This window comes from Anser brachyrhynchus (assembly GCF_964034855.1).
Source record: "Anser brachyrhynchus genome assembly, chromosome: 3".
In the NCBI taxonomy this organism is placed as follows: domain Eukaryota; kingdom Metazoa; phylum Chordata; class Aves; order Anseriformes; family Anatidae; genus Anser; species Anser brachyrhynchus.
The window spans coordinates 110,821,387-110,965,565 of NC_137696.1; the positions used below are offsets into that span (position 1 = coordinate 110,821,387).

At 41.2% G+C, this 144,179-nt stretch overlaps 3 protein-coding genes across 7 annotated transcripts; 1 reads left to right on the forward strand and 2 right to left on the reverse strand.

Annotated features, from left to right (window-relative positions):
* Nucleotides 1–10,316: 10,316 nt before the first annotated feature.
* NOL10 (nucleolar protein 10) lies at nt 10,317–59,170 on the reverse strand. The gene is made up of 21 exons (XM_080584891.1): nt 59,012–59,170; nt 58,484–58,529; nt 57,031–57,129; nt 56,230–56,307; nt 54,460–54,497; nt 52,598–52,734; nt 51,907–51,972; nt 50,398–50,458; nt 49,761–49,846; nt 49,330–49,408; nt 47,939–48,088; nt 45,527–45,593; nt 40,595–40,647; nt 24,243–24,369; nt 22,663–22,742; nt 22,445–22,543; nt 21,957–22,046; nt 19,527–19,700; nt 18,898–19,145; nt 13,629–13,731; nt 10,317–11,098 (listed from the first exon to the last, which is right to left on the reverse strand). The coding sequence occupies exons 1-21, from the start codon at nt 59,075–59,077 to the stop codon at nt 10,979–10,981; spliced, it is 2,067 nt and encodes a 688-aa protein (XP_080441017.1). The 5' UTR covers nt 59,078–59,170; the 3' UTR covers nt 10,317–10,978.
* Nucleotides 59,171–63,502: 4,332 nt separating this feature from the next.
* ATP6V1C2 (ATPase H+ transporting V1 subunit C2) lies at nt 63,503–86,313 on the forward strand. 5 transcript variants are annotated; one of them, XM_080584897.1, is made up of 14 exons: nt 63,503–64,189; nt 64,369–64,768; nt 64,894–65,050; nt 66,612–66,679; nt 71,332–71,417; nt 76,222–76,316; nt 77,029–77,120; nt 79,320–79,418; nt 81,165–81,233; nt 82,187–82,279; nt 82,694–82,787; nt 83,104–83,201; nt 83,590–83,719; nt 85,933–86,313. In XM_080584897.1, the coding sequence occupies exons 3-14, from the start codon at nt 64,922–64,924 to the stop codon at nt 86,026–86,028; spliced, it is 1,149 nt and encodes a 382-aa protein (XP_080441023.1). In that variant the 5' UTR covers nt 63,503–64,189; nt 64,369–64,768; nt 64,894–64,921; the 3' UTR covers nt 86,029–86,313. The 5 variants fall into 5 exon arrangements, with proteins under 5 accessions (XP_080441023.1, XP_080441022.1, XP_080441021.1 ...); XM_080584896.1 differs by having other exon boundaries at nt 63,504–64,275; nt 64,369–64,738; XM_080584895.1 differs by having other exon boundaries at nt 63,504–64,189; nt 64,369–64,738.
* A 1,109-nt stretch (nt 86,314–87,422) lies between these two features.
* Nucleotides 87,423–101,328, reverse strand: PDIA6 (protein disulfide isomerase family A member 6). Its single transcript, XM_080584892.1, has 13 exons — nt 101,184–101,328; nt 98,359–98,500; nt 97,171–97,228; nt 96,356–96,482; nt 95,749–95,855; nt 93,786–93,919; nt 93,251–93,365; nt 92,169–92,309; nt 90,841–90,925; nt 90,677–90,749; nt 89,485–89,643; nt 88,637–88,733; nt 87,423–87,907 (listed from the first exon to the last, which is right to left on the reverse strand). Exons 1-13 carry the CDS (start codon nt 101,215–101,217, stop codon nt 87,839–87,841), a joined length of 1,341 nt encoding a protein of 446 aa, XP_080441018.1. The 5' UTR covers nt 101,218–101,328; the 3' UTR covers nt 87,423–87,838.
* Nucleotides 101,329–144,179: the final 42,851 nt, after the last annotated feature.

Consider the following 144,179-nt stretch of genomic DNA (forward strand, 5'->3'; position numbering starts at 1 on the left):
AGAAAGAGATGCCTTTGGTTAAAATCCCTAGTAACAGCAACTGGGGCACAGAGATGTTTTGACAACTACCATCTCTAATTAGATCACAAATTTCAGAGAGCAGGGAATGTACCTTTTTCTGCCTTCCGTGTAAGGCAGAACCCATTTGCATTTAACTGCTAGTAAATAACTCTCATGAAAATTTCGGCTGAATAGCATGAGCAATGACTCAGGGCCAAAAAATGTCTTTGCTGCATTAGCAATAATCCCCACAACACGTTAAGAAGGCTGCCATGGCGGCCATGGAGGAAACAATCACCTTATGCCTCGCCTGATCATGGCTGGGGGCAACCACAGTCTGGACAGCAATATCAGCATATACCTGTGCTATTATAGTAAGGGGGATTTATGCATGAGGGTGCGTTTCCTCTTAGCCCCTATTATTTGTTAATAATGATTTCAGTGTCTTTTCAGTGTCTTACTTCACCCTCTTCCTTCCTCTCCTGACCCAGAAGGTTAGATGTATGATACGCCGGCCTGTCAGGAAATCAGAACAAAGATGCAAAAAGTCTTCTTGTCCATCGGGATGGATGGAAATTTAATCTCTTCCTCATGCCCAGACAGGGCTCTGAACAGAACTGCCCCGTGGATTCAGAAAATGTTACCTTCCTCTTCTGGGATGCAGTCCTCATCTCATCTCCTGTTTTGAGACCCACTGTAGCACCTACATTGGGAATGGGCGTGAAGAGAAGGAACAGCAAAAGTCATACAGAGCCTCCAGTGTGGTCCTGCATCCTCCTTCCTCTTTGGGAGATTGTTTGCAACCAGGAACTGGGTCTGTGCAAAGCACGCATCAGACTTGAGCATGACTCCAGCTGGGGCCTCTGCCCCAGAGTGGGAATCACAGGCTGCTCTACACAGCATCGTTCGGGGACAGGCAGCTGCCATTGGAGCTCACCACACCTAGAGAGACATTTTCCCTTGTCCCACTGTGATATACTTCTCCTCCCCCTATCTCCATGCACCAAAATCACCCAGACCTGTGCACAATCCATAAGCCAGACAGTAACTTGCAGTTGTCACAGTAAACGTGCAGCCAACACCATCTCAATGCCTTTAGTGACAATGCCTTTGGTGACAGCATGGCCTGTGTCAAAGCAGAAGGATCGACCCCGTTGTTTGGTGGCTGTGTAGGTGGAAAAGACAAGACCTGCAGTCGGAATCGAAGCCTGAAGAAAATGAATTGAGAAATTATTCAGGAACAGTTCAAAGCCCTGCATGTGCGATGAAAGCCGACTTAAGTTTAATGAATCTAAGAAATGATTCAGTAGTAGTTCATCCTGTGCAATGGGATCCCTGTAATTAATGTAAGCAGCATCCACGAGAGCCAATACAAATTAAGTACTGGTCGTTCAAATTAATTCTCTGCCTTTGGGCAGCTTTAGTTATGTGTCCAAGTTAAAAGTTTTAACAGAGAAAAGCGAGTCTTTCTTCGTGAGCATGGTCACTGTAGCTAGCTCTCACGGTATCTTGCCTCCCTGGTAAAAACACACGCAATCCCTTCAAAATAACAGATTTTCCCTCTTTCAGTGCTCTGAAGTCCACATTGAAAAGGTGTGTCTAAAGACAGCTTTGCAATTGAGGAGCTCTCAAATTTCTTCCTTCATTTTGAGGCATGCATCACTGCATTGAGAGACTGACACTGAAATATCTCAGCATCGTTGTTATCCCTTGTTTATTTCTGTCCTTCTAACTTCGGGCTTAGCCCTCCTTTCCCTGAGCCTGGTGGTCAGTTTTTCCCTACTTTCAGAGCCCACAATATTTATGTGAGGAAAATAACATCAGCTATGGACAGGTTCAGTTTAATGCTCCTCAGAGCAGTGGTCAGAAATATTGCTTCAGGGAGTGGGTGGTACCTTTCTGAAACACTGAAGATATTTCTAGACACATTGGTCTCAAAACATGCTTTTAGGTATTGAAAGCTTTCAAGAAGGAGGAGGAAGACTGCTCAGAGAATGCACTGCAGGAAGGCCAAAAGCACTGGCCTTGCCAAGCTCTTCAGACAGCCTTGCTCTGACAACTTTGGAGCTGTGGTCAAAGCAGGAATAAGTGCATGCTTTTAGGTTCAAACATCTTTGAATTCTGAGCAAGTCCAGAGGGCAGTCCAAGATCTGGAGAAATGCCTTAGCCAAGAGACAGAAGTTGTGACCTAAGGGACTGCAACCTAATACAGTAGAAGTCTGTGGCCGTAGGTGTACCTTACCCAGTGACAGACTCTTAAGCCCATCTGCTTCTCCAGCCTGGTTTATATCTTGCTGTTATTTGTTTGGATGTCCTGAATGCGTTAGTCAGCGTGAACCTGAAGGAATGCATGGAAAGCAGGAGTTAGGGTTGACTCAAAGTCAGAAGCTGCAAAACTTCCTGTAGTTAAGACATTATTTCAACTCAGCTCCTATCAGTTCTCAACAAATCCTACCTGCACTAGGGGAGAAAACAAACAAACAAACAAACAAAACCATCAGTACTGATGAGAAACTGGTTTGCTGTTGGGACTTAGTAGCTAGCAGCATCTTGAAGAAATGAAGTGGTTGTCTATCAAACTTCCTATTTTGCCCTCCAAATAGTATTCACTAAAGCCATTTTTGGCCAGCTGAAAGAAGTCTGGGAAACCTATTGCTGACAGCTGCTGTTGGTCGCTTTCTTGATGCTGTCAGTGTCAAACTATGCCCACCCAGAAGAAAGGGAAGATAGAAAGGGCTCGAACAGCTCAGCACTTCAGTGGTCACAGGCTGGAGGCACTTCAGACTGCTGCTCCGCACAGCACTCACTGACTCAGGCCTGGTGATTAGATAGTGCCCAATTATCTAATCCCCAGCAACTCCACAGGTCAAGGGGAGGTGAGAGGGGAACAAACAAACAAACAAACAAACAAAAGGGTTTGAAAGAAGTTACATTACCATTTGGATCTGGCCAACTCCAACAACCTTGTCGTTTTGGTTGGAGGAGTTCACTGGGTTTTGCTGTTTTTTGTTTTTTAAAAGACACCAAAGCAAAAAGCAAAACAACAAAAAAAATCCAACACACACGCACACACACACACACAAAAACACCACACAAAATCCCAGAAAACAAACAAAAAACAAGAAAAGCAGAAAACAATGAAAAACGAAAAACAACCAAGAAAACAAAAAAAAGAGAGCAGAAAAAATGCCAGAAAACAACAAAACAGCAAAACAACTCCCCCAAAGACAACAACAAAAAAGGAAACAGAAAACAAAACAAAACACACACACAAAAAAAAAAAGGAAAGAAAAAAAGAAAAACACACCAGAAAACAAAAACAAGAACAGAGCAGGTCAGGACAAGATTCTACCCTGTAGGAGAAAATGGTGGTAAAATTAAAAGCTAGAAAGTCTTCACTGAAAACCAAAAAACAGAACAGATTAGTTTCAGCTCTTGAAGCTTTGACAGTTGCATTGATAAGCTCTTTTCTGTTGGAAAGTGTTTTAAGGGAAAGATTTGGCCAGATCCCAAATGATTTTCTAGGTCTCTCTCACTTCATTCCCAGCTGCTTTATTTACGCTAGTCTGATTTTTTTTTTTTCCAAATTATCTCTTTCTATGAGAAATTCCTTTAATTTCACGGGGAGTGGTGACTTCTTTGCTCTGCTTACCAAGATCTTCAGAGGCAAGGAGCAATACTAAATCTTAACTGACATGATGGGTCTATTGCTTCTTCATGGCCAGGATGAAACGTAAATCTCAGTAGAGGCCCAGACATCTATCCACTGCTGGACGTGCCTTTCTAGAAATCCCTTCAGCAGACATCATAAACACTTCACACAACAAGGGAGGCTAAGAAATCTTTTCTGGAAATACACTGGAGAGAGCAAGCTGCCTGCTTGGTTATTTCACCCTTGGTTACACCCAGGTGCAGCGCTCTGCTTGAACTTAAAATCTCCCTTGTTTGGCCACATTAAATATCCCCCACGACTCACCCCCACATCCAAAATGCCACCGTTGAAGTCAGCTTTCATTCCCACCACTCCAGGGAGGTCAAGTGCTTGCTGGATGCCTAAAATAGCCTCCTGTCTCAGAAACTGGAGCAGTTTCTGCCTTCATCCAGTTTCAACTGGGGCCTCCCATGGTTTGTGAGACCACACAGGAAAATAAAGAATTGTCTCCTTTGACTCCTCCTAAAATACCCTTCCCTAAACTTATCGGTACTTCTGATTTCCTCCCTTACCTGGCTAAAGGACAGTTAATCTGATGATACCAGTCCCCAGCGACCCGCACCCGTTGAAGGCGACGTTCCTCGCCCGCGCCTGTACTTGCGCACCGCGCCGCGCCAGGCCCGGGCCTAGGCGCTGGAGCACAACCCTCTCCTCTCTGCTTCTACCAGTATTTCAACTGCAGCAACGCAGTTACCATGGCATCGTGCGAAAGAGATTTGTTGTAACATGTCTAAAATATCTCAGATAGAGGATACGTATTTGCTGTGGAGATCTGTTTAAAAATATTGCCTCATATTTTCAGGGCAACCGTGTCATAGTCCTGTTGGGAAACCTCCCATGTGTATCTGGGAAAGGAGGAAAACAGAGTAGCTATGGCAGGAGCGTCACAAACTTCCCCCCAGTCCATGTACTACAGACAAGATAATTACTTTTCACTACGTGGTCATTTGCATAAGAAGACAAAATAGTTACGTGTAAGCAAGCAGTCTGTTATGACTCCCACTGCATGCGCTTCACGTGAGGTATAAAGCTGCAACATTTCAAAGGTTAAAATATAGAAGAAAATACATTTACAGGAGAAACGTAAGTAAAGGGTATGGATCTAACATTCATTACTGAAATAAGATGATGTATAATTGCTCTTCTGAATGTTGAACTTTCCGTGTAATTGTACATAATGTAATGTAATTGTACATGTATGTAATTGTACATAATGCTCCAAGAGCTTGGCCCACTTCTACTAATGCAAAGTTCTTGAAAAATTATAACACGCAAACAACCCCACCCAGAACAGCCAGACCCTTACTAAAGTAGGCTAAAGCAGTGGTACAGAAGCACACTGAGCAGCGAAAGTGGGATTTTTTGGGGGGGTTCAAATGGCGTTCCCCCTGCCTATCCCAAAAGACTTGTACAAGAGCATACGCCAGCTCTCTGAACCCTCGCCATACACTTTGATGTCCCAGCACTCCAGATCTGAGTTCATATAAATCCATTCTGTCCAACAAGTGACTGTACACAACCCATCCACTACTGCCATTTTAGTGCGCATTCTCGAAGCTGTGCTATATCTGTACAAATTTTTACTAAAGATCCTGATAATAATAGAAAAACCATAGCGTAGATACAGGCACCCCCCAAGAAATAGCCAGATGTTAAAACAAGAGATAATAAGTAGGAGAGACAGAACAGCTTTGGCAGAAACCGCTGTAGGGAAGGGAAGGGTGGTTCCAGGAATTGGGAGTATAAATTTTGATTAGGGCTGGGCTGGTATTTCCCACTTCAACTGCCTAGTTTTTTCTTTAATGAGGAAATGGGATTTTCACTTTTGCCCCACTCAATGAGTGATTAAGCGGGAACAAGGACTTGCCTTCATTGGTAAGCTGACCCAAATGTCACTCGTAAAGCATGCCCACGCTGGGAACAGCAGTGTTTTAAACTTATTCCTGATCTTGCTGTAAAGTGTTTAGACTTTAACTGAATGTAACTGTCAAAGAAAACGCAGCACTTCTCTCTGCAACTGCTTCTTCCAAATGGTGAGAGAAAAACGACTCTTTTCTGAAGAGCAGCTGTGTTTGGGGTCAATCTTCACTCCCTGCAAATGCACTGGAAACACTAAGCAAACAGAGAATAGAAGTTGAGATCCTGAAAAACAAGGTCAGCAACAGATAGGCACAATTCTGAATTTACACCAGAAGCAGTATGGGTGATTCTTATACAAGTGAATGAAAATCACAATGACTGAATTTGCTTACTTCTGCTATGTGGGAATGGCAAACGAGTCTGTACCATAGGATGCTCACAAGTATTTCGTAGAGAAATGCCACTTACGGTACAAACACAGGATAACGTGTGCCGCTTTATCAATAGAAATTTGCCAACAGGCTCCACGTAAATCGTGGATCTGGGCCAGATTCAACAACAAAGGAGGAAGGAAGCTATACTAAAATGCCATTAACAGGAGCACAGTCATCAAAGAGAGGAAAGGGGCAGAGAGTGAGAGCCTAAATTATAGGTTGGGGAATGGGTGTGGAAATCAGCAATACCCAGTTTTATGGACAGAATGACTTCAGAACAGTGTAGCAAGGTTTACATTTATCCATCTGCAAAGTCTCTTAAATGTGGGCATTCCTTCTGCTCCAGTTGTGTAAACTACAAGCTTTGCTAAAGCTATTTTCTGCAGGCTGTGCTATAAATTGTTCTGTTTGGTGATACGATAGGACTGCTTCTTCAGCTCATCACAGAGAGTCAGTTGTTGAGCAATATGGGCTTTGAAACACGGAGATAATGATCAAGAGCCAAAGTTTATTAATAGATTTATGTGCTTTCATTCAGCTTATAAAGCCCATACTTCCCAAGATCAGACAAAATATATTAGCTATGGACACAAGCCAAAAAAAGTATTTAATCTTTATGAAAGAGATAAAAAGATAAAACAGCCAGTGAGTGATGCAGTTGAAGGATGGGACAAAGAGGAAAAATGACGCCAGTCAGTTAACACGGCATGCCTGTTCCTCGTACCCCACAGCCAGCAGCAGGATCACCAGGCTCGGGAGGTCCTCTCAAGTTCACTCATCCCTTCCTCCTCCTCAAGCAGACTCCGCTGTACCTCTGTGGATCCTGCAGCTGTTTAATCTGACATCACAGAACTTTCAGGGGACATCACACAACCTCCCCAGGCAAGCTGTTCTTCTCCTTGCAGACACGTTTGAAAGCCTGCCCTTTGAGTCTTTCTTCCTTGAATTCAAGTCTATTACTCTTTTTCCCATCTAGGGCAAACATAAAGAACAAAAATATAAAAGGCTGCTGCAAAGGAAGATGGAGTACTTTGAAACCTGCTACACACTCCCTCACAACTCTTGAAGTAGGCAATTTCAAGTCATACGTACTTCGATGTCCATACATAAGCAAATAAATTGAGTATAAAAATGTGTAAATACATTTTACACACACGTGCAATTATGCAGGGGAATATTTAAAATCATATTACACTATTTTGTTCAGATACTTAAAGAACCGTGTGGTATAGTAAATTCTTTCACTTGCGTGTGTAAATCGGTGGATGCTCTCCATTTCAGAAAATTATACCAACCACAGGAACACAGCATGCTTCTTGGTTTGTTAATAGCACTTGGGACAGAAAATTACACAAGTAATTTTGGTTCAATGTCTGTTCAATGACTAATAGCCTATCTGAAGTAAATTATGTTACTTGTGGAATAAGGAAGTACTAAAGTATAGGTGACACTTCAGATTCAGATCTCTTGCTAGTACTTCACTCAAGTTTAACCACTGACTGGAAATTTACTTACAGTGAACTTTTCTAAACCTGGTCATCACCAAAAATTCCAGTACATATGAAACAATCAGTGTTCCCACAATGCTACAGATCTTACCTTAGAGCAGGAACCTTAAATGTCAAAAAGTATCTCAGCAGCTGCTGAGCTTCTAGGCATGGCAATACTGGATCACTACTGATTCCTGTACTATGGAAAATGGTACGGTTGACTGAAAAAAAAAGTTTATGTAATCAGAACAATGACTAAGAAATGCCTTTTTTGGTTGCATTATGAAGTCAAGTGATTGCAATGATGTTGCATTAACACGTCAACTTGTATTGAGGCTCTCAGTTCTTCCCCCAGATAGCTGTTCAAGGACAATAACTTGCTTTTGATCAGTCTCAAGAATCTGAACATGCTTCATTCCAGGTCCCTAAGAGTACTAACAGGCTCTGCTCTTCCCTTCTTGCTGGGTTTGGCTGCCTGCACTCAAAGCCACCTCTGACACAGATTGATCAAATAAGGGGATCAGACTGCTATGAGAAGAGCCATGAAAGAAAGAGCTCTGAAAAGCCTTGCCAGAGGCTTTGTCTGTCTGGGAGCTGCAGCATCCTTGGTCCTTACCTAGGCTATGTCGCAGGTGTGCCCACACCTACCCACGTACCCCACTGCTCCTGACCTGCTGACTTGATGTTGGACCTCTCTCATCCTACAGGCAGGTCAGACTAGTCTGCTGGCTGAATCTCATTACTGCCAGCTCACGTGCCCTGCTGCTCTTGGTCACTGCCAGGATTGATCATCCCTATTTTACTGAAAAGCTCTTGGACTTGAACGCACATCAGGCAGCGGGGCACAGGCCACCAATAGCTCATCCATGTTCCAGAGTTCAAGTGCTGGACACCCTGAAGTACCAGGCCCAACTCTTAGCAAAATGCAAACATCTGACACTTCTCCTGAAGTGTATATAAAGAACACTGCCATCTTTCAAACATTTCATAAATTAAAGCTAGGAAACCCATTTCTGTGGGTATCACTGACTAACAAGCTGCTGGTTCATGGGAAAAAGTAGCCTCAGATTAAATACTCATTCAATTATTTATTTATTTATTTATTTTAATTTTCTGCTTTAGAGACATGCTGGTTATCCAACTACCTCAATCAGAACAATGTGTCCTTCCTTCAGGAGTATAGCTGCAGCAGGAGACCACTTTTGGCACAGAGACCTTTTACCTATGGACCTTTTGTACTACAAACCTGTTTCTGGTTAATTCTCTCTGGTCTTTCAAAATCTACATCAGCCACTAGTCATCTAGCAGAACACGAATTCAGTTAGAGCTGAGATGGAGATTGCATAGAGCTTTGCACCTCCTGCATCTCACACAGTTGCCCTACTCCACCATGATCTCATGCAAGCCCTGGGCAATCAAGTGCACAAATGAAGAAACTGTTGCATGAAGAACCATCCTGGGCGAAGACCAGCAGAATTTGCAACCCAGTACAATCTCCCTTCTCAATAGGGTACATCACAAGCGGTGAGTTTACGTATGCCATTCCTGAATATTCAGATTCTTGAGCCAACTCTAACGTTCTCATTCACAAATACCATCTGCGATCTCCAGTCTTCTAGTATTACTCCCAGGAATGACTGGTATCCATTCCTCACACTTCGATCTCGAGTTAAATTTGTTATAGCAGTACTGTTTATACATGGTGTATACACACACACACACAATTTATGTACATTGCACAATTACAGACAAAGCCTGCAGTGCTTTGCAAAATTCAAACAGTACGGACTATTTTCTAGTATGTTTTATACCAAATAAGCTTCTCAGTGCATTAAGCCTGTCTTCCAGTTTCCATATTTGCTTCCTAAAATATTCTAATCATCTTATATCTTTCCAGGCATTTCACTGGTTATGCCTAGTATATTTAAACACCATTTCATGTGTATCCCAAACATCCTTTGTGTGAACTGAAGGATGATTGACAACCTCACGCCTTCAGAAAAATGGAACTAGATGTTGCACTAGTAAAAACTTCATCACTTCACTTGGATTTCAAAGGTTTGAATGTCACCAAAAGACAAGACCCCAAGAAGAGGGATGTACCCATAACTGCATTGTGTTTTCTCAGTGGCTAAATGGAAATAGAAGTAATAAGGGTATTTCTTGATATACAGCATAGCTGAGACAGACACTGGAATAATAGATAGATAGATAGTTCTGTGTTAAACAGAAAGCACAAGAAGCATACGGACAATGCGGAAATTTGAGATCTGGAGAAAAAAATAGGTATTGAGAGTCTGTTCCTTTAGTTGAGTGAAGAGACAGAGGTGACAACTGCAATGCATATTTTAAAGAAGCAAATACCATGTGCAAAAGACATTCTAAAATTGAACAATGTAATTACAACCAGAAGGAAAGTATTAAAGAAAGAATTAAGGAAAGAATTAAATCAGAGGGAAGGAAATAAATTCAACTGTGACCAATTATTCTACATCTAATAGACAATCAACCTTGATTCAGAAAAAAACATCAGGCTATGAAAAAGCAAGGTTTCCCCCTAACCAGTTAGGTTCAATTGTAACCACATAATTGTTACATTTTTACCTACATTCTATGGTAAATACTGTTCAAGAGACCTGACCAAAATTAATAGTCTCTCTGGTTTATAAAGCAAAACACTTAAGAACCTCCAAGCCTCACAGTGATTTACTGTGATGGGTAGATTCATTGATTTTTTCTGGATCCAGAGTTCAGTTTCTTGGATTTAGCAAAGAGACAATTTATAAAACCTTCGAAAAAACAATACACAAAGCTTAAAAAAGGTCAAATGTAAAAATTAATTTATTTGCTCAAGTAGCAAACAACTCATGTAGATGAAGGGTTTGTGAGATTAAAAAAAAGTGTTCTACCCTTCTCAGCAACAAGCAATCTGTTGGTAATCAAGAAGACAACATACAAAATTATTTTCTTAACATATGTTCTAGGCAACCCAAGAACACAAAAGACAAAGTCATTTTTTGAAAAACAAGGTTGTATGTCATACTTCAAGATGCACAGAAGAAAAATTTCTTGTGCCCTTGTAAAGGTAAGTTTTTAGACAAAATAACCCACCCTTGATCTTGTTTCTAAGAAGTTACAAATAAAAATTTCAGAAAGCAAAAACCCACTTCTCTTAAGTTAAAAGACAGGCAGCTTCACTGTCGACATAAATTCTTGTATCAAAAACATCTAGGGTTACACAATAACCAGTTGCTGTTTATTTCTGCACAAATACAGTTCACTTTAGAGTCTACAACATACCATAGTCATGGTGTCCCTTAGACAATACTTATACTTTCATAAGCTTCTCAATAATTAAGACGTCATTTAGCAAGTTCTGTCTTCTGTTCATCAGTGTAACAAAATACAAATACATTGCTATTGCAAAGTCCCTTTTCCAAATGAAAAGTGAGAAAAAAAAGTTCCTTAAAAAATAACATAGATCAATGAAACCGTTGTCCTCTTCCACGTCTACTCTTGAGGTGACCAGCAGAACGCCTAAGAGCTTTCCTCTCTTGACGATGTTGTTTCTCAGCTTCCTGCTGCTTCTTTTGCTGCTCTGACTGAAATATTGAAAGAAAAAAAGGCTCAGGTTCTCGCAAACTTACATATCACCTCATTGATGAAGTACTTCTGTATCAAGTCAGAAATCCTTGCGAGAAATCTGGAAATGCTACTATAAATGGTCCCGTTACCTTGCCTTATACTGTACCTACTGGTTCTGGCTATCCCCCGACATTACCATTCAAAGTAAGTCAGAGTAAATGTTTAAGACAAAGATACTGAAAAGCACTGAATAAAATCATGTATTTCAGATGAAAACCAATGTCTAACAATAGACTAAAATTACAATCCATAATTTAGGTTTTAATGCCCTTAAGAAGGTAGACCAGAATTTCAGGCTATTTAGTACCTACTCTGGTTAACTGGCATTACCTCCTTGAATATTTGCACAAGTGTATTTTAAAGTGACAGACGGGACAATAACTAATTTTGCTGAAACATACAGGTTTTCTAAAATGTGTTCTTAGCATTTCTTGGAAGTATTTGATATACTGTATAGAATTCTAGAAACATTTTTTACATGAAAATAATTGAAAATCTCCACTCCAGTGGCACATGCTCTATTAATGTTTTTTCTCTTCATCAAAAATGCACTGAAAGGGTTTAATTTACATACTACACAGATAAAAAGGCTCCTACAGACATAAAAGTCTCTTTTCTTGGGAAGACCAAGGCTTGTTTTCAAACTAAGCATAAACTGGAACTAGCAGACTTGAACTACCCACTCTCAGATAAGTGTCCATGCTATAAAATACTCCATCAATTAGAGCGATTTCCACTGTAGGTAGCAATAAACCCATGCCCATATTATGGTAACAAAAGATAGTGGTCTTTAGACTTTTATTGACTCCTGTTTCCACTGCAAGTAGGGATAAAGAAACCCACTACGTGAAAATGTAAGTGGTTTCTCTCTGTCTCTAGGTGTCATCCGAAACAGTCATGACAAATCTTACTTAATGTTTCCTGATACAGCTAGTATGCTGAAATTGAATGATCTCCATTTGCACTTGGAGCACTGTTCCTCTGTACTGTAAGTACTTGGGCAGTCTGTAAAACTTTTTTTTTTTATATTTAAAACCCCCTGAAAACTAAACTGCAAAATATCAATGACAAAAATTCATTGCAAGATCTGTCCATATACATTATCAGCAATGAATTAAAAAACTCAAAGCTGTAGCGTATCTGATGGACTCATGTAAAATTGGCACTCTGAACAACTGCTATATCCACTTTCTTCCTCCTTGCTCCCACCCAAATCTTCACAAAACTGTTAGCGAAAGATGATAGTTCATTGTTCACCATCAACTGCAAGAAATCTTGTGGCTCAGCACTTCCCCATTTAAAGCTGCTATGAAAGAGACTGTGCTTTAAAAGTCCCCACAAGCCTATTTACTTAGCTGCAAGACACTAACATATCAGTTACAGCAGTTGGTAAAATCCCCAGAACAGCTATCCTACAGAGCACTGCAGAGGAACCTATAACTTGTTTAACAGCCAACACACTTTAAATTCCAGAAATACAGGAATCAAGCCAGGATGAAACAGTCAATAATCAAGTCAAGCAAGTGTTGTAGAACTATTCCAATAAATTTGGATGTTTAAAAATTTTATTCAGGTATACCTAAAGTGATCACTTAACTATTTTCTTGTATTATCAGTTGTACCGATGAGAAGAATATTTGACCACTGGTAAGGAGAAATTTATTACAGTGCAAAAAAAGCTTGCTCGAGGAAAAACTGAAGTACATTTTGTCAACTGAAGTATTAATTAATACGGACCTTCAGCTTTTATAACGTGTCCTTGGTTCAATTCTAAAACTTTTATTTTTTAAAGCAAAAATTCCCTAAGTGTTCTACAACAATAGCAGATACACACACGGGTTTCAATATTCCTACACTATAGGGTGATCAGCTGTCTATGATCTACAAAATACCTTAGGACAGGAAATAAAAACCCTTTGGGAAAGGTAGTTAGAGAGCAGTCAACTACACATTTCCAGTGGAATTTGGCAAGTACAACAGGACCAGAGCTCATTCTTGTGATCTGCGTTACAAAGTTCAGTGACAAAAGTGGTTAGGAGCTCTGTTTTTATCATGCTGAGACCTAACAACCTCACCAACCAAGAGAAAAACTGTCACCTACAGCATCCTGATTGTGTTTGGAACTGCAAACCAAGATCTGATCAGTCCTGGCACTGATGTCAGGCAAGGTCACAAGCTTCTGATGATATGTCTGCGAATGAACTATTAAAAGATGGAAGCCAGTATTTTCCACCGGAACATAAGATTTTATGAGTGCTGCCTGAGTTATAAGGGTATAAACACACAGAGCACTACCGGAGGCTTTCATTCTCTTGGCAAGAAGCAGCAGAGTTGGCAGCATATGAAGAAACGAAGAGGGACATTTGTTTGACGGTTTTAAAGTTCCTGTTCCTTCATGCAAAAACTAAAGTTACTCGTGTATTATCTTAAAAGAAAAATAATAAAATAATAAAAAGTTTTATATATATATATATATATATAGCTCACCTTCTTTAATCTGAATGTTGCCTGCTTGCTGCCTACTGTGGTATCAGACACATTTAACGTGCCAAGTTTTTCTTCAAGCTTTAAACGATCTTCAAGAGTTTTCCTGCAGAGAATAATTAACATTAGTCCCTGTTCTTGCCATCTTTTTACTACAATAAATGCTGATAATGCAGTCAAAACTAATCTCAGTTTCTCTGAAACCCCAAAATGCCATGTCTAAAAAATAAGCACTCAGTAAACAGAGAAGAAACACAAGCTCAAATCATTCCCTCCAGATACTGTTTACATAAATTTAAAAAATGTTTCTACTGAAAAGTTCATTGTCTTCTAAAAAAGCATCAGGCCTCTAGCTGAGAAAGAGACCACACCCTACTATTGCTATAGTTTTCTATGACATTTCAGAAAAAAATCAGGTATTCAGCTGCAGTAACAGATATAAACAAAAAAAAAGCTTTAAAGCATAATATACCCAGTTTGCTTAATAACTTATAATTTCTGATTTGAGAAACACATTTGAGGGAAGGAGATAATCGTGGCTATACATTAAAATTAATTCATCACAGAATGAATCATGACTTCACCGACAGAAACTACATAGCCCAATTAAAAACGACTATTCAGACACTGCGTCCCATAACTGTATAATACAACGTTTTCTAAATAAAAGAACGTAAACAAGTGAGTCTGATTAAAAAAAGAGAACCTGACCCCACCGAACAGTGCCACATGAGCGTACACCTTCCCCTGCATGGTGCTCATCCGTCAGTTTCTGTGAGTTATTTGGTCTCAGGCACCAAATTTGACTTCAGTAAGGGGGTTGTAAATTGGAGCAGCCGAGGACTGAAGACCTCGAAGGACCTGAAGGACCTCCAGCACTGGGGTGAGGCAGACAGAGATGGGACTTGCTCGATCCAGTCTTGCTAAACGCTACCTGTGATTCCTTCCGTAGCAAATCCTTTATCTGTAATTTAGTGCCTACAAGTAGGCAAGGCTATCTGAGAACACGACATCACTGGGAGGACCAAACTTACTCTGTGACACACTCAGAAGGCATTCACCTAACTGTAAATGAATTTAGGTATTGCAAACTGAGATGCTGCTATTAGGTAGATCTTTCTGAAGAGGGGTAAGAAACATTTTTTTGGACAAGTTTTAAAGTGCGTGCATTAGCTGAATGCTAGCATATACATTTCTGCAATTTTTAAAATTTTTTAAAATTTAAAAATTTTAAATTTTTACTTTAAGGGAAAGGTGGAAAATAAATTGTCATAAAAATACACATGATTAGCAGCCACCCAAAGTCAATGGAGTTTCTAAGGATGAAAGGCTCACAGATTGTGCCCCATGTATGAAGCCTCTGAAGCCTGCAGAATTTTGGTTAATGAGCCATTTATGTAACAAAGACTCTTCAGATTAACAATGAAAAATTACTGTCAAGAATTACTTTATTTCTCATGACTAGGTACTGTGATTGTATTTCTTCTGTAGTATATTTTTCATTCAGTACATGTAAAAACTTGTTCCATCTGTGTGAATCGGGAAGACAAGCTAAGCCTTAGAGCTAACTATGGCAGAAGATCAGTCACCGACATCGTGGTGGGATTTCTACATACAAGTGGAGTTCCATTTTTTCTCCCCTTTGAAAGTGCACCAGAGAAATATGGCTACTACCCAGCAATTATTTAGCATGACTGCCTAGATACTGCTTCAGTCAGGAGAAAAACTAAAATAGGGAGATATCAGGAAAATGCTTTCGGTTTGCAATTTTACTGAGTGAATGCAGGTATGGCTGTGCTTATCTGAAGATGTGCACACCCAAATCACAGTGAATTGCACACAAACTTACAATAGCTAGGGTCTTTTTTTTTCCTACATCACCCTCAACAAATTTATCCAATGGATTCCTTTAAGAGTGTTATTAAAATCAACTTCCCCGACACCCCTTCAGTACAAAACCAAAAAATTAAAAAATTGACCAGGCACTCATTTTTTCCTCCTTATAAAGCAAAAGAGAAGAGTTTTCCAGGACTTTTCCTTTCCTGCCATGACACTTTAGCTGACTTTCCTAGATATTGCTATGTTTTTGTTGGCTTTTGTTGACTTTCTTGCCCATCTCAGAAGACGTAAGCACTAATTTATACTTTGCAAAGTAGGATTACTGCAGTTTTTAGTTTTGACGTGCTTTAATTTCAATTACAAAGATTTTAAAGGGAAATCAAGAAAATCTAAAGAGCTCTTAGCACACTGATAAAAACCCTCGCCTTTTATGTATTCCTTTTAAGCTGTTATGCAAGGAAATTATACAGAAAGTAAACAAATAAAACTTTTGCATCTTTACTAGTACGTTCAGCAGGTTTTCACATGTAAGCATAAGAACACAAAAGGGGGAAGAGAAATGTGGACAGCTTTGAGACAAGGTGTTTGTTACGATCATGGCTAAGTTTTGCAGCTTTCCTGCGCAAAGAAATGCGTAGACTGTTGGTCTGCTAAGAAATTTATAGTATGCACCCCTGCTTTAGAAGTTGGGCTTGGAGCCGTGCTGAGTCAGGAACATGTCAAAAGCAACACCCAGTTTTATGTAAGTCATAAACTGTTTCCTCAGGTAGAACATTATACGATTAGAGAAAAAAAAGAACACCTAGCCATTAAGTGCATAGTGAAGGTATTAAGGTACTTAATTACATTGGTCACAGACCATCATTCCATTGCTTGAATAAATCAAATCAAAGACAAACATGCCAGCCTCACCAGATTGTACATGCCACTACAGTCTTTCCAATTTTCAGTACATTAGCTGAATTAATTATTTTTTATGCTGACTACTTATCACTGAATAAGGCCAGCAGAAAACAATATTTAGGTATTTTTTATCAAAAAAATTCTACTGTGTAAAAATGCTTAACAGAACAGGTTAGGTCTCAACAGAGACTAAGTCATTATGATTCTGTAATCGTATCAGCTATCTGGTACAACAAATGGACACCTGCTGTTAATTTTGAGTTTCCTCCCAGAATTTGAGGAGTATACATAGTCAGAACAATGCCTGGATGAGCCCAAACAGGGTCACTGAGTACAGAAATTACTGCCCAGACCAAAAAAAAAAGGGGGGAAAGACAATTCAGAGACAGCAACTCAAAGAAAAACAAAGGCAGTAGTGCTGTCACATTTTTGTCATGCTGTTCTATCTTAAATCTCCCCCCCCTTTTTAAACATTTTACATTACATCCCACCTGTGCTACTATTGCACAGAGGATATCTAACCTAAGCAGCCCTAATTACACATCATATCTTGCAAAATATTCTGCACAGAACTGTGAATCTTAAGACAGATGCTCTCTTCCCTAAAAGGAATCTTTTAAAAGATCTTTCCATGGTTTACGTCATCACTGATATTCTTCCATCCACTGGACAAGACTGTGGTATTTGATTTCATTTTTTCCTAGCTGAAGGAATGATCTTTCTCCCACTGAACACCAGATGAAAGATTTAACTTCATTCTGTGTCACTATTATTTTTTTCTAAATGTTTCTCCTCTTTATAGCTGTGTTGGCTTATTTACCTAACTTTCTGTATCCTTGCACATGTTTTGAACAAAATGAAATCTTAATATTTCAAATGAGAGTCCTTGAGAATTTTGTTTAGATGTCAGTAGCTCAATTTCTCTAAAAGAACAAAGCGCAACAGGCTGCAGCCATACTGCTTTAAAGGGAAGTATTTCAATGTCAGTGAGAACACAGTGCCATTTGACCGCTCTTTCAGGCTCCTTTCAAGTCACTTTCTAACATGACGATGAATTTACTGTGAGAAATATCTTTATCCTAGGACATTTCCTAGGACAGTGTTCTCTGTCAGAGTGTCCAGAATGGCTATTTTCCTTCTGACAAAGCAGAAGAACTGACAAAAGGAAAAAGCTGCATCATCGTCTATAACATAGAAAGAAAAATAATCAGAAGAATGCTGGAGAAATCTCAGCAAGCTAGAGACCAGAATGAATGGGTATATTTACTCTAGAGAACATAGGAAAACCCTGTGTGTGTAAACATTTGCTGATCAACAGTAAACACAAATATCACTTCTGCAGAACTACTATCAACCTAGAAATCATAGACTACTGCAGGAACAATGTACCAGTAATGCTCAGAGACCATTTTATATGGTAACTCTAGTTAAAAACTTGAGCATTTAAGAGAAAGGCTGAATTTTGTCATGTTTCTCTATGTATCTCTAGCAAAAGTCCAGCATGAAACATCTAGGCTGCATTATCAGTTCCTACTGACATAAAAAGCAGCCCCATTATATATGTTATTCACCTTGAACGTACCATTTTATTCTAAATTTTAAAAAAAAGGCTATTACGAGATCCATCTAACACAGCAAGTTGTTTCCAACATTAGTCAAAGTTCTGCTCTGCCTCCAATGTGCTGCAAGAACTTTGAACCTATTGTCCCTCAAGGTTTTAATATTAGCGTCTGCTCTCCAACTAATAAAACGCTATTAAATCTCATCTTCTGAAGGCCTAAACCCACCTCTGGAAAAAAAAAAAAGTCAATGAGATTTACAGGCATTAAGCACCTCAAAGCCAAGTCCTTTAGTTTGCAAGCTCTAGGATAAGCATGCCCTTTATGCAGTACCCAATTATTTCAGTTGATCAACAATTTAAAGAAATCCAAATAAGAAAACTGACTCCATTTTTTTCATTGCAAAAATAAAAACGAAAAGTTAGACCTGACAACAAAAGGACGGCACATTTTTTGAAAATTTCTGGACGCCATAAAAATACCCAGACCAAATGATTTTTTTCTTTTACTACCTGGAACCTGCCCCCCAATAGTGGCTGATCATGCAGTACTAGACAGCCTTTTAGAGGGTCAGCTCAAAAACATCCAAAATGTCAACCTCATGTTGACATTGGTGGAATAATATATAACCAGTCTCAGAGACATCAGTGCTGTTATTTGTGTAAGCAGCAGTTCACTGACAGTGAAAAAAAATCGATGCCCAAATCAGGCTCAGAATATGAATCTCTTACTCATCTCATTTGCATTGTCTCTCTGGCATACTTAAAATGTTATATTTGTTTAGCAATAACAAAAGACTTTCAACAATTATGTCCCTCTAAGTCATATCCCTGAATCACCAGATGTGGCCTTATTAGTAAGTGCTTCCAAGACTATCATGCTAACTAACCAAAATGCCGTTGGCCTGCACTCTAGAGACATACTTGAGAATATTCCACCCCCAGATGTTAAAATAGGAACTTTAGTCTTACTTCATTAATTTTTGTTTTTTGGCAGAGTCTTTGAAGCTTCTGAATTCCTCTCCTTCTTTAATCTCAAAAAACTGAGGTTTTAGTAATGTTTGCTGATCCTCCTTGAACCTTTCCTGCCGCTTTACTTTTTCCTCTTGGCGTAGAAGCTTGCGCTGTTTCCTGACCTCTTCAACCCAACCTTTTTCATCATCTGAACTCTCAGAGCTTTCTGCATCACTTGGTTTTCCTTCTGGTTCTTCCTCCTCTTCCTGCAGACAAAAATAGAATAAAATGAAAAATCATCAACTAATTTTCTTTTCAAACCATTTCTGCAACGAGAGTATGTCAGCTTTTACTTAGATTCACTTGAAGAGATCTAAAACCTGAACAAAAGCACTAACAGCAAATGAAGCAGAAATATTAAAAAATTACCTCCACCTACATATTATATGTTTTTCAAACCTAAATTCATGTAGACATACACCTGAAAACTTGGATGATAATATTATAAATTACATCTAACTAATTTATCTGGTAAGACATTCTTGCATTCCCTTCCTCTTTCCTTCTTTCTAGGGTAAAAAAATCTGAAAGAATAACACAAAGGTAAAAATACATCTTTTTCATACACCAAAAGGAAAATATTTTACCTGTTCTTTTGCCTCCTGTTCCTGTAGGAGCTTTAGTTTCTTCTTTCTTTTCTCGCTTATTTTAGAAACAAGTGGGTTAAGTAGCCTGAATTCTTCACTCTGTTCATCTACCTGGAAATCTGGATTCTCAAACATGACTTTAAAACGATCATCTTTGAGAAGGCTAGGCAGATTCTGGAAAAGAATCGAAGCATGAGTTAGTTATAAAATATCAAAACAGACACTGGTAAAAATACCTAACACCGCTTTAATTAAACAAAACTCAAAAACGGAATGCAAAGTATCAGTTGCTTTATCCTTCCAGGTCACATAAATCAAGATTTATGGTTATTATACTTTATTACGTTCACAAAGATCAAATAAATATCATTCTAAGCTACCTGTAAGCAAGACAGGCTTTTATGCACACTACAGACACCATAAATACACAATTACTACTATTTTTGAGCTAATGTATGTCATACATTCACAGCCAGCTAGTCTGGAGACACGTTGATATCCATTGACTAACTACAAGTACCTCTGAGGCAAATACCTTGCCTGATCAGGATGACTCTACAACATGTAAAACAAATTATCAGAGTAAACATGTCTTCATACAATACTACTATTGTGTTACTGTAAATATATAAGAGTAAGTATTTCTGTACATCTTACTACAATTTCTTCACTGCCCTCACATAAAGGATGGAAAAGGCAGTTTCATTCATGTTGGAAATAAGAAGAACCCAATGTAAATTATGCTACTGTTGAATTAAGAACAGTTCAAACTACAACTACAGTTCGTATGAGTACTTGTCATTGTTTCAGATAATTGAATACATAGCTCTTTGTAATAAAAGCTGATCTTATAATTTAACGTTTCCAAACTTCTACCAGCAGATTGAACACACCCCAGCATTATATTTTCATTGTTACCTACAAAGTAGGGGAAAAAGATAGAGGAAACAAGTGTAAATTTCAAGTGCAGAAGCTGTTGCAAACATGCGACTTGCAATTTCATTTGGAAGCTAGAAGTTCAATCTCAAAGCCAAAAATAAATGGATCTTCACAAGACTCCTAGAGCCATTTCAGGAAAATAATCAGGCCACACATTTTAATGTACTCTTTTTAATGTATTTTGAGATGCCATCTATCTGCATTCCTAGACAAATCACTCCCCATTTATTACACTCATTTCCACTCCAACGCTGGCTTAGAAATTCTGCATCTAAGGTTTTACCACCACCTCCTTTTTCAGTAGTTCATGGTTCCTAACCATCTCAACCGAATCACACTAGTTTTCATTGGATGCCACATGAAGCTAATACATGCCTTTCATGAATCATAGAATGGTTTGGGTTGGAAAGGACCTTAAAGACTATCTAGTTCCAACCCTCCTGCCATGGATAGGGACACCTCCCACCAAACCAGGTTGCCCAAAGCCCCATCCAACCTGGCGCTGAACATCTCCGAGGATAGGGAATCCACAACTTCTCTGGGCAACCTGTGCCAGTGTCTCACCACCCTCTGAGTGAAGAATTTCCTCCTAACATCTAATCTAAATCTTGAATTTTGAGTTAAAAACCTCTTGTCCTATCACTGTCTGCCCATGTAAAAAGTTGTTCTCCATCTTTTTTACAAGCCCTCTTTATGTACTGAAAGGCCACAAATAAGGTCTCCCCAGAGCCTTCTCTTCTCCAGGTTGAACGGGCCCCAGCTCTCTCAACCTTCCGTCACAGGAGAGATGCTCCAGCCCTCTGATCATCTTTGTAGCCCCCCTCTGGATCCACTCTATCAGCCCCACATCCCTCTTGTGCCGGGGGCCCCAGATCTGGATGCAGCACTCCAGGCGGGGCCTCACAAGGGCAGAGTAGAGGGGGACAATCACCTCCCTTCACCTGCTGGCCACTCCTCTGTTGATGCAGCCCAGGATGCAGTTGGCCTTCTGGGCTGCAAGTGCACACTCCTGGCTCACATCGAGCATTTCGTCCACCAGAACCACCGAGTCCTTCTCTGCAGGGCTGCGCTCAATGAGTTCTTCTCCCAGTCTGTATTCCTGTCTGGAATTGCCCTGGTGCAGACCTGCCCAGATGCAGACCTTGCACTAAAATACTAACAAATGAAAAAAAGTTTTGTTTTTTTCCCTGAACAGCTTTGATATCAATTCTGCACTTAACTAGCTTCTGGACTCCTACAAGGCCCATCATCATCTTCAACAGGGAGTATTTCAGCATTTTAAACTTTTAATATAGATGACAAGGTTATTACATGGTCTTTTTGGTGCTCCAGCCACCCAAGTCCACTTTACAGTCACCTAGTATAGTAAGCTATTTATGAGACAAGAAACAGAGTTCTGAATCTATTTGGCCAGGTAACAATAAATCAGTAACTATAAGCATTATTATTTCTCTGTTCCTAGTTAGGGAAGGCTTTAAAACAAAAGCTTACCTTTTGTTTCCTTTTTCTGGCAACCTGTTGTTCTTCTCCTTCTTCTTCAATCAGTTTGAGTGCAAGCTCTTTATTGACTTTTGGAAGTTTCTAAAGAATATAGATATAAAGAGAATACATGTATAAACACAATATTATTTACATATGTTTCTTTCCAGAGTATTGCATTTCAATGGCCTGAGTCATTTAGTTCAATGGCAAGCAGAAACTGGAAGTTTTACCTCTGGGTTATCTGCTCAAGCAGCAAATGTGATGAGAGCTGCTCTTTTACAGTTTGGTATCAGACTTTCTCATCTGTGGGATTCATATGCATGAGAATTTAATGTTTCCATTCAAAAAGTTCTATAAATTAAAGCTAACTTTACTTTTTGTCTCTAATGATAAACAGAATCAAATCCTAAGTAATTACATTTCTGAGATACACTTAAGAATATACTATTTTTTATGAATAGTTCTTCCAAAGCATATTCATTGTTCATGGGATTTACCTTCAGCTGTACCCTCTGTGCACGTGTTTCTTCTATCTTCTGTCTTATTTTCTCTCTTCTGTATTCTTCATAGGCAAAGGGGTTGGCCATCATTTTTGCCTTTGAACAAACAGAAGGAAAAAATATATATCATTAATACAGGATACAGTCCTCTATGTGGGAAAAATAACAACACATTTTATCGTTAAGAGCAACAGTTTACAAGCATCATTTTTTACCTTATGATAAAGTCTTATGTCCATGAAAAAGCCATGCATATATGCTCTGAGCAGTGTCGATCCAATGAGATGAGCAAGGCCTGGGAAAAAAAATTACAGAGGATTTCAAAGAGCTTTCACAGATAAAGAACTCCTATTCCAAGCTAGCCACTTCACTTACTCAGTTGAAGACAAACAAGCACTGCCAATGCAACACATCAATCTCTCTGATAGTCACATCCAGTACATAAAGACTAAGTAAAACCACAAAAAATCAAGTTAGGCCAGCAAGAAATCCTAGCTATTTTGGAGCAACAAAATCCATTTTTGTTGTCATAATACATGTTACTATGCACTTTTTATAGATGCCTGCATGTACTGCGCACCATAGGAAGTCTACAAAGAAAAAATTTTTTTTGGAAAGTCTGTACATGTTTGACAAGCGCTTTTTTTTGTGTGGTATACTGAAGTTATAAATGAAAGAATTTCATCTTGGGTCCCTATCTTTGAAGAATCTATGTGCTGAAAGAAATAAGAGTACCACATCAGGTTATAAAACTGTCACCCTATGCCCTAACCTAGAGTAAGAATGAAAATACTGAACAGTTGTCAGATTGTCCTTCCTCGTATCTTCACAAAATTCCAAAACTGAGAAAAAGGGAACCCTTTTATAGAAAAATATCCTCTGCAGACCCCCAAATCTTTAGAAATTAAAAATTAATCTTATTCTAGAACTAAAAGGCAAAAAAAAAAAGAAAAAAAAAAGAGAGAGAGAAAGTTCCGTGTATCTCAGAAAGCAAAGTTCTTATTTATGTTATTTTTAACTGTTTCCAGGAAACAATCGTCCTGCATACTCCAAAATAAGAGTACTTCAAATAACGAGTACTATACAAAGAACACTGATGTATGAAATGCAAAATATAACTTAAGTTGGTTCTTCACTTGAAAGCTTGCATTTATGGGGAAGTGAATTTTACTAAGTTATTGTGAATTTAAAGCAGAAGAACTATTTCCAGTCAAGTCTCTGTGTTGATAACACTACACTGCCTAATTCCCTTAAGTTTTGAATAGGGATCTACGGGCTACATTCAGACCACCTCCTTCAGAAGTTAAAAGGCAGGTGTTTTGGAAGACCTCCTCCTTGTCCTGCCATATTCAGAGGTAAATGAATTAAGCTGGAGTAAAACACTACAATCAAAATATGTAATGGAACGAAAAAGAATCAACTGCCTTGAGTCAAACATGCTAACTCTCTCTGCTATGTCATTTTTAGTATTCTAGTTCCACAAAACCATTTTTCCGTTAACCCTAGAATGGAGTTTTATTTTCTGGAAAATACTACACTCAATTAGGGTATCCTTTGGCAGGTGAATCATTTCTCAACACAAACATCTAGTGTTGCACTGGTTGGGAACCAAAGAACAGAAAGTCATCAGTCTGGTATACTAATAACCAAGATAACTGGAAGAAACTACTGCCAATAAATTTCAAACAGTTCTCCGCATTTCTCACTGATAAGTCACATCTGAACTAATAAACTTGCAAGTGTGATTAAAAAAAAAAAAAAAAAAGAATAAACAAGTCAGCTAAAGAGATTTTACCTAAATTTTCAAGGTCTTTTCTGGTCACGAATTTGTAGTCATCGTAAACTGTGCTTTCTGGATTCTCTTCCAGTTCTTCAGTCAAGTTGTCCAAGAAGGAACACCATCTGGGGGCAGGTCCTAAAACCTGGGGATATTACAGAAAGGTATAAAATTGTAAATAGATACAGAAAAAAAACAACACCTAATGTTAGGCTCTCAGCTGCTGTGCTGGAAGAATAAATGAATCTCCCTGAAAGCAAATACACCTTAAGAACAACAGCCGTTAGAGAACACAGTTAAATCTACTGCTTACATTACCAATAAGGAGTACTATCGATTATGCAAGTGTTCTGTTAATGCAGGTAATTTATTTGAGACCAACAATTGAGAGGTTTCATATTCAACTGTTTCAAGAGATCCTAATCTGACCAATTAATTTATTAAAAGCTCAGAGCTAAACATTATAGATACAATTAACAACTTAACTAATGGCAATAGATATCAACTAATCTGTACAGCACAGCTGGACCATGACCTCATTAGTTCACTACACAATCACGTTGATTAAAATAAGTAGGGCAGAACAGGATTTTAAACAGAACATCACAGGTATATTTCACGTACTTTTCTTCAAGGAAAAAATCCAGACTATATGGACAAATAATGGAAAATATTAAAAAAGGACTGCATATTTCCACCATGAGGCAAAGGATTTATTTGAACAATATTACGTTGCACTATCAATTTACTTTTCCATGTATGCTTCCTCCAACTTCCCAAGTCAATAATTATCTCCCTTAACTTTTCCCTCCTGCTGTTCTGATTGAAATTCCTCCCTATCCTGATGCACGCTGACATACTCAACTGTTCCAGCATTATTATTTTAGTAGGTGAACTAGCAGAATGGAAAAATCCAACATTACATTTTTCTCTCCAGAGCAAATCGGATGACATTTTAGGATGTAAAGTGGCCTGTTAACTTCTGGAGTGGGACTTCTAACGAGGCTTCCATTTTGTTCGCTAAAAATTCACATGAAAAACTCAAATCACAAAACAACAATAGTAATGGTTGCAATTCAAATCTAAATGTCACGCTTTCATATTAATAACAAAGCACTCTAGAAATATTAAATGTGCTATTGCTTTTCATGCCACTGAAGAAACCAGTAACTGGTGCTTCATTAGCAGACCATCAAAACATGACTGGACTGGGGGAATCATCTTTGAAGTTTACCTGTTTTTGTGTTTTGGATGAAACTGTTTGTCTTTCTTGTAATAAAAAAAACAAAAACAAAAACAAACAAACAAAAAAAAAAAACAAAAAAAACAAGTTGCTTATTAACTAACAAAACTTTTCCTGTAATCGAATGTAAGTATAAATTTGTCTGCTGAAGATTATTAGAAATGAGATTAGAGAATCCTTGACTCACTTCCATTCCAATTAAATAAAAAGTTCCCCTTCATTCCATCTTGCTGACGCATTATGTAAAGATCTCTATCGCTTCAATAAACTTTTTTCATCACTTCCATTTCTGTGGCACTATCTGTTCAAGCCTTGCACAGTGCACATTACTCATTAGAATTCAAACAACTGTAACCAATTAGGGTAATCCCCAGATGTGATCTTGACTGGTGTAAATCTTTAAAAAAATAATTAAAGCAGAAGTCTCAGAAATAAAGGAAAACAGTTTATCCGCTCTTCAGCTGTAACTCCACTCACTGTTCATGTATTCCTGTACTCAAAACCCAATACTAAGATTAAAACTTCTATGGCAAAATGTCAGTGATGAAACACCTAAAAATTACACAACCTGAATTTTCTCCATGATCTATAAAGCAAGTTGCAGGACCACATCATAGAAAACACGGGGGAAAGCGAGATAATTAACGGAAAAAAGCTGTGGCAGAATACCAGGAAAAAATATAGAGTTGAGCCATTATTCAAATTTTGCATGTAAACTGAGAAAAAGGAAAACCCTACAGAGATGTTTGTGTAAGTTTTATTGCCTCGTTTCCCTCTCTCCCACCCTACTGAAACCGCTTGCCTACCTATTCCAGAACACCTCTAGGAAACCTCTAGGAGTTTTGCTTGGTATGTTAAAAGGGAACATTTTTTAAAGCTTAGGACAAAAATTAAAAATAAAAAAGGCAAACGATACCAGACACAGTGCCAAAAGTATCAACAAGAAATTTCTTTCCCCTGCAACTGTAAATTCTTCACGGGCTTAAAATGCCACTGCGCTTCAATTGCAGAGTGATCCACTACCAACATACTCATCCCCTGTGAAATGTGAGCCTCTGCTGTCCCTGTAGCCAGGTACAAACTCCACAGCTCAGGGGATTTGTCTGCACCAGGCAAACACATATGAGGCAGACACTGGGAACCCTGCCAGCTGATGCTGGTATGGTCACAGCACACAGTACAGTATTTTGTAGGGGTGTAAGTTTTAGGGAATGGCCTCAAGTTGTGCCAGGGGATGTTTAGGTTGGAAATGAGGAGACATTTCTTCTCAGAAAACGCAGTCAGGCATTGGGATGGGTTGCCCAGGGAGGTGGTGGAGTCACCGTCCCTGGGGGTGTTTAAGGAAAGGTTGGACGTGGTGCTTAGGGACATGGTTTAGTGGGTGATAGTGATAGTAGGGTGATGGTTGGGCCAGATGATCTTGGAGGTCTCTTCCAACCTTGATGATTCTATGATTAAATGTAGGTAATCACATGCAACTAAACTGACAGGTCTCACGTTTACCATACTTATAACAAATAGATTTCTCTGCAAGTTTTAGAGAAGTTACGTATAGCTAGTGGGAAAATCATTATTAAATGAGTGCACATCTAAACTTGGCTCACACTCAAATATTTCTTCGGCTAAGAAGCCAGACATCATCATCAACAGCAATCGAAACAGTATTTTTACAATCTTCCTTATGATTCCATTTTCAGCCGAATTACCACTTCTTGAAACAATCTCCGACAATTTCCAGTGAAAGTCAAGACGACCGTCTTTGAAAATATTTTTGTCTATCAACAGAAGGGCCTGGCCGGGAGGCTGGAGCCAGCAGGCCGGGTGGGATCCTTCCTGCCCTCCCTCCTCCTCCTCCTTCCTCCTGAAGGGCCCGGAGCTACCACCTGTGCCAGGACTGAGGCAGGGATCCTCCACCCCAGGGCCAGGCGTCCCGGCACCGTGTTGGGAGGCAAGGGTGGTGCCTGGGTCACACGAGGGAAAGGCCAGAGCAGGAGACACGGAGCACAAGGGCCGGCCTGCTGTAGCGCCCCTCAGCACAAGTAATGCAGATAGCCTGATGTTGCCTTGGATGTGTTACACCAAACCATGGGAAGTATGGATGCATATTTCTTAATTATCAGTATCGTGCCATCAAATACCGAACTTTTGTTAGCACATATTAGAACGTCTTTATTTATTTACCCTAGACACAGAAGATGTACGATGAGTAACTAAGCATGCGACTCATCTGAGTTGACAAGTTGCTAATATGGCAAGGCCAAACTGTTCAAGAAAAGGAGGAGGAAAAAAAAAACCGACAAATATTTTGAAAATATTGCAAAGTAATTTCAAAAAACACCCTTTCTGTGTTCTATTTTAAAAGACATTTAAAGTAAAAGTTTTATAGCACCCCTTATCTTGCTCTGTAAAACACCGTACTTCTGATCGTGCCTAATTCCTGAGCACTTCTGTAGAAAATATTCTGTCATCATTTTGTATTTCCCCTGAAATTAATAAATGTTAGGACTAACTGGGTGTTATTACCAACCCACAACAGATGTTCCTTATCTTCAATCTGGAAGACCAGACAGCACTCATCCACTTCTAAGTGCCACTCAACAATTTGTCAGCCAGCTCTGCAGAGCCACCAAAAGACCGGGTCTAATCCTGACTACCATTAAGCATGTAACCCACTCAACTTAAAAGCAGCCCGGGATGCTTAGGAGATTCTACAGCCAGATGCCATGAGATTTAAGTGAAACAATTCTGAATTCACACAGAAATGGGTATTGTTAAGCATCTCTTTGAAGACTAAAGGGACAAATTCGACAAAATTGAACCAAAGAGTTGGTCTTTTCTCAGGGAGTCAGAACAGGTTCCAAAATCCAAGTTTTTCAAGACTTTAATGACTAAGCCCCTGAAATACTTCATTCAAGGCAGTGATTAGCTCCTAAGTTGCAAATAAAATGTCAAAAATGTGTTGGGAGGAGTTTCTGCTGTTTGACTCATTTTTTATTGAAGTATTTTAGCAATTAAAAACATGCAAAAATGCTATATATGCGGCCCAGAACAGATTTGAAATAACTAAACTAAATTTGCCAAGTTTAGATTGCCTAAATTTCCTCTGGAAGACTAACTTCATGTATGTGGACATCATTCAGCAGAACACTTAAGAGCTTCCAGAGAGCTTTTGTAAAGCAGAAACACTGGTTTCCTTAGACAGCAACATGCAGTTTCACAGAAATTAGCACTGTAAAGCTGTATCGCTCCATACCTATGGGAATAGGGTTACCAACGAATAAATATGAAAATACATTGTATCACTGCTCTTTCATAACAAAACTTAAAAATAAAACCTTCTTTGAAAAATCTTGGAATTGTTCATTGTTGTATCTTCTACGGATTTTAAGTTAGGCTGTAAGATCTTTACCAGATAGCAAAAATGTACTACTACAGTTAAATCATTCACTGCCATTCTTTTTGAATAATGTTGATTACAACAAAAATAGCATGTATTTAAGGTCCTCAACAGAGCTCTGGTCTCAGCGTACTGTGTAAAATTACTAGTCGGATGATAATTTTAATACACCATAAGGCATGATAGGAACTAGCTAATGAGAAATAGTTTATGCTGAAAGGGGAATTACTGCACAGAAAGGAGGTTACAAGTGAAGCTCAAGGACTATCCTATTAAACATTTTCACTAATGATTGCCACATATAGTGGGAAGATGCCTGTGAAATGTACTGATTACAGACTGCCTGAAAAGAAGGGTCAAAATCTCTCAGTGGAAAAAGCAGCTACCTTGAAAACTAAAAAAGCTGCAAATCAGATGAAACTTATAGCCAATTACTACCTGATGTAAACAACAGAAGAGGAAAAAAGTGATACTATCTGAGCACAAGACAATAAAGTAGTCTTAAAGCCATTGTATTAGTGTAGGATAAGGATAATGACTCAGGGAAGGTATCTTGTACAACGTCAGGCAATCATGTTCAGGATCCATGAATGCAAAGTTTAATAAGCACAGTGAAAAGCTACTGGGATGATACGTGAAGCAGTAGTGCTCACATAAGATTGTGTACATTCAAGTTAACACAGTTACAGCACAGGGTTAGCTGAACATCAGGTGGATGTGAATGTCAAACAGTCTTTTAATGAAATAACGAGGAAAAACCAACTAATTTTAAGGTGAAATCTGACATTCATGGAAAAGATTATACAATCTGATTGCCTGTGATAAGATAGGCTGGGACTCCATGACCCAAGAAAGCTCCTCCATTCCTCTGTTAACATTAAAAAAAATGCCTTAAAGCAGTTTAACAAAGAAAAAAATCTTTTCTAGATTATAATTTCTAGAAATTAGATGTATTTTATGTATGTGAAAGCATTGAGTCATGTATAATCTACCTGTAGGAGACAGACAAAAGGAAATATATTTTAAATAAAATGGCACACAATCACTTTACATTTTTAGCCACACATTTGCTGCAGAAAGCAAATGCACATCTGTGTGTACATATTCTCAGCTTCAATTATGCCATGTAACAGGAGAGGAAGATTACAGAAGGTCTAATGAGGGAGGAGAAGAAACTGGGTGATCCCCAGGGTGTGGGCAGTGATTGAAATGTGCAATTGCGTTTTCAACATAATTAGCTCCCTAATTGCATAGCCAGGTTTAATTAATGCAATTACATGAGTAATTAATTACTATTCATTTTAAGAGTACTGTTTTTAATGTTTTGTTCTCTAATTTTAAGAATTAGACAGATCTCAATATGTAATAATTTTGAAAAGTTTCCATCACATGCATCGAAAAGGGAAGAGAAGAAAGAATACCTCCTTATGCCTTTGTACAAGTCAAGGTTACATCAACTGTAACCTGTAGCTCTCAAAACCCCGATGTATTATTTCTAGCTTGCAAATATGAAAAACTGCATCTCTCCATTCTTGTTTCTGTGCTTTATGGGCTTCAGGTATGTCCAGGCCAACAACTTCAGGGAAGCCATGAGATTAGCTTGTGCTAGAAAAGAGCCTTGGGATGACGCTACCTCGTTATGTTTCTGTCTCCTATGTTTCCATATACAGTACATTTCCCCCAGCAACCAGCGTGCTCCAAACAATTCGTGATTTTCAATATTATTCTGGCATTCATTTCTATTCTGCTTTTCCCCCTATGAACACTCCACGATCAGCTCCAATTGTGCCCTGTTCATCTCATGAGTAATCCCACTTAATTTACTGAGTAAAATTCTTTCATTTTCTAAATTAAATGGGTTTGGGGAATATACTCCAAACAAATCTCCCATATACTTACATTTTTCTTAATTTCATGCTTTCATTTACCCTACGTTATACAGTGTGGATTGATGCTTTTACAATAACTGAACTTCTATGGCCATCAAGTAGCTCACTGGAGTACAGCTATGACCAAGAGACAGAATAGCACTTTTTTTCTTTTCCAGTTTGTTACTAACAACAGCATTGCGTTTGGTTTTAAGCCCACGCACTCATAAATTTCACTGAACTATACAACGAATTGGCTTCTCTCATCCCAACTCCGGCACATCCAGACATTTTTGGCAGATTCACTAATCTGAGAGAGGTTGGTTTTCCTACCTTTCACTGTGCTATGGGAGCTGCCAAATCAACCACTTGGAGGTTTTACTCCTTAGAGAGCATGTTAAAGGAAATGCTGCTTTTAAGATCTTTCCAGTGTTAAACAAAAACTGCTGCAGGAACTTGCACACATCTTCTAGGAATGAGATACTAAATCTTTCTGCCCTGGTAGTTATCAGATAGTAAGTATTCTTTTTCTAATCCTAAACAGTCTAGCTTCATAGGTGTTTTTTTGTGTTCTTGTTTAATCTCATGTTGTCTGATCTGACAGTTATTAGTCGCTTAACCAGCCAGAGGCCTGTTCTCACTACGACTGTCTTCCCAGTGAAGCCACCACCTTTTGAAGAAGGCAATAATCCTGTTGCTTGTAATGTTGAGGAAAAAAAAGCACCCTCCAGGATAGGAATAGCAAATAAATTTTCAGCAAAGACAGAAAATTACTCCTTAAAACTGTAAATGAAATCAACAATATTTCTCTTTCTCACTAGACAGGAAGAAAAAGGGATGCTTCTTAAGTCAGTTACCGGCAGTGGCATTAAGAGTTAAGCAGCCTAATGCTTTCATCAATATCCCTGTCATGTTCTGACATGCTGACACAAGTAAAAGATAAACACTAGTCACTCTTGCTATGGATCTCTTTATTTCTCAAACTCCGTATGCTTTTTTTATGGTCTCGAGACAATTAGCACTGAGAAGATTTGGTGTCAGAAGAACAATAACTAAAAATGAAGTGCAAGAACCCACTACTTTCATTTTAAGTCACCTAATCAAATGAAGCTAAGGAGGAGTGGCTTCTAAAAGCATGTGTTACAAAGCACGATCTGCTTCAAACACTATCCCATAAATATCAGCTGGTAATGAATCAGAAGTTCCCCAAAATTCCCCAAACACACCACCACCCCTGAACCCTGCCTGGTTAGAGAGCTGGATCAGCAAGCAAAGCTCGAACAAACTCCACGACCACCAGCAGGAACCGAGCCACCACCCTGAGCAGAAGGAAGCCTGCGACCACCAGCCGAGCGCTCCTGGCAGACTGAATCCCGACACCTCGTTGGCACGGCACCGCAGAGTGTTTTCTTAACAGAGGAGAGAAAGTGAGCTTAAATATTCCTAAAGCTTTTTAATCTGACAGCATGTTACAATCATCACTTTTTTAAACCCGTTTTTACCCTTTCCTCCCACAAGAATTCCTCCTGGATTCCAGGACTTTGAGAAATGTTCCACAGTCTGTGAAATGTTCAAGCTTCACTAACCAAAATACTTAAGGACTGAAGTAATTAGTACTACTTCCAAATTCACAGAAGAATGACAAATAGGAGTGCCCTCCACATTTTACATGAAGTCTAACAACAATAAAAAACCTAGCACAATATTCTTCAAATAATACATCCCTCACAGAGCTCTCCCGCACCATTTACAGTTGTGATGGGGTGAGACAGATAAGGCAGGTGTGAGACTTTACAGCTGCCCTGAAATTCATTTTATTATTATTATTATTTATTATTATACTACAAGGAAGAGCTTCCAAGGTGGTCCTGCCTGTTCCAACGAGGTCAGAAACCTGCATCTCAAAATACAACAGCATCTCTTGTAACAGTAAGGACACAGGCCTACAACGGACAGCACTTCCAAAACTAAGAGGGATGAGGGACACGTACATTGATTTTAGTATGTATGCAACAGCCACTGATTGCAACCTAAATTAACAAGTTAGAAGAACTCAGAATAAGCTAGAAATGCAAAATCTTGGCAAGCCATCTTGTCTGTCTCTCTGACAGCACAGGAAACTTCTCAATCGTCACCCTGCGTGGTGACTTGCCTCTTCTTAGGTCACTACAAACAGCTGGGCTCTTGCAATACGAGCAACATAGCAAGTACTTTTACAGTGTAAATATCTTAAAATTCATGAAAACAAAACTGACTGTACTGGAGTTAAGAGCATGCCCTGTGTTTTAAGGAAATTTGAGGGATGCTACAGAAAAAAAAAGTAATGGTGAGTCTAGCTGCACTTCTACCTTATGTAACAGACGAGCTACTGGAAATCCATGAGATAACTGCCTCTCGGGGCAGTTTAGCTGCTCTTTGCGGAGCTGGGAGCAAGGCTGGTCTGGGCACTTACTCAGGCAACATCCCGGAACGGGACAGCAGCTACCTGTTGGGAACGTGCAGCTCCTCCAGAGAGATACCTTCAATGTGAACCAGTCTACTCCTTCCAGAGTCCTATTTCAGCACAAAGTTTTACTTAACTTAGGAAATGCTTTGATAGATATGTCCTACTCAAAGGAAATTATTTCCTAATGCTAGCTTTCATACATTTGATTGGCTTTATTTATCTATCTGCTTTGTGCGATAGAAATCCTAAATCCTCACAGCTTTTAAACTACTTTTGTATATATATATATTTTTTTTTTTAACTCAACACACTCTTTGGTTCACTAATGAGTTCAGCCAGAGGATGACACAAATAAGCCATGATACTCTATTTTCAAAAAATATGAAATATTTAGTTGAAATTATCACAGAATTCTCACATTGTCTTTTCTGATCCAAAAGAAAAAAAAACAAAACAAAACATGACCACCCACTAATTCTTATAACATGCTGGCAGACCCTAGTAGGGTATAAAACTTCCTTCTCAGAAATTATTATATACATATATATTTTTTTACATTACTTGTGATATGGTGCTGCCCATTAAAGAATACTGGACAAGTGCTGTCTATCGTATTATCACCCATAAGAGCAGGAAGCAGAGCCCATACTCCATAATCTATTCACGATGTTGAACTACTACACCAGCAGCACCAAAAACATCTCTAGCAAATTTTACAGGAAGATCAGAAATTGTTTTCCAATTATCACACGTTGGTGTTTTTCTTCTGTGTATGTGTGAAAAGCGGTCGTTTCTCTCAGCCAGCGCATGGGAAACGGAGGATATCCTTTGTTGGGACTAAGCCCAGTGTGTTATTTTTCAGTTTGAAAGTGTTTAGGTTAAAAGGAGGAAGCTCACATTTCTGTTTGTCAGGATAAACAATTTTTTCCTAAGCTTGTTAGTACTGCGAGATAAGTAATGTATCATTCATTAGACAGCCGCCTTCTATTTTATACTGTTTGCATGATTTTACGTATAAAGGATTAGAATGTTCTGAATGGAAAACCAAGCTCTAGAAGGATGACACACCGAGACTCTGAATTAGCTTAAAGGCCAAAGCCGCACTGAACTGTCTTTTTGTTAATGGAAAGTTTTCTTTCAACACCACTGTCCTTCACGGTCCCAAAGCACAACTGTAATATGTGATGCCACAATATCTCTGCTTTCTAGACATTTTGCAGTTCTTGAAAAAAAAAAAAAAAAAGACTATGGTTAAGACCAACATTTCCCATTGTATGCCATAACTGCTGCATTTTACCTTTTTTTATTATTTTTATTTATTTATTTATTAATTTTTACCCCCAGGGAATGAAACACTGTTTTTGGACACAAAAAAAAACTTTGCGCAATTCAGTTTCATGGTTGTTTTCCACCTTACATAAAATTTCTCAGGTAATGGTTACATTGAAGCAGATGAACAACTCTAAAAAATTCACCCTCGCCATACAATCTTCAAGAAGACAGTTGAGGCAGCATTAATTCACAGTGACCTAATACTGCCAATAAGACATGAAAACATCCTAAAAGAAATCAGAATCTCACAGGCTAACACTAACCTGCTCCAGTACTGTCAAAATGCCAGTCACAAATACGAAAACAATTGCATTATTTACTTCATGGCATTTGTTCATGCTGAGGCCAAAATTCAGGTTAGATGATTTTGATGCAACTCCAAGCTGCTGCCATGAACCACTCGAATGCGGGCTGACAATACACAGCATTGGTCTCAAGTCCGACCTGTGGGGAGGTGTTCACCTCTAATTGCATCCCCACCGTACGAAGACCCAAGAAAGAAAGGACAAGAGTTATCAGATCCCCAAATAATGAAAGAATGAGCAAGGAACTGTTGTGAAAGGTCACGACCATAGAGGTTAAGTGTGGTACATGCCTCATGAGAAGCTTCTCAGACCTTTTTTTTTTTTTTTTTTTTTTTAAGTGAAAAACAGAATGTTGGAAGGAATGAATGTAAGGAGAATATCCAATGCTTACAACCCCTTGTACAGCACCAGTTGATAGCACTCTGCACCAGGCTGACAAAATCTCTTCAGTAAATTCAATCACACGTAGCAGCTAATCTGCAAACCTACAATCCAACTAAGCCATGTTCATCTTTAACTTATAACCCGGGACTGTCCCAAACTAGTATCAAGAGAGAAATAAAAAGAATGAATTAAGGTATAAAATAAAACTGCCTTCACTTGTATTTGCCTCAGTACAAATTCCGTCTACTGATTTGTTTCATCTAATATAAAGCACATTAAATTTAAAGCATTTAATTAGAAAATAAAAACATATTAGCTAGTAGAATTTGGTGCCTTAATCTGTGGATCTGTGATTATATTATCTCAGGTAACTACTAAGGAAACCTGTAGGTTTGCCTACAGGTTTCAAAATTGTTTTTTTTTCCCCTAAAATTAAGATTTTTTTAAAGAATGTGCATTATTGAGGGGCAATCAACAAAGAGATGGTGATAAGTTGTTATTCGTATAGGCAAGTAGAGGATCTAAAAAAAGGAGAAATAAAATTATTTAAAACAGCACATACGAAGGGAAAGTACCACCAGTAATGGCTGGTTTAGTTGAAAAGCCACCCAATTTGAGGAGGCCAAAGGTCATAAATATTTCTAGCAATAAAAAGATTTACACATCCAAAGAGGGTATTGTATTAGAAACCAGACCTTAACTATAAAGATATTCTCGGAGAAACTGGATCATTGAGCAGGCAAGAAATACTTGCCCTTGAAACATTTCCACTTTGTAACTCCAACAGCCCTGAACTAGGAGAGCACTAGGGTATCAAATGATTTTCCAAAACCACCTGAAAAGAAGCCAGAGATGCTCCAGGATTTATTTTTTCTTAAAGAGCTTAATATCTTCCCTACACCAAAAGTACATTGCTTCTAGCCTCAACAGGGAGCTTTCTGCCAAGACTGCAGGAAAGTAAAAAAACATCCAGAACACAGAATATTACACTCAATTAATTACAGTCTTAATTGCTCTCTTCTTTTAACAGCCTAATGAATAGAGCAAGTTTCAGTTTCAGTATGTATATGTAGCCCAAAGTTTCAAGTCCAATAAAGGAGACAAGACTGGTTTGAAATGTCTGTGCTAAGATCAGACATGTTCCCGTAACCAGTAGTAAACACTCAAAATAAATCATGTATATACCCCTTGCTTTCTTCCCAAAGGATCCAGAAGGTAATATGTAGGCTTTTCTCTGTACAACCTGGAAAGTGAACCTTACATGTCATGGAAGCTGACGGCTTAGCTTAAATTTAGGAGAATCTGGCTCATCTTAGGTCCCAGTCCATCAAACCACCTTCTGTCAGTGGAGCTTCTTCCTCCCATTTCTTTGGGCAGAACCTGGGTGCACTATTGACTCAACTGACGTTTCTGAGTCAGTAGTCTGAAAAGTATCCCAGGGCACATACAACTTTCATTTCAACCTTCCCGAGACACACTTCAAAGCGAGGTACCAGGAAGCCAGCTGGCAAGAGGCAGGTTCCAAATGTTTGCATAAACTGCAAGTTAAGTATTAAACTATTGGCAAACAGCCCAATTCTAGGCAGAGGCACTTGCCCTCATTAAAGCCCAACAAAATAAAACAAAAACAAAGTCTCTAAGCTAAGCCACTCAAGATGTTACCTGCGTAAAACAAACATTTCATTTTAGCAGTCATTTTAACAATAAATTTGCCTTTTACTCATCCTCTGCATTGGGTAGCTGCACAAGGCAACTTCTTGCTGTTTAAAACCAAATCTGCCTGTCATTTCTAGCAAACCAAAAACCACCTTCTTTTCCCTCTAATAGTTTGCATACTAAAGGAACAACTGCTGTGATTTTTTTTTTTTTTAAAAAAAGCATAGTTCTCTCAGACATTCCTAGTCTCAAATGTCATACCTATCTTGTTGAAAATCCTGCAGTGAAAGCTGAAGCACGCCATTTACAGACAATATTATGATAGCTGTTGTCAACTCCTTCATAATCTTGAAGTTCAAGAGACAGTCATTTTTTAGGTTTGCAATGGAAATTTAGCTTTGGCATGAACAATGGAGAGAATGGGCACACGTAGACAGATAATTCATTCAGACATGAGCTCAGTCAGAGCGTACTCCAAGCTAGCCAGACACAAGCCAGCTCCAGTTCAGAAGTCATAGAGCTGTGTTAGCACAGCACTGTGCCCACACTAATAAAACCTGCTGAGAGGCCGGGTATATTAGGCTGGGCACAGTCCTACGCTGTCTGGCCAACTTGAATCGAGGACAGAGGATTCTGGGTCTGTCTGCACCCAGCCATGGGGATGCACACTCCTGTGCTGTAAGACTTCTGTGCACCTCTTCTACAAAATATGAAAAAAACATTTCAAACTAGAAGGGCTACAGTACAGCACCATACACTCAAGAATTTAAGCATCTACCTCAACCATCACCATGATATTGCCTTGTCCTTGTTCCAGTGAAGACTTAAAGAGCAATCATTACTAGCACTACAGGGCAGTAAGTGCTGGGGCAATCAGATGAATCCTGTTCACAAAAATGCACTTCCAATAGTTCTGAAACACAACTGTCCTCCATAGCTGGAGCTTTTCCCTCAGGCATTTATTCTGTTGTGGAATATAAGAATTGTAATTTAGTTCTTGTCAACATCTCAAAAAGACAGGACACATCTTAAACGTTATTCATGTCTATTTCAAAGTAAACAAACAAATAGAAAATTAGGCTGTTCTTTGGAAAAATGGTGAATGGTTCTTATGAAAAGCCAGAAAACTTCTCTGTGAAAAGAGATCAGGCAAAGCAGCAAATCATTAGTTCTTTAGTTTTGCTCCAAAAATGCACACAACTAAACTCATCTTTGTCTGTACAAAGGAAATTACTCAGAGTTCCAAGTACAGGAAGAAAATGTGTCTTAATAATCTACTGACATACAAACCAAAGGACAGGTGTGCATCTGAGCTCAAATAACTAGCCCAAAAGATCAAGGAATAGAAGCGTTAAAATGAACACATTAATAACATTGAGTTTTTCTTAATAACAAATGCCCCGGAGCAGCTTAAGGCTGACACGACTTCTCCATTTTATTTTTTCTTCATTTGAAGAGGAGATTAAAAAAAGCCAACAAAAACAGATTTAGTGAGCTACATACTTGATTTTTAGGAAATGCAGTAAGTAACCCTTCAATTACACAATACTATTTGTGCCAGACCTTTCATTCTTGCTGGGCAAAATGAAAAAGGCAAATGGGGTAAAACAGCAAGTTAGCAGAGTGTGAAACTTCTGTTCAAAAAAAAAAAAAAAAGTCTTCTACCTTTGGCAAAAATCACGCCAATACTTAACATGTCTTCAGCAGCCTTCAGATGTGAAGCCACGGACAGGAACTCCAGAAGTTCAGCTTATTCAAAAGCAAATCTAGCCTGGGTAGTACATTTTAAATCAAACTTTAAGTTCTCTTTATACACAACAGCATTAAAAAAAAAAAGAGGAGGGAGAATTCTTATATGTATTTATGCTTTAGCATTCATCATTTGGGAATCAATCATGGGTCCACTTTTATGCTCATGTGTCACTGTGACCATAAAACCCATAAAAAGGTATGACAGAGAAGTTCAGGTGGACTCAGGTACCCATAATCAAAGAACACTGACAAAGGAATACAGCATAATGTTGATTTTCATGGGAATAGCCTGTACTCCACAAAAATAATAGACAATGTTAGGAAGTATTTAAGTTTGTAGTTAATGTCTGTTAAATGTAATCTGAGATCAAAAATAATATTTATTAGCTAAAAAATCCATATCTGACTTCAGAAACATACATACAATATTCACAGAGCCTTCTACAAAAGTGAAACTTTAAGAGAGCAAAAAATAATTTATAGTATGTGCAAGAATATTCAAAATAATACTTGCTGGAACAAGTTCCGACAACACCCATTGCTGGTGACAAATCAAGTCTGAAATATTTTTTTGGCTAAGTGGCAATGTTGGATATGTACCTCTAATGTGCTATACCAGTCAGGTTCATATATCATGCATACTTGCACAAAAAAAAGTCAATGCTCAATTTCCAGAGAGAAGCTGAACCATAGGCTTAGTGACAGGAGGAATGCAGGTGTTTTTTTTTTCCTTCCATCTGAATTACTTAAATTCAGTAACTAGTCTATTCAAGTTTTAAAAACTGAACAGACTTTGAAATTATGGGAGTTTGTCTTCTCCAATCCCCTAATTAAAAGGAAGATAGATAAAGGCTTGGAGAGCTCTTCTTAAACTTTACAAAGAACAAGATAAATAGAAACACCGTGTGTTCAGCTTCTAACTACAGCTAATGCTTGGTCTTAAATACAAAAATATTTGTTGTCCCTATTACCATTGTTATCTCAAGCATGGAACAGCTCCAGTAAACAAAATGGTTAGAAATGGGTTCAAGAAATTGACAACTTCCATCTGAAAAACCACCTGATATAAACGACACACAACAACTTGGTGTATAAAAATGTACATTTCTTGGAATGCAAAAATTTCTCTCTGTTAGCTACTTATATAGTTTAAAATATTTTTCAAAATTAACAAATTTTGCAGTTTGTCCAGTATGTGAAGAAAGTGACTTATGGAGCGGTGTACATAATATTGGAGTTCAGTCTGCTCTTCTGCCTGGAACATTTGCTTATGTCCCCTAGTATTTATCTCCTTCCAGGCCATAACAAATCCTAGAGTGTACTGTAGAATCAAAAACATAACTAGAGTGAAATGCTGGTGTAGTTTTCTGTGGAGTTCCCTAACACCAGAAGGCCTGCTGTTAAGTCTCCCTAAAATCAACCCACAGGAAGAAAATGCACGCTTAACTGCTAAGCTTTTTGAGTGAAAAGCTTCTCAAGTGAAAAGCTCCAATTCAAGTATGGCACTGAGCAGAAGCTACTGATAAGAATCACGCACAAAACCACACAGTATTTCCTCGTCAGGACACAGAAGAATATTTAGTCCATGGTATACAGTGATACAGTCATGGCATTAAAGACACTAATGAAATATTTTTCAACAAAGCAAAACTATTACCTCAAAAGCAAACTATACAGCCTCCTTTTAGGAATTCTTTTCTCATTAGCTATCTAAAGCAATTTTTTCCCATCAAAGCTCTACCTGAACTTCCTACTCCCACTAGCCAGTTCTGGAACTGTTAGGAAAAGACATTGCAAGCTTTTGTTTTTATAAATAATAATTCAGTATATAATATAAATAAGTTATGGCTATCTTAACTTTATCATGAAAAGTCAGAGAATCTAGACAGGAATCTGCAGAAATCATTTTCCAACATGAAAACCTGACTGGCACCAAATCACTGGCAGTTTTAAAAGAGCAGTATCAGCAACAATTTGCATTACTTACTGGCATGTAATAGATATTCATTTTAGGGGCTTCATTGGCAGTCATTAGCATTCCTAAAAAGAGATTTCCACATTAAAAAACATTGGTCACAAGAGGATAATGTTACTTTATATAAATATGTATACACACAAACACACAAAGTATTTAATTCACATGAAGTAGGTTTGTACACAGGACTAGGAAAGAAAAGCCTGATAGCAGTGCAATTAATAAAGCTTAATTTCCTATATATTTGTGCCTTTTGTTCTCTATCTTAAAAAATTCTCAGCACAACTTAAACAACAAAGTTCTACCACCTGCAGACTGCCAATTTTCATAACAAATTTTAATAGTTCATCCCATAAAACTGTTTAGAAGAAATCCAGGCAGTACTACTTAAAACCTACCTTGGGCATAAACCGGTGTTATTAACACAAGGGGGTTTTGGGGATTTGTTTTGCTTTGTTTTTACACACATCTACAGTCTAAACAATGCCATAAATCATAATATGGTTTGCTGCTTTATTCATATTTCATCTTGGAAATCAACAGTAGATTGTCAACACAAAGCGTGAGGCAGGATATTGTGGCTTCAAATCCAAGTGATTATTAGCCAGGTGGGACAAACATAAAATTTGAAATATCTATGAATATACTTAGGGAATGCTGTGAATACTCTGGATATAAAAGAACTATTGCAGAAATATTAAAATCGATGGAATATCTGGAACTGTCACAGGACTTGGTATACATTCAAAATCAGAAACTCTCAGTTTCATCCTCCATAAGAGCTTTTTAAGGACATTTGGCCTGTATTTTAAATTCAGCTTCAACTTTCCAGCATAGGTGATCACCATGTAATACAAGAAGATGCAGCAAGAAGAAGAGAAGAGCAATCAAGTTAGATAACATTCTGATCCAGAAGTAACATATGCCATTGAGACTATGAATAATTGGGGCAGTTACCACATACCCGGAGGGCAGAAATATAATTTACACCCAACTAGAGGAACGCAATTAACATGGGTGGAGTAATCCTTCCTACCTAATCCTTTTTATTAAAAATACACAATGCAGCTAGACTTTTAATGTTAGAAAAAAGGGGGCTTGCTTTCCTGGCAAAGCAAGAAATTTGTGAAAGCTTAGTCAGCAAACTGAGGCTTAAAACCAAACCTGGAAATGGTTACAAGCAGTTTAAGGAAAAAGCAAGAATTCATAGTATAATTTGATAAATTTTGTGCTCCCTTAACTTATCAGCGTGTTTGGTACTACTACAGGAGACAAAGCATTTCTCCATTGACTGAATATGAATCACTAGAGATAAACCGATAGAAATTAATTCTGCAGGTGCTTCAAAGGTGACAGTAACGGGAAAACCTCCTCTCTGGGAGTCTTCCACCAATAACTGAAGGCGGGAAAGTTGTCTTCAGAACAGTACAGGGGTGGGTGTATATTAAGGGGAAATACAGAAACCAAAAAAAAAGGAACAAGTCTGTGAAGGGAGAAGTCTACTGTGCACTATTCATTGTTTCAGCTCATTATTTCTAACCAATTTTTACGGGAAGGGAGACCACACCCTAATAAACTACACAGCAGTCTAGTGCAATCACTTAAAAAGAGAAATAAACGAGAACTCTTCTATCACAGAAGCCATTTTAATGACTGCATATAGAAAGTGATCAATAATACAGTATCATTCATTTAAAGAAATGAAAAAATGCGTATGAAGCGGTAGTAAATGGGAGAGGATGTTTTAGAAAATGCAAATTTTTTACCTGTAAAAAAATAATTTTACAATAATAGAAACAAATGATGTACAAATTTCTATACACTGAAAACACTGTTAAGTTGCAAAAGGGTTTGCTTCCCACAGAAGGTAGTAGTACTGAAAATGGCTGCTGAAATAATTTAATTAAAAACAAAAATAAAGCAATAAAAAAACAGAAACACAGCTACTGAGAAAGATTAATTCACATTATTCTGATCCACATCTTACCGTATTTCAGAATGTTGTTACAAAATGGTTTCACTTCTCCATTTTTTATTGCTTTCGTAACTGAGACAACACAGCGTTAAAACTATTTCATTACTGCACATGCAGCAGACGTTTTTACGTAAAAAAGGGCTGCAACTAATACGAAGTAGCAGCTGCTTTCTGTGTTTTTTAAAACAAAAACTTGAATATTACAACTATTAGAATAAAATTATAAATAGAAAATGTAAAAGTAAAATATCTACGTGTACTAGGTAGCAATTTTCCCCAAAGAAAAGCATTCTAAATGGAGGTTCAATGACTTCTGCTTTGTGACATTTCTGACATTATTCTCTTCAAGTCTGAAACACAATCTGTGTGTTTCTCATGAATCAAATTCTGAATTCTGACCCACATCAGTGAAATTAAGTAGGTAAATGTGTATTGTTCCATGCAGTGATGAACAGCAGAGCTGTTTTAAGGGAATGAAAGAGCGTAAGGGAAAGATTAGGTTACAGGCTTTCTGAGCAGTAGTTTCACATGAAGTCTAAGCACAGACTGGGCAAAGGTCCTGGGATTTGCTGTGCCACGCCAGCTTCTAAAAATCCTGGGGTGCCCGGAGAATGCTGAGACCCCAGTGACAACACTGAGCTACACTCATACTATCAATTAAATGTTATTGCCTTTCCTGCTTTCCTCAGCTGCAACATTTGTATTACTGGAAGTATTTCCTTATTTTCAGATGTAAACATTCTTTACATTCTGAACTTGCATGAGGCAGTGCCAGGCATCCTAAATTTTGTAGAAACAGTATTTATTACAAACATGAATGCACCACCTCTCACCTTAAATCTTTTCGTTTTCACTGAAACACCTTCAAGTTTTTCCCCTCTGCCTTCGCAGGGTTATAAATTACAACCTAATTTTCAGCCCACAACAGCTCTTACCAAAAGACCTCAAACCTGCCCTCCCTAAAGACATGGACAAAGAAGAAAAAGCAAAACTGACTCGTGAGGAGACATGGAACAGAGGACTGCAATGCACGCTCTAGATGACTGCGATCAGACATGTAGAAAACCAACGTCCCATAAGCAACATTAAATAGACAGGTGCATTTAATTCTTTGTGCTACGAGATTCGTCCTGCAGAGTCTCACAAAAATCATTTAAGCCCAAATCAGCACTTGAGCTACATCTACATACCACAGAGACTGTAGAACGTCCGTAGCTGTGTGACATCCATCCTTATAGATATTTAAACTTGACTGGTTATGATCTGAGCAACCTGTCCAGACTTTGAAGTAGGATCTAACTTAAAAATTGGCCTTGCTTTGAGCAGAGAACATACAACCCCCAGAGGTCCCTTCTAAATTATGCTAAGATTCTACATAACTTAGTTGTCTTTCCCTCCATATCATGACCCCTTCGTTATCAATGCTGCATGGATGTTAATTCACTCCAGGACTCTCATTTGGATCAAACCGATAAGCTCAAAGGTGAAACCTGGATGAGATGCTAAATGTAAGCCACTTCAATGACCTTTTTCTGTACTGCTCTTCCTGTGGCCTCTATGGAAGAGGGAGGACCAGGTTTGGCTACCTCCACGTTGCACGGCCCACACTGTTACACAGCTGCTCTCCAACACCCCCAGAAGAACTCATGTGTACAACCAGAGCACGCAAGATGCGCCCTCAGCGCCATGCCATAAGCTCCCTTTTTGGCAGGCTTGAATTTTTTGCCTAAAGTATTTTTGGCACATTAATCTGGGAAAAACAAATATATGGAACACAAATTAGAATGCTATTGATACATTTTTTGAAGACTCATTAAAGAAAAACAAAAAACAGTCCAATTGCTAAGTACTGTTAACACCATTCTTTTTCAGAGGGGGGTAAACCTGAACAGCATGGAAGGGAGCTAGTAATTTCACCAAGATCCTGCAGACCCTTACGTTGCTGCTGCTGCATAAAGTCAAAAAGGCTTACCATCTCAGCAGAACTTGAATACTAAGTTCTCGTCTTACCAAAAAAAAAAAAAAGACATTCTTAACCGAAGTTGGCAGAAAAGGCAAGATAAGTTTTAACTCGTTAGAAATCTCACTTATCTACAATCTTGAAATTGAGCTGCTGGTATGAATCAAAGTCTAAGTCGCTCTGTCTTCACTGCTACCTCTCTGAAATTAAGATAATAGCAGAGTGCAACACAGGCATTCTCTGATCAAGAATTTTGTCCTCTGACATCTTAAAGGCCCTAATTTTTCTTTCATCTTTTTCAGTGCTGCTTTCTAAACAGGAAATGGGTGTCATACTGCTTCAGAACTAAGCAACTAAAAATTAAAAGTTTTAGTGCAGTACACACAAAAATATTTTACACAATACAACCACCACTGTGTAAAATATTTTTTCCTCACTAAGTAGGATCTGGAAACTAGTTAAAAGTGGACCTCTTTTTTGCCTTCTAAACATAGTGCCGTGAGACACACCAAATTTGAGAAGAACGCAGATCTGTGCATTTAGAATTCTACACTTACAAAGAAAAGTATTCCAGCTTAACTAGGGCACAGTAAGTACTGTAACTAAAAAACAGGAAAGATCAAATGGCCATAAACACTTGTAAAAATTTGTAAACTCGTTGTAAAGAGGTTTTTTCCTAGCTCTAGAAAGCAAGCTCTAACTGATCTGGAGCTTAGCCTAGACAAAAGGCCAAAATTCCTTCTCTTATGAGAGACTTAAGATATTTGAAAGGGCAAAAGAGGTCAATCACTCAATTGACAGCACAACAGCTTCCAACTGCAAAGGGTCTTCGATTTAATAAAGATGAAGAGAAAACAATGACACTAAATAGCAAGTAACTATTTTTCCTAGCTCTATCATAAGGAGAAAAGTAGACTTAATTTGCATCACCTAAATAAGAAAACCACAGTTTGGGTTAACACACGCTTTCCCTTTTGAACTTAATAAGACATTAATATATCTAATGTACCTGAATTTGGATAAAGACAGACATCATTGATGTCATATTCTGGCTCCATTGAAGTAAATATCTTCCCCTGTAATTGAAGGAAGATAATAGATTATAAAGAATTCCAAACAATATAATGAAATTTAGTAAATATAAACACTATGAATACCCATTATAGAAGCTAAGAAATATGATGTTATCAAGATGGCAGAGATTTTGCAGAACAATAAAATGTTATTAAAGTATCTGATCATAACATAGGAACCTCGTACTGTACTCTGTCTACCATCAGATCTCTTACACAGGAGTGTTGTCTACTGCTTATCGAGGACACAGCAATGTATTGTGGCACCTCTGATTTCTTGGCTCACACTTCTGTGTTGAAAATTTATGTCAGTTCAGCTTCATTTTATTTTATGTAAAAGGAGGATGAGGTCCATAAGTTCCTGGTACATTGCCAGTGCAACCCTTGTTCTGTTCAAGTCTGAATACGGTAGTTTTAAGTAATTTCATTTTTTTAAGTACATTAGCTGAAATGATGGATGGGGAGTGGAATTTTATTCTGGAGCTTGGTTCTTCCACCCTGCACATGTCTACCTAAAATGAAATATGGCTCAGCACTTTATTTGTAAATTACAAACTCAGTATTAAAGAGGTCTAAACACAAAATTATATAAAAATAATAAAAGTATCCACTGGTATGTAGCTTAGGTCAAAAATGAAATTTTAATGGTTAAGAAAATGGTATAAGCAAGAAACGTTTAAAAAAAATAAGAATTGGAACAGAGTCTGAAAAACCCAGACAAAATACAGGTGCTCTTGTAAGCCAAGATGCAATACAGCCAGTTAAAGAAGTGTGTCTAACAACTGGGCCACAGAATCTGAAGCATGAGAGTACATGCCTACACGGTTCTAAACGAGGGACAGGAACAGAGCAAATTTACATCCTATTCCTCTTTTCTCTTTCCCTGCAGCAATCCCACCTACCTTTCTGGGCCCTTCCTTTCCCTCCCAGTTATATGCTGTTACCCCACCCACCTCTGGTCTCTCCCCGATGATTAATAAGAGTCCTCCCCCACGCCAGTCTTAGCAGACAAAAGCCTCATACTCCCCACCCCAAGGCACGTCTCAGCATGGGGCTATTCTGGTATCAAAGCCATATGCTCTCCACCCCGCAGTCTGCCTCTGCAGTTGGTTCCCAGCCAGAGATAGTCAAGAACCAACATCTGGGAGAGGTGGAGCCAGCTGGAACATACTCTAGGAAGGAGTCCAAAGCTATCTTTGCCTTCCAGCGGTAAGAAACCCTCCCTTTTCCCACTGCAGAGGCCACCTGACAAACCTTAGTGTTTCATTCTCAGTGAGGAAAATATCTATACCTAGGAAAAATGAAGAGAGGCCACTGCAGATGTTTTAAATAATAACCAATAATTTATTTGCCCTTTAAAACAATAAAAAGTAACTGCAGAAGAGCTTACAAAAAAAAAAACACAACTGCTTGCAATCACAGAAAAAGAGGCTGTTGAAAGTTCATGAAGAAATACAACAATAGAGAAATGACTGCCTGAAATAGTTAGAGAATAAGTGCCTCTAAATTGTTACTGCTCCTGATATGTTACTGTTACATTACACAGCATAGATACAGAATGGAGCAAGTTTTAAGACTAGAATGACTAATGATAGCCCCTTAGACCAAACCAAATGACACTAGTATTACTGTGAATCTATAGGGTAAGATACCTTGTGCAAGCTGCATTGATCGGAGACAAGAATAGCATAAGGTAAGAAAGGAAAGTCTTAATTAGATCGCAACTTCACTTATAGGTGCAAAAGACAGGGATAAAAATATTGTCTATTGAAACTGGATCTATTGATCCATTAATATAGCATAATACACATTGTTATTTGAAGCAGATATTATAGATCCAAATTTTAAATATCCAAAATCCAAATTTAAATAAATCCAAAATTTAATAAATCCAAAATTTAAATAAATTTCTGTGAAAACAAGCGGGACCTGGTTTTAACACTTCATAAACTGATCTACCATTGAAGCTGCCCTTTTTGGAGCAGAGAACTGAAATGATCAATTTTTCTCTGATGAAAAATCAGAATCAGATGTTTCTAAGCACACTGAGAAACATACAAACTAGAGCAATGGCTGAGATACTTTGTGTTTAAATCCCTGTACTGAAAGAAGCATCTTAAGCAGACATATACAAACAGCTAAAAAAACCTGAAGTCTCTATCTTTATACCTGACAGGCTGTAAAACACCTTCCCAGATACCGGCCTGTTTAGCCAGACAAGGCAAAACATGTAAATTAGGACACATTAAAAACCCAACTTCCCACCCTGAATTTCAGCTTCATTATTCAAGTTGAAGGAAAAAAAAAAAAGTGAAAAGATCTGAATGCAGCAGCAGAGAAATACTTACTGTATCTTTGTTCCACATTTTTATGATTCGAGAATCTGCAGAGATAATTAAATCCAACTGATGCTGAAACTGAATTGACTTTATAGGCAGGCCATATTGGTGATCTTTGACTATTAATGGGTTACTAGACCGGAGGTCATATAATAAAACCTTGAAGAATAAGAGACAGATTAAACTTACAATATTATAAGATCAAGAGGAAATCACACACACTAGGCCTTCACTAATGTTTTAACTCAGATTGGTTTGCTTGCTTGTTTAAATACATGGACAGGATTTCCATAAAATAAATCGTTTCAAGTTCTGAAAATGACTTACTAAGTGAGCCCTGCTTATTCTTACAATATATTAACTCCAAAATGTTTCAGTCTAGAAAAGTTAAATTTGAATTCAAGAAATTGCCATCTTTCTAAAGTCCTTCTAATTTCTATTGCAATTAAAATTGAAAAAAATGAACTATTTTCAAGGCTCTTAGTATTTCTTAATTATTACTAATTTTTCACTCTTCAATTATTGCATTATTCTCACTCACAAGATTTAAATTTTCAGATGCCCTTCTAGATTCTGTGAGTATCGCTTTCACTCAGCAAAACACCACAGAATGCAATTATTCTTTTAGAGAAGTGGAGAGTACAGGCCATCTTCCAGAAACCCGTGTTTTTATCTCAAAAATTTCCTTTGCAACTTGAGAAAGACCTCAAATCTTTCATATGCCAAGTATGAATATTAATAATTTTGGGGAAAAAATATATATATTTATATAATCTAAACAAAATGATAATTTCCAATAAAGTTAGCCTGACATACATACTAACATTATGACACCTACAACTCTTGCTTATGCATCTGTCTTCAACAAGCTACAGTTTTCTAAACCCATGAAAGGACCACTAATGGCAGAAAAACCCTCATACTCCACTTGACAAATGGGATGGCAACGACGCAGAAATGAATCAAAATGATCTTTTATAGAAAGATAAGACATAAAAAACAGTAGTTGAAAGACAATTAATTCTGCTTCTTCAGCCACCATCAAGATACAGCATATATTTTGCATTGAGATGGCACTGGCAGAATCTAAAAAAGCTGTAACTTCCTCACATAATTGACTGTTAAGTCTTAAGAAAACTGCAGAATTTGAAGTTACCTAGGTTGGAGGTTGCAATGATTTTAAGCCAACCCTACAGTAATTCTGAAGAACAAGATCATTTGTTAAACTGCAAATTAATTTTGTCAATGTCTATCGTTGCACTATACATGTAGTTTATGGTCTTAAAAATACTTATCGTATATCTATCTTACATTAAGTGCACTCAATGTACAAGAGACCTGGACTGACAACTGCATAAAAAGGATCTCATAAGAACTGTTGCAGAAGAAGTTAAATCTACCTGCCCAGTAGACGTTCCAACAGCCATATTCAAAGCTCCATTAAATTTCAGCGCTGAAATAGATGGTAAACAATCTATCCTGCAAAGCACAATGCTTACAGTTAGGCATTCTTTCCATAACTGATGCAAATACTTTTTAAATGTTAAAAATAGCTAAAGTAGTTACTGTAAATTAATTTACAGATACCACTCAGAAATACTACTTCAACAAGCGAAATTGTTTCCAATCACAACTTCCATAGAAAATTAGTTATTTATCTGAGCAGTAATGGCTCAGTTTCTTTGTGACTAAGAAAACCCTCTATTCACACTAGCAATGAGAGATTTTGATGCAAAATGGGAATGGTTTCTAAAAGCAAAACTTAAAGAACAAAACAAAACAAAAAAACAAAAACAGAAGAATGCACTTTGAAAAGGCAGCCTTTACTCACTCTGTATCTGCTGTCACACTGCTTAAAGCACAATCCAGCAGCCCAACTCGATTTCTAGTTCTAGGATCCCAGCATTCCACTTTACCCTGAACAGTTCAGAAAACATATTTTAAGCTTATGAAACAAATACCTGATATTGTGCTTAAATACAATTATGAATTATTCCATCTATGAATAATTAATCAAAAAAAAAATTCCCTAGTTTGACATGAGTTGTACTAATAAGTGCATATAAGCTCCATACATTTTATCATACATATATATGTATATATGTTTAAATACATATTATGTATTTAAACAAATGTAATCTGAATGAAAATGATTAATGCTAAGTTTTCCAATATTAACTGGGTACAGAGGCTAGCTAATTTCTACAGATAGCTTTGTCTTAAGAATGTAGCTATTTTCTCTCATCTGCAAAATCTGACACATCTCAGCAACGAAGACAGTTCTGAAATTATATCTTCACTACACTCTAAAAAGTCATCTTGTTTAACAGATCTATACTTAACACAGCAAATGAGATCAAATTAATTACGTAGGTTCCTGTTGTGATTTCTTCTTATCCTCATGCAAACCAATATTAAAGAGATACAAACACTGCTGCCCTTTTAATAAAAGGAATGCAAACATTTACCTCAGCTGTCCCTGTAGCAAACAAGAAGTGTACAGGATTTATGTCACAGACATTATTCTCTCTAAAACAGAAAAATGAGTAAGTTTAATGACCTCAGAATAATGTAACTAGAAAGATTTCTGTAATCACATATTGTTTAGCCTCGAGAAGCAAAAGTGGCGGGGGGAGGAGGGAGTGCATGTGCGGATGGCAACCTAATAACAGATTCTCATACTTAAGAGGAGTTTATCAAGAATTCTGAGCTATCAGAGAAAATCAGAGACAGTGCTGATAATTTGAGATGGGTGAGGTTCCAACTGGATGTAAAGATAATATTTTTTATGCCTTGAGGGTAATTAACTATTGGAATGAGCTGCCAAAAGCAGCTCTGGAATTTCTATACTCAGAGCTTTCAAGACCTTGTGGGCAAACTCATTTGAATTCAATGTTGACCATGTCTTGAGTAGGACTCAGGTTCTTTCCAACCTGAATGATTCTACAATCCTCTGCCCATGGCCACCATCCACCACCAAGCCTTGATATATTGCTCTGCTCACTGTAGTCTTAAATGACTCAGTTACATCAAAAGGTCTTCCTGACGACATAAGTTAGAAGCATACATCTCCAACTTATTCTGATAAACAGCCCGTCCTCTTTTCCCTCAACAGCTCAACATGGAGCCCTCTATTTCTCCAACAATTCTTTCAAAATACAAATATTTCTGATTATACTCATCCCAAAAAATTCCAACTCCTTCTATTCCAAGACCTCCACGTATAATACTATAACTCATCCAGTTCCCCTGCCCCACACCCTTTTCACATCTTCAAGTTTCTTCTCCCTGATTCAGATTTCATGCATTATGACTTAGCTCTCCCGGTCCAGGACTCTCCCCCACCCTCCTTTTTCTTTTTGCTGCTACTCAGTTTATATAGTAGAGCCTGCCCAAATATTGCTTCTTCCCATAAGCTCTCCTACCCACTGAATATCAGCTGTTGCTCACTAACTAGCCACTTTATCCGCTCAAGTCAGTTCTTCTCATCTGCCTCTCCCCACACAAAAGTGGCCCAGCTCCTGCTACGGTATGGTTTTCAAAAGAATCAGACACATGTTGGTGATATTAAAAAAAAAAAATGCATCTCTTTGGGCTACTCCAAGAGCAGAAGGACAAAGACATGTCTAGGAAAGTACACAACCTGTGGGCAGACCTCTACATGACAACTAAATTGAGCAGTAATGGCGAAGTTTTAATGAAATGCTCTTAAGATCAAGTTATATAATACCTATTACATGTCTATATTAAGCAATTTTAATTGAGTTTTCTTCTGTGAATGTTTGAAAACGTAAAAACTTGAACAAAGAATTACAGAACACAAAATAAAATCAGGCTCAGGCTCAGCATATGTTCCTTTTCAACTCTGCAATGTATTTGGGAATATTCAGACATACTAGAGATGGAGAGCATATTAGGAGTTTGGTTCCACCTGGTGGAAGGAAGACAGACGGACATTGTGCATTACAGACACTTACGAAGCATCAGTTTGCAGGGGGTTGAGAAACCTTCCTTGTTCCAGATTTAGCCTGTATACTTCAGAACTACAAAAAAAAAATAGATCAAATTTACTCCTTTCTCTTACAAATACTGAAAAGAGGATAATGTGTATGTTCACCAATGATAATTACTACAGTGCAGTATCCTATCAGTTACTCTTTTGCCACAGAAAATATACATGAATCCCTTTTTTAACATCCTTAAATTTCCTACAGTTTACACTACAGCTTGGATTACTAAAAGCTTTTCTCACAATTTGCTTCAGACTTTGAAGATCTCATTTTATTTTTACTGTCTTCTCACAAATTCTGTTAATTATATGTGATTTTACTCCTATTCTAACAGCTTTTTCTATCTTGGTTGTTTTATTACTCTCTCATTTTCCTTACTTAGATGTCAAACACTTTTAAAACAGTACACTGATTGTAATTGTGTCAATAAAATTTGCAAACACATCATTCAAAGAATGAAAGTCTTAAAACAAAGAAAAACTGAAAACTGACTTCCACTTTTTTTTTTTTTTTACACTCTTCATACACAGGCTCTATTTGGAAAGAACAGCTATTTTTTTCAATAACATTTTTAACTTTTCTGGTATTTTAATATTCATCCTGTTCTTGGAAAACATTCCTAACAGAAGTGAAACAAAACAATCTATGTAATCAATACCTTGCTCCTACAAAATACAGGTCACATGATGGATAATGATAAGAGAAATCTCTACCAAATTTTGGTATTCTTGTCCTGTAGTAATGGCCATGTTGTGAATGAAACTCCACAAATCTGTCACACTGCAGGAAGACAATCTGAAAATGAAACAGAAAGAACTGAAACATACAAAAGCAGATGACTGCAGCTCCTCAACTTGTCTCATAACACAGCCTCCAGGGATTTTTCCAAGCTCACACAGGTTAACCATAACCCACTTAAAATAATTTCTATTAAAATAACAGAATTGACTAGCACTTCTTCATTCTCACCATCCACAGCCAAAGCTCCATTAATAAAGATATCACTCTCTCCTAAGACTTAGTCCAAGTCTTAATTTTAGGAAAGCACTGAAATGTAACTGGCCTTATGGATATCAACATGAATGAGAACCAAGCGTGCTCTCACTGTGAAAATGCCAACAACCCTCAAAATGATACCTCAGGAGGTTAGTGGGAGCAGACTGGGGAGGATGTGTTTTCATTTCTCCACACAGTGCTCATTACAACAATTTATTCAGTGAATTTGTGGAACCTCAATGCTTGCAGTTTTTGAGATTACTGGCAAAAGTACTGCTTCGAGCATTAAATGAACCCTAGATGTCCCCTTCCAATGAATATTTTTATATTTTTAATGAAATACCATCCCCTCTTTTTACCATGCTTAAAAAATTAAGACAGCTACCTGAAATTAATTTTCTTTCTAGCTATTCAGTAAGTTTTGGGAAAATGAAATTGAAGCTAAGGTTGTCAAGAAAGGGCTTCAGTCTGAAATACAATACCAATTTCAGTTTCAAAAAACACAGAAGCCTTACTGTTAGCAATCAGTCAAAAAGACTGCTGAACACAAGGAGAATACATTCCTCAGCCTCTCAAATAACTGTTTGGTCTTTACAACCAGAAACTTTCTCTCACAGACAGGCAGGAGGCTACTCTATTGTATCAGTCACCTTCTTCATCCATTTGAGTTCACACACATTCTTGGAAAACTCACAGGGGAAAACTTTGAAAAGACTAGAGTTAAAAGGTTAGATGATAATGCCTCTGATTAAATGAAAATTTTTATTATGACAAGCCTGTACCAGTAATGCTAAGGTCTCTTCTAAGAAAAAAGAAATACAATTACAAATTAAAAATGCCTTGTCCTAATGAAAAGAGCAGAATTATGTGCTTAAATTTTGTATTTCATTTGGCACATAACACCTTGATGAATCAACAGAGCAAAGTTTATAGGACAAGGCAATCTGGTACAATGTTTTACATTTTTTGGGTCCTGAACAAAATTTGAATTGATAACTATGAACCTGAAAAAGGCTAACAGTTCTAAGAACTCATCTGTTTCTTCCAGGTACAGGAGTTCATAAAACAAGACATTACTTCCCTCCAGTTTTTGCCTCATTCGTATGCTTATAATTATCATTTCTACAGCAAATCAATCTAACCCAGTGGTACCTATCCCACCTCTCAAAAAAAGATGTATGTGGGCTACTGTCACAAGCAATTATAACTAAATGTTACCCCGGCAAGAATAACTAATTATGTTTTTCACATTAGTTTGGTTATAGGATAGATAATTATTTGAAGCTTTTCTCTACTGCAGACAAAAGACTTTAAAAGTGGTAAAGCAAATTATAATACAAAGAGGTAAAGAAAACAAAAAAACATTTTAAAGGTACAAAAAATGTTTATCCTGTTTGATTTGTGTTTTTTTTTTAAATCTGTTCCAAAAGTTCTTGATTGACTGCCTTTACTATATATGAAAATATATTTTAATATACATATTACACAATTTTCTCATTTATACATTGAAAACATTAAACATACCTTTGAGTAATCATCTGATAAAATCTCAAATGTAACCACTAGAGGAGAGAGCAAGAGAATTTCAAGTTAACTAAGTAAGCAAATTTATTTGCAAACATTGGCATATATCCTGAAAATATTTACACTTATTCTAACCTTTAGTCATATAAGTATTCCCCACAGGTGTCAATGCATAATACAGACATTGTGATAAAATCTTTAATTATATAACTTTATTTGCAAAATAGTAAGTAGTTTTAGAAAACTTTAGAAACATATGAAGCATCTTGTAATCTTTTTGTCATTCTTGTACATTTGACATGTTCCTCAACACAACGCTCAACCATGTATTTATTGGCTCAGGGAACGTTTAATGAAATGATTTTGAGTGAGCATGTGGTCCATGGATCTTCGGTACACTGTCAAAAATGATAAAAAATAATATGGGGTCAGATGTACTACATGCAGATCTGCAGACACGACCTTTCTAAGGAGTCAGCTTCCACAGAAAAAGCTTAAAGGGTCCAAAATTTAAAAGCTATTATCTACGCTGAAGACTGCAACATATTGAACTTTGCCTAGTTTTAAATAAGGTGGGTCAGGAACATTAGGGAGTAGCTGCTTCATCTAAACTGTTTCCATTTAAATGAGGTAACTCATTTAGGATTACCTGAAGTGACTCCATGCTACAATTCAAGCTAAACATACTTGACAGTGTAGAAGCCAGTTCGGAAAAATTAACTTCAAGCTCTAATTAACTGCAAGCATTTACTATTACAGTGACTTCTCTTTCCAAGTGGGTCTCTCTTGCCACACCTTCCTCTCCCCAGCTTCTCCTACAGTCTCCCCTCATACTACTCTGTAGCACCTTCTCTTTACTGTACAAGACTCCTTGTAGTACTCAGGCACCGCGTACGGAAACGCTACCATGCTCTACTCCTCTTTCCCTGACCTAATTCAGTAGTTTTCATTTTTATTTTTTTACATCACATATTAGTCAAATCAATTCCACTTCTCAGTAGTGATTCAAGTCTTCCGCCATTGATCTAACAATAACAAACAAAATCCATCGCCAATTCTATATACCATAAAAATTCAAGCTGCAAAGCTGAGGCAGCTCTGACCTCCTCCCCTAGTCCAAGTTTCAGCAGATTCTCCCTTCTCATCGTCTAGATAACTTCTCACTTTCACCACCACGGTTGTTCTCCCTCCAAAATACTCCCAAACAAGGTGAAGTTAGAGCCTTCCCCATGCTACCATTTAGGCCTTGCTTCCAAAAAGAAAAAAGAAAGAAAACAACCAACCAACAACCAACCAACCAAAAAATAACCCAAGAGAATTCTCTTTATTCTAACTGACCTAGCTTGGGCTCCAGCAGAAAAACATGAGAATTCATTTCAGTAACAGTGGTGCAACCACAGTGCATTCTGCTACCTTACTGCTTCACAGAGGCAAGAAAAAAAAAAAAAAACTGGACACTTAACTAACCATCATAAGCACACAGCACTCCCCAAACAGAGCAGCCTTCAGCCACATTCACTCTCTGAGCCCCACACGTACTGGCTCAGGGTAGATCTTACTCTCTTCATACAGCTCCAACAGAGGAAAGAACTTTATAGAAAAAGAAGGAAAAATACAGAGATAAAGACTAGGTGAGATTTTACTCTAAACTCTTGTGTTTCTCCAAAATATAATCTGTCCCCTCAGCACAGGGAAAGAAATTTCTATTTAAGTCCAACTTGAATTATATACGAAATACATCATGCACTAGCAGCCATAGCTTATACTAACCTTCAGCATCTAAACATCTTTCAAATTTCTGGGATAACTGATAGGTATCATAACAGCGGATCCTTGGCTTATAAGTTCCTGAAAGAACAAATTGATCTTTAGTAAAACACTTGAACGAAAATATAACACTAAAGCATATATCAAAAAACCAAACCAAAACAAAAAACTTATGCATACAGTCTTTAATGCACCTCAACTATAAATATTCTCATCTTAACAAGGCCTCAGCAACTGGAAAAACAATCCCTAAGGTTGTATTACCAAAAAGCCTGTTTTGTTCTTTGTTGTTTTTTTTTTTTGGCTTTGGTGTCTGAAAGTACCTTCTATGTACTTTCTTGTGCTGAATGCATCACACAGTACTTAGTAATATCTTCCAGTAAGTCTAAAAGACCAAGTCTCTCTGTGCTATTAAATCCAACTAAAGTATTCATGTTAGGCTCTTACTTTGACAGTTATAAAATATGGCATAATCGTCCATCCTTTAAAAAAAATACTCAAACAACGACATTCAGAAGTTATTAAAGCAACTTTATTAACACACAATAAAAATAATTAAGAACTTAAGTGTTCAACTGTATTACAAATAGAAGAGTATCTGCATTTTAAAAATAAGCCTTTCACAACATCACTATCAAAACATTCATTCTACCACATCTTAAGAGTAGGCTTCCAAAACTCCATTCAATACTCTATTTAAACAGTGAACTCTATCAATTTTACCTGAAATATTAAAATCATTCTGCAATAAAAAATTTCTAGTACTTTTGGCCTCTGCTACAGAGGGACCCTTAGTTAACTCACCAACTGCCATAATATACTGTCCGTCTCTTGATACCTTAATCTTTGTGCTAACTGTGGGCATTTCAAAGTCTTGAATAAGTTCAATTCTTCTACGGATATCTACAAAGAAAAGAAACAGCAAAAAATAGAATTATTTTTAAAGCTAGTAGTATTGTACCAGTCCAAAAAACCACAATGATTTCTTACAGAAGCATGCGGAGTTCATTGAACACAGGGTATATCTTTCATGATCTTTTAAATGATAGTTAAATATTTACCTTTACCACACGCTATAAGAATAATAATAAAGTTTGCTAACACTGAGAAGCAGACTATCACCGTGCAAAACATGGTGTCTATTAATATGGTGTCTAATAGACATCCTGAGATGTCTACTCTGAGGTGGTAATTAGGTTACAAATTATATAAACTATTAGTGAATATGTATCACACATTTTACACAACAAAAGTGTTGTATAATATATTCCATCATCATGTTAAACTTATGCCTTTTTTTAGTTGTTTTATACCATGCTTCTTATGGCATGTTAATAGCCGTATTTTACTTCATATCACAGAACGTTAGGGATTGGAAGGGACCTTGAAAGGTCATCTAGTCCAATCCCCCTGCCGGAGCAGGAACACCTAGATCAGGTCACACAGGAACACATCCAGGTGAGTTTTGAATGTCTCCATAGAAGGAGACTCCACAACCCCCCTGGGCAGCCTGTTCCAGTGTTCTGTCACCCTCACCATAAAAAAGTTTCATCTCATATTTAAGCGGAACCTCATATGTTCCAGCTTGCACCCATTACCCCTCGCCTTATCATTAGATGTCACTGAGAAGAGCCTGGCTCCATCCTCCTGATGCTCACTCTTTACATATTTATAAACATTAATAATGTCACGTCTCAGTCTCCTCTTCTCCAAGCTAGAGACACAGCTCCCTCAGCCTTTCCTCGTAAGGGAGATGCTCCGCTCCCTTAATCATCCTTGTGGCTCTCTGCTGGACTCTCTTAAGCAGTTCCCTCTCCTTCTTGAACTGAAGGGCCCAGAACTGGACACAATATTCCAGATAATAATATAATATAACAATATTCCATATAACAAGTTTAGCCTAAAACGATGACGTTCCTGCACTCTAAGTTGAGTTTAAAATGCAAAAAGGAGTCTATAGTCAGACATTATCATGAACTACACATGAATGCATCCATCACATTTCAGTTTGATCTACAATCTCTCAATATTTAATGCCAGAAATTTAAAACAATAGTGGTAATGTACTATTCACACAGCACTACGTAGGAAGCTGAAGTATGGCCTTCTAACGTTACCTATAGCTTTATATTTGCACTTACTAAAATGAGTTATGCGTAACTGTCCTGTATTTGTTAACGGCCTGCTTCTGGACTTGTGTGTCATGTATGTACGTGCCACCTAGTAGTACTGAGGACCAAGTGATGGAGAAACTCACCCACATCTTTCTTCTGTAACGCTCTTTTCTTCCTGTCTGAGAGCCACTGTACAGAAACACATAAATCACTGTTAAGTTTATTACACGTAATGGACCCAGAGAACTGTTAAGGCCTATCACATCGGAAAATGTAGGAAGTTTAGGATCTGTCTGGAACATTAGGCTTTTTTCCTTAATTATACTAAAAATTCTAGTGGTAAGTTCAATCGTTCTTAAAGACATTTAAAAATTAGTGCTTAAGAATCTGTAGAATAGCACACCTAAAGCAAGAGACACACGTGTTCAAACTGTACTTTAATATAAGAAACATTTACAACCGTTTTTCAGCTAAAAATCCTCTCCCTTCAACACAAGAGGGTCAGGCCAGGTTTGTGAGCCGCTCTGGGCCAAAACACCACCCCAAATATTTTCGCAGCAAGCGGGCCAACAACTCGAGGGGCTACGGCGGGCCTCGGCCCCGTCACAGCGGGCGGCGAGCGCAGCCCTGCCCGCCGCGGGGCGGCCCTTGGGGGGCGGCCCCTCGCTCACCTCCGGGAGGCTCCTGCCGGCGCTGAGGCTGTAGATCTTCACGTCGTTGAGGCTGGAAACCTGCATGGCGACGGCCTCGCACGCCTCTTCCTCCCGGGTGGAGAGGAAGCGGAAAGCGGCTGGCTTTCCGGGCTGCTGCTTTAACCCGGCAGCAGTGCGCCGTGAGGCGGGCGCTGCTGTGGGGATGGGGGTTGTGTGGCGGCTGTGCCGCGCCACAGCTCGTACGGAGGGATTGGGGACATGCTCAACCCGCCCCGAAGTCTAGATAAGTTATCGCTGAATGAGGGAGTTGTTAGGCAAAATCCCATTTTATCGCCTTAGCGCTTAGCGGCTGCTCTCCGCCCGAAGTGTTGCCATTCCGCACAGCCAAATCGCAAAGGTAGGAGCTGCCTGTGCAGTTGTGGCTGAGGAGATTGATTTTCTTGCCCTACAGCGAACCCTGCCCACTATCGATGGAAATCAATCAATCCAGAATTTGGTTGAGCAGCATCTTGCAAGCAAACATAAAAAAACAGGTTGTTAGTGCTTTGTACCATCACCGTCTGAACAAGACTGGACATGCGAAAGTAATACCATTCCTATTTTAGCTTACAAGAACAACAACTAAGACAAAAATCATATGTATCTAATTTGTGTATGTTTTCTAGAAACAATTAAAATCACAACTGAGTTTGTATCACAAGAACACATAATTCTGCTACAAGTTATGAACTGAAGCTGTGTCAAGTAAATCTTTTGTATGATGTTCCCTGGATGATGTATTTCAACGACAGTACCAATATCATGCCTAGAAGGAACTGTTCATATCATTAGAGGGTCTTATAGCTGAGATTCACGCAATATCAACACACCAACATATAGGTGTTTGTGGGGGTGCTAAGCTCCCCTTTCAGAGAGCTAAGCCTTCACTTGCTTAAATGTAGGTTGTCTAGAGGCATTTGAGATGCTGCACAGTATCCAAGACACCTAGATGGGGCTGACACAAGACCTACGGAAAACCCATGCCCTTCTGCAGCATGACCTGGAGGCCATGCAAGACGTGCAAGGACATCTCAAATGGCACTAGAAGCTCACACCTGAATCTCATCCCTAGTGAATGCAGTTAATGATGCCTGAGGAGCAATGTAGCACGTTAGCCACCAGGTGTCTACTTCGGGGTGAGCTCAATCTTTTCCTAGGTTCTACTGTCTAATTACTTAGACCATTACTAGCTATTAATAGGCACTTAAAGCTGAATGCATTTATCCACAGAGAAGTGTCTCGTGCGGTTCAGGATGCCCTAGGGAATTCCAGACATCCTGACCCGGCTGGTTGATGTGACACAGTGACACCTCAAAGGGTAGGGTCAGGAGGACTGAACCGACAAAGAACTTAGAGGTACAAATCCTGGAGGTTCTGATATATTGGGGAACCATTAGACATTGTTTTGGTGAGGCTGCCCAAAGATTCCCGATCCTTTCCTCAGTCCTCCAGATGCATTTCAATGACCGCAATGCAGAAAAAAGAAAAAAAAAGAAAAAAAAAAAGAAAAAAGATGGAAGATTGGTAGAATCCAGAGATTCTGGCTGCATAGCAGGAAGCTAAATTTTATTTCAAGTTTCTAGATTTTATTTTTGACAAATTCAGAAATTCAGTTCTCAGGCAAAGGTGATAAATCTGACACATTTAAGACTTTTTAGAAAGTTTAAAGGTAAAAAGACCAACTAGAACATGGACTATTAAAGTTTCAGTCCAGATAACTTTGGAGCAGCAGATCTGCTTGTTACACTTACTACAGATAAGTTCAAAAAATCAAACTCTGAATGATGCAGTTGAAGCTTTGATGAAGCTTTTTGCTTCATATGTACAATGAATCTTTCTTGCAAGTAGTAATGATTTACTTTCAGATTTTCAGTTCAATGAATATAGCTGAGGTGTGCTGACTGCAAATAGGTGTGAGAGAATGCTTTCAACTAGGAGCAAATAATTTTTCTTGTGTTTTTTTTCTCTTCTAGTGTCAGAATCTACTATGTGCATTACCTTGTAACATACAAGATACAGTGTTCTGGAACAATTAGTGATAAGCAAACTGAAAGTAATCTTTACTGGTTTTAATAATTTTAATGGTAACTACACAATGTCCTTTCAGTATATAAATGCATACAGCTAAGGAATTATAATAGAGAAATAATTTGCATATTAATCCTAAAATACGTGGAAATGTTTTCATTTAAATAACAGTGTTTTACTATCTCTATCAAGTCATTTTAAGAGTTCCTTCACTGAGATATTTTATACTAATTTCAATACATTTCTACAGTAATACACTTGCAGGACTAGGAAATGGGATTTTAAAAGAATCTTTTTAAGCAGGGGGAAAAAAAGACATTACTGGAAGACTACGCAGATAATATATGTAGTAGCTGTATAAATTGTTTTATAGAGAACAACAGCTCTGTGGTTGCTGTTTTGCAAGACAATACTTAAAACATAAGCTTTCCCATTAATATCAATGTCATAACTGTCTAGGCAATTAAGTTTGATTACCTGTTTAGAGAAATCTGCCTGGGGAGATATTTCAAATAAGGTATTAATGCTTTTAACGACTATTTGGAGGCTGTGTTTTGCACATTAGTGTGACATACGAAGAAGTACTCATAAACATAGAGAAAGGCAAAGTCACACAAAGCTTCCTTGCATTGATGGATCAAAGGGAACAGAAAGACACATGATGATCACAAGGGAACGAAGTGGCTTTGAGGTCACATGGCACAGCACACAGTCCGAGCTAGGGAAATGGCAGGGGACACAGGAGCTACCATAGCTGTGTTAGCAGCAGTGTGCAGCACACTCCTGTATCCCGTGGTAGGAGCTATGTCGCTGCGTGATCCTTCCTTCCACTACCTCCACTGCTGCTTCATCCGGAACTGAAAAATTTATAATGGGGGGTGGGGGGAGATTAAAAAGTCAGAATAAAAGTGGAAAATGTGGTAATAGAAAACAGTCAGTACTATTTTGCTTAGGCATCAACATCATGTTTCCTTGAAAATTTCCTATCAAATCAATAAGTAGCATAATGTTTTTTACTATAGTAAAAGGAACCAAGGCAAATGATTACATATGAAACTGTAAGAAACCAAAAAGTGACATTGCTACAAAACATTTACAAAAACATTTAGGAAGGAAATAGCTTGAATTGTAGAATCCATAAATCTGACAACCCTTCAGCTTGGATGTTACCTTATTCCCTATAATATCCATGCATACAGAAGTATCCCCAACACCTAGCACCACTACAGCAAATAGCATTTCTCATCTGTTAGCACTAGTGTCAGCTGACACAATTCTAACCTTAAGAAGCTTATGAGAATATAACTTTTCTAAAATTAATCATGCAAAGCATTTCTGTGGCTTGAGACTACAGCTAAGATCTAATGCAAACTCTGTACTTAGTTTGAAATGGGAAGGAACCGAAGAACTGCCTTAACTAGATGATAAGGTTTACTACACCTCTACACCCTTCAGGCCACTATTCTGTAGGTTAAAATATATGATGTACTTACCTGAACTAATTAGTTTTCATTATTAAAATGAAATGTACAGTGAAACAACAACAAAAAGGAAGATTAAAAAATAATCACTGTTTCTATGAATGACAGACACATTTATTTTATATGTATCTATATCTATATCTATATATATATAACTTCACTAAAGTTCTTTTGCTGTGCCCTAGGGAACACCATGTTTGAAAAGAACTAGAATAATCACAATCATGAACACTGATTTTTTAATTACCCTAGAAAGGAAAAAGAATAAACCAAATAAGCAAGCAGACAAAGTGAAACGGTTATTTCAACTCCAAGTCTTTGTGTTTCTTTTTGGAGAGCTTTTAGTAGAGACTCTCCTCCTCCACAGAAGTATTTCTTTTTATATACCACTAAAATGTTAAAAAAAAAGCAAAGGAGGTTGAATCCTGATGGTATGTCTTGCCTAATGTAAAGAACCTATAAACCTTAACTCTTACATGAGCTACCTGAAGCATAATTTAGATGGAATTATCCATGTCTAAGACTACAGACTTGTCCGTGTCTAGAACTTCTCCTATCAGCTGCTTCTACCTCATGCCGGAGAAACTCACACCCATTAGAGGTCTTAATTAGAGTAATTGCAAACATCAGGAGGTCTGAGTTTGTGCATGACCAGAACTGCCTGGACCAAGCCATTCAAATGCCCTCAGTTTAAGACAGATCAAGTGGAAAAACAAGGGCCATCCTTTTTGAATTCAATTTCTTGTGGGGCTTCGTTTATGTTTGGTACATAGGAACATGAATAGGTCCAGAGGAAAATGCACTGTCTTCTAAAGAAAGTAAAACACGAACTACAGGTTGTTGGAACAAGTTGCCCAGGGGAGGTGGTGGCATCCCTGGGGGTGTTCAAGGAAAGGTTGGACCTGGTGCTTAGGGACATGGTGACATTTGTGGTAGTCTGATGGTTGGACCAGATGATCTGGTAGGTCTTTTCCAACCTTAATGATTCTATGATTGTACAGGAAAGATTGCCCAAGTGACAGCACGGTGATTAGAGCACTGAGTCAGAAAATGAGAACTGGATGCACCACGTAGTATCTAGGAGGAGGCTGAATTCCCAACTGCAGAGGTGCCCCTCGCAGGCAGGTACTCAGGTATTTAGATGCTCCTTTCCTTTAGAGCACATCTAGTTCAAAAGGGTCTCCAGAACATTACTCCAGATGAGCTACAAAACACTCCCAAGGTCTCAAGCAAATTTAAGGCAATTTATGACAAACTTAAGACTGAGGACTAAAAGCCACGACTGTATTTTGCCAACGAAGCATCACCTTACAGGCTGCATAAGCATTTGCTACATAAACCACCCAGGGCAGCCCCAGAAACAGAAGCTGCCTCAGAATTTAATTATTCCAAGTCCTTCCGGCTCGCTCAAGTCAGTTTTTATTGAAAGCGAGTGGCATCCGTGTTATGTCTCCGAGTTTAAAAGCGCCGAGGCCTCTGTCAACAGGGACCCCCCTGCGCCGCCTCGCCTCAGCTTCCCGCCGGGCCCGGCCCTGCCCCGGCCGCCTCACCGAGCATGTCCGCGCCCGCCCCGCGGCGCCCGGCCGGGGTGAGGAGGTGGGCACGGTGAGGGGGGACACGGGTGAGGAGAAGGAGGAGGCGGACACTGGTGAGGACACGGGCGAGGAGGTGGGCACGGCGGGAGGGGAGCCCCGGAGAGCCGCCCGGGAGAAGAACTGGGGATCTCCGCGTGTGGTTTGTGCTTCTCCGATCTGTTCACAGAGTAACTGCGGCGTAGCTGTCGGCCGGCGGTTTTTGTAACTGTTTTATGTCTTATTCTGCTGACAGCATCTCTGCGCATCTTCCTCCTGCTCCTTCCTGTCCAGCTGGAAGGGAAAACACAGGGAGAGCAATATTCCAGTGGCGCCTTTTGCAGCCTCCAAGTTCAGCAGTCTTTCTACATCTTGTTTCCACATCTGCCTATGAGCGCCCGAAGAAGTGAGAGGCAATACTGATCAAGCAGAAGTCCTGCATGATGTTTGGGTGTCAGCAAAGTCCACAAACCCTGCAACGATGGAGACTGCGCTCAGCGATGCGGGTGGACTGGCATGGGAGGGACAAGGGGAGGAGGAAGCTTCAGCTCCTCGTCCAGAAACTGGAGGGAACAGCCCTGAGAAAGGAGGAACTGCTGCGCTCTCTCTGTGACATTGTGCAGAAGGTCGTGTTCCAGTTCAGTCTGAGACATAGGGTGACTCACTGTACTTGTGTTTCAAAAAATAAATCAGTAATTCACCCTAACTCTGTCAGTTCTTAGGGAAGAGCACGTTTTATGCGGGACTTTGTTAGCCTCTTACCTGCCTTGTGTTTCTACAGTGACCAGGAGTGAAGGGGAAATATCAGCATGTCGGAGTTCTGGCTAATTTCTGCCCCAGGAGATAAAACAAATCTGCAGGCATGGGAGAGAATGAATACAGTGACGCTGAAATCCAACTTGTCCAGCAACAGCAAATTCCATATTCCAGACTTAAAGGTAAGCGGGGAAGTGGTTTGGTTATGGGTGATGAAACAGCCCCAGACAGGACTAAAGATTTCTGTGGGATTTTTCATTTGGGATGATGGGCAGAGAGCTGAAGAGGATTGCGACTGGGGAATGAGTTGTGTTCAGTCAGTTGAAAATCGATCAGAAAGGAACAGGAGTTGTTTTGCTTGAAGCTGACTTTTGCATTGGAAGGATGTATGTGTAAGGAGTGAGGGTGACCAGTTAAATAACTAATGTATTGCATTTGGTGTACTATTTGCTTCCAGCTGTGACAATCATACAGCATTATACGTCTTGGATCACTAATGCACAGGGAGTAGTGAAGTATCTAGAACCATGCCAGTAAGACCACTGACAGAGAAGACAGTCCTATAATGCACATTTCTCTATGGGAAATAGACGTGTGTATATATTCAGCTACATTAACAGCTTCATAGCATCGTATAAATAGGGAGAGTATTAATTTTTGATTTTATTATGTCTTTGCCTTATTTAATCCTTCTTTCATAAAATTTTCACCTTATTTTTGTTTCATTTGCGGCTATGAAAAGTCCAAATATGCTTCATTAAAGTCAGTGGAGCTACAACAGATGTAGAACTTGGTTCCCTGGGGAGCTGCCATCACCCATCACTTACAAAGCTACATTTAGTGCATCCAGGATCTGGCTTTAATCCAGAAAGATTGTTAATGGTTATAATTTGAGCTATTTATGTTACATAAGGATGCAAACGAAAGGGGATTGTGGCCTCTTCTCAAGTAAATAACCTACTCAATTAGCACATGAATGCTACAGACTGGAGGTGCTGCTTTTTACATGTGCCCAGAGATTGCTATGATTTTACCTTCTGTGCGCCTTACAGTCACCAACCCAGCCAGCATTGGTGAGAGTCCATTAATGTTAAAGGAAATAAAGTGTTTGCAGCATCTGAAGATGCTAATTGTTCTATGTAAAACTTGTTTCTTTGTTCCTTTTTTCCTTCAGCTTGACCCTTCGTAACGTTGAGCTGTCAACAGTGCAAGAAAAGGTTCGGCAATATATTGTAACACCATACAATCACATCCTAAACATAGGATTGTGACAGTGACAGGGTCACACCAAAAGCAGATGTTGGTGTTGGAGGAAATGTCTTTGTGAGAGGCTTAGTCTTTGGCAATAGGAAAGAATGAGAATGAAGAACCTCTTGAATACATACTGCTTCGCTTGGTTCTCTCAGTACATCAGATTTGTTCTGTATGTATGTTGGGCACATTTCTACTCAGTGTTTTATCAGGAAAAAGGCCAGTATGTTCTACAAGATCATTCGGGAATGAAAACAGGAAGGAAAACGTTGATGTATAATCTTGTTGTCATATACAGCTTTTCCTTCATTGAAAAAGGCTTTTTGTACCCTGGGCTTTGAGAAAAGGAATTGCTTCTGTTTTCTACTGAGTGAATGAAATTCTGCAAAACTGTTGAATTCACACGTGCTAAATACAAGTCAAAGTCCCTAAGAAAGCCAACAGAAGCCTTAGACTTGTGTATCTTTCACCTAATTCTCATCTCTTGCACAGGTGGGGACACTGGATGCTCTTGTTGGTCTGTCAGATGAGTTGGGAAAACTTGATAGCTTTGCTGAAAGGTAAAATAGAACTTATTTACTACCTACAAATGAGAAACAGACATTGTTTTTATGGGATGGTATGTCCTTGTGTTCACCTCAGTCTGACTCAGTTTAACCCAGACTACAACCTGACTGAAGTGGATAGGTTTGTTTAACCCTTCTGTCAATTGCCACAGAGTCATCACAGAGAAAGGGCTATTTCTTAAAACCTGGCTGCATGAAGAGAGTGGAACTGTTGTCTGTACGGTGATGTCTGAGTGGCAATACTAGGGAAGCTGTTTCTCAAAGGGAAACTGCTAAAAATTGTTGTTTCTTTATTTTATTTTATACAGCAACCTTGACCCTATCCGGAATCTCAAATTAATAAAGCAACATTTAGACAATATGAAGCCCTCCCTGATTTTCTTTTTTTCAGAATATTTTTCTTGAGATTTCTCTCTTCCAACCAGAGGTAGGAGTTCTAAGCAGTAAGTTCCGAATGAAATCTGGGACTCTCCCTCTTAGCCTCTTAAACTCCCAGAATATTGACTCATGTTGTATCAAACCTATTTATGCAAAGACTTGCCTGATCTCCTTGCTGATCATCACCAAGTTTGCCGTTAGGGCCAAACTGACCTGGGTGTACAAAGGATAGAGAATAGCAAGCTGAGGAAATGTCAGGTTTTGAGATACTTCATGGCACAAAGTAGGCTCTGTTGAGGAAGCAATGAAAGTACAAGCTGCTGCTTCTCTTTTCTTTTTTAGCTTTAGAGGCATACCTCACATATGGCTGTGGTCTTGGCCACAGAGGCATATGTTAGCTCTGAGGCTTTTTGCCTTTTATCCCCCAGCCAGGACTGATGAGGAGTTGCTTGTCTAAATATGCTTGGTACTTTTCGTGAATTTCGTCTGGTGGATGCAAATGCTTACAGGGACACTGATATAAGCTGTTTACATTTATGTTAGGCAGTTTGGTTAGAAATAAGTCTGCCAGAACACATTTCTCCATAGGACAGTGTAATGATTTTACTGGTACTCACAGCAGCACTGAATTAGGATGATTTGATCACCCTGGGTTACATGCAATTTTGATCTTTTCAGAATTGCTTTTTCAGGAATTTTTAGCAGGAGAGACCAGCTTAATAGTTAATTCATCAATAAAACCTCCTCTGTTGCGACTCTGTCCATCTGGCAGGGAAAACTACCCTGAAATCTTTGTAAACATGTCCAGGTCCCTGGTTCATACTGCAGAGATTGTCCATAGAATCATATGCTGAAATAAAGTGGGAATGGGAGTAAATTTGGAGAGACCCAATAGCAGCTACCTGTTCTAATGCAAGATTTCTCTATTTCAGGGCAGCAGATAGCCAAGCAACTGTGTGATCTCGGTTTAAGCATTGTAAAAATCATGCAGAAATGATTTTCAGAAGGGCTTAACTAATTCCAGACTTTGTGCTGAATTAGGACTTCTGTAAAGCCTGCTATAGGATCAGTGAAAGATCACTGAGGGTAGTTTATTCGATATATCATTATGAGCTTCCCAGGCTCACCGTCTCCCACTGTTACTTTTGTCTTAACTCTTTAACATAGCGTATAGCTCCTTGTTCAAGCTGAATGCCACTTTAATCCAGTAACTGTCCCTTTAGTGCCAGTAGTGACACTCACCATATGACATGCATATGCACTGAGCAAAGGAGGCAGTGAAACTTTTGCAGTGTAAGCTACTGAGGTAAGGACTCTTCCTATTTGTCTTCTTTGAGCTAACTAATCAAGAAGACACAATAAGACTTAAAAATAATAAAAACATGCTTTAAAAAAAGAAAAATGAGTTAGAGGAGAGCAATAGCAGAGAGTAATCAACACAAATGTACAGGAAGTCCAAAAGTGTTTAGTGTTAAATATATGCCAAAGGTTTGGAGTATGAATTGAAAGCCAAGGGTTAAAATGCCAAGCACTTGAACTTAGTGGAAGCAAATGGCATCCAGAGGGTTACAAGGCTGTTAAATGACCTGAGCATTTACATTCCTGCTCCTCTGTGGCAGCTAGCTACCTGCTGCACTGTTGCTAGATAAACAAAACTGCCCGTAAAGCCAGGCAGCACAAACCTGTCAGCGCTGCCTCCTGCCAGGACAGCGGAGAAGGGGCAAGAGTTTGCAGGATCTACTGTTTCCATGTACTTTTATTATTTATTTACACAGGAGGCGGAGTGTTTTTCCATGTCACTGTATGGTAGGTAGCATGGTGCTCTCCAAAGCTGACGTTCCCCTCCCTTACTCTTACCCAGGGACTCTCCAGGATCCAACATCTGCAGAGCCTGAAGTTGAAGGGCTGCTGCCTGCAGCCTTTGGAGACCTAGCTGCTAGTGCCAGTTAATACACAGCATCATTTAAAGACTAATAGACTTTTTTTTTTTAATTAAGTAATGACATTGCAACCACAAGCAAAATGCGTGGTTCTTCCAAGCTATAATGATAAGCTACATGGAGTTATTTTTGTAGCTTTTCTCTCTACAGGTTTTTATTACTACTTTTTAAAGGCAGTCTGCTTGAAACCCTCTCCTTTTATAACGCAGCATTTGAAGGTGATATTTGCTCAGGGTGAGATTCACCTGATCAAATGGAGAGCTTTAAGGGCTGGTCGTGAAAGCTGTGCACCGTTGGATGCTGCTGTAGTCAATGGGGCTTCTCCAGGCATCTGATTCCTCTCCTTTGCCTCAGCCATCAGTGGCACGCAGGGTGTGCTCTCTTTCTTTGCTTTCTTTGCCCAGGCAATGTATTAGGTGAGTGAGGCTCAGCTGCATTTCCCAGGGTGGAAGGCAAGGTGCAGAGACCAACCTGGGGCAGGAGAACATCTCTCTGGCCCAACTTGTTCTGCCCATACCCTGCCTGAGGGGACCCTGCGGCACTTGGGCTGGAAGGGCAGGGAGCCAAGCCTTGGCTGGGCAACTAGATCTGTAGGGTGCATGAGAGCACATACCTGCCCCATCAGTCTCTAAGGTGAGAGACCAAAGCTGACCGTCTCCCAGCTATCAGGTTAGCCACCAGCTGCACTCACCTGTAATTAAAACAGTTCAGTCCCCTTGGAAAAATCACTGCTTTATATGCTTTCATGTTGGCTGCTTTCTCTGTTACATCCTCAGCCTCCAGCTATGTGTTGTTTTGCTCCAAGTTCCTTTGGGCTCCCTGAGCATCAGGAAGGAGCTGAAAACCAGCTGCATCTGCCAGCTGAAAATTGCAGAAGTATTTGGCAAGGTGGCAGCTGACGCAGAACGGCTTGTTGGGTCCCTGCACTCTCCCCTCAGCCTGAGTGTGGGCAAAACACAGTAGCACTCAGCAAAACCAGCAGCACTCAGCCTGCGTGGGGTCCCTAAGTGTCTGCAGCTGGACAGTGAAGACCAGAGCAGCCCTTAAAGGGCTGTGAGCTGGTGTAAATTCCTCCCAGGGAATGGGGCAGCTCTGTTTGGTGCACCAAGCCTAGACTCTGAACTGCTCCTGTCTGGCGTCATGAGAACAGCAGCAATTCTGACCACTGTATTTTTGGCAGCATCAGCAGTCCCTGATCTTTCCTCCCTGTCACAGGACTAGAAAACCTTTCCAGAAACTGTAAGTTTGTTCCCAGGAATGGAGATGGGGGAAATCTTTACCTCTAGGAATTAGTTCTTTTAAATGCCCTGTAAATCAGCTTTGCAGCACATCAGAGAATCCTTACCTCTGGTACTTTCACAATATCTGTACCTGAAATCCCTTTCCTTAGCTCTTGAAAGTCACAGGATGTCTCAAGGCACACTGCCACTTTGTCACCATCCCATGATCCACTTCATGTCCCTGCAAATGTCATGATCAGGCAGTCAATTTTTAGCTGTAGCTTTATTTACAAGGTGTAGTAAACCTGGAACTGTTAGGGAGCTGAAGGCCAAATGCTGAGAATACTTCTGAGTACAGAAAGATAGAGAAACAACCAGAAATGCACTTTGGCCTTTATGAAGGAGGTACTTTGTCTAGGATCAAATGAATCTACTGCTGAAGGGATGTGATGAAACTTTTTTTTTTTAAAGAAAAAAGAAGAAACTGTCTAGAGAAAATCTTCAGGAGGAGAAGATTTGTCCAAATCACTGCTCAGAATCAAAGGAGGATTTGAACCCTGTTCTCACACATCTTAAAGTAATATCTTGTCCACCATGCTAAAGAGAGGAGAGAAAGAGAGTCCCCTACAGAAGAGGAATAAGATGGAAATTCTCACTGTCAAACAAGAGAACATTGTTGTTTTCCCCTGAGTACCCAGTCAGAACCTTATCTCAGCAACCACAAAGGTTTATTCAGCATCCTGTGGACCATATTTTCAAGCAGGGCTAGACTGGATGGTTCTGTGTGTAGTCTTGTCACTCCATCACTTTCAGAGCTGTGAACATGGGTTTCTTGTCTTCTGGTTTCTGCTACAAGTATCATGACTTACAGTGTATTTTTAGGAAGCCTAGAGCACTGGGAAGATGATATTACCTATGTGTTTACAGAATTCAGTGTATTTTAATTCTGCTATATGCCATAGTGTTTATTATCATTTTAATTGCAAATTGACCTGCCATGCTTCAGAATTGTTTTGTTTGGGGATCTCCATGTTTATCAGATCATTGTGGTAACTATTTTATATTGACGTTGTTTCTTCACTAACAATGTTTCTCTGTTACACTTAAGCGTAATAAAGAAAATAGCCCAGTATATAGGAGAAGTTATGGAGGACTCCAAAGACAAAGTCCAGGAAAATCTTCTGGCCAATGGAGGTAGGTGCTGTGAATGGGGATATCTTAATGCATTGATGCTACTGGTATTTGCTTCAGAGTACAAACACTTAGAATTGAAACACTCACACATTAGTACGGACAACAATCAGGGATACTTCTTAAGAATATATCTGGCCAGATCCCTTTTTCTTTTTTTTTTTTTTCTCCAAAGTTCAGAGAAGCTTTATCCAGTTCCAGCTTTGCTTCCAGGACAGCATCCAGTGGCTGGTATCCCTCTGTGGAATAAATATTCCTAGCACCAGAGCTAAGGAATGAAGAGCAAAGAAGGAGACATCCTCCTTCATTCCTAAAATGATCTGGCACCTTTTTTGGTCTCCATGGACTGGATCACTTCCAGACAGCTAAACTGTATACAGCAGCACGGCATCCATGAGTATTTTGCTTTCCCTCCCTCAGTGCTGGGATAGATCCCGTGCTCTGTTAACCGTGGATTTCTGACACCAAAGGTAGACATTTGAGGCACTGGCTCCAAAACAGGACACATTTCATCTCCTGGGGAGTTAGGAGTTGGTTGTGGGCAGCAAGACCGAAAATACCACGTTATCCTCAGTGCTGCAGTTACAACCAAAGCCTGAGCAGTTTCCTACACTGATAACTTGGCATATGTAGGTTCTCTGTGAGTGGAGCTGTGATGCTGTTCAGCAGTCGGGTGGGTAAGGACTTCCCAGGCCGGCACAGGCAGCAGGACATGAGTTCTCCATAGTCCCTGCAGTAAGAGTCCCTCTTGCTGCCCTGTCCGTAAGCTGCAGCCTCAGGGGAGAATGAGCTGCACTCACTAGGTCATGCCAGCAGCCGCTGGGATGTGCACATGCTGCTCCTGTTAAGAGCAACTTCACATTGGTTTCCCCTGTGATGTCCTGCCTTGGCTGGCAGCTGTTGCATAGCAAAGAAGAGCAGGCAGTGACAGCAGGGACACTTCTGACATGATGAATTCGGAGGCCAGTGCTCCCCTGCATTGTCTCTAAGCACTCAGTGTGGCGTTTTTGTAACCTCCAAGAACTTATTTCCCAGCTTTATCACTTAGCGTGGTACTCAGGGCCCTAAAGGGAGCCTGTATCAAGGACAAAGTTAACATTTAGGAACAAATCTCTGCACGTTTTGTGAGACCTTCAGTGGGTTTCAGAGCTGCTGCAGAGCATATTCTTCCCGAGCCATCCTGGACTTGTAGAGTGAAGCTGGACGTGGTATATGTGCTACATACAGGCTTGTAGAGGAACGCTTTTAACTGTCAGACAAGCTAACAGCACACACTCCATCACCCTTCGATTGTCTGCAGTGCTGTACTTCAAATCTGTATGAGTAAAGGATAAGGAGGAAGTTCTTTCAGAAATGCCCTTCATGCATGAAATAAGACTGACATTTGCTGTGCGCAACTACTTAACAAGTACCATAATCCCACTTATTCTGTTACAGGGCTAAAGGATAAAATGAAATGTCTGAAAAGTATGTTGAGAATTGCTGATTGCGGTGGTGTTACAAGCATGCATCTGTGTGTAGTAGTGCTAGAAACAAGTCTTGGTCTGGTTGTAGAGATACAGTGATCAGGTTACGATGGATTTCTCAAGTAACAACCTCGTAGCTTGATCACGATATCCCTATGACTTGAGAAACAACAGGTTCAGCTTATTTCCTTTGTTTCCTCTTTTTACACCCTTTTCCTTTCCTGTCAGCTCTGCATGTGCTGTAATAGAAGGATGTGGAAATTATTTGTGTATGTTACTAGTTTCTGTCCTTTGGTCATCCAAGTGAGTCATATCGTATAACTTTTCAAATATTACTGACTGCTTCTTAAAAAAAATGGATCAATTTTAATATACAAATATATATATATAGGATTGTGCTAATACAATCCTGTGTCATTCCTCATAATCAGCAGCAATACTGCTGTAAGAATTCTTCCTTTCCCCTCTCTGGTTAACAAAAGGACCCTAAAAAAGGTCATGAAATCAGAAACAAAATCGTAAGACATGATTTCTTGCTGCCTGGTCCCATTTCAGACAATGAGGCTGTCCAAATTCAGGTTTTGTTTTTCAGTTATATCGTACAAATGGTCAGGTTTTAGCTCAGATGTGTATACTGCTGACAGCACATTGGTCCACCAGCTGATTAAAATGTTGGCTGTGCGTAGCAGTTGTCTGATTAGGTATGTGTGAAGGAAAATGAAAATAACAGAAAATACAGCACTTTCGGTTAAGTGAGCACACAGACTGCATTCCAGTGGGCAACAACTGGAAGCAGTCACGTAGAGATGTCTCTCTTATAGAATGAAAACTTGGATTTGTGTATACAGGGAATTTTAGTGTATCACAACAGCAGGAAGTGCTTTCTTGCTTATGACAATCAAAAATGTGAAATGTAAGTAAAGCTTTTCTTAAAAGATTTAGAGCAAATTCTGTTCCCTTTGTAGTTACGCTGACCCAAAAATAATTTTAAAATGTGGTTAGTAGTGGAATAACTCCATTCTTTATAACCAGCTCAAAACTGAAATGGACAAAAAAGCAAAACGGGAGGCGTAACCATTTTGAAGAATTCAGCATTTTGTAGGGAAAGCTGTTAAAGTTGCTGCCTAGAGCTGGGTGAGTGAAGCAGAGCTAGGAAGGACTCAGGCTGTGGGGTTCCTGGGCAGCTGTGAGCACGCTGGGGAGGAGGCATCTCCTGGGTGGGCACCAGTGAGAGTTCCTGGAGAAGGGAAGCGACTTGAGAGCTCTGCTGAGGGGTAGGCTTGTGAGATGGGAGGTAAGACTCACGCTGTGCTTAACTGCCTGACACCTGATTTCTGCTGAGACCGGAGGAATGCAGGGATAGAAGGGACACGTGTATGTCTTTAGGGAACTTTTATATCTCTGCAGCTATAAATACATCGGTGATTGTTTTTAAAGAGCCTGTGAATGCACTGTTCTGCACAGCAGAACAGGTCCATACTGTGCTCTTTGCACCTCTCATTCCCACCGAATTCAGCAAAGCCTAAACAAGAGTGCTTTGAAGAGAGGCAGCAGCTTGAAATCCCTGTGTCACATACCCTGTGCTCTAAGTGCTCCTGTGAACTTCAGGTGTTTTGATGCCCCTGCCTCTTCTCCAGAGGTCTAAGCAAGCACTGCCCGAGGATGAGGCGTGCGGCAGCCCTGCTGCAGCTTTGCCCCGCTCCTGCACACTCCCTGTGCTGGAGGATTTGCCAGTTCCTGGTCAGATGTTGGCAGGAGGGGTTGGATCTTTGCCTCATGACTCCTGTGCTTTGGATGTGTGGGAGATTTACATAGCTGTGGTTTGCAAAGAAAGGGAGGGAGAACGTGGTCACGCCAACGCTGTCTGCCTCCTGGGCAGTTTATCCTTTGATAAGAAGCTGGTTTCCTCCTAATGTAAGACTTTCCATGCTTTGGAAATCTAATAGGGTAAACCGACTCTGTTGTGGGGTGAGAGAAGCCCATGGAAAGGATAGCGCTCTCCTGCCAGGGTGTTTGGTGTCACACGAGGCAGGGCAGCACCCTCAGCCTGGCAGTACAGCAGTTAAACACCTTTCCACATTCCTCCTCATGCATTTCAATTCATACAGCGTTCCTCACACCCTGGAAGTCCATCCCACAAGAAATTGTGCTCGGACCTCGCTGTGGGAATGAGTTCACTCTCTGGACAAGGCACCAAAGAGCACTGAGCAGCCCCAGCGTGCCCCTAATTTCCTTAGCACCTTGATCCTATTCTGCTTCCCATCTCCCCAGAGCAGCTTCCCAGATATTCTCCATCCTTGCTGGTCTGGAAGGAAGCCCATCCTGCAGCTGACAGCGCCTCTGGCATCTTTGTCTGGCCACTGAGACCGTGCCTGCTGCCTTTCTCTACCCTTCCTAACCTGCAGGTTAGATCCCAGCCCCTCTGCTTCTTGTGGCAGGGTGTGTGGGCTTATCCCATCCCATAAAGCTGCCCGAGAGCACTATGTGGGGGTGTGGGTTCTCAGGACTCAGTGTAGGTGAGGAGTTGTCTGAATTCATGAGCTGCTGGAGGAGAATTTTAACTTGGTGCCGTAATGCGCCAAGCTTAATCTTCTGAGGTTAAGGAGCCTTGGATTTCAGAAGTGAAGCAGATCCCCTCTTCTAGGGGATGTCATATGCATCATTTCCCCTTAATTCTGGAAGACACCAAGGCTCCCAGTGGTCCGAGTGTGTCTTATTTTGGAGGGCTGCATGCACACAGGGCCTTGCTGTGAATTTCTGATGTAGGGTGCTGTGGCTGGACATTTATTTGGATTTATCCACGTAGAGAAACACTGTATGGCTTTGTGTGAGATGGGGAGCTTTGTGTGCACAGTGAGTGAGGAGTTCCCCATCGCATCTGGATTGGTTTGATTTCTAGTGAGAATTTGACCGGATCACAGATAGGCAACATCAGCTATGCTCTGAATATCTTTGTTCAAACTCTCAGTAACCCTGAGTGTTACTGCAGATCCTGCGAGCAAAATACTTTTCTGATAGCTCTTACTGTGAGGAACGGTTGCATGTTGCTGTGCCCTGCTGATACAGCTAATGTTATGGTAATGCTTGCTCTGTACTGCAAGGTATAGTGCAAAAAAAGATTTCTGTTTCAAATATTTCTTATTTTGGGGGTGTTGATTAGATTGGACATATGATTTGTGCAGATTTGATCAAATTTCTGTGAGGATTCAGAGTGGAGCTTCTGGTTCACACCCATCTCTAATGCTAATCAAGGTTATGTGTAGGCTGTAGCGAGGGAAGACCCCAGTTCTTATTACCTATTTGGTAAGCTGTCGCATTAATACATTTGTTTGTATTTTCAGTTGACCTAATCAGCTACCTGACCCGGTTTGAGTGGGACATGGCCAAATACCCCATAAAGCAGCCGCTGAAGAATATATCGGAAGCATTAGCAAAGGTAAATTGTACTCCAGATTGCAAGAAGATATTAGAATGGGGAGCCGTGTCTTTTGATAGTTTTTGGTCCCTCCTATCATGGCAGTCAGTGAGTTTTGCCTTTGGTGCAAAACAGGAGCAGGCTCAGAAACGCACTGCACTGAATCAGTCAATTTAATTGCTACTGTAATAACACTGATCACATATATATATATAAAATAAGTATATAAACCTATTGATGACATAAATATGTCACTATCAGATTTACTAGGACATATTGATATGCTTTCTGCATTTTAGTCCCTTTACAGTTACATAGAAACAATAAAATATTACAATAATATTATTCTCCATGTCAGTTTTCTTGTGAAATCGCTGACCTTACCTTAAATCAAACACACTGCTGGTCAGAAGAATTGCTTACACTGCCAGTCTGTTCAGGAAGGAGTGGTCTGTTGTTTAATGTAGATAACAAATGAAATGGTGAACTAGCTCCTTAGGCACACCCATGATACACACAGTAACAGCTAACCAAGTCCTTCTGGCTGCAGGGCCCATTGCCACAGGGCACCTGCAGAACCCAGAAGTGATGTGGGTTCCCTCTCAGCCATGATCAGCTGGTTTGCGGGGGGCTGACATTTCTGTTGCCTCGCTACAGGGCGGAGGTGGAAGGAGGAGCAGGAGGACAATGCCTCAAGCACCTAGTTGACTCACATTTTTTAAATTTGTTTTAGCAAATGACTCAAATAGAAACAGACCTAAAGACCCGATCAGCGGCATACAACAACATTAAAGGAAATTTGCAGAACCTGGAGAAAAAAACTGTGTAAGTATAGCATGTGTCTGTTCACCTCTGGAGTGCTGCATGGCTCAGCTGAGGACAGTTCATGCCCACATCCACTTCTGTCCCGTGGACCATGTGTGTTCTGATGGGAGCAAATTTAGTGCCTGGCTTTGGGACATGCTGAACATCCACAGCTGCAGGGGAAGCTGAGGGGTAGCTGGTCTTAAAATCAGCTCGGGGGAGACTGCAGTTCCTAATACGATTTTATTGGCAGGGGGAGCAAACAGCCTTGGGAAAGGGTCAAAACTGAATGCCACTGTATTGCTCTAATGAGATTTCAGGGAGTCAGAAATCAGATCATCTGAGTCAACTGGCAGATTCCTTTGCAACACAGAGCTCTTTCCTAGGGGAGCTCTGCAAATGCTTTTCAGAAAGTTGACTACAATATTCCAGGCAAAAGCATTTAGTTTCCTTCCCTGCTGTACCTACCTCACTAGCATCCCACTTTCATTTTTCTTCTCTTTATTTCATTCTGCTGGTCCAGGCAAGGGCTAGCACAATTCTGCAAGTCTCTGCCAGGGCTTCTCTCTCCCGCCTTCAGTTGCTTATGATCTTTGCCTATGCGCTGCTACCTGGATTTTGCTGATACCAGTTCTGTTAATCTGGATTTTCTCTAGGGCATCACCGGGGGGAAGAGTAAATTTCAGTAAGTGGTACATTTAGAGCAACTTAAAAGATGCTCTGCAAGCCCTCATCCAACACTTGCTCATATGTGCCACTCCTTAAGGGGCTCACCCCCCCACCGCAGAGTGGCTGGAATTTTGTTCTGCTTGCTTCACACTGAGCAAGTCAGGCACCAACTCAGCTGAACCCAACCAGAAACCACAAAAAAAATACTTCAAGGGAGTGGTTCAGAATGTTTGTCAAAAAATGCTGCTCTCCCTCGTGGAAACCTGCTCAACACGGGGACTGCAGTGCCCCCGAGGGTCAGAAGAGCCATATCACAGTTGCAGGCCTCTCTGCTGAGTTTGTGTCTCGTGCCTCATCACTGCCAGCCAACCCCGCTGGCCTGTGCTTCCAGCTTGGTATGGATGATGTTAAATGTGTTTCTCTTGGGCTGCATGAATATGCATAATCATGGACAGGAGGCACTAATGGGACAAAAAGCTCTCATTTTCCTTTTCTTGTCTTCTCAGCCTGTTCCTGCAGCATCTCTCCAGCTCCACAACTCCCAGGTCAGGTTAAGCCCCAGGAGAGAGGCAGCTGCTCTGTGTGGGCAACGTGAGCAGTGCTGGACCTAGAGCAAGGGGGTGAGGGACAAGAGCTGAGACCTCACAGTTCAGGCCCATCTTCCTCTTTCAGTGCTGTCCACCTTTTGAATGCTGGTGCCTCTGGTGTGCACCAGTGCCAGCTAGCTTGGGCTTAACAAACATCTAGTAAGTTGTTACTGGCCAGTTAGTTAATGTTCCAACTGGCACAGCAGGCCTCAACCCCAAAACTACTGGCTCAGGTCGTTCTTCACTCCTGCCCAGTGGAGGAGGGAGGGCAGCTGCTCTCTTCCCTCTGGTTCTTGCCAGCCATGTCCAGCCTAGCTGTCTGCACTTACTGGGTGCGCAGCCCCAGGGGGCTCTCAGGTGATCAAAAGGGCTGTGAGCAGGCACCTCCTGCAGTCCTCACAGCCCTTGTGCACAAGATTGCTGTTTCCACTGTTCTTCAGCTGGAGGTAATCTCCCTGCGCTGATGTGAGGGGCAGCTTGTCCTCAGCAGTCCAGGCTTGCCAGGCTTGTGTTGATGGCTTAGATCAGTACTGACACTGCTCGCTGTGTCTGACGCACGGCCCCACAGGCAGCCTTGAGAAAAGCAGGTGCCTCCTGCAAGATGTGGTGCTGCCTGGCAGAGGGGTGGCGACTTCAGAGGAGCACTTTCCAGCCACCTACACCCTCACTATAAAAACAGTAGCAGCAGCATGGTGTAATTTCACATAGAGGAAAAGGATAAACTAGTGCTAGTTGATGACATGCTGGAATTAGTATTATTTTTTTTATTTATTAAGTACAATAAAGATAAATAAATGGCCATTTTAAAAGCATAGATGTGTCCTTTAGGCACTGCATTCCTGATGCTTTTCTACCCCAGGATGCACTGTTGGCAACCATACTTACAGCATGATACCTCCAGCGTGCTGCTGCTGGGTTCCTGCTAATGTCATGTGTTTTTTTTTCTTTGTCTTGTTCACTTTAGGGGAAACCTGCTGACTCGGACCCTAGCAGACATTGTGCATAAAGAAGACTTTGTTCTGAATTCTGAGTACCTTATCACGCTGCTGGTCGTAGTGCCAAAGTAAGGCAATAGCGTGGGCACGTGCGCTCAGGTGCGGCGTTGAGTTTCGGGCCTAAATACTGGATCCAGTCAGTACCGGATCAGGCTGGGGAAGCTGATCCTCACTGTGTCTGGGGAATGGGTGGATTGCTTAGCAAAGAGAACAGTTTCTGCCAAGGGTGGTGCTGGCACGAAAGAAAGAGACAAACTGATCCAAACTCACAGCAGGACAGAAGCAGGATGTAGGTTTTTAGCTGTTACAACAGAGCAGGTTCTCAAATGGCCTCCTGGTAGGAACAGTAGGAGTTAAAAAAAAAAAAAAAAACAGCAACCAACTAAACAGAAGAACAGATTTTTACTGGAGCTTAGCCAGTTTATAAAAGGAATTAGACCTGTCATACTCACAGGGCCTCTGCTGGTCATGTAGTTGATAGTGCCTGCGTGTGGGATGGTTGCTATCACCACCAGTTGTGAAGGTACAAGATGTCCTTCTTAGAAGCCTACACAGAACTTGTCCTCTCAGTACAGCCCTATCCCAACACACACACAGTACCATCATTTTTCTGTCTGTGGAAAACACGTTATGAAAACCTGTTTGAAGTAAGTTTGCTGAGCTTATTATTGGCATGTTCTTTTGGATTCCCCCTATAAACAGATGTCTCACTTTGCAAACTCACCCTTCCCTTGACCCTGTTCTCTGAGCGCTGGCACTTGCCGTGTTTCCAGCATAGCACCAGATCAGCTCTGGGTCTGTGCGCACCAGATGTACCACACCTGCCCACGGACCAGAGGCATCATGCATGGAGGTCCTGGAGCATGGGACACCGTGTGACAGCCTGTACGTGTGTGCCAAAAGCCTTGTTCTTCCCACCTTCAGCTTCCTGCTTCAGACCCTTCCTCATCCCAAGACACAACATGAGGACTGGCGGTGTAACAGTGAAGAAACATCTCTCTAGCTGGTGACTAGGACAGGAAAGGATAGAAGGATGGTCAATAGCCAGCTGAATATGAGCCAGCAGTGTGCTCAGGTGGCCAAGAAGGCCAACAGCATCCTGGCTTGTATCAGAAATAGTGTGGCCAGCAGGGCCAGGGAAGCGATTGTCCCCCTGTACTCGGCTCTGGTGAGGCCATGCCTGAAACACTGTGTTCAGTTTTGGGCCCCTCACTACAAGGAAGACATTGAGGTGCTGGAGCACGTCCAAAGAAGGGCAACAAAGCTGATGAAGGGTCTAGAGAACAAGTCTTACAAGGAGCTGCTGGGGTTGTTTAGCTCGGAGAAGGTTTAGGGGAGACCTTATTGTACTTTACAATTACCTTAAAGGAGGTTGTAGCAAGGTGGGGACTGGGCTCTTCTCCCAAGCACCAGGCGATAAGATGAGGAGAAATGGCCTCAGTTTGCACCAGGGGAGGTTTAGGTTGAATTTTAGGAGAAATTTCTTCACTGAAAGAGTTGTGCAGCATTGGAACAGGCTGCCTAGGAAAGTGGTTGAGTCACTGTCCCTGGAGGTCTTCAAGAAAGATGTAGAGTTAGAACTTAATAGCATGGTTTAGTGGTGGACTTTAGGTTAGAGGTTGGACTAGATGACCTCAGAGGTCTTTTCCAACCTGAATGATTCTATGATTCTAAGAAGCTTTATGTGTCTTTATCACATAACCCAGCATGAAGAGCTCATACTCCACGCCATTACCTTAATTAATTATGATTATCAATACTTTTTTTTTCTACTGTACAGTGTTTAATTACTCTGCTTTGTTTTGTGCTCAAAGGTCAAGCTACATACAGTGGCAGAAGACGTATGAATCCCTCTCTGATATGGTAGTGCCTCGCTCCACCAAGTAAGTGAAATTCCGAATTAAGGTCCTGGCTGGCTTCAGAGATCCCTGCTGTATTTCAGTCCCTCAAGTTGCTAAAGAATGACTTGTCTAACATATAGGCTCCCTGTTAATATACAGATTTGCCCAATCTCATTTGAAAAAAAAAATACACCCTTGAAGGAAAATACAGCTAAAAGAAAAAATAAAACAACAACTATTTTTTCTCTATAATTAGCATGTGGTTCCCTTTTCCAGTAATCTAGTTCTTTCCACTTGCAGTACTCACATGAGCAATGCTCGTTCTATAACAGAGACAAAAAACTAGTTACGATAATCCAGGCATAATTCAGACACATGTAATCACACACAACTTTAAAAAAAACTACTTTTTACAGAGATCAAAGAGTATTTTTGCATCTGGAATTGTTTTCTGCAGCAGAATAGAATGATCCAGTGTACTGCCATTTGCATAATCCGTTCACCTAGAGTAAAAAATCCTTACAAGGAATTAAATATTCCACTGCTCAGCTCAAGGCAGACATGAGGTCCAATCTAGGGTGTAAGAGGTGACAGTGATATTAGCTGAAATGGAAGAAGCTGAAAGCACACAGAAAGAGGAAAGCTATGTGCTACTGCCTGTTGTAAAAACACACGTGCATGTAAGTGAAGGGATATATTAGGAAACATGGGGAAAAAAAAGCCAGTCAAAATGTATGTGTTCTATAATGGGTTCAGAAACTTAAGTCATGGGCTGTCCTCTCCTATGACTTCCCAACTTAAGTCATCTCCAGTGTATTGGAGGTACTGTGGTTGGTGCTAGTAAAATCTTTGTTCTTTATTTCGGTTACAGCAGGTCTTGAAAGGCAGTGTGTTGTTCAGTACCATAAGTGAAAGAAAGAACTGCAAAAGGAAGGTGAAGAAAGCACAAGAGGCTTGCAATGTCGAATCACAGCAGCTTTTTTTCCCTCCCACAGAATGATCGCTGAGGATGCTGAGGGAGGACTCTTCACTGTGACCCTGTTTAGAAAAGTGATGGATGACTTCAAGGCTAAAGCCAGGGAGAACAGGTAGGCAGTCACGGATTGCGAGGCACATCAGGCTAACAGATGATGAGGGTAAAAGCACTTGTTCTCTATGCAGTACAGCTGAAATCATTGCTGTTTTTTAGGACTTTGCTGTTTGGCCTTCTGCTGGCCCTGAAGCCACTGAGAAGGCAGTGGGGAGGGAAGGAGCTATGACTAGGTAGAGCAGTTCTTTTCTTTGAACACCAAACTGCAGATCCTGGAATTGTTCTTCCTGCTCTCTGACAGCAGGAAGTTTGCTTTCTGGGAGTGACTTCAGCTCCTACCCTCCAGATACTTTAGATGGCTAAACGGCTAGCACCTTTAAACATCCCAATCCTGCTTGTCCAGATGCAAAAGAAATAAGTGTGCATATTGCTTGGACTACGGCTTGTGAGAGCAAATGTCATTCAATTACAGGTTCATGGTTCGAGAATTTTATTTTGATGAGAAGGAACTGAAATGTGAAAAGGAAGAGCTGATGAAATTAGCTTCTGATAAGAAACAGCAATACGTAAGTAGCACATCAAGTTGTGGCCCATGTATTGATGGCCCTTGGTATTGGTGTGTGTGTAAGGATCTCACTCAGGAATGGCTTTATGGTTCCAGCAGATTCCTGTGAGCTCTATCTAGCACTGAAAACCAAGGCATAGGATACATAACAGAATTTGCCTTTTGCCCAAGGTTACTCGAGTTTCTGATAAGCTGGGAGCCAATAATGGGTTGCCTGAGAATTAACTCAGCAGCCCATGGGGGTTTCGATGGTGTTAGCCATGGAGCAGCTTCAGGTAGTGAAAGGCATCACGGTACCGTTACGTCTGTTCTCATAGGGCCCTTTACTGCGCTGGCTGAAAGTGAACTTCAGTGAAGCATTCGTGGCTTGGATTCACGTGAAAGCCTTGAGAGTTTTTGTTGAATCTGTCCTGAGGTAAGTGGGTACGCGTGCAGTGCCGGCAGAGTCCTGGAGAAATCAGAACGTGCAGCTCGCTTCCTGCAGCTCTTCCTTCATGGGAGGGAACATCCCTCGCACACATTTCCAGGAGCTCACGGGAGATGACACAGATGACTGCAAGAAGGGTGACATACAAAGCTGATATGGTTCTTTGGGGTCACTTACAGGGAAAACAGGACACCGTTTAGTTCCCTTATGGCTTCAAAACAAAAATGCTTCCAGATACGGAGGCAGCACAGCACCACTGAGGTTGTGTGCTGCAGATGCTAGCTACTGGTGCACCATGAGTTGCCGAGGCAGAAGGCGGGGGTGGAAAGCTGTGCCCCCTCCTGGGAAATGACCCTGTGTGTTGATGTGTCCCAAGGTACGGCCTCCCGGTGAATTTCCAAGCAATGTTGCTGCAGCCAAATAGGAAGTCCGTAAAGCGCCTGAGAGATGTCCTAAACGTGGTCTTCAAACACCTGGACGAAGTTGCAGCAGCAAGCATAATGGATGTATGTATTTAGGCTACAACTGCATGTGCTGTAGCAGTTCAGTCAGGATCCCTGGATACAGCTGTAGCCTCTGGTGGCTACAGAATGGATTGGGGCGTCAGGCAGGGGCAGGTTATCGTGGAGATGTACAGAGATTGTACAGTTTCCATTGAAGCAGCCAACGTTAACAGCTACCAGGCTGAAATAGGTCTGCTCAGTTATGGCAGTTTCTTCAGGTGAAAAGCTTCATGCCTTCTATAAGCTTTCACACAAGGAACAAAAATAATTCAAAACGAACACTAGGACTAGGACACTAGGACATTGGCGGCTAGCCAATGTGACGCCCATCTATAAGAAGGGCCGGAGGGCAGACCCGGGGAACTATAGGCCTGTCAGTTTGACCTCAGTGCCGGGGAAGCTCATGGAGCAGATTATCTTGAGGGTCATCACGCGGCACTTGCAGGGCAAGCAGGCGATCAGGCCCAGTCAGCATGGGTTTATGAAAGGCAGGTCCTGCTTGACGAACCTGATCTCCTTCTATGACCAAGTGACGCGCTTGGTGGATGAGGGAAAGGCTGTGGACGTGGTCTACCTTGACCTCAGTAAGGCTTTTGACACCGTTCCCCACAACATTCTCCTCGAGAAACTGGCTGCTTGGGGCTTGGACTGGCGTACGCTTCGCTGGGTTAGAAACTGGCTGGATGGCCGGGCCCAGAGAGTTGTGGTGAATGGAGTCAAATCTGGTTGGAGGCCGGTCACTAGTGGAGTCCCCCAGGGCTCGGTACTGGGGCCGGTCCTCTTTAATATCTTTATTGATGATCTGGATGAGGGCGTCCAGTGCACCCTCAGTAAGTTTGCAGACGACACCAAGCTAAGTGCGTGTGTCGATCTGCTCGAGGGCAGGAAGGCTCTGCAGGAGGATCTGGATAGGCTGGAGCGATGGGCTGAGGTCAACTGCATGAAGTTCAACAAGGCCAAGTGCCGGGTCCTGCACCTGGGCTGCAACAACCCCAAGCAGAGCTACAGGCTGGGAGATGAGTGGCTGGAAAGCTGCCTGGCCGAGAAGGACCTGGGAGTATTGGTGGATAGTCGGCTGAATATGAGCCAGCAGTGTGCTCAGGTGGCCAAGAAGGCCAACGGCATCCTGGCCTGTATAAGAAGCAGTGTGGCCAGCAGGTCGAGGGAAGTGATTGTGCCCCTGTACTCAGCTCTGGTGAGGCCGCACCTCGAGTACTGTGTTCAGTTTTGGGCCCCTCGCTACAGGAAGGACATGGACGTGCTCGAGCGAGTCCAGAGAAGGGCGACCAAGCTTGTGAGGGGTCTGGAGAACAAGTCTTACGAGGAGCGGCTGAGGGAGCTGGGCTTGTTCAGCCTGGAGAAGAGGAGGCTCAGGGGCGACCTTATCGCTCTCTACAGTTACCTGAAAGGAGGCTGTAGAGAGGTGGGGGTTGGTCTATTCTCCCACGTGCCTAGTGACAGGACGAGGGGGAATGGGCTAAAGTTGCGACAGGGGAGTTTTAGGTTGGATGTTAGGAAGTACTTCTTTACCGAAAGGGTTATTAAGCATTGGAACGGGCTGCCCAGGGAGGTGGTGGAGTCACCATCCCTGGAGGTCTTTAAAAGACGTTTAGATGTAGAGCTTAGGGATATGGTTTAGTGGAGTACTTAGTGTTAGGTCGGAGGTTGGACTCGATGATCTTGAGGTCTCTTCCAACCTAGAGAAATCTGTGAATCTGTGAATCTGTGACTATGATAGCTCCCTGCCCTGTAAACGGCTGTCACTGACTAAACACCTCAACCTGGGCCTTCCGCAGGCAGCAGTACTTGCTTTGTCCCCCCCACATCTTGAGTGCACAAAGGATTTAGGATAAACCATTGGAAACCCAATGGCTTAAAACCAAGAGCTTAAAACTGTGTAAGACCAGGCAGGCCTAAGATTCCCAGTGCATGAACCAAGGAGAAAGAAGTATGTTGTTTTAGAGCTGAAGCACCCAGAAATGCTGCAGTACACGTTCATAAAGTTGCAACCGAGTGTGACCTCTCAATGCTTAACGGCATTAGACAGCCTGAAAATACCAAGCAAGCACCAGATTCTGCGTGAATTCCCTGTGTTAAGCACAGCAAGTATGTCTCCACTCCACCTAAGAAAGCAAAGCAAAAAGCAATCCACGTTAGCTTGGAACAGTGCAACGCTTTCTTTACTGGTACTAAAGTCGTGTTGTTTCCTTTTGCAGCCTGGCATGGACATCCCCGGTTTACAACTGAGTAATCAAGAATACTATCCTTATGTCTATTTCAAGATTGACCTCAGTCTTCTTGACTGCAGTTAAAAAAAATAAATCACTCAAGCTTAACCTATTCAAGACCCTAATGTTATGATGAAAGAATCGTTAGCTGTTGAAAGTCAAATTAAAAGAAGCTGTAGGATAACCACATAAGATTTTCCTAACATTTCCAATAACATTTAAGCGACTTCAGTATAAACACCTTTTGTTCATAGTGTTACAGAAATATATTTCCGAGGCAGGAGGTACTATGGTAGTATTTATTATTTTGTTGGTAAGTTACAAAGATGGAGTCTCTACTGGACCGGAAATAAAACAGTTTTAAATGTGTGGTGGCTGATGGGTCTATTAGGCATGTACAGTCCTGGTATTGTAACAAAAACTAAAAAAAAAAAACAGGAAAAAAAGCATCAAAGCAGGATCCCAAGTTTTTTTGTTTTCTTTTTTCTCTAATTTAACAGAAGTACTTAAGATTCACCAGGATTGCTTTGAACCTTATTGTGGTATGACTTACAGGCCCAAGTAATCACAGCTTTAGTTTTTGCCAAGACGCATTAGTTAGAACGTGTCATTAGGAGAGCTCATCTGCTGGGACGACCTGAGTTGGAGCACAGCTCCTGTCCCACATCAGTGGTCAAGTTATTACTGGCTGCCAGCAGTTACTACATCGACTTTCAGAGGAACGAACTAAGGGCAATCCTTTACAGACACCACTAGATCATGAATATCCACATTTTAAATTATTTCGTTGAAAGGATGGGAACTTTCAGTTCCTTCATTCCGTACTTATAAACAAGCTGATCCCATGAGGGTCACCCTACTAGACACTGACACACAAGACATGGAGAACAATATAATGTAATAGTGTCTTTATTTAAAAAAAAGCAGCAGTATAACTATACCCATGCCCAATCCTGCTTCCTCTTGCAAGGAAATTGCTATTTCAAATCCAAACAGTGCCAGATGGGAAGTGAAGAAGTATCAGATCCAATCTGCTGGAGACAGCACCTTGGTTTTTTACTGTTAGCACCTCATGCCCTAAAATGGGGATTAATTTCACTGCTGATCCTGGGGAAAAAAAAAAAAAAAAAAAGGAGTACCAGCTCCCAGTTCAGCAGCATTTTCTACTGGATGGTGTCTCCCACTGCAGCAGCAACACAAGTTCCATTGTACTATCAACCATATGAAGTCTGGCACAAAGAAAGAGAAACCCCCTGAGAAAGAATAGGAAAAGGAAGACTAAATAGCATTTAAACTAAGATTGTCTCTCTAACCAAGCTTGAGGCCAAACTGCCAAGACCTTTCGCAGCAAGGAGGTAAAGTTTAGGACTCCCTCATTCCCCAGGCTCTCTTCTGCCAGTCATTTTTCAAGAGTCATCCAAAACAGGATAGCTTTTACCATGTGCACCTCTGTTACTCTGTACAAGATTAACACTGTGTGTCAAAAATATTGTTTTATTCTTTAATTGAAACAGAAGCTGACCAGGTTCCACCTCAATGGAAAAGAAAAAAAAATCACATTTAAAATTGGTTACACTAACAGCCTTCAGTAACACTCGAACAGCACACCATCAACAAAATAAACCCCAAGATGTTTCAAAGAAAAAAAAATCCACTTTGTCCTCAAAATATTTGTTACACAGAATACAATCAAGTTTACTGGTTATGACAATTCATAGAATTTCTGCAATGTTTTCTTGAGTTGCGTACAGTTCACTGCTGCAGTGCATCACGTAGCACAGTGTGTCGTGTGCTACTTCTCCATAAAAAGGCCACTGGAATATCCATCTGAATGTGAACCAGGTTGCAAACTGCTGCGCAAACTCTTCCCAAGAAAAGAAGTCTCCTGAAGATCTCACAGCTCATCTTTATCCCAGTCATCCAGATCGACGTCACTGAGATCTATATCATCTTCAACTGGAAGCTGCGAAAACGTGAAAAAGCAAGAATTCTGAGCAAGTGTGCGTCAGCACACAACACCAAAACATTACTAACTTAGATCCTCCCTTCATCCTAAACGTAAAGCTCCCTCCTGTTATCTTTCATTCCTAAGAACTCAGTGGTATTAAGCAACGGATAACTGATCAGAGTTTAGACTAGAAAAAAGATATTTTCTACTAATTATATATACTCCAGATAAAGCCAAATACAAATAGACCATGTAACAGAACTACCACATTTTAATTCCATATTTTAATTCCATTGAAGTTGACCAAAGCATGGTAGTAACTGATTTTTACAGCAGTGCTGAACCTTAAATAAGAACACAGTCACTGCGTGGGGCTTTACCTTATGAGGTTTCCAACACTAAGACTTTGGTATTAAGGTCAGCACATCGCAGAACCAAAATCTCCACAATGTTTGCATCTTGCATGCATACATGCCTTCCTTACTCGTCATGGGTAGTAGAACATGTTTCACTCTCAAGTAACTGAACTTTCAGATTGCATCCTAACAGCCAGACAGGAGTGCCGTGTTTGTGTCAGACAATCAACCTGGTGTCTGTTTTCCCATTACCTAAATCCTGCCGCCAGACCACCAAAATGATTTGCTATAGTTGTTAAAGAATTTTCACACTACTAGTTCTTATTCTGCCCAGTCGCTTCTGAACCTTGCAAAGCATCAGCACTTTTACAGAGAGAGCATTTCTTACCTCACCATCTTTGCCATCCCAAGGTTCAACTGTGTAAATTTTAGGGAAAGCTCCGCCACCCACTGGTGCTGTAGAGCCACGACCAACAGATAGTTCCCTGAGATGAAACAAGTAAAAATTAATTTTAAGAATTTTCTCCAGTGTCCATCCACCTGAACAGTCTGGTTCAACTCCACCTTAGAACAGCTCAAGATCAAGTTTCTTTTAAGTGGACTCTTAAGCCTCTACTGACTACAAGGGCTACAAAACCAGCTCCTGCTGTGAAGCACCCCATCTTGCACTTGTTGGTTTATGCTTGCTCAAAAGGCTTAACCATTAAAAAGCTGAAGAGCTAACCCTTCTGCATTTTCAGGAACAAATCAGACACAGCACAGGACCAGAAAGATGACTAGCAATAGATAAAACCTCAAGAACCTCAACAGCACCGATTTAGATCCGTTTATATCATTGCAGAATGACACTGCTAGCAATTCCCAAATCAGGAACTTCCCAGTTACTAATCAGATCACACCATTTGAATTAAACAGCATTGATTACCACATCCCAATTTACCAGCTTACTAGAGAAACAATTTTTCAAGATCAAAGTTCACTTCTGTTTTCAAGCTATTTTCAAAAGTCTTTGCAGAACTACCATGAAATTCCAAACAGCCAACTTCCTGATGGTACCTGTCCGTTACACAAATGTAGACTGCTTTAGTAATTGCAATCCCATTGAAATCATTTCCTTCCTCCAGTGAATGCCTTTTATATTTAACTGTGCAAGTATCATCCATGACAGCCTGATTTTGGTCCAGAGAGTCACAGCACCAGATACTGAAAGATTTAACTCACTTAAAGATTTAATACCTGAGAAACTCATTGATCCCTTGCTCACTGAACGATCCTTTCAGAAGGGCGAATTTCATTTTCCGAGCATTAATAGCTGCCATTGCTGGATATCCAAAGCCTCCAATCCCCAAAGAGCTCTCAAGATCTGACTGAGCGCCTGCTTCTGTCCACAGCCACCTTGAGGAAAAAAAATAAGATAATGGATAATTAAAAATAAGTATTGCAATTGTTTTAGAGTCACACATACCCTGCAGAGTTTGCACTGGGCTCTGAACTGCCCTCAACAGTGCCAACCCATCCCCGTTTGTTACTCCAGTCAGCAGGGAATAGCGGGGTCCCAGATTTGAGCCATGCAACAGAAGCAAGCCCCTCCTGAACAGCAGCACTTCTAGTCTAGCCCCACGTTCACAGCTACTTTTCCCGTCAATCGGAACAGCCACATAAGCCATTCTAAGGCAAGAACAACGCTGCCAGCCTGAACAAATGGCTGCACTCTAGCTTATAATAAGTGACATTTAAAATGGCTCAAGTCACAGATCTCAAACATGACAAAGTGCTGCCCAGGTCCCACTGTAGAGGGTTTCTGGCCGAAGACTGGATGACTAACATTTCACCCAGTATTATTTTCTCACTGGTCAGGTCTCAGTTCCTCTAATGCTTAACAAGTCTGCTGAGGATCCTGTGGAACCAGCTCATCTCAGCATTTTTCCTCCAGGCTTTCAAGCCGTTTTGCCCCTTTTTCACAGCAGTCAGTGTCAGAACAACTCTCACTTCCCATAGAAGTCAACATGCACTCTAGAGAGGAGGAAAAAAGAGGTTGAACCTGCTTGGCCTGCTCCTTCAGGAACATAAAAAATTGCTAATAGTTTTCGAGAATGCCAGTCACATTGACAAACTTAGCCATCAGTCCAAAATATTGCCCTAAAATACTGTAGCATTCATGATAAGAGCAAAACATGCTTAATCTGATCTCATAATGCTTGGATATCTCTTGTAAACGCAGGGCTTGAGAGATGCATGAAGACAAGAAAAATACAGCCGTTTATTCTAGAGCCACAAGCCACCTCCAGCCCCAGCACAGTTAGTGAAATACCAGGATAGCGGATCCAGAACAAGGAACAACTCTCTGCAGATAAATCACTACCATACAAGATTACCTCTAAAAATGCCCGCATCTTTTCCAAAAAGATGAAGCCACAATGCCACTCACCCCCACATCTTCTTTTTGTATTTTTCAGCCATTTTTAACATGACGTCCAGGTAAGAATTCCTCCCTGAAGCTCCTGTTTGTCAGACAGAATTAAAAATTAAAAAACATTTCTACATGCTTTAATGGACAAGTTCGTATAGAAGACTGCTCGCTTGTATGTTTACCTGTGTCAAGAATATGAGGCAGGACAGAAATGATGCACAGCTGATGAGCATCACAGGTGGTCTTCAGAACATCCTCACTAGTTATCTAGAAGAAAGACAAAGTCAATGAAAGACTTTTGATTACCCAGCTGTGTCCGCACTTCCCTCCAGCAACCCACTGACTCCATCCTACCAGGTAATAAGCACATGAAACAACACAAAAGCTTGCAAGCCTCACCTACTTCACTCGTCCCCCAAGGTACGACTAATTACAAAGAGTTCACAAAGCTTTCTGTTAGGACTTGAAGCAAATTAAGCAGTATCAAACAAGGCTTGGAGGGAGCACAGTAAGATGCCACTTCTAGCTCCGAATCAGTGCCCTTGAACCAGGGCTTGTGTAAAACAAACCGCTGGGCTCTTCGCAAATCACCGCAGACTGCACACCCAGACATATGCCTGTGCCTGCAGTTCCCATTCACACTGTTGTTAGCATAAGGAGAGCCAGCAGGGAGCACCATTTGCTAAATACAAGGAAATTTAACTGACATCTGATGGAGCAATACCACTTCTGTTTGATCTACCACCTTAAAAAACAAAGGAATCAATCCATTTATGTAGATCAGTGGTCACCAAACTTTGACTCTGCACCCTATCAGTAAAAAATGTTTTCAGCACACAGCCCCAATATACGTATACAAGTAACATATCTGTTATTCTACTAATACCTTATGCATATAATAAAATAAACACAGTAGAGATTTAAAATGGATGGGATAAGGGTGAAATAATCACTATTTAAGAACATATATATTTTTATTTATTTCATTAATCGTACAAAAAGTTTTTCTTCCCATACCTCAACGTCTTTGCACACCCACAGAGGTGCACATGCCCCACTCTGCAGACAACTGATCTCGATCACCATTTCAATTCTACCCCCATCAAGCCAAAACCAGAAATCACCATACTGAGCGTAGAATCTTTTGGACCACAAGTTGGGTCAATCTTCATGCAACTCCTAATGGAGAGCATACAGATGCTAAAACCCTACCATCTTGTTCTATACTCAACTTTTCCTTCGTTCCCCAAGGGAGGGCTCAGACATACTGGCACGAGTGCTGTCAGTGCCTTCACTGTACCAATTCCAAATATTTTAGGGAACAGCAGATTCACAGTGAGAATTAAAAACAGAAAGCAAAGTGGTCAGAATTGTTATCCTCGACTATTTCTGCCTCAAAATGGTACAAAAGCAGCATACTTTGGCTTTATTTACAGTCAACATAGTCCTATAAAAATGCTACAAAGGATATAATGGAAAAGCAATTTGAAAAAAAATGATGTAGAGGTACCTCCAAGAGCTCAGGCGGCGGTGCGTTATCAGAAAACAGATCCAGAGCACGAGCAACGATATCAGATCTGGTTCTCCCACCATCATAATCAACAGGGTCTTCTCCTTTCTGGAAGATTTTAATTGTGGGAAATCCACGAATCTGCAAGACAAGTTTAAGTCATCAACTCAGTACATCTGGTCATCTGTGGTGGAAGACATCTGTTACACTGATGTATTCCAAATTAAGAAGAGATTTAATATGTAGATGAGTCAAGTCTCACAACATGTTACAACTGAACTTTAACAATTTTGTAGCTTCCTACTTATTTACAAGCTGAAACACCCTTTCAAGTTTTAGGACTGATGAAGCAGCAAAGCTTTCCATCTCCCTTCAGAAGTACCAAGCACTGCAGGTTAATTACAGGATGACTACCATAACCCTTCGTATCTATTAGACATAATTTCATATCTGTTAGACATTAGTTTCCCCCACTTAAGTCTCTGGCAAAACAGCACTGTGCCTATGTGGAAAAATCAAAAACACAGAACTAAAAAAAGAAAAAAACCTTAAGCTCCCTCCTGCTACACTTCCAATACAATTTGTTCAGTGCTCTTGCTGATTGCCAGCCACATGCACTTACTTGGAAACTAAGCAGCACACTAAGTTCCCTCGCACTATATTAAAAATCAAGACTACCAGTTTGCTTCGGGCACACAGCAAACTGATCTGGGTAGCATTGGTGGAGTGATCCCTGATAAACGGCTCAAAGCCACCCATGTGTGTTCTGGAGACACCCAGACAACATACAAGTGTGAAAGGAGAGACCTCTCACTACAGTGATAAGGCTATTCAGGATGCTATGAAAGTGAACAGCCTTTTTCATCAGCAACCAACGGGTTTATTCTTTTCCTCTCACCCCTTTTATATTGCTACTGACGTTCAGGAACGAATGAGTTGTGTAAAAATTGTATGTGTCACTTAACATTTTTAGAACAAAACATCTGAGTGGTGCCAGGCTACAATCAGTTCAGTAAGATCGAAGGGAAATCTGACTTACTAGGGACGGAAAAGAAATTATAACCATGGCAAGGCACACTCACCCCATACCGGCTCGCCAGCATCTGATTGACTGTTGCATCTACCGCAGCCAGCTTTACTTTCCCCTTGGTTTGTTCTTTCACCTCAGTGGCAGCAGCTGCCCATTCTGGCTCCAGACTGAGAAACAAAAGATTATCAGTGCTCTAAGTCCTCTCAGAGTTAGCAAAAGTATACCTCATACCAACAGTATGGAGCATACATCACACAGAGGGAAAAGAGAAACCTGCAGAGTAAGAGCCAGCTGGATTATTAAAAGTTAGACTCAAATCCTGCATCTGAGGGAGTGAAGAGGTTAATAAACTTCTGAATCTTATTCCCACTGGTAACTGGGAGTTTACTGCTAAGGGAGAGAGCAGCCAGAACAGCACCGAAGGTGCCCTATGCTGGAGAAGCCCACACATTTTTGGTGAAAAACACCTTATAGGTATATCAGAAGTGTGTTTTTCTAAGATCCCTTTCAGGGGATTAAGCGTATTGCACAAAAATAAGCACTAACAGGAACCAAATTGTCAAAACAAACAAAAAAATCTCATTTACTTTTTGCAGTGCCCACACCACGGGGCATAAAACTCCACCATCCACACATCGTCACTGTTTATGACGTTCTTATCAAAGCTGTCGTCAGTCAGCTCAATCACGTCCTTCTTGTCTCCACCTCCACTCTCTCGGCTCTGTAAGAAACAAACAGACCCTCACATAAGAAGCAACCAAAATGGGTTCCCACACAAGCTCTCCCACCTCACGCTGTACCAGACGCTCTTTATTTGAGTTAGATACAAAACAGGCAGTGTTAGGTCATACAACTTTCCCATTTTAGAACTGACAACAAATATATGCAGCCTATTCCCATGGCACTTTCAAGAAACAGCAAGAAAACCTTCTCTTAAAAACAGCATTTGGGTCAAACTGACAACAGGAACATGTGGGAACGCTTCCCCAGTTCTTCACGCCCAGATCAGTCCAAGAACAAGCGGCCCTCCACAGCCCACCTGGGCCACCTCTGTGCCCTGCTTTCTGTACAGAAGATGCCAGTGGGATACACACCACAAGGTGCAGTCCACCCAAGCCTTTTATCTGGCCAACTTGAGGATGTCAAAAGACTTACTCCACTATTTAGAAACTGTAGGATGAGTTAGGAGTGTTTCAATTTACCTTCAGGGAGAAATCCAGCAAGACGACTACAGCAGAACATTACCAAATTTAAGAACAAGCAAAAAAATCACTCATCCACCTAGCTTAGACTTGGACCAGGCAAACAGTGGCCCCAATGCCAAGCAGGCTCCAACACCACCTTAATCTCTCTTAATCCTTTCTTGATAAGGGCAGAGCAGTGGATGTCCCCTGTCTTGACTTCATAAGGCTTCTTCTGACACAGTTTCCCCCAATATCCTCCTTCAGGAACCGATAAAAGCGTAGGTTTAATAAGCAGACAGTGAGCTGCACTGCAAACAGGCTGAACTGCTGCGTTCAAAGGACTGCAATCACCAGCCCAAAGCATCGTTATTCACCACTGCTACACAGCAAGGGCCAACGCTAGGACCACACTGTCCCACATCTTCATTAGTGACCTGGACAGCGGAATGGAGTGCACCCTCAGCGAATTTGCTGATGACACCAAACTGGGAGGAAGGGCTGACGCACCAGATGGGTGCGCTGCCACTTGGCGCTACCTCAGTCAGCAGAAGTGGGCAACCTCAAGGTACAACAAAGGGAGAAACACCTGTGGAAGAACAACCCCCCCACCACCATCACATGTGGGCACAGGCTATCTGGAAAGCAGGTTTTCCTCAGGGTCCTAGCGGAGAACAAGCTGAACTTGAGCAATTCTGCAGCAAAGAAGCTCAACAACCTCCTGGGCTGCATTAGGCAGAGCTGCCAGAAGGTCAGGGTGGGGGTGTCATCTTCCCTTCTACTCAGCACTGGTGAGGAACATCTGTAGTGCTGGGCTCCCCAGTATAAGAAGGGCATGCACACACACTGGAGTGAGTCCAGCCGGGGTCAAAACTGATTAAGGGCTTCGTGCATCTGACATACAAGAGGCTGAGAGAGCTGGGATTGTTAAGCCCGAAAGAGAGAAGGCTCAGTGAAGGCCTTGCCTGTGTATATAAATAACTGAGTGGGAGGGAGCAAAGACAAAGCCAGACTTCTCTGCAATGCCCAGTATAAAGGCAAAAAGTAAGGGCCTAAGCTGAAATACAAGAAGTCCATTTAAGAGTATGCAAAAATGTTTCTATTGTGTGGGTGGTCAAACACTGGCACAGGTTGCCCAGGGGGCGCAGTCTCTGCGGAGTCCCTGTCCTTGGAAATACTCGAAACAGGCCTTGACACTGCCCTGAGCAACTTGCTCTAGCTGATGCTGCATTGAGCAGGAGGCTGGACTACACAACGTCCAAAGGTCCCTTCACAACTATGCCGTGAACACAGAACAGGGGGCACAACCCCAGCCTCCTGCACTGGACAGCCTCCAGTTCAAAGCAAAACCACACATTTCCTCAAATACCTGTCTCCCAGAACTATATCCTCCACTTCTGCCACTGAGACGGTCTTTCACCAGGGACCGAAGAGCACTTAGGGCAGCATCAACAATGGCTTCACTTGTCCTGCCACCTGCAACACAGCAAAATGAATGATTAGAACACCAAAAAGCCAGTCTAAAGGCCAGCCACTGACTGAATTGTAAATTTAAGGAACACATTCTCTCCCTAGGAATTCTTTAGTATAAGCAAGACTGGGCTGTGAGTGATACAGAACCAGTGGTGGGACATTGTTGACTCGAAACACAAGCAGCAGGATTCACTCTCACTCTGCTTTTCAAACATCCACCTTATCTGATGGAGGCGGTGACTGTTGCAAGCTTCCACTAAACCATGGGAAAGCAGCAATCTTCTGGAGCTGCCCATCAACCTCCATCAACTAAGAACTGCTGATGGGACACGCAGCCTGAACTAAAACATGCACAACTCAGCCAACAAATCCCACACACCTGTCTCTCCCCATTACTAAAAGCACTAGACAGGGAGGAACTACAACGCAAGACAGCACTAACATAATTACTGTATTCAGGGATGTTTTTAGGTGTGCAGCAGATGAAAGAGGATCACATTTACCCTGATAATCTTCCGCTTTGTTTTTGTTGGCTCCAAATATCTTGATAGTTGGAAACCCTCTGACGCCGTACTGTCCACCCAAGGACTGATGTTTATCTGCATCTACTGCACCTACTTTCACTACACCCTATGAAGTAAAAACAAAAATTAAGACAAGCCTTCTATAGTCATTTAATACAGTTTATACTCTGCACATGCTGGAGACAGTTATTAGGAAGCTAAGAAAATAGTCACTGAAAGATGCTGTAACCCAAAAACATTAAACTAGGGAACACCTCGTATGCTCATTTCCTTCTTTATCCTAAGTTTTTTTCTTCCTCTTAAAAAAAGGTATATATATTTTATGTAGGAAAGAGCTCATCAAATCACTGAATGACTAAGTTTTCCATAATGAAAGAAATACTCATCACCGACAGCTTACAAAGCTGTGTTCAAATACTCAGTTCACGCTGTTCCTGTATTTCAATAGCAGGGGACAGGACAGCAAGGAAGAAAAGATAAACGCGCTATTTTGGGAGATGGCTGGATTCTAAAGTCTTGTGATGCTGTTAAAAGCAGACCTGGAAAACAGTAATGGAAACTTGCTGGGACAAAATCGACTTGCTTCCTCTACAACTGAATGGCTTTTTAGAAAAAGTGAACTTTTAAGTGCCTGTGTGCCACCTTTTATGTGCCACTTCTGCAGCTGGACAAGTATAATTAAAGTGCTATGATTCGGGGCATTTCCATTCTGCCTCCATGTGTCCAAGCCAGACGACAGACAAATTCTCCTTAGTCCTCTGCGACAAACGCATTTGTAAAAAGTTAAAACTTACTTTTAATGCTGTTGCAGCTTTCTTCCACTCAGGGGTTAGTCTTTGACAGTGACCACACCTTTCAGAAGGAAAAAAAAAAAAACCAGAACAGTAATATTCATTCTGATTGCATAACTATTTCATGAAGCAGAAAGCAGCCTTGTTCGGTTTGCAAACCAAAGGATTTCTACCCATGAAGAGGGGAAGAGGTTATGCCACATCACATTATTGCTCAGACAACTTTAAAAAAAACAACACACCTCCATATATATATTATATAGATACATACATATATACAAATACACACAACCCCCCTTACAAGCTACTTGGCTTTCCAAACACATATGTAAATGTGAGCACCAAAATCCAGATTTACACACAATCCCATCTGATGCAAGCTGAAACAGATCAGTGATGAGGACTGAAAGATTTATTCCAGAGGTAACTCCTTAACTAGCAAGGATTTTTGGTGCACCACCTCCTGGAGGGGTCTGTAGGAGAAGCCCAACAGCTGACTGGCAGCCAGTGTATAATCGTGGCATCCTAGGTCTGTAGGAAAAAGGAGGTAGCCATTTGCTGATACCTACTGTACACTTTAGTCCTACTGTTTGGCCCGGCAAGCTGCAACAGCACTAGGAAGAGGCAGCAGGTCGGCCTTCACCTAAACCTCTCTGTACGGAGGCTGTCAGGGGGTGCAATGAAAGCCCCCTTTCTTCAGGGCCTGGAAGCTTTGGACAGCAACAGTGCAGAGGAGCCATGCAAAGATGGAATATGCATGATCAGAATTTATACGCAGGACGAAGAGACTTTGTGCTCTGGACACGAGCAGGATGGGAGAAAGGGACAGTAAATTAAGATGCACAAAGGCACTGTTTTTCAACAGAAATTTTAAGTGTGAATTCAGCTCTGTGCTTCACATTAGATTGAGGTTAAGACAGAAATAAGTAAGGAGGCTTTTACCTTGAGGTGGTAAAATGGCACATGAAGTTTCATCATTACACCCTGTTTGCCAATTTGAGACTAATTCCTCCCTTTTTTTCTAGTGAAGACATTTGAAAAAGGAACCCCGACTACAGCTATTTTCTAGTCATGAGGCCACCAAGTTGATACCTGGACTGCCAATGAATGAAAGAAACCCTGGACTGATCAGCACCAGATTCCTACAGTGCTCCTCCAAGATAAGAGCAAGTACACAGCTGTAATTCTCACCATGGGGCGTAGAACTCGACGAGCCACAAGCTGTCACTCTGAATGACCTCCTTGTTGAAGTTGGTTGGTGTTAGCTCTATCACATCATCACTGGCCGAATATAGGCCGTTAACTGCCAGGAATAACGTGCAGCTCACTGTGCCTAGAACAAAAAGCAAAGCAATCAGCATTCCCACAGACCATTTATGGCACTCCTGTTTCCATGGCTAAATCATCTCCCCTCCCCTAAGCAAGCTTTCACGTCAGCAGAAAAAAAAAAAAAAGGTGAGGAACTCCAGCTTCACCAGACGAAACAGAAATTAAGGCAACATATGCAGTCTCCCCCCCCCCGCCCCCAGTTAAATAGGATCATGTAATACATTCTCTGTGCCTACAGCAAGGTGGACTCCTGCTAAGCTGAGGATGTCTAGAGAACATTCGGTCAAAGCTGCAACCCTAACTTCTGCTGGTTCCAGACAGGCAGGACTTCCACGCGGACACCCAAGATCAGCTAGAATTCCTTCTCAGTTTTCTCACAGGACCTCCTAAGCCAACTGCCTACATCTCTTGCACAACAGGCACTCAGTGGACTGCGCTACCAAACACATCTTTCATAGGACCACTTAATGCAGGAGTTAGTGCAGTTACACTGATTTTAGGACAGACCCTGATACACTGGTAGTGCATCTACCTTCACTCTTGCTCACAAGGATCCTAATCTAGCATTGATTTGTCTCTCTAGCAATAGGCTGGAGAGCAACAGCTAAATCTCTCTGGTTAACAGCTCAAACACTTTCAGCACTCTTAAAAAACACGCTATTGAAAAGGCACAAGGATATAGGTTTCTGTTAAAACATTTCTTGCTTCTGGTCACTTCTCTATCTTATTATTACTTGAGACTTTCCATGTAAAGCTTCACAATCCTTCCTTCTACCTTGTCAGAGGATTAAGACCTGACTTTCTGAAAGACAAGCATCTTTGTAACAAAGTCCATAAAGCAGAAGATTTTCTTAATCCACCAAAGTCTCAGGGGAGTAAAAGCTCAGACACTGAAGTCGGAACTAATGAAAAAATAGTTGGCTAGTTTGCAAGTGGTTAATAAGGTGGGAGAAAAAAAAATTCGCCACCATGGCGAGCTGCACCTTGTCTCTCTGCAAGACTGAACGTGTGAGGAAGATATGGTTCAGCGATGCAAAGCTCTGCAGCACATGGCACGCAGACTGCACAGCATCACCTACGCTTTAACAGTCCTGCTCGAGAAAAGACAGTTTCATTACATGTCTGCAGATGAGGGAAGCAGAAAGAAAAAACATCTTTCAGGTTGCTCAGCCAGAGGTCAGGACTGAATCACCCCACTGCAAACCAGCACCTTATTGAGTGATCCACGCCCCCCCCAACAGTATCTTCTAGCCCTCTATTAGGGTGATCCCAGCTGGTTTCCACCACCGGATTTCCATGTTAGATTGGCTCTGTCCCTTCAGTTTGCCCACACACAAGCAGCACTTCATCAGCACAGATCAAGCGGCTTCTAGGGCAGTATGTGGCTGTCACAGCATGTTACGGTGACCTACAGTAACAACTGCCGCTGGGGCAGAATAAGAAAACAAGGATGCAAAACGCTACTTGTATGCCACAGCCGTTCTCAACAGAAGCTCTTCCCACAATGGAAAGAGATGATTAAATTTAACCCAGCATATTTTGTCATCACCCAAGAGATCCATGGCAGAATACACTCAGAGACCGAACAGAGCTCACCCAGCCATTTCTGTCAGTTCCCAGGCACTTCAAATAGAGAAGTTCTACCTCATGCAAAAAATACCCCAAAGAGAACTTACAGAAGATAGAGCATGGTGAAATTTACCTAGTCGCATACCACTGTGTTTTGATTTTTATTTTAACTATGACTCATGAACCAACAATGTAATTTCCCATTCTATTGTGAAACATGCACGGTTTAATTCATCTTTAGAAAGTAACAGTATTATTTTCCTACAACCCTTTAAGCCAGGAAAATGCAAACCTCTGACTCCTTGGTTCTTACGGGGACAACTAGCCTCAGAAAATCTAATTTCAGAAGTTGCTCTCTAACATAAGCAAACTACACAGCCAGGAGCATTGTGAAACCAATGAAGGCGGCTCCACAGTGCTATTACTCGTTCCCATTGAAAAGCCAAGTTCCAAGCCAGAGGAGCTGGGCAGGAAAGCTTTTGCTGGGGGGTGTCTTTGCAAACTCCCTCCTTAGGACACCCACACCTCCTGAGGCCCAAATTCACTCTAGTGGAGCAAGAGCCTCTCCTCACCCGCTCAGCATTACCTTCAGCTCTTGCATGTAGGGCTGCAGTGGGGACCACTGAGAGGATTTAGCGATTTATCCAGCCCAGCAACAGGGGGAGTGGGAGAGGAAGAGCAGCTCCCCTGCGACTCCCCCCTGTGGCTTCCATGTATTAATTTTCTACTGTCCTTATGGCACCGTATCCCAACTCAGGCCAACCAGGCAAGTTAGAAATAAAAAATCCAAAAATAAGATAACACGCTTACACGCACAAAAAAAAAAAAAAAGTTACTGGAAACGAGAGTGGCTTTTAAAAGTAGAATAAAATAATTAAAACACTCTTTTTTTTTTTGCTGCTGCCTGGGCTCCTATCACGCCCCCAACCCCTCCCCGGACTCCCACCACCACCTGGAGCCCCCGTAATGGCGGCCGGAGCCCCCCTCAGACCGCCCGGGGCCCCCGAAATGGCGGCCGGGGGCTCCCCGAAATGGCGGCGGGGGGCGCACAAAATGGCGGCCCCCCCCCCCCACTCCCCTCGGCGCCTTCCCGCCCGCCCCCGGCGCGCGGCTCCTACCCCACCAGAGGCGGCCCGCGGCGCGCGCCCCCATGGCTGCCCCCTGCTCCCTCCGCCGCCGCCGCCACTCCTCACGGCAAGCCCCGCCCCCCCGCGCCTGTCCCCGCCGTGGCCGCCGCTCATTGGCGGAGCGGGCGCGGGCGCACTCGGCGCAGCCAATAGGGGGAGGCCGCGTCGGGAGGAGCTGGGGTGAGGGAGAGAGGCGAGGCTGGGCTGAGGGGAAATGTCCGCTCAGCGCCCTGTGGTGGGGCAGCCTCCCCTTTACAGAGCTGGGAGAGTGGGCGTGAGCCTTGGCATGGGTTAGAGCCCACGCGAGGCTCTAAGGCAGCAGCTTTTGTCCCCTTTGTAGAGCCTCGCGGTGAGGCTAAATCTCACGAATCACAGAATATTAGGGATTGGAAGGGACCTTGAAAGATCATCTAGTCCAGTCCCTGAATGGGGAGCCCAAGTGGCTTTGCTGCAAAAAGCAGGTTCAACAAAATGTTCTCTGCAAGCCGCAAGCTTGTGTGTAAAAGTAGAAATTCATCTAGCTCTACCTGCAGGCAATATTCAACACTTAAGTTGTACCAGGGGAGGTTCAGGTTGGAAATGAGGAGACATTTCTTTTCAGAAAGAGCAGTCAGGCGTTGGAAGGGGTTGCCCAGGGAGGTGATGGCGTCTCCGTCCCTGGGGTGTTCAAGGAAAAGTTGGACGTGGTGCTTAGGGACGTGATTTAGTGGGTGACATTGGTGGTAGGGTGATGGTTGGAGCAGATGATCTTGGAGGTCTTTTCCAGCCTTAATGATTCTAAAGCTGATGAAAATAAACAGCTGATTAATGATATAGTAGTGATTCTGTTTATTATAGTAAGTAGGTTGATATTAATTCGTTATGATGACAAGAATCACAGTGATTAGTCTACTGCATGTTCAAGTTGCTAAATCTTGGCATAAATCGGGCAGCTTTAAAAATTAAAGTTTCATTCGTCAACATACGTGGTTAGTAAGGATCTCTCAACCTCAAGGGGTAATTTTGAGAGGCATCCCTGCCCAAGGGGAGATCACTGCAGCCCACTGCTTCAGCAGGGAGACCTCAAATTAGGCTTTCTTTCACTGGCATATTTACACGGTAAAATGTTTGGCTTGTAGTCAAACTTATATTCCTCTTGACCTCATGCAATTCATTATTTCCCCATCAGGGATTTCAATGGTCACTTGCTCTAGGGCTGTGCCCCCCTTTGTTTGTGGTCATGGCTATGAGCATTCACCAGGTGCTCTGTTATTAATGAGCTATCCAGGTTAAGGAACAGTCACACAGAGGCCTACTGTGGTTCATAACCTAAGCAAGATTTATGTCAAGTGCAGACATTGAGCGTATCCATCACAATCTGCTGTAGGCCAACAGAAAGAAAAGCAGGGAAGGAGAAGGCTGGTTCTTGCTGACAAGAGCACTGTTTTAGCCTGCATAGCCTGTCTGCATCCAACAGAGACATGAAAAATTTAAGTCCAGCAGCATGATATTAATATAGCTAGTTTGTATGAAAAATCAGCATCCCAGTTCAGAAGCTCTGGAAACAACTGACTGACAAAGCTGAATGTTTTTTCCCTAATGATTGCACACCACAGGAGGGTATGTAGCTTGAGGCAATGTTGTTGGTGGGCATAGATCCAGACAAAGGCTTCTGCAGAGCTAAGATTCAGCCATTAAGTGAGCTGTGGATTTCTAGTGTAGTAGTAGCTAAACTTAATGTGCCATTGAAATAGTAAGTATCAGAAGTTGTATCTGAAGTGGTCTAAATTTTTTCCACATCCGCATGCCTGTGACACAAGTAGCACTTCTCAATGCTATCAAGTCCTGCTTTTTAAGAGTATGAAACTTAGCACAGTGGTGAGAACAGACAGCCATTGTCCAAATCAAGTTGTTTCAGATATGGAGGAAGAGGAATGCATGATGTAAAAGCACTTTTAATCAGAATAGCTGCATAATATTGGCATCTTGGCATTTTCAACCGTGTAAGAGCAGCCTGCAGAGCAGGCAGATGCATGTTAGTGATGATTCCTGTTTCTTAAGTTAACACATACCTCACCTCTTATTTTTATTACTCCGAATCTGTGTGAAAAAGCCATTCATTTTAGGGCAGTTTTTTATATTGGCAGCAAAATGGCTTTTCTTTACATGAGATGCTGGCTAATAAGTGAAAGTAGCAGCCTTCTGCAGTCACTTCACCGGTACATAAATCAAACGAGCTGCTCTGCAGACCATCCATCCTACCAAGGGAGAAGTATTTCTTTTAAGTTCTTCATACATTTCCACCAGTGTGATTAAAAAAATAAATATGACGCTTTGGGGCACTACTAAGCTGTTAGTGTGACATTAGCTCCAGGCAAAATTTTCAAAAAAAAAAAAGAAAAGGAAATAATTAAAGGATAGTTTTATGGTACATAGGTATTGTCAGAGAAAATTGATATATTTTTTTTTTTTGGTTTGGCTCTAACCAAGGTCTCTTTTGTCTCTAAAAGGTACTGTATAGAGGTAGTACATTTGATTTTTTATCAGCATCATGTGACAGTAAGTTGAATGTCTGTATTTCATTCGTTCAACAGTAAGTTGAATGGCTGACATTTCTATAGCACTAAGAAGCACGTGTTGAAGTACCTATTGCCAAATAAAAAAAAAAAAAACTTTTAACACATATCTTTACAGACTTGGTAAATTCCTTGTGAGTTTAGGAAACAATACACCAGCAATACACCATCAGCTTTTCAACATTTTTATCTGTATTCTGGAATTACACATAAGGTAGCGCTGAAAATGCCTGCATTAACACAAATATTAGTAAAGTGGTAAATATTGATGAAAACAGGACAAGGATGCAAGCTCTTTGATGAATCAGCTGCATTCAGACACAGTACATTTAGGGTTTTAGTTTGCATGAGGCTTTTCTACCTCAGTGAAGACAGAACACTCTCCAGTACTTGAACGGTGTCTCTGAAAGAGATTTCAGTGCTGTTTCTCCACTGCAGCATGAATTTCTACTGTGATACTGCTGGCAATAAAGCTGATGTGATTCATGGCTACATAAAAAGGTGAATAATGGAAAGATACTTTGTCTGCAGAGGTTCATGAGGCAAGTTATTGGGCCTATATTTAAAAAATATATCCATAATTACAGGGGCAGGGTTAGAAGGGACTTTGCTGGTTTCCTAGGTCAGCACGGTGATATATCAGCCACTGTTCCACACCTGAGTCTGTGAGGCCTCATGGATGCATCCAGGGGTGCAGGAGCCAGCCGATACAAAACCTGAAATCAGTTACCTGAGAAATTAAACACAGTGTTTGAAGAAATTCACAAGGCTCCTGACTGGGAGACCTGGCTTATGTTCTCTGTGTGTCCACAGGCTGCAGCTGTGTGCTGAGGTACATGATCTGAGTGTACATCACCCAAATGAACACACTTCCCCCAAAAAAATGACCTAGAGAATGCTTGTATCTGAAGTGCTGAGAAGCTGGGTTACCAGCTCAATTTTATGCACCTCCCTGCCTAAAAAGTGTTTGAAATTTGTGAAAGTCTCTTCAGCCATTGTGGATGAGCTATGAGCTTAGTGTAAAATGATCTCAGTCTGATTTCAGGGATCAGTATGGTAGAAGTGGGATGAAGTTAAAACCCTCTGATTTTGAGCTGTTAAGAGCTTTTAAAGGTCCACTGTAAAACCATGAGGTTTTTCCAGTCTAGGGTAGTAAAAATGCTTGCAGACCTAGATGTCTTTGCCAGGGTTACTGTGCTGTGGTCTGACCACTCTTGGTCATGGGAGAAAACCTGAACTTTACTGACACGGAAAGGCAGATTTTACTAACAGTTCTGCCTTTCTATCTTGGTTTTGGTTTATGCAAAATCTCATCTAGAGATCACTGAAGCAAGTAACCACGTAATACAAGCCTGGGTGCTACGTATCAGTGAATCCTCTTTGTCATTTCCCAGTTTTGCATAACCCTGTTGTTGCCAAGCCAATACCAGACAGACTGTTTAGTGCAGATCCTTTTTACAGAGCTTTACAAGCTAAGCCCCAGCTGTGATGCATGGATGTTTTGTCCTCCCTCCTTGCGATGTCCATGTAGCACTTGTACAGACCGGATAGCAGGAGGATTAATGATAAAAAATGTGAGAAATATTCTTGTATCCCAGGGATCTCACCTGGTTACTGCACTGGCAGATATGCAGGAGTATAAAGTGCAGGGATTCTGGCTTTACAAGTTTTGGGTGCCTCCTAACTCCAAATCTGAGACATAGTTGAGGGCTCCTGGAATGCAGTTCGCAGTAAAGCAAAGCTCACCCAAAGGAGCATTTTTCATTTGTGCTATTAACATGCTTTTAATCTTGGTGGCCTTTAATTACTAGACAGAAGCTTTTATTGGAGACAGAAAAAAAACAGGGGAAGCCTTAGAGCTAGAAAAAAGAGGTAGGGATAAGGTTGCTCCCTGAAGCGGCTGGCTTTGCTTCCAGCAGAGGTGAGAGAGCTGCCACTAGGCCTCAGCAGGAACAACGGATGGAGCTTAAGACAAGCTCTTGTCTACTTAATGAGGCTAATTTTCTGCTTAGGATGAGACTGAGACAAGGGTTTGGAAGTTGGAAGAAAGCCTTTTACTGGGATAATTTAATACACATGACCAGAACTAACCACATTTAAAGAAGGAGGGGAAGACATGGAGGCAGCAAAAGTGTTGAGGGGCCTTCACTAACTGGTGGGTGTAGCCCTACAAATATTCCAGGCTCCAGCATCTGCTGTTCAGAGATTCAACAGGTCCCAGGATTAGGTACACAGGACATGAGCTCACTTTGTGAGTTGAATATGTGTGTCATTACAGGACAGACCCTTCCTCCTCTCCCAGGAGCAAGGTGAAGCCAGTGTATCTGCTGGAGTCCAACCCCCTTTCTGATTTTTGAACAAGCACTAAACCCTGCACGTATCCCAATAAAAGCCTCATATGAACATCCTTTAGCGAGCCTGCTGCTCCCAGCTCTCCCACCTGCCTGTCCTTGTGAACTGGGAGAAGGCATGCAGAGGGCAATGACCACACACAATCCACCCAGAGGTCTTGTTCCTACCTCAGACTCTGGCTGGCCTCGCCTGAATCCACATCAAAAACAGAGCTGTGAGCAGTATGGGTTGGACCATCATGCCATGGTAACTTTCCTGGGTTTAATTAATGAGACATGGGGCAAACCCTTAAATGGCCTTGTGAGGGCTTCAGCCAGGACTTGTAGGTTTGGGGTCCCTTGCAGGGCATCTCTCCACAGCGTGTGTCCAGGCCACGTTCCCTGTGGCTTGCTGAGAGCCTGCAGCAGTGTCATGCCAACAGCTGGCACAGGGCACCAGTGCTCTCTGTGGGACCCTACCCAGCAGGGAGGTGTGGATGTGCCTTGGGAGCCTTCCCTTTGACATCCTGAGGTTGGACTAGGTGATCTTGAAGGTCTCTTCCAACCTAGATGATTCTGTGATTCTGTGATCCTCAGGTCTGGAGACCTTTTGCCTTGATCACGCTGAGGCCATCACAAGGAGGAAAATCTGTTTAATATGCTAGTTCACCTTTCTCATGGGAAATCAGTTACCAGGCCTCAACATTATCCTAAAGCAGATATTTTTTAGCCATATCCCTGCCACAGCTGGGATCAGCCACCTTTCCTCTTCTATTATTTAAATGGAGCATTCACCTTTTCAGATCCAGGCCTTCTCCCACGTCTATCCTGTTATGGTCATCTGGGCCCTCAACAGGACCTGCCATGTTCTTTCTCTGTACCATAACTTATTTGGGATTAGCCTGTCACACAGCCATTTTATAACCACTCCTGGACTCTGAAAATGGCATTGAAAATTTAATGCGCATAGTCTGACCTGGTCATGCTAGCTTCCTATCCTCACGTCACATGGTGCACAAACATAAGGTTTATTCTTTATGCATAACAGCAAGATGAATCATATTTTCCAGTGCCAGATGTTTCCTTTCTTAGGATATATCCTGATAACAAAAGAGCTGGATAGCAAATGACACACACCGCTGTAGAAAGTCACCAACTATTCAGCTAGGCCACATGAGAAGCAGCATGACTGCAGTATCCTTCGGAAGGATTTCCTTTGGCCTTCTCCAGATCCTTGTGTGGTGGGTTGTGCCCGCAAGAGGTCCATCCCCGGAGCTATGAAGCCTCTGCTACCCAGATGTCTGATGACACACCCACCCCTTTAAAACAACAACAAAAATGGTTCTTTGGGGAGGTTCTAAAAATGGTAAAAATTTGAATGGATTAAAAAAGTGACTGGACAAAGTCATGGAAAGAAAATTCCTTCCCGACTAGTTGGCCATAAACTCTGTCTTGGAAAGTCCCCTAACCACATAATGATGGGGGGTGAGACTGTGCTGGGAAAATGGATCTATTTTTTGGTTTTATGATCTTCTTCCTAGATAGAGAGCTTGATGGCTTTTTGACCTGTTTTCATATTGCTGTTTTTGCATTCTGAAATGCTTATCCATCTTTCATTAAGAAGGTGATTATTTGGGGAATGGAAGTGGCAAAAGCTCATGCAAGGCACTTACCACCAAGTGTTCGTAATTTCTTAGCCTGAGGTGCTAATGGGAAACAAAAACTCCTCTGCTAGCTGAATGATATATAAACCTGCATTTATTTGTACCGTGATGAAAAATTGGAATTACTTTGCTAAGAAATGCCAATATATTTAAACTGTTGTAGAGAATGGCACCAAAGTGGTGGAGGTTTAGAAAGATGAAGTGGAATTACCTATTTCCTAAATAATGAATAAACACTGAGTAGGTAGACGAAAACAAATGCCAAAAAAAAAAAATCTGTAGTACAAATATGCAGGTGATGGATGGCTTTTTTTGCTGGTGTATATGAATGCAGAAGGAGAGCTAGGGGAGAGACTAAATATGAACAGATTATGGCCGGGTGCCAGCCAGTACAACGAATACCCACTAGATGCCACTGTGCCATCTCTCAATCCGCATATGCCCGTATGTCCTTGACAGACTGGAGTGGAATATGTCCCTTTTGGTGGCATCTTTCAGTGCTAACAAGACCATTGTACAATAGAAAGCAGCAGTGCTCGCTACTAAGACCTTTGTAATGATTTCCTACAAGCTCTTTGCGCTCAGCCTGTGTTGCTGCATGCCTGTGTCTGTGAGCCTGTGAGCCTGGGGACACCCCTGGGATCCCCCTGAAGGCAGAAAGGCACAAGAGCTCTGTAATGCACCTAAGCATTAAGAAAATAATTATGGATGGCAACTCCTTTGTTGTAACAAATTGTCAGCTACATAAACTCTTCTACCCTGCGTCAGCTGCATGGGGCTGACTCTTTCTCTCAACACCCAAGATTAGGTTGACCACTGGCCAAAGAACACCTAAATTTGTGTTGAAATCAGTGCTTCTAAATCATTTTAGCTGGTGAATCTCTGACAAGAAAACGTTAGAGTAGACTTGAATGGATGTGCATACTTGTTGAGTTTCAGAGAATTTGCAAAAGTTAACAAACTTGAAAAAAAACAACAAACCAACAGACCACAATAGTATAGGTCACTCATTATGCAGCTAATACTGAGATAAACGAGGTAATAAAATGAGAATATGTAAATGTTATATGTTGGAAAATAGAAGAAAAGTTATTTGTCTCATAAAGTATCTTGTGACTTTCTCCTATGCACTCTATTTTGCTTGTAGCCTCATTTGCCGTAAGATTTGTGAGCTTATAGTGAGAGCTATAGGGCAGGCTTATGTCTGCATGAGTGCTATGTAAAGCATTTAAAAATAAATTAAAAACCATAAAAATGTACACACACACATATAATCTTCATACATGCAGTAATAAATTGTGGTATATACTAGCTTGTTACTTGTTACCTGCTGTATGGAACCTCCTTGTTACATTGCTTCTCCTGCATTGCACTCTCAATTGCAGGATTATAAGAGAATGACCAAAAAAAAAAAAAATTTAACTACTGTTTTAAAAGTTCTAGTGAGGATCCACACTGGTATTGCTAGGTAAGTTCTGCTCTTGGTTACATCCCATATAGAGGGAATGGTCGAATCAGGACCAAAATGTACTTTGTTAGATGCCCAAACCAAAGAATTTTCCAGTAAAATCAATGTGGAAGTGAGCACTGGAGCCTTGGGAGTCACCAGAAAGATGACACTTTGGCTGAGTTGTCCTATCAGACCAGAAACAGCGAGGCAGGATGCAGGCATGTCGATGCATTTATGAAGCATATATATTTGAGGAACAGGTGTAGAGGCATGACCAGCGCTGCCCGACAGCCTCTTTCTAAGAGGCAAACCAAATAGGACATAGAAACACTGACAGCTCTAAACGGAAGCTTCAATTCAGGAATGCTTGATTTTTATTTTTATTTTTATTTTCTTTTTTAGAAACTGCAAGACCAAGTATTGCCTTCTTGTATGTATTTAAAACTGGGAAAATTTAGGGAATTGTGACTTAGAAAAGCAAGTATGTCTCACGGCATGACTGTTGCTGTAAAGATGGCTTGTTTTGTACCTCTCCTGGCAGTGAAAAAGGGCAGTGGTCTACTGCCACTGAGAGCATTGGTGATGAAATACGATGTCACTTGTACACCCTGATGGGGACTGCCTAGCTGTGATTTGGGTTTCCCTTTCAGAGAGTTGCTATAAGTAATCTAGCCTGCCTGATTTTCTGTCCTCACACTCTACCTGTGTGAAGCTCATCTTTGTGTACCACTCCAGCTCAGTGTGTATATGCTATTCATTGGCAGATTGATTTTCTTTTCAATGTGCTGTTATTACTCCTTATATCAGCATTCAGCCAGCTCGGTGCCTTTGCTAGTGTCTGAATGTCACAGGACCGTGCATGAAAGTTGGTGACCTGAAACAAAGTGCTGTTAGCAGGCTGGAGCGGCATTTAAAAGGCAAGGTGAGAGGCAGATCACCCTTTAGCAGCAAGGCAGTGTATTTATTACTTTGCTGTCTTTATTTCAAGTCAAGTGTCCTTGCTCCACGTTCAGATGCTCTGAAAAACAAGCCAGCAGCAGTGACCAGCACTAAGAATAGCAGACTGCTTGGGTCCTTGGAAAGCAGGAGGCTTTTAAAGGCAAGATGTATTTAGCTTCCATTGAATTGGATGATTGTGTGTTATCAAATATCTTTTCAATATCTTACCAGCAGCCAGTCTGCATCTGAAATAGGTTTAGAAATCTATTCAAGAATCAGGCAATAAATAACTACACTGATCAGCATAAGGAAATAACAATTTCTTCGGACCTCAAAATAGATAAAGTAATAGCATTTCTAGCATTAGAACTATATTTTACTCGAACGCACAGGTCACACTGCAATCCCTGTCTTTATTACACCACCCATCATTATAAAGAGACATAAATGCAGATCTTTGGCTAAGTGAGTGGGGTAGTACAAACAAATAGGCGCAACACACTGTAAAACAACTGTGTGTTTGCTACTGTGGCAAACACATTACAGATACAGAATTTATCAAGAAAGATACTAACATGAAACAGCAACCAGTTTCACCTGAACTCTTCCAGTGCAAAAAGACTCATGAGAGGGGAGGAAGAGAACTCAGAGCCACGATGAAAGCTTCAGGGTCTTGGGTGTTGCAGCTGCCCAGGCTGCTGGTTTGATGAACCAGAAGCTATTTATCCCAGATACCCACAGGTATTTTCTGCTACTCTGTTTTATTTAATATTCCAGTAGTGAATCCTATATGACTAGAAACCCTAAGGTCCTAACTGATAGTGCTGCTCCCTGCCTATAACTCCTGGTTTAAGAGGTGGCATCCAGGCTTTCCCTGGAGTGATGCCCTTTATTTTTCAACTATTGGTTCATTTGCCTTGTACGTTCTGCAGTTTCTCATTTGAGTGACAACAAGCTACAAGCAAGAAATCAAAGCATCTTATCTCCAGACACCAGCTGGTACTCTGTCTGGACTAAACTGATGGCATTTAGGAGTATGGAGAAGAACTATGTGAAATCTGTATTAAGCATCTTGACAAGGAATGTGTTTTCCTTGTGTTAGTGGTTGGATCCTGCTGGCTCCTAGCCCTTGCTCTGCCACGTTTGCTGTGCCTGAGTTTACAAGGCTGCATGCAGAGCAACTTATCTTTTCCTCTGACTCGGCCTCCCATTGTCACTAATTAAAAGATGCCATTCCGGAGAAAGCTAATTATCTTTACTGTACAGAGAAGCAGGCTGAGGAGGGCATTTCTGGCAGATAAGATCTGTGGCGTGTTTATATTTTTTGTCAGACAAAGGTCTGGAGAACTCTCTCTTTTTCTGCTTTCCTGGGGGTGGTGGTGGTTGTGATGGTGACTTAGGTCAAGTCCAGAAGAGTCCTGGTGTCTGTTTTCCTAACTGACCTGTTTGTGTGCTACTAGAAGATGCATTGCTTCCCAGTAAATAAATAAAAATAAATAGGAAAAAAAAAAAAAAGGAAAATCTCTATCCAGCTCCACCTGTTTAGGGGAACAGCTTCATCCAGATACACACGGCAGAAGGGATGTATCTGGGCAAAGGGAGGGAGGGAAGAAAAGGATGGACTAGTGACTCCCCCATGCTCTTTTTTAGAGCTATTCTCTGGGAGAGAAATTAGGGGACCATTTGGGACAAGGGCATATTGATTATCTATGGTCAAGTGGGGGTTGAGACATTTTCCCCAAAAGTTTTTAAATTAAACTAGCATATTGTTTTGAATTATTTTATTTTATTTTATTTTATTTTTTATTTTTATTTTATTTTATTTTATTTTATTTTTCCTGGAAAAATACATTGTAGTTTTGTGTATTTCACCTAAAAAATTCTCGATTCGTTTGAGTCATTCACTGAATCAATGGCACAAGAGCCGGTATCTTTAACGCAGGACATTATAGGCGAGTGGGGAGTGTGTGTGGGGGTAAATGATCTTTCGTCACCCACTGCTGCCGCAGGATTGCTCCTGCAGTGCTCCGGAGCAGCTGGCAGATGGTGCTGCTTGCCTTTGCTTTGAGTTTGTGTCTGTAGAGCTGGGGCTCTGCCCAGACAGGCTTGTTTGTTCGTGCAGGGGAGGTGTGCTGGGGAGCCGAGATCAAGGGAGGAGGAGAAGACTGAAAGGGGGTGAAGGGGAGTGAATCCTACAGTCCTCAACATCTTGATCAAAGACACCGAAAGCAGAACTGAGCTACCGTGCTAACATAAGTTGCACAGGGTTTGCTGACGTTCAACTGGAAAGTCATAGAGGCAAGATCAGATCTAGTGAGTCATATTTTTTTTTTACTGGGTAGTCTTAAGTAAATGTAGATGTAACTTGAGGGCAAGAAGGTTTCCTTCTGCTAGTCTAAACTGACCTGGGTTAAAATAAAGTTCCTAGAGCTTCTGCAAATAAATTCCCGTCTGAGCCAGTCCATATCTTTTAGACGAGCAGACAACCGCAGTTTAAAAACGAACAGAGGTCAAGAGTTAAATGCTATTAATTCATCCCAGCTGAGCAAATGACACATTTCATGCACTGAATTCTGCAGTGCTCCTGTAGAAGAAAAAGATCACACTGCCTCTTATTGCATCATATCATTGTAGGAAACAACACTGCAACACTGTAGGAACACTATTGTAAATATGGAGGGAAAGGTTTTCTATATTTACAAAAATATTTACAAAATAAAACAATTGCTCCCATCCTCATACCCGTGTGGTCTCAAGCACCAGGACACAGGTGCCCTAGTACCCTGTCCAGCATTCGGGCACCGAGAAGGCGATCTCATGGATCAGGTGGACACGATTCCTTGTGGTGGAAAGAATTCCAAGACATGGTCCAGAATCCTTGTGGTGAAAAAAAAAATGCAGAGAGGACTCCGGTTACTGAGTATTCATTACGATTCCTGTGTTCTCCTTAGGCTGGTAAACATTTGATAATTTTGGATAAGCTTTTCTGCACACAGGTGCTGACGGTGATTTTGATCTTTTGCCACACCACCGTGATTCACCTCAGTCACCAGAATTTACTCATGGTCCTTTGTCTCCTTGAGGGGGGATTTTAAGGATCCAGCCCCATTAGAATCACAGAATGCTTGAGGCTGGAAAGGACCTCTGGAGGCTGCCTAGTTCCCTACCCCTGCTCAAAGCAGGATTAACCAAAACAGGTTGCTTAAGACCTTGTCTAGTTGGGTTTTGAGTGGAGACCCCACAACCACCGTGTCTGACCACCCTTTCAGTTAAAAACTTTTTTCTTATGCTTAAATGGAAGTTCCTGTTCCTCAACTTCTCACCATCACCTTTTAAAAGGCTTGAATCTTTGCATTAGACTCGAAGTAGGCTCTACCCCAAGAACCAACCCAACCCGAGGGTGAAGTGTACACAAGCTGATGGTAGTAAATACTCGATGATCTTGATGGTGCTCTAACTGAGGTGCCACCATCACCTGCCATTCTTACACCTCCACTTCTTCCACGCATTCTGGTGCACTCATATCCAGACATTTCCCTTCTTTCTCCACTGGAACCCACCTTAAAGTTCCTGTTACTAATCTTAATACTATCAGTGTCACGTAAGGTCATTGATACTTGATGGGGACACTCCACTAACAGGCAAATGTTAGTGCTGTGTCGCCAGGTGTAAGGGAAACGGAGATAGTAGAGTAAGAGTGAGTGGTGACATTCTCCTTTTCACCCAACTTAGGGAAATTAACTTAATTGCAGAGAAGAGGGCGATGTTTCAAATTAAAACCCATGAGTTCTGTCAGCTCGGTCTAGGACAGAGAAATAAGATCTTGAATGTTAATTTCGGAGGTTGACAACGTGATAATGAAGGGGAATGTTAGAACATGTCCTTACAACGTTGCTAAAAATTGTAGCAAGTGATTTCTTGAATGTGGAAGAACATTTGTTTCACGAGCAGGGCCCTGTATGGATGCTAAGAGATTCAAAAGGAAGACTCATGAAAATGAATGTGCTCGTCAGTGACTGCTTCAGAACGTCTCTGCTCTATTCAAAGGAGACACTAACCATGTAGGAAGGTTCATGTGCATGTAATTACCAGGACTGATCCGTATTGCCACTGTGAAATGTGAAGTTTGAGGAACACAGTGCTCTTCTTTGCCTTTGTGAGTTACTTGGGGGGGATGTAGAGAGAATATTTATGTACTCAGCTGGTTTTCCCTGATACTGATTGGAGCACAGTCTTGAAGGAAACTTGCAGGACATTTCACAGCTTGAGACCTGAATACCATGGCTGATCACAAAATGGTTATTTTGCGTTTATTGGCCTGTATTCACCTTTGGGCTTAACAGAACTCCACAGCCATACAGTTCTCAGGTCAGCAGCCATCCGTATGCCGCCCTTCAACAGGGCAGAGGAGAAAACCTGACAAATTACAGCTGAGCATGCCCTCGTTTTGAAGAGCTTTGTGATCTTTAATGCTCATCAGAGAAAGAAAACGCTGGTTTTCAGAAGTCTCATCAGATGTCAGCACAGAGATTCTTTCCTGCAGAGCTGCCTGCCAGAACACTGCTCGGCTGCAAACGGGCTGCTGCACTGTGAGTGGGATTTGGTCCCTGAGTTTGCCACTGCTATGGTTTTAGGTGAGCCGCCAGGCCTGCTGCGCCCAGGTCAGGGGGGCTCCGGTGCCAAGGCTTCAGGGCATAAAGGAGAGGTCTGTTTTTCACAGCTCTTGTACAGCTAAAGCTGCTGAAATCACACTGATGGTGCAGCAATACAGGAGGCAGATGGTGGATTTCAATGTCTGTCTGCTATCCCTAAGTTTAAAATTGACGGACTTAGCCTCTGGAGGTGCCTCATAAGAAATAAACAATAAGAACATACCAGCTGGCCCCACAAGTCAGTGAGATGAATGAAAGGTCTGTCTACACATACGTATGATTAGGAGGCAATGTATAATTTGTACAAGTGCCACTCTTGCTAGAGCCTATATTTGAACATCTGATTCTGTGCAGCTCCGGGGTTGCAACCTGGCTCTTTGCTCTCATGGTAAGCTGCCCGGGATACTTCTGTTAAACCACTCAGAAAGAAATCGGGTTGTTTTCCTTACACTGCTGCATGTGGAAATAGTAACACCAGCAGGGAATGCAAAATCCAGAGCTTAGACTTCACAAGACAGATAAAGAGGGGAATAATTTATGGTTAGTTTCATATCGTATTTTTATCCTTAAGCATATAAGTCAAATTTTCCCCATTTTACAACTAAATTGATGAAGTTCGATATAATTATGCCAGAACTGCTGAGGGAAGCATGCAACTCTTTGGTTTCCATTGCTTTGGGTTGTTGATGTACTGCTGTTATACCTCTGCCAGTAAGTTGAGGAAAATCTGGATCCCTTTTTGGCCTTCAGGCCAATTGGCCTGCTGTGGCCACTACCACACTATGGAGCTCTTTAGCTTCTGAAAAATGTTGTTTGCATCTGGATTGATGCCTGGCTTGTATTTACTCCAAAAGCATACCCAAGGATTATCCATGAAAGTACTAGTTGGGACAACATTGCATCATGGATTCTTCTAATAATGAAGCCACTCCAGAAAATCAAGTGCCTCTAGCTTAACTTATTCAAATAAACAGTCTGACAGGTTTCAGCATAGCTTGTTTTCTCCCTGTAGGTACACTTACATGGCTTCTGGAGCCAGGAGGCAAAGCAAAATTTCAAGGTGAAACTTTCCCTTCCAGAAAACCAATAACTTTATTTTCCAGAAATACTTAATCCAAACCCATTTTTTAAAACCATTTATTTAGGTGCTTTTCTTTCTGATTAGAAAAGCCCAGAGGAAAAAATGCAGAAAAATAACCATCTATTACGGGAGTCATTTGCCTGACCTCCATGACAAAGTTACGTACAAGATGCAGGCTGCCTTTGTAGCTAAGAAAGAGAGATGACTACTGCTTTCATACCAAGACAGGTATCTAGATAGGTCAGGTGAGGTGCATATTTCTATTCCTTGAGCACACCAAGAACCTGGGTGAACGCAACATCTAACCTTCAGGTAGATGAAGCCTGTGCAAGTGGGTTCCTGCCCATTCTGTTTAATATTAGCTTCTCCAGATACTTTGCCCACATATGGCAAACTGCTCAGTTTTGGAAACCTTCTGCTGTGGAGAACTGAAATTTTGGTGGCTGTGAAACCTGCCCATGGAAACACCTACCCTTGCTCCCTCAGGGGTGTTTCAGGCCCCGCCAGAGCTGTGAGACGCTGCCGCTTCCCCTTTGGTTTACATAAGCCATGCAAAGAGAGACTTTAAACTCGCTTTAATCATCAGTGATTCATCTTCCCTAGTTTGTGTCAAAAAATAATTAACTTTAGTGTGCTAATCTGCATATCTCATTAATGCAGGCTCTAAAGACGGGAAAATAAAGAGCTGTCATTCAATCCCACTTCATCCTGCACACGCTGTGAGGAGCTGGGGAAGGGAGCTCTCCAGAGGGGACAGGTGGGCACAGGAGCCAGCAGCTTGGCTGGCTTGGAGACAGCCACTGCCTCCATCCCCCTGCCTTAGTCCTATTTTCCATTCCTCCTAAGAGAGACCAGTGCAAGTCTTGTGTGCAGATACAGGGTCTGCACCCACAATAAGCCAGTGAATCGGGCAAATGAGTTGTGTCTAATGAGGTGGAGGATAAATCCCGACTCTTCTCTTATTAAGCCCCTGATGCCAAGCAGGAGGGCAGCGTGGGAGAACTTGGTGTGGAAGGAGAGGTTTCAGAATAGTGAAGACTGTTAGCTTGCTGCTCTGCCCTGCCAGAAAGAGAATGCTTCCCAAATCTGAGCTTTTCCTAGCATAGAAAAATTTGTTTAGGATTCCTGGCAGGTAAATGTAAGAAGGTCTCATTCTTGTGTGTGCTTTAAGCTCATCTCGATTTGGAGAAGTGGTCTAAGGATGCATGTAGCCTGGGCTGCAGGTGGATAGGAGAAATCCTTAAAGCTGAGACTAAAATCCAAGATGGAGAAATTAAAATTGTTCCCTAGCAATAGCTGGGGGAATATTTTTCTAAAAATATGATACAGACAATTTAATAGTCCCCAGAAGAGTTTCTGTAGGAGACATGGAGTCAAAGTTTAAGCATAAAAGTATGAACTAAAGGGATTTTTTTCTGCTTTAATTACAGACTTCAGTGAAATATCTGCTGCAACATTGTTACCAGCTCCTTCATGCTTGGCCACTACACTGGTCATCCTCCCAGGGACGAAGTTCACCTATTAATTAGCAAAGGACTTCACATCGTTTGAAGAGGAATAGAATAGAATATTGCTATTTCCTAGAAGAGAGAGCCTTGGAATTTCATAGTAAAAGAAATAAATACCAAATAATATTCAGTAAAAAATAATCAGCTGCTCCTGGCCCAAGATGAGCTTACCTTTCTGTGAGTAAAGTGGTTTTTTAGGACTGCAGGTCACCGACCAGACCTTGGCCTGAGATGAGGCTCCTTGAGCAGGATGCGGAGAACTGCAGGGTGTGATGTGCTAAATGCTGCATGGTAACAGTTAACAACGTGAAAGCCTGCCAAAAGTTAAGGATTGCACCGTGAGGGAAAGCTGGATTTCACAGGTGGCTATGTGAGAAATAGCCAAACGTCACAGATAAGTGGAGGGACACACGAGGGAGTGCTGGGGGCCTTTTGCAGAACAAAATCTTGCAAGTCCAGCAGTGCCCAGGGAAGCATGTCAGTAATGCTGCTATGGAGGTCCAAGGTGACCTACGTAATGGCATCAACATAGATTTGGGTAAAAATACAGCAAAATGGGGACAACGAAAAAAGCATTTAGGGATGGGTTTATTGTGAGAAAGCTGAGGTAGAGAAAGAGAGGTACAAGGGTGGTGAAAAGGGGTGTTGAGAAATGGGAAAAGGAATAACAAGGCACACAGACCTTGTGAGAGGAGCTGTCTAGGAGTCCCTGTTGGGCAGCCCAGTGCTTGGTAACTGCAGGTGGAGTGGGACCATGAACTGTGCTCTGACCATGGCTTACCTCTGTGGTCAGGGGCACTAAAACCAAACAGAAGTACATCTTTTTCCATTCCTGCTTCACATCCTGACTGTTCTGGAGTATATACCATCCCGGTCAGTTGGTTCTATTCCTAAACTCACAGCAAAGCTGCAAAAACTGTGTGCAAAGGCAGCAAGGATTCAACGTAGAGTCCTGTCTCTGGCACCATTCCCATATTTCACTGCACAGACTGAGCATTCCCATTAAGATAAGAGCACAACTGGATTCATGTCAAGTCTTTTTTTTTTAAAAAAAAAAAAAAGCATGGGAGATAGCTCTTATTTTTTTTTTCAGCTGCAACACAGATTTCAGCACATGGTTACATGACTGGTTATAACAAATGTTTTGGTTGCATCAGTGTTATTCTATAGCACATGTGCAATGCTGACTTTTCCTTGAGCCCCTGGATCTCAGGATCTATGACAGTGAATGAACTTTACTGACCATCTCTGAGCTCAGCATTTAGCTTCATTTGAGGGGAAGGTAAGTCTGCACATGCCAAACATGTATGATAAATAGGAATTTCTTTGTTTAAAGTAAAGCCTTTTTGTCGAACGAATAAAGATACAGCATGCTACTTGCACTTACCAGTGAGTAAAGTAAAAGGCATACACAAAAAAACGGAAAAAAGTCATATCCAAGAATAGCCAGCAAGTAAAAAAATGATTTTATCCCTGCAGAGCTCAGGGCACATAACGGTGACTGATACACCACAATTCAGGCAAGAACTAAAGTTATCAATGTGGCTGTGAAGGTATGAGAATTGAATGTTTTTGAATTAAGAGAACTGATTTCTATTTCTATTTTAAATGAAATATTTCTTTGCACCAAGATGTCTGTTATGTGCAAATTATCTTGCTTGCAAACATCAAGCTATACAAATATCAAGCACTGTAATAGATATTCTAACACCATGTTTTCTAAACAGTGGGCCAGAATCACCTGCACCCTCAAGGCATAGCCAAGTAACTTGCTTGTAGGCAGAGATCCCATGGTTCTAAATACATTGTTAAGGTTTGGCATGTCCTTGTGGGCCCTGCACACCATCATGAGCAGGGGGAAATGATACTGGATAGGTGGGTGGGTTGTGTGATGTTCCCATTTCTTCTTCATGCTTCTGGTCTACCTTAGCCTCCTTCAAAAAATTAACTGTGTTGCTATAAAGTTCACTCCAATATCAGTTCACAGCTGCATCAAACTGTGTTCTGCAGATGACTTAGACCTTTCTGTGTAAAAATAATGAATCTTAAGAATCAACAGCCTAAATCCTCAAAAAACCCATGTGGGTGCTACCAGAGATGCTGGTGCTTGAGCTCCACAGGCAACTCAGTTATCTACAGTACTGCAACCAGCTGCCTGGAGTTCTTCTGTGCATGCTGGAATAGCCTTGGTTTTACAGGGCAGCGTAGTGTTTATCTCATGCCCATGGCCTGTCAAGATCCAGTAATTCAGCAGATTTAACAGATACCCTACAGACCTCTGGCCAACCAAAGTGCTAGGTCGCACACTGCAATAAAACAGGATATGGGAAACTTATTTATTCAATCTTTTTCTTTGCCTGAGGAGCTTGAAACCTACATCCCATGAAGACAAGCTGCAGCCATTGAGCTGTGCATTTCTGGATGAAAAGAAGGCTGTTGAGCCCCTTCTGTGGAAGCTGTTCCTTGTACAACAGGCTGGAAGGACTCATTGCAGATAGGGTGAGCAGTGACAGGTTTGTGTGGGCAGGGAGCTCTGGTTCCTGTCTTGGAGAACACAATATCTGCCACAGGTGATGATTTGGTGTTGCGTGGAAAGGCCATCAAAGAGTAATGCCCTGTGCCTGTATGTGCACCTCATTCTCTCCAGGCACAAATAAACATTTAATTCTAGATAAAGAGAGATGTCCTTTAACAGCTGAGCAGTTCAACAAAGCAGTACAGTCTGTGAGAAGGCAGGATTCTGGAAGTTTCTAGATGTCCCGAGGGGGGGGGGGGGGAAAAAGATGCATATGTTAAAATTTCCTGATCATAACTCTTAGAACTTAAAGCAGAAGGAGAAACACAATATCAGGTTAATTGTGTAAAAGACTGACTGGGACACTCAGGGTACATTAAGTAAATTAAAGAGTGCCAAGAGGTGGACCAAGGACTGGGAACTTGATTGTCCATACTGTTAACTTGCTAGAAAAGCCCTTGACATGATTTTGGTCCCATACAGCTAGCAATCCCCCAAACCACTCAGGAGAGCAACTGAGGAGCAATCGCAGGCTGGGGACTTTTTCCAGTGGGCATTTTGTACATCACCAGCCTTTCCTGGAGGCTCAGAGAGCATTTACTTGGTCCACTCACACTGGTTGGCTGCAGGCCCAGAAAAGGGGCCCCAACACTACTTACATCATTAGTGTAGATGTTACCTCTACAAGGCTTTCGTCTGGCCAAGCGTAGATGCCTACAGATATACATTTAAATCACATTTAAGCAACTCTCAGCTCTGTGGTGAGAAACAGGCAGTTTTGAGATGTGATTCATATCATCTTAATGCAGATGCCTAAAGTATATCTGGTGAATCACAGCACAGAACTTCTGCGTGCCTCTCCCTTGGCTACAGCAGCACGAGCAGCTATTTCAGATGGAGGGACAGCCACGTTTGTCCAGGTAATTGCCTTCCTTTATGAGCAGAAACCCAGTGGTTATTGTGTTAAATTATAAGTAGGGCCACCGAGGCCAAGCAGAAAGTCAGGATGACTGTCTTTTAGTCTTCCTCCTTGGAGGCCTTCAGAAGCCGCCTGGACGTGGTGCTGGGCACCCTGCTCTGGGTGGCCCTGCTGGAGCAGGGGCTGGGCCGGGGCCTCCTCAGGTCCCTGCCCACCTCAGTGCTCTGACATCCTGTGAAATGTCTGAAAGACTGCCTATTTAAGTCAAATACGATTTTATTGAAAAGTTATGAAAGCTGAAGAACTGTGGTAACACTTTCAGGCTAAATGGAAAACATAGTTAAATATCCCATTATCTATTGACCATCAAAGACAAAAAGAAGCTACTTCCCAAGGCTATGGGCAGCATCGTAAAGTCAATCGCAAGCTAATGTGGTCAGGCTGCACTGTTTCTTCAGGGCCGTGTATAAATCCAGTGGTGACGAGACCTTCCAGCTTCAGCTGTGCCAGATGAAGAGGGCATACAGCAAGGGGTGTTCCCCTTTCAAGCATTTAACAGAGGGACGTGGAGGACTAAATTTGAAGGGAAGTCTCCCGTGGGTGCCGTGTTGTACTGTTTCCAGTGTGTTCCAGGAAACTGGACTTCGTGTGCACACTTTAAGATTTAACGGGGTCATGTTCACTTGTCTTCTACAGCTGATGTTGCCTTTTTATTGAAACAGACCAGGAAGACCAGGAAGGCCTTTCATACTCCTAACGGGTTAGAGCAAAGGAGTAGGAATATCTTAATTTTGGAATGCAACATCCAAGATTAATCTTTTTGTAATAGGTAATTGAAGACAAATTCTTTCATTTTAAGTTCTTTAACTACATGGAACTTTCCTGACAAGGTGAATATGTTACCTCTTGGATAGCTTTGTACTAGGTTGCTATGGTAATTAGGATCAAAAAATCTAATACAAATTAAGGTGATACACTAATAAACATTTGAAGTTCACTGATAATAAAGGAGAGGGGCAGTAACAAGGGAAAATGCTGACAGCTCATAGAAGCTTTCAGAATCTTCCTGGTAGCCAGGTCTAGGAGGGAGATATAAAGGACTGAAGGACCAGCCCTTTGACCCATCTGCAAGCCAAGGGAGGATGAAGGTTTCAATCCCAAGGCCAAGGGCACAGAATTAAATGGCAGGTTAAGAGATGAATAATTAGCATAAAGAGCAGTGCAATTTTTAACAAGCTTTGAAAAGGGGAAGGTTAATTAACAATCTGCTTTGGAAAAGAACATCTTCAGTTTGGATCTGTCTTAAAATGAACCTCTGGAGCAAAGAAAAAGGATAACCCTTAATTATCTCCAGGAAATGTTGAATTGTGGTGAGCTCAGAATTGTAAAACAAAACAGTACAGGATAGATTTTTTTTTTTTTTTAAGCTACCTGTTAAAATTCCAAAATATTGTGAAACCCAGATTCGAATGTTGGTGAATTTCACTGGTGCTGCAATGTAACAAACAATCGAGTGAAGCTCACTTCTGTCAAGTGCCAAGGACCTGATCGGAGGGATCCTAGAAAATAATGTACACGCTTGAAACCCAGACCGGTGACTTCTTACATTCTGCGGATGATATCAATAAATGATATTATCTTTATGCCATGAATGGCAGATACAAGTTGGCATTTATCTCTGCTTAGTTATCTGCCTGAAAGATGGCTATCTAAGTCAAAACTAACTGAGACCCTCTTTATATTCATTGGACACAAACAGGCTCCTCCAGAAAGCAGTTTCTCTCAATTTAAGGTATCTTCATATCAAATGATGATGATATCTGCATATCAATTAAGGTCAAATGAATTACCCTCTGCAACTGACTGGGAAGTGAGCATGGCTGACTAGTTCACATGTAGGCACCTAACTTTCAAACATCTACAACTGCATCAGTTAAATCCTGCCATTTTTACTCTTGCATGGTTTGTTGTACTAGGACTTTCTGTATTTCATTTCCACAGTGGTAATGGGCTTAAGAGGAAGACAGCAGTCATCAACAGATGTTTAGATGGAAGCCCAAATTTGAATGCCCTTTGCTAGGAATCCTTTGAGTTTAGCCGAGCCAAGGCAGGATTTCACAGCGATCAAAAAGTGTAATTTTTCCCCAGTAACCACCTAAGATTTGCACAGCTAAGTAGAAAAACTGAAATAACAACAGAAAAGACTGATCCATTGGATTCAGTTTGATTCAAGTCCTACAGAGGGGAAAAAAAATAAAAAAGAAAAAAGAAAAAGGAAAAAAGAAAAAAGAAAAAAAAGAAAAAAAATAAAAAAAAAGAAAAAGAAAAAGAAAAAAGAAAAAAAAAAGCCCTACATTTCCTTGTGAAAGAGTTGATTTTGGTGATAAGTGCAAACTTTGCCTTCAACTATTACCCTGAGGTTCACAAAGACAGCATTTACCTCTATGTTCACAGGGAGAAATCACAGAGCTCAATACAACCGTGAGAGGTTTTGAAACATCCTGCTACCTACGTAGATGGAGCAATTGGATATTGATCTGTTTTTTTGTGTTTGATGAGTATGGCAGATAAGAGTGGCTCAAATTCGCTTTTGAAGCCAGCCCATGGAGCAGTGAATTGTGTAACATCTACACAGAGTAACTTCCAGGGCTGTGAGAACAGTCCAGACAGAGCCACGTGGCAAGATTTGCTCCTGTGAAGATAATTGTCCTTTATCATATAAAGGAGCACAAAGACAGCAAACTGAGTTACATCCTGCTGCAGTGCTTTCTGTTCAAGTGCCGAGTACTCTTCCTTCCTTATTTGTGACAGTAAGGAATGTGATACGGAAATAATTCATGTTATTTTCGAGCCATAAAGCCCCACTTAATTAGCAATTGTAAGATAAAGCCACCAGTTGATCTTCTGAGAAAATGACCACATGCTTGTTCGATTGGATATGATTAGATTACGATTTGATTAGTAGATTATATTTTATCCTCTTTTGTTCATATTGTTCATCAGAATGACAGACAACTGCTTAATGAGAGACTGTGGTTAATAATTAGCAGTAGTATCTCTGCTAAATTTAAAGCTTCGTTTCTACTTCCTACTGTTTAATGAATTAGGCAATGAGCAATTTTTTAATTGGAGCAGGCTTGATGTGTACGTAAGTCTCCTTTCAGCAGGTCCTTTGACAGTGCTGGCTTTGATTAGCACAATAACTAGAGGTCCTGCTGCGTGGAGGGTTTTTTAGGTTTTGTGTGTGTGTGTGTTGTTTGTTTTTTTTTTGTTTCATTTTTTCTTTTATTTTTCCCCTTTTTTTTTTCTTTCCAGTGGCCAAGCACAGGGTGCCAACTAGGCACCCAGACTTTGAATCTTTGAGTTCATGCAGAAATTCATGGAAATCCAGGGAGGTATGACTATTGCAAACAGCAGACACAGTTCCAAAACCAAGAGAAAAATGGGTTTTGGATCTGCAGATATCCCATGAACCAGTGTCCCTTCAGGAATGTCAGCGCAGGATTATATACAGACTGCGTTTCTACCAGTAGGTCCAAAAAATGCCATGGCGTGAGGCCAAGTGCTGCTACACAGTCATCTCTACTGGTGTACTACATTTCCGTGTTATTAATACTGGGCCTCTTGGTTACTGTGGACTTTGAGTGCCCTGTATAATTTGGGCATTTAAATTGCACCTAAAACATAGATGTCTAGTGAAGCCACCCCAGAAAGCACTTAGTGGAGAGGAGGATGTCTCTGAAGACCTCCAGAGGAAGCCTGCATGTCTAATTAAATTCAGGGAGACAATTTCCTTAAATCTCCGGTCTTTTACTTAGTTCAGCAAGTTATTTAGATCTAGTCAAATGAGTATCTATGTTTAACAAAAATAGCTAGAATAGGCTGTAACTAGACTATTTTTCTATTGAAAAAAATGAAATGAATACCCAAACAAAAGGGAAAAAACAAGAAAAAATGAAAAATATCAATTTATTTTGCCAGAAAGAGACCAAATTCAATTCTGAACAAAATCAGCCATTTTGTTTATTCTCATTTTGAATTTTTCCATATAAATATTTGTATAACAGCATTTAGAATCAAAATAATATAATTAATTATAATCAGATTAAAATTTTTATAGTACTTAACTTCATAGGAACAGAGCAGTACTGTGAAAAAGCAGAAAGAAATGCACTACAGCATTTTACTTCCAACTCCTTTGATGTCAACCTCAGAAACAAAACACAAGCTCATACAGTACAGACAAATGGTGCTGCAAATGGAGTCCTGTATGTTAAGTAAATTATGGCATTAGTCTTTTTATATTCAACTGCATGCACAAAATTGCCTTCTGGAGCTGTAACATGGATCCGTTATTAAACGTCATTCTGAGCTAATATTCCTTATACTTTTACATGCTATATAGAAAAAAAAGTATTTACCTGTGGTCATCAAGACACGAATGTTGTTAAATTTAAATTCTGGTGGCTCAGACTAAGTACATTTTGCTGTAACACACGTTTCCTTATGTGTGAATAGTATAAGGCTTATTTACATGCGTGCCTGGGTATGGTCTGTTGTCTGCCTCACTATTAATTTCCTTGCCCAGGAGTGCCTGAGTGCTGAACAATAATGATAGGAAAGTACATTGCCAGCACAAGTTATAAAGTGAAATGCTTTCTTTGTAGGATATGAACGTACAGTCTTGATAGACTTGCTAATGCATGTGAGCACACACACAAGTGCTCATACACACATGCATAGGGTTAAGTTTATTTTACTGCATATGTTTTATGTCCCAGCGCCTATGCACTGTTAAATATCTGGTTGTTCCCTCCATTTTCTCATTACTCCACAGAGACCTTAATAATTAAACAGAACCTGACTTTTACATGTAGAGAATCTACCTTCTAAAACCATCTTAAAAATTTACTGCCATTATAGCTGCCAGGGTCTGCAGTTCCCAGGATTTATATTTGCTCACAGAAATGTTTTCTTTTCCTCTTGCTAGTTCTGCTACGCATTGCATTATATCTTACAGTGACTTTTTTTTTTTTAAATAATTTAACTAACGTGCAAAACAAAATTCACCTGGCTATTATTCATTCTAGTGCAGCAGAGAAGTGCAGCTACTTCTGTCTTTATTTCACTTCTTCGAAAGCACAGGGTTATACTCTGCTCCTGGAGCTCTTGCAGGGATGCCCTTGGCTGGGTGTCCCCTCTGTAAGCCACTCACCACTTTGCAGGGATGTAAACAGCTTACAGCAGCCAGGCACCCTCCAGTGTGGGTTGCGAAAGCATCCATAGAACTGGTGCCTCCATCTCAAATAGAAAAGGGCTTTCTTCCAGGAAGTGGCTGGCCTGGTAAGGAATGGTAGGTTAAAACTGGTGTCAATAATGGTAAGGCACGTGCAGGGGAGGAAATTGCCCTGGCTACAAGTACGCAGTGAGGGGCTCTCACTTAGCTGCTAGCTCTCAGGAGAGGGCTCGTACCCAGGTTCAGGGGCAAAGGGAGCATTAGGGATTACTGGGAAAAAAGTGAGAACACACCTGAGCTGGTCAGTGAGCTGCTGTGAGTCGGTGATGTCCCTGAATCCCAAACACTGGCTGCACCCGGCTGTGTTCCCTTGGTCTCAGAAAGGATGTAATGGAGGTAGAAAATGGAAAGATGCAAGTGCAGGGAGGCAAAATGTACGCTACAAGAATTAGTAGTCCCTCCTGTGACTTTTTTGGGTAGCTCTCACAGAGGCATCTTCCTACGACACAGCTGGAGCTGTGGAAGCCATGGCTGGTGGATGTCGTGGAAGCAGCAAGAAGTCAGTTCCAGATGAATTATGCACATTTGTGGAGGAAAGCTCCACCAGGGACTATTAAACATGAATCATCTGGACACAGCCTCTGGCTCGGGAAGCCCACAAACAGATTCTGAAAGAATATCTGATGTATACACACCTCATCTTCCTCAATCCCATCCACCCATCACTGGCTGTCAATGGTGAAGATAAGATGCTGGGTGATGGGGGCATTTCAACTGACCCAGGCAGTCCTCTCATTTTTAAGGATTTAAATGTGGTTAGTTTTCCTTCTTTGTAAATGAGCCCTAGCCCAGGCAATGCCACTTAATTCCCTGGCTGTTTAGGGTTGGTGGGTGCAGGGCACCACTGTACAAGCTCTGCACAAGGTTTCTGTGTCTGGCAGCAAATGGTTACCTAGGGGGTTCTAGCTGTCATCTTTTTTTCCAGACACTCAACGCCAATGTGTATTTAAAAATCCATGAGGCAGAAAAGAGTCTTCAGAAATAGAGCACTAAAAATCAGATGGCTACTGGACGCGCTCTGTATGCTGAATTTCTTTGGAGTTTTATTTAGAGATAGAAAGTATTAAAAATACACAAGCAGGAAGGAATGCATGGGCAATTAGATAATTCAAGCTGTCTCACTTCTCACCAGAGTGCCAAGGGGAAGCGAGTTGTGAGTAAAGGTTTACAGAAAAATTAATGTCTTTTCTTTCTGCAGTTTTTTTTTTTTTCTCTTTTTCTGGTGATTGACAGCACTGCCATAGAAGGAAACCTGTACGTACGGGGATGAGATAGGAAAGGAGAGAAATAATGAGATACAAATGTTGCTCTCTCTGGAGGTTTAAGTTCTAATAAAAACAAAACCACATCAAGCCTCATAATTATGTGTGAACTGCAAGGTCCACATTTTGGCTTTTCCCAGCCACAAGGTGCCTGTGGGCTGATCTGGTCAAGAACTCAAGGTACCTACAGTAAGAACATAAAATGCTCTCCTTGCCCCTGTCCCATACAGGACTACTGGATGTACTGACTGCTCTCATCACTTTTGGCAACTTTAGTTGGAATAATACAGGTACAAGATGGTGGGGACTGGAAGGGACGTGAAAGGATTTAAGAGGGAAAAATGAAGAAGAAAGACTGACTGAATTATGGTAAAGGATAAAGTTTTATTTGGGATTTGGAAGACAGCATATTTTTTAGCAATGTATGCTTCCTTGGAAAAACAAGGGAGTTCTTGGAAATACTTAGGGGAAACATTTTTGTTCTTGCTGGAAATGCAATATGGTGTCTTTGCTTAGGGAAAAATAAATAAATAAATAAATAAAAATTTGATAATCCCTAACAGAAATGCCCCAGTTTCATTTTGGTGTGTGCTCCATACCTTGCGCCAACCCACCCTCTAGGGAGGTAAGCCTCTGCGCTCTGCCCCTCCCCAAGCAGAGCCTACTAACAACCCGGCAACACGCTTCCAGCGTCCCCCTTGCCCCCCGTGCCATGCAGGAGGCTTGGAGCAGCCTTCAGGGGCGATGCCAGCGGCCCCCCAGGCCGCAGCAGCACCAAGCTCCCCTTCAGCCTTTCACAGAAATGCCTCCTGCCTTGCAGGAGCACGGAAGGAAGCATAATGCTGGCATTTCTCAAATGTCGAATAAGGTAACTCGTTATCTGGCACATAATTATATACTTTAAACATTACTGGAAAAGGAAGAATTGCTGGGGCATAAGGGAGCCCATCTTTGAACTTGCTGCAGAGCTCTGCTCAAGGCACCAACACTGCGATGCGATAACACGACTTTGTTTAGCTTAATGGCTGTTAGACAAATGCTTTGGAGAACAGTGCAATTATAGATATGAACAATAAAATCAGAGTAAATAATGAAGGGTGGGAGTGGGGGGAGAGAGTGAAAATAGCATTACGTTGGCAGCAGCCCGTGACAGTGGATCTGTGCAGTAGTATTTGTCTTCGTGTCTTCCTTCTCCCTCCCGGTTTACACGTGGCACCCTGCCCAAACACAGCAATGCGGACTGTGGCCTTGCTTTATGTTACTTACTGCCCAGGGGCATTCAGGGGCTCCTGATCATCATGCGTGGTGTTGCAGCACAGTCATGACAGTCATGACAGCACTGTAGTAACTTGCCCGTGGTGGCGGCAGGCAATGGTGAGAAGAGGTGGCGGGGAGACGTAGGGTGGCTGCTGCAGGTGGTGGGTGATGCAGTGGAAGAGCTGGTCCCAGTGAGACAGGCCCTGCCCAAGGGCAGACTTTTGCTCATGCTTCTCCTGGCTGAAATACCACGATTTTCCTCCCAGACCGCTTTGGCTGCCGTGGGGTCCTGCCCCATGTGTGTGCCATGGCAGGCTCCTACGGGTGACGGGCCTCGCTTCGTCTGGACAAGGTGCGAAAATGCTCTAAGGGAGAGAATGACTAACAGCAGATTACAGGAATTCAAAGCATCGCTACTCGAATATCTGTGCTGCTTATTTGTCCACAGCAAGCAGAGGAAAAGAGGTTAAAAATAGATTTACAGGCTGCCCAGAGAGGCGGTGGGGTCTCCTCCTTGGAGGCCTTCAGAAGCCGCCTGGACGTGGTGCTGGGCACCCTGCTCTGGGTGGCCCTGCTGGAGCAGGGGCTGGGCCGGGGCCTCCTCAGGTCCCTGCCCACCTCAGTGCTCTGGGGTCCTGTGAAATATTTGAAAGACTGCTTATTTAAGTCCTTGTTAAAATTTATAGCTTTTCTCATGAAACATGGACGTATCTAACTGCCTCACGCCAATCCCACAAGCTCAATATTTCTCAGACTTCTCTGTGAGAGCAGCTCCTTGGCAACTTAATTAAAAACCAAAACCTTTTTCTGTAGAGGAAGCTTGTGATCTTCTGCCTCAGGAAAGTGAGTAGTTTAATTATAGCTGGCAGCTGAAAATAGTATCTTTCTAACCAATGGTCTAGTTGCTGTTCTCTGCCTCAGAGTGACTTATTTAGAGATGTCTTGTACCTGTTTTTTTCTGCTTCTATTTCCTACCAGGTCTTTGAGCCGACTATGTGGCAGAATGACATATGAAACAAGCAAACCGTACAGTATATATGTTTCCTTGTATCTCATAGATATGTAGAAGATTTTTTTTTCCCTTTGGATTTGAGCTAATGGTTTCCAATCAATGCGGATATGAGGGCAGGCTCCAAGACTCCAAGACACAAGGGCAAATATGCAAGTCCCTACAGAGCTGTGCCAGCAGAGAAATGGTGGAAATAGTTCATATAATCGTAGAATCGTTTAGGTTGGAAAAAAACTCTAAGATCATCAAGCCCAGCCATTAACCTAGCATTGCCAAGTTTGCCACTGAGCCATGTCCCTAAGTACCACATCTACATGTCCTTCGAATAACTCCATCCCTGTGTGAGAGCTGGGTAAAACCCCTATGTTTGTTCCCATAGGCTGCCAGGTCTTCCCCTGGTGGCCCTTTCAGTTACACCGAGCTCCTTGCTGGAGCAGGATTGATAACAAGTGCTCCTTTGAGACCTGGGAGTTTGTAGTGAAGCTTTCTGTGAAGGCTTTTACAGCATATTGCTGAGTTTTATCTGATTGTCCCCTGAACAGGGTGTTACCAAAACGGGTAAGAACATCACCTATATCCTATGGTTTAGTGGAGTACTTAGTGTTAGGTCGGAGGTTGGACTCGATGATCTTGAGGTCTCTTCCAACCTAGAGAAATCTGTGAATCTGTGAATCCCAAGTGGTTCAGGAATACATGCCCCGCTAGTCACTTGAATCAAATGTCTCTTTCCCAAGGAACACAAAAACTGACTTTCTCATCTTGTGAGACAATATCTTCTGGCTTTGGTGACCCCGGGGACAGCTTCTGCAGCTTCAAATAACATGGGAGGAGGAGCAAACCAGCCCTGCTTCGTCCCCCCTAGTACTTCCCTCTGCACAGCTCCTTGCACGGCCGCTGTACTTTAGGAGTGCTGGCAATCCGGCTGTGGGGACCACGCACTTAGCAAAATCTGCCTGCTTATCAGCACAGACAGTGCAATTTACTTGGAGTCTGCCAGCGTTTTGTTTTACATCCTGGAAAGTTTTAGCACCCTCAGTTAAGCTAATGTGAAGTGAGCTCTTGTATTGCCTCAGGAGCAAATACCATAGCTGGTAGCTTCCTGCTGGACCCCTGAAGCGGCTGCAGCAGCTTACAGAAGGTGTTTAAAGCTGCTGAGATACCTGGGGCTTCAGGCCAGCAGTAAGACATCACAAGGCACAGACAATAAAATTATTTTAATAACTTACTCCAGACATTGCAGTTTTTCATCTCTCCTAGGGATTTGTGCAATACACATACTTATTTTTTTTTTTAAAAAAAGACCTCTTAAGGGATATGCTAAAGACTTTCAAATAACACTTATATCAAGAAGCTGTCTTTTAAGGGTCGGCCTTGTCTAAAGTCCAGCAGCAAACTTTTGCATATGGTATTACTATTATTATTATTATTATTATTTGTACCACATTTTGCTGTCTCTTTTCCTGTTTTACCTTTCCTTCCAGAATATTTGTCAAAGCATTCACCAGACACTTACCTTTGTACATTTACATTTCTCTGAGTTGTAAAGATGAATGCCTGCAAGTTATTTGTTTTAACCATCCCATCAGTCTGTTTTTCATTGATTAAACTGGCCTGATAGATTTTGATTTGGCATAGAAATGCTAAGGGCAGATTTTATGTAATAGACTGGGATCTTCGCCCTTGGTTTCCACAGTAAAGCAAAGTTATTAAGATAGTAAATTAAATTCAGACTTTGAAGCCTCACTTTCACTTATTATATTGTTCTCTTTAATGGCTCCATTGAAGTTAGTGGAAGCATTCCTTTTAAGTTAGAGGAACCGAGGTTAGGACAGAAATTGGGAAGATCATCACAGGATTCATAACATTTCATGGTGGGAGGGAAATAAGGCTGAGAGCAGAATCCAACCCTTGCAGGGTCACACTTCTACTTACTAAAAGTAGCATGAACACTGTGGTAGGTTGCTTGTTTTTTTTTGGTTTTTTTTTGTATCCCTGTCCTCCTTTACAAAATATTTTCTTGTGTGGCTCTGCATGAAAGCACTCTTAGAAACTGGAGGATCATTTAGATTCAAAACTTCTAAAGAGTGTGGCTGCTAGACTGTGACTTTCATTCCTGCCAAGGAGCCCCTCACTCACAGCCCGGGGAAATGGTTTTGAATATTCAGACCTCTCGGTCTCAACACAGCCAGCGTAGTTTTCATGAAGACAGAAAGAATCTGTAAAATAGGCCTGGCTGGATTTGAAGCAAACATCATGTGGTGAATCTAAATGCTCCTGACAAAACCACATCCCCCATTAGCGGGTACTAATCCAGCAGAGCTAAGAGTCGAGCCCCCTTTTAAACTGTGGTTAAAATCCGCTGGCTCTGTCACCACCTGTGTGGGCAAAACCTGAAGCCTCATTTGGTATCTAATCAAATTAAGCACATATCTTTGGGGGGTGTCCGATTCAGTGCAAAGCAAAGAAGTGAGCCGCTCAGAATAGCAAATTTCCATCGGTCTCCCTGGTGGTTGTAATGAAAAAGCTGATTCATGAAGTTCGAGACAAGAGGCTCAAATGTTTCAGAAATGTGATTGCCCTTTATTGCACAGCCTGAGTAAGAGCCTTTTCCTGCTGCCTAGTCCCAATGTCTACAATCACTTTTTAAATACAACTAATTACATGAGGCAGCTTCTCCCCCACCCCCTGAATGGTAGTCTAGACTTCATTTATCAGGAATACAGAGATGAATGAGATGATGCATTCAAGTTGCTGCGGTTTAGAGAAATGTCTTCTGTACTTGTAAATGAGGATGTCTGCTTTGGGGGAGATTGTTCTGAGATAATACAAAGGCAGTTGCGGCACTGATCAGGAATTTTGTTAAGAATTCGCTTGCAACTATTTTGTTATTATATGCAAATATTCTAAAAGCTGAGGCTGAACTGAGAAGTATGTCTGCCCTGAAGGTTTTTAACTATCCTACAGGATCATGTAAGGATGATGTTATCCCTGTAGCAAGAATGTTGCACTTACGATATTTTTGCAAGGATATAATTTTCCTGCAGATTAACAGACCTTTCAGTCTGTCACAGCTTCAAATTCGTTTTCCTTATCTAGGGTCTCATGTCACAGACGTCACCATGGTGCCTTGCTACCTATTCAGAGAATATTATGCATTAACCGATAACTATTACAAATCCAGCAAGAAACTAAACCAAGAAAAAACAAACAAACAAACAAACAAACAAACAAAAAAACACAACAGGATATCTCCCCTGAATTTTCCATTTTTTAAAAATAAAATTCCTTGAGAATGCACTATAATATTTGGGAAAACCCAAAGGTGAGAAAAAGAGAAGCCATGCTGGCATAGGAGACTACTGTTTCTAGCCTGCATAGAGACAACTCATTATCCAGACTTGTCAAAAGTAGTGGTCTCTGTGTTCAACTGCTTCTCATCACACAGAAAGATGACTCTAAGACTGCTATTTCTCAGTAAGCTCATTTAAGAATAAGGACAGTATAGGGTAACTGCTATAGATTTCATGAGACTCATGCTGAAAACATGAGGTGCAAAGGGTTTTATAGTCCATATTTTTAATTGCTTAAAACTTTCAAATATACTAAATGATCCCTTACCAGAGTTGTTCTTAGTACTTTTGTACCAAAACTACCACTGAGTGTGAAGGTTGCACAGGTGTGCACCAGGTGCAGTCTATCTGAATTACAGAAGGCTACTTCCAGACTACAAAATTAATAACAAAACAATAAAAATGCGGTGTGAATAATCACAGGCCAGCTAGAATTCCTCCAAAGGATTTCTGGGTGTGATCTGAAAGGCATCATGAACCAGGGGCTTCTCCCTGTAGGCAACTGGGATGCGGTCACAGTGTGTTTTTTTAATTACATGGATGCCAACTAACTGCGTCTGTTGACCTTAGGGGTAAGCAGTGGCCTCTAGCATTGCTTAGAGGATCGAGTATAAGTGAAGGAAAAGACGTCATACCCCATTTTGAAAGGGACTTTACAAGATCTGTGTTAGGAAGGAAGGTTAAGAGAAGATAGCCATGAAACAATGTTGAGTACTATAGGGCAGTTGGCAGAAAGTGTCCTGGTTAAAAATATCTTTATGGTTTAAGCCGATCATCTGAGGGCAGCCCACTTAGGTTATCTGATATTATGGTTTGGGCTAGATGGTTAACACATTTGTGACCTATGTTAGATACTAAGTGACTGTTCATGCTAACACAACTCAGTCTCAGTGAGCTGGAAGATGTGATGGGGTGGTCCCCACTGCAACAAGCAAGGCATTTGTTTCAGATGTCCCCTTGGGATGGAGGAGCATTGGGAAGTATTGTGTCTGTGGTCCTCAGGACCAAGGCATCTGTGGTCCTGGGGACCAAGGACTCCCAGTGATGGTGGCCAGGCAATGCTGCATTGCACTGTCTCAACTCACACCCTCTGGGATAAAAAAGAACAGCAGAAAACCTGTTCCCTCTCCCCAAGGCTTTCTGTAAGTCACTCACAATAAAATGTTCCCTTCCCTCGGTCCCTCTAAAGTCAATCCCTTCTTATCGTCAGCTCCCAGCTGCCCTTTTTTTTTTTGCAAGGTTTTTGGAGGTTTCAAGCTCCAGCTCATCTGAGCAAGGACAGCATCCCCGAAGGCTACTAAGAAAGCGTTAAAGACTTCTTTGCTGGCCTTTTGAGTTACCAGCTACTCTTTGCTGGATCTGCGGGAGCTCCACAGGGACTTTGGCTGGCAATGTTCACGCTTGTCTCCAGGCTGATGAGATCGCAGCAAGAAATCCCAGGGCTGGTGCGGCAGTGGGCTCGTGTTTTCACCCTGTCAATACAACAGCCACTGCTGGCTGCGGCTGATTGATTGTAAGAGCAGCAAATTACTGTGCATTCTTAACTATGTCGCTTTTCTTTCTGAGAAAGTAATAAATCAGCTTCTGAAGCCAGTAGGATAGCCAAGTTTCTGCGAGCACTGGAATACAGAAACCTGTGGTACTGCAGATGTACAGGGTGGAAGTTCTTCTTATCCACCTGTGCTGCTCGCAGCCTTAAACTGTATGATTAGCCAGGAGCAGGAGGAGATTTGTAACAAATAGGGATGCTTTTCATGTTTTAAGGCACAATAATGAGAAAGAGGAATAATAGGGAACAGCACCTCTGGTCTCATTAATTAGAGTTTCTGGTAAGTCCCTTGAGGACCACCATCTCAGGCTTGCCCCAGCAGATGAATGCGGTTACCCCACCAGATCTGTGACACTGGCACTCGGATGAGTGATGGCCCGTGTGGGCTGAGGGACAGAGCAGGGTGACAGGGTGACAAGGCAAAGCAGTTATTTGCTGCTTCACTGTGAGAAGTTCAGTTTTTCTATGTTCTTCTTCCTCCATGAGGAAAGCAAAGTTTCTCGTCTCCAGCTCACTGAATCCTGTGCTAAAAAAGATTATGGTTTATCTTAAGCGGGCTGCAAGGGCCCAGTTCTGCTCCTAGTTACACCAGCACATGCTTGGGATAACCCCACTAAAATAAGCACAATATTCCACAACTGGAAGCAAGAGCAGACCCTCACCCTGAAACGCTCTGTGTCTGAAGGAGATGGAGCAAAGAGACCCCAAGACCCAGATCGAGAGGCCTGAGGGTCCCTGTTCTGCTCACTGGGAAGAGTTTGTTTAGCAATCCTTCAGAATTTGCCTTCTAATGCTGTAATCTCAACATCCCATCAACAAATTACCAAATCCTGTCCCAAGAATAATGATGCTGGCAGTTTGGAGTGAATTCCTAATGCATTTTACCATTTCTTTAACAATTACAGCTCTATTTAAAATGAAGAGAATTATATTGCTATTCAGTTTTAGAGTGATAAATTGCAGGATATTAAAAGATTCTTCTCTGAATGCAAACAATAGAGAACTTAATTATTGCTCAGAGTGTCATTGTAGCATTATGGAACAATTTGAAATTCAACTTGCCTGGTTAGGTTTATTTTAAGTCTGACATTTTCAGCCCTAGCTTTCACTCTCTGGGTCTCTTTTTCACTCTGACAACACATCAATCTATTTTCTAACAGCTCTAGCAGTAAAATAATCTCTCTTAATCTGAAGTTTTTCTCTATTATTTTATATTGTGAAATAAAAGTTTCTTTTCAAATGCAGCCTGGTACAGGAAATGAGTTTATATAGGAGAGAAATTCAGGCCATCAGCAGTATCTCTAATCCATATGTACCTTTTGCCATAGATAAAGCTGCTTGAGAATTCTTGAAGAACCAGCTTGCAATGAAAAACACTGTTTAACTGACAAAAATATTCTATGGGAGTAAACCCATTTCTCTAATATTTCCAAAGAGAAACCAAAATACTTCATTATGACTTTATCAATACATTCAGCTACTAGGCTGCAATCCGGACTTCTAGATTTAAATATTCATTTAAGTAACGTACACATATTTCCTATTAAGTATGTAGCGTATTTCTTGCAATATAAAATTTGAAGGGATATATTTAGAATATTTTTTCCACTGATCCCAAATACAATATTTTACAATTTATTATTGGGAAATTTAAAAATGCTCTCCTTTATTCCAGTTCAGAACAATTTGTGAATGCTAGAAAGGTGGCATCCCCTGCTGACACGGAACTTCTTGTGTACCTTCATCCAAAGGCGATGGACCCAGAGGTGGTGTGATCTGCAGAGCACAGTAAGACATCCTGCACTACACAACCCATTTTTTTCTTTCCCCAACAGGCTGAGGGAAGGGGCTGCAGGCCAGTTTCTGCTGCAGGCAGCATCTTCTGTAGATCTCAGGCTGAGATCTGTGTGCTTGGAGCTGGCCAAGGTTATCCCCGTGACAACACCCGAAGGAGAAGTTACACCAACGTGAGACTGAACGGGACACAGTCTGTTCCTCGGGCAGCTCCGTTCTCTGCTCCCCCTCCAAAAATATCTGGGTGGATGTTATTTCACCCAGCCTTGGTCAGATAACAGTGTGTGCCAGTCACCCTGGGCACATCCTTCTCGCCAGTCCCTGCAGTCTTCCAAGGACTTCCACAATCTTCCATTGAACTTCAGGACAAAAAAAATACAAAAGGTGATTCTGAGTGCAGTAAAGTTATGAGGGCACAGATGATTGAGAGGTCCCGCTCCCTACTAATTTTTACAGCTTATTAACAAGTGCTCAGTTCTTCCAGTTGTGATTTATTAAGCATCCTGTTCTAAGGAGATGATACAGAAACATAACACTGTTCACAGTCCCTGAAAATCTGTAACTAGAAACTCAGCAAAGAGACTTGAAGAGATTTCAACACCACTTTGATAAAGGGATACACTGCTAAGATTTAAAACACCTCTTGAGGAACACACGGTACAAAGCACAGTTATTCTAAATAATGAAATTTTATTAATGATCTTCAAGGCACCATAATGGGGACGAAATATTACTGTCAGGTTTCCCAAGTTAGCTGGCTGTATCCTGATTCTGTATTTGGGTTCATTGTGTCTCATTCTTCCATGCCCCACGATGCAGAAGAACAAGAAGCCCTACGCGAGCAGGCTGAGCTGCCTCCACACGTGTGGCTGGGAGGGACCTGTGTCACCAGCCCACCTCTGGCCCCGGGGGTGGTCATCTCCTGCCTTTTACCCCCCATGGGGGTTACTGGAGGTACCTGGAGAAACCAGCTGCATTTTCTATTGGTGCGGAGCTGTTTCTGGAATTACCTGTTTTCCAGGGAAGAACTGCAGCAGGAGGTTTTGGGAAGCTTGTGTCCCTACAAAAAGTCAGCATTTATTAATCTCCTGCCCTTTACCGTTGCTGTCATGCTTTTATGTGACAACGGCAAGAAAATTTACAGTTACTTTCTCCAGCACCAAATGAAATATTTCATGTAAAAGCAAGTGGGGGTTGTCACTCCAAGTCATTCCTTCCCCTGCTTCACCAGACCCAGCTTCTTGGATTTTTGGAGCCCCTTAGCTCCAGTTTCCTCTCCGAGATGTAAAGAGACAGGATTCCCTGTAACCTCCTACCTCTTCCTCCTCCTCTTCCTCTTGGTTACAGACACGGCTCATTTCTTTCGCAGGCACCCTCTGAGTCACTGCTGATTGCCTGCCCTTCTCTGCAGGGGGGAGCAGTCGGAGTGAGCTGGCTTGAGGCTTGTGCAGCTCTTTAAATTCTGACAACAGCAAATTATACTATGTATTAAAGCAAGTTCTCCTTTTTTTTACCCCTAGGCTCCAGGCTGGGTTTGAGGAGAACATGGTTCAGTTCCCAGTTTTATTCCACTTCTCGATAAACAATTTTCTTTAAAAAATGTAAAACAAGATGCTTTTCCCACAGTCTCATGAAATATTTATCTACTGTTTAGAACCCTTCAGTAAGTAGCAAAGGTCTCACATTTGGAAAACATAAAAGTTTCTGTAAAACCAATCTGTGCTTGCTAGCTGAATATTAAAATGCAGGATGGGTGAATTAGTAACTAATTCATGCATAATAAAACCCATACACTTCGAGAAGTAATTAGCCTATTGTTTTGATTCAGGGAATGTTTGCTTAATAGCCTCAGTAACCACTCACTTTCCCAACCGGATCAAAATTAACATGCAGGGAAGTGACAATCAGATAAAATCAATCATTTCGATAATAAGAAATTCATATTTTGTTGCTGTTTCTGTAGATGGTCTGAAGTCACTGAATTTTAGTTTTCTGCATCTGGGAAGCTTGTGGTTATTTGATTAGGGCTGAATGATATCCTTAGCACGCTCCAAACAGCAAGATGGTATTAAAAACACTTGGCAGTGGCAAGAAGTAAACACTAAAGACAACAGCTTATATATTATTTTCTCAAATGTTTAAGTGGATGAAATTCCTGAGGGAGAGATAAGCGGTGAAGTGAAGATGGGGTGAAGGGAGAGCACCTCCTCTGCCCTCTCCTGTAAAGAAAGCTGAGAGCTCCGTACCCCATTTCTCCAAAAGTACACAGAAATACTACCTCCATTTCTACTCAGCGACTGCTACCTTTCCAATGACTGAAGTAAAGGTCTCACCTCGTGTAACGGTCTCACAACCTACAGGACAGGTCATTGTTCTCCTGACTTAGTTCCTCTTTAAGCTGCGGCACATCATGCTGCATCCTAGCAGATGGTTGGGTCAATATCGTGTGATGTGGCACCATAAGGTATAATGCAGATGTCCTAAAGGATTTTGCCAAGTTAGGCCCTTCTTTGAGAGGGATGGAGCTAGATGCCTGAAAAATTAGGTTCAAGAGCATTCAACATCGAATTGCCTGGCCCAGGGAATGCAACAGGACCTAGAATGGGATTCACAGGAGGTCTGTGCAGCATATGGGGGCCTTATCCAATTGCAACCTGAACAATTAGTAACCGGTGCCAGAGGATCACCTCAACAACTACCCAAGCTACACCTGCCTACTCTAAATTTGTGTCTGGAAGAAATACCACCACAATTCTTGTATTTGAAGGTCCTCATTTGATCATAAATGGAGGTAGAAGAGCTGAAAATAAGTTAATTTGTGTTTTCTTTAAAAACATTCAACTGCAGCTTTCATTTTTATGTCAGCACTAGAAATATAAGTCACTCAGGTACAGAGTAGTTAACATTATTCTGCGTAGAAGTTGACAGAAATGGGATGGATTCAGATAAAGACTGACATAACTACATTTATGTGTTTGCACATAGGTATCTACCAGAGCTTGAAGTGCTTAAGCAGTCTTTATAGTCAAAGGAAATCTAGAGTGGGTTCAGATGTCTAAATATATGGGTCTAGTGCAATCTGAGACCCCCTAGGACAGCTAAGATTCTTGCACAGGTGTAGCTGTAGACATACAACACAGGATAAAGGCTTCACTCATTTGCCTAGATACAGGTGTCTGTTGACCAATTTGACCTCTGAAGATCTATAATTCCCAATGGACTCTGGGAATAAGTTCTATTCATCATTAAAATCTCCATCACTGCTGTCATTGTGATTGTGGCGGGTCTGAATAGGTTTTTGGAAGCAGAAGATGTCCTTTGACCACTAGGTGAATACACGCTTCTCCAGAATGAGCTGGGCTATCTCCCTATTGTTCTCCTCTTGAACTGGTCATGCGGACAACAAGAGGACTTCTTTTTCTAAGATTGCTATGCTCTGGAATTAAATATTATGTCAATATTATGTATAATTACATGTAATATTACATGTAATATTACATGTAATATTATTAGTCAATATTATGTATAATTACATGTAATCACATCTATTAAGTTAATTTCTCTAAAGCCATTTTGTCTTGTTTATTTACTCAACTAGAACACGGGTGCTGGAAAAGTGGTACACTGTAAAAAACAAACAAACAAACAAACAAAAAACAACAAAAAAACAAGACTGGTAAGAGTGAATTTCTTACAACTTTTTGGGAGCTTTGAACAGCTGCTACATGCCACAGAATGCAGGACAAGAATTGTATAACTATGAGCTGTGACATTCAGCATATTCCTAGCTCCCAAGTGAACAGGTTCCCTCTCTCCCCCATAGAGTACAAGTACAAATATTTGTTTGCCCATTGGCAAGTTCACTTTAAGCCCTTTTTGAATGTTGCTAGAGCTTCTGAGAAAGCAGGGAGGAGTTTGGGAGGGCAGGCTCTGAAGAACCCCCCAAACCTAAAAACCATCCTAAACCATGCATGGAGCCTGATTCTGAGTTCAATTACGTGCGTGTAATTCCTTTGGCTTCATTGGAATTAGTCCTTTATTAAGCAAAGGAGAATGGATCAGAATTAAGCTCGAGAATATTAATTTAATTGTAGCAGAGATTTACATGTGAAAGCCCACTTGTATAATACAGCAAGATGAAGATCCCACACTGTTTGAAGTGGTCCTGACACTAAGCACTTTTTTAGCTCCCTGGGGCTCTTCTTTCTGCAATGTGATTTCATGCTTTGCATAACACCAAGGTGATAGCTTGCCTTTGGTCTGCCTTTGGTTTTGGGGAAATACTTTGTTTCCAAAATCAAACATAGCTAAGTTAGGAAAAAAAAATGTCTAAAAGTCAGAGTGTGTCTTTCTTATCTGAGGTTGGCACAACCTGCTAGAATTAAAAATTGATAGACTAAAAAACTGCTGAACACTCATTAGAGCTGCAGATCAATGTTGAAAACAAGAGGTTATTTTTAGTAGCAAGGCGCCCTTGTCTTTATTCACGTCGCTTCACTGGAATATTTAACGGTAATTCACAATTCATGCATTTTGACATCTTGCTACTCTAATCTTCATTTTCTTGTCAAAGAAAACGTCTTAAAATCTGATCTGGTTCACATACAGCATTAATAGTGTGGTGAATGTCCTTGAAAGTCAACCCTGATCCTAAAGGGATCGGCCACTTTGCTAAATGGCAAATGGCAGCGCATAATTTGCTCATTTTCCGTTCCTTGAGCACCCAAAATGCATGTTGACTTGAGTGAGGCTTTTGAGTACAAAAGGTTCATATTTCTTCATGTAAACCACACTATTTGAGAAGGAATCCAGGCTGTGCTGAACATCTTGAAATGGAGGGGTGACAGGTGGCAACAAGAAGCTTTAGAAGTCACGTATGTGACAATCACTTGTGCTGCTGTGCTTTAAAACACTACACAAACTCAGCTAAAGTCATTCCCACATCAGAAGAATTGTTTTCTTACACAAAATGGCTATTAGGTTTAATTCTGACTGTGGATAGAAATGTTTAAAATGCATTACATCAAAACTGCGGTTTTCAGGTAATTTTAAAAGGTTCTCCTTTAACTGAAATTATTACTGCGCTCTTGAGCCAAATTGCTACTCTGAAATTTTTTAAGAATGAGCAATATGAGGAACACATGGGATATTTTCTTCTCTATTTTCACATACTAGACATCGACTTCATGTAAGTCTTATGTTGCACTGTAAAAAACTGACTTAAAAATGCTTTAACACGGACATAAACCCTATGCTGTGTTAGACAATGCTGCTGGAAGATTAATCAAGATTTTTGCTTTCTTTCTTAATTCCAGGTATATAAAACAGTTAATGAAGCTGAAAGCTGTTATTAAACCTCTTCATAATTTAGGAATGAAGTATTTTAGAAGGAGGTTGAAAAGAGATAATTAGATATTTGAAAGCCTACTCCAGGGCTAGACCTTACCAGTAGGTTTCAAGCAGTTCTTTGCACAGCGCTGTGGCATAAACAAGCCTGCAAACACAGGCAAGGTGCTGGCTGTAGGTTTTCTTTACTCAGTCTTGGCCAGTTAATTTGCAGCCCCACCAACGCCCTGGATGAGGGACGAGAGGGAGATTTTTGTCAGCAGAAAGGCATTCCAACTTTTACCAGCTTCCAGTGCCAGCAGCAGCACCCCCAGCCACTGCCTTGCAGTGGGGACAAAGGTGATTCCCTTCTGGGGAGGGGAAGGTGGAGGAAGAGGGTGGTCGTCTAGGGGAGCAGCTTTCCACTGGGGAATTTCTCTGGAGGAGGCAGCACAGGCAGAGGGGATGATGGCTGGTGGAGGCAGTGGGCTGGAGGAAGGGGCTCAGCTCCGCAGCTGCGCCTCCACCTGTTTTCTGGAGGTGCCATGGACCGCGAGTTAAAGTCACTCTTCCTTAGATCAAAGGTCTATCTGCCCTCGTGTCCTGACACTGGGATATATCGTTGAGTATAAAATACAGAGGCACATAACAGGATATGGGGACATGATATGGACATACACTATTGCGGTGCATGATGGACAGCCTCTGACTTTCTCACTCTCTCATGTGGTCCAAGAGCTACAGTCATCAAAATGCTTAGCATGAAATGGATTAAAATAGATGTGCTACACTGTCAGCTTCAAAGACAGTAACTGCATATACGGGATCAGGCTTTGATGTCCAGGGCTTTCCGAACAGTTAACTGTCCTGCCATAGCTAAATGCAGTACGTAACACAACCCTTTGTACTGCTATTTTAGTACACATTATCCTATCTGCATATTTGCTAGGGGAGAAGCACATGAATATAGGAGTGTTGATTAGTGGGGAGAGTTTTACTAAACAATGAAGAGCTGAGGTGAGTGACAAACAGATGCCATGAATATTGCATTTACATGACGATGATTTGTAAGCACCAAAAATTGCACCTGTAGCTCCAAAATCAAGAGATTTTATTTTTAAAACAGGAGGTTGTTTTTAGATTATCTGTTGTCTGTTTTATTTAGTTTCTAGGTTTCTACCTTTTAGGTTAAAGTGTATTCATTTTTAAAAGTTTTTTCCCATTTTTTTTTTCTTTAGAAGTGCAAGCCTACATTCCTGCAAAGTCTCTATTGACATTCTTGCACAGTCTCTATATTTCATCATCTGGATCCTTCTAAGAGACACTAAATTACAAGGTGCATGAGAGACTCATAATATGAGTTGTCACGGAGTGATAACTTGTTCTTTCATACAGATCAAATTGTCCAGCTGAAAAGAAAATAACATATTTTTTTCCTCAAGATTTAACTGGGTAGATTAAGTTGATTTTACAAGAAAAGATGGCATGAAATAACCAGAAAATGTACTGTACACCTTCCCATCTTGCAGGTCGAAAGGAAGATCTTCCATGTTCTAGGATTGATGAGAGGAGGACCCCTTTATATATCTTCTCCCTGCACACCTAGAATTTCAGCTGACCTTGAGCTCTTCCTTACCCATGTACCCCAACTGCCTGTGGCTTGGATGGGCCCCTGTCAGCTTATTGGTGTTTCAGTGGTGGAGGCCAAGCCATCAAAGTCACGGAAGGGTTTTTGGGGACAGCACAGGCCTCTGGGATAACATCTGCAGAGGTCATCAATATTTTTTGCACAAATGACAGCAAAGAAAGAAACCCAGCTATGCGTCAGGAAGAGCATTTAATCTTGAATGCAAAGGCTCTATCACTCATGGAGCTACTTTTAGTTTTAGGGCTCAGTACTGTGTCAATAAAACTAATGGGAATTCCGTCCTTGCCAGAAAAGAGATCAGGATTTGGCCTTTGAGAGCAACATACTTAATTCTAGTGTGCATCCTGGCTTCAATTTTTAATGAGAAAATGGGAATAAACAGAACAAAAAGTATTCCACAGGTCCCAGATCCTCAATAAATGCAGCATAATGGTAGAGCTAAAATTAATGCTATTTTTTACAATCTGGATAAGAGGGTGAGAGAGTGAGGAGGGTTTGCTACATCACACAGTACAGTAGAGCTCCTTTCTTCTTCCTGTTCCCAACTTATTGGGTGTCTGAGTTTGTACCTGATGAAGCACTGTTATTCCGAGGCAAAGACTGACAGATGTTGGACAGTCATGCTGGGCTGATGTTGTTTCTGCTAGAAATGCAGTGACCCGAACATCTAGTTCAGTGCAATTTGAGTTGGAAGGAACCTTAAAGACCATCTAGTTCCAACCACCCTGCCATGGGCAGGGACACCTCCCACCAGACCAGGTTGCCCAAAGCCCCATCCAGCCTGGCCTTGAACACCTCCAGGGATGGGGCATCCACAGCTTCTCTGGGCAGCCTGTGCCAGTGTCTCACCACTCTCTGAGTAAATAATTTCTTCCTTATATCTA

Excerpts from the sequence above, each read along its gene's own strand:
- ATP6V1C2 (XM_080584893.1), top strand. The coding sequence starts at position 65,841 with ATGAATGCTACAGACTGGAGGTGCTGCTTTTTACATGTGCCCAGAGAT. Across the intron at positions 77,121-79,319 it reads AACCTGGAGAAAAAAACTGT|GGGAAACCTGCTGACTCGGA; the intron begins GTAAGTATAGCA and ends TGTTCACTTTAG. Across the intron at positions 79,419-81,164 it reads CTGCTGGTCGTAGTGCCAAA|GTCAAGCTACATACAGTGGC; the intron begins GTAAGGCAATAG and ends TTGTGCTCAAAG.
- NOL10 (XM_080584891.1), bottom strand. The coding sequence starts at position 59,077 with ATGCAGGTTTCCAGCCTCAACGACGTGAAGATCTACAGCCTCAGCGCC. Across the intron at positions 52,735-54,459 it reads TATCAGATGATTACTCAAAG|ATTGTCTTCCTGCAGTGTGA; the intron begins GTATGTTTAATG and ends TTTCATTTTCAG. Across the intron at positions 22,544-22,662 it reads ACATAAGACTTTATCATAAG|GCAAAAATGATGGCCAACCC; the intron begins GTAAAAAATGAT and ends GTTTGTTCAAAG.
- PDIA6 (XM_080584892.1), bottom strand. The coding sequence starts at position 101,217 with ATGGGGGCGCGCGCCGCGGGCCGCCTCTGGTGGG. Across the intron at positions 96,483-97,170 it reads AAGCTGCAACAGCATTAAAA|GGTGTAGTGAAAGTAGGTGC; the intron begins GTAAGTTTTAAC and ends TTTACTTCATAG. Across the intron at positions 93,920-95,748 it reads GATATAGTTCTGGGAGACAG|AGCCGAGAGAGTGGAGGTGG; the intron begins GTATTTGAGGAA and ends TGTTTCTTACAG.